Source organism: Camellia sinensis, chromosome 9, assembly GCF_055761805.1.
Source record: "Camellia sinensis isolate YWXY chromosome 9, ASM5576180v1, whole genome shotgun sequence".
In the NCBI taxonomy this organism is placed as follows: Eukaryota; Viridiplantae; Streptophyta; class Magnoliopsida; order Ericales; family Theaceae; genus Camellia; species Camellia sinensis.
This window is the reverse complement of record NC_138969.1, coordinates 55,804,078-55,948,256: the sequence shown is the minus strand read 5'-3', so window position 1 is coordinate 55,948,256 and position 144,179 is coordinate 55,804,078. Positions and strand designations below refer to the sequence as shown.

Sequence of the window (144,179 nt, the reverse complement as noted above, 5' to 3'; positions counted from 1 at the left end):
AGCTTGTCCAACAAGCTTGTTGCTTTTTCTCTATATAAGAGAACCTCCCCCCTCCTTCTCCAGGTTCAGTTTTTGTGGCTTGAGCTATAGATACACACTTGTCTCTATATTTCCTTGTTTGCTCTTGTTTTGTGCCTTAAAGTGTATATTCATCATATTATTGCACACAAACACACACTCAAACACCATGCTCTTGTTGCTGAGGCTCTTTGAGGTTGGTTTTGGGGTCTTTGGACTGGTTTTGATCAAGGAAAGTTGCTAGAGTTGCAACTTTAAAGGGGTTCTACAAGGGTGAGTTTTTATCCTCTTGAACCTTGCTTTTTGCTTAAGCTTTTAGCCTTACTTGCATGCTATTTTTGGCTTGACTCTCTACTGAAAAAAGTTTTGATTTTCAAGGCTTAACTTGTTTGTTTAAGGTCCCTTTTGTGTTGGGGGTAGTCTACTCCCTCTTTGCCTTGTTAGGCCATGTTTTGAACCATCCTTTTAAGCTATTGGGACCACCTTGTTTTGACCTTTCTACCACTGAATTCCGAAGGAATTTCAGTGGTGAAAATGGTGTTTTGAGGTTCCAAATAGGAGAGGGTCATCCCCTCTCCTTGTTGCTTGAATGCTTTCCTTGTATGCCTCATGTGTGAGCATGTTTGTTAAGCTTATGTTGGCTCCATCTTAGCATGTATTTGGGGTTATTTTGACATGGCATACCACTGTTTTGACTTGGTTTAGTCATCCCTTGCATGCCTTATACACTTGTAGTGTAAATCTTGCAAACTAATCTTGTATGCTTCATGAAGTAGCATGCCTTTCTAGCATGATTTGATTCTATTTTAGCATGTTCTTGGTGTTGTTTTGACATGATATACCTCAGTTAAGGTTTGGTTTGATAGCCCCATGCATGCTCCATGCACTTGTAGTGCAATCCCACAAACTAGCCTAATGTGTATCATGCTTTAGACTGCTATTCTAACATGATTTTGGCTTAACTCTAAGAAGATTTTGTCCATTTTTTAGCATGCTTTAGCTCTGATTTGTGTTGTTTTGGTCATGCATGCCACACTTTGTATAGCTATAATGCATTCTAGCTTGTTAGCTTTGTGTATCAAGTCCACTAGTATGCACTGCTTGGCCTATTAGAATGATTTGGCATCATTTGTTATGAAATTTCAGTGCATGTTTCATAGTCATACACTCTCATCTTTCACTTATTCCATGCTTTGAAGGGTTAGTCCTTTATGCCTTAAACATGAGCCATTGTGTATGCCTTCATGCCTAAGCTTGCGAGCTATCATTTTAGTGTGTTTTTAGGGTTATTTTGCCACGATATAACTCTGATTTTTGTTGGCGAAGCCATCTCATGCTTGGTCTTGGTAGGTGTAGTGTAATCCTCCTTTTTGGCCTTGTATATTCCATGTTTTGGCCCTCCATGCTAGCTTGTTTTGGCTTCCTTCCATACATGTTTTAGACTTATTTTGGCATGTTCTAGGACTGTTTTGGGTTTTCTTGGCCATATGCTTCATGTTTTGCATAGTTGTAGTGCAAATGCCTATGCTAGCTTCAAGCTTTGAGCACCATAGCATGCTTCATTTGTATCATGCACATGATTTGGCATCATTTAACATGACATTTCAGAGCTTATAGTGTTGTTACACTCCCATGTTTATCACTTCTTGAGCACTCTTGACGGTTGTGCTCTTAGGCCTAGTTGATAGGCCAATGCATGTGCATGCTTGTATATGCTTTTGTGCCTTCATTTCTTAGCATAATAGCCACTGATTTGGGCATGACTGAGGTCTGTCAATTTTGGTTTAAGTCCATCGAGCATGTTATGTGAATGTTGTTACATTGTATCATGTTGTTGCATGCTTATGTTTCCTTGCATTGTGCATGCATGCATTAGCATTGTTTGCATGTCATTAGCTTTGTTAAGTTGATCATGTCACATTGCATTGAGTATGCCATGTTGTTCTTTGCATTGTGTATGCCACGTTATTCTTTGCATTGTGTATGCCATGTAGTTGCATTGCGTTTTGCATGCCTTGCATTGCATGTTTGCATGCTTAAGTTGCATTGCATGTTTGCATGCATGAGTTGCATTGCATTTGTTTGGATAGGGTATTAGTCCAAACAGGAGAAACGAGGGACATTTCATACTTGAAGTGATGAAATGCGCCTCAATTCTCGGTCGCCGACCCTTTTGATCATACATGATAGAGGTCAAGGCTTTATGTGTTTATTTGTGCATTCATTTTACATCGAATTGGGCAATTTGGCCTCTCGGCCATCATGCATTGAGATGCGTGATTGGTGGCCCGAGGGTCGAGAACCACACTCCCTTGAGCTTATGAAATAATAGGGAGAGTAGTTGTGCACACATATCTTGCAAATACATTGCCATGCCCTTTCTTGCTCTCTGTTGCAGCAAACTAGAAAAGTGCAGCAACAAGTGGTCGGCCGACCAGAAAAACTAGCTAGCCAACCACTTTTTCTGGTCTGCAGCAAAGAAAAGTGGTCGGCTGGTGGTCTACAACATCAACAACTAGTCGGCCATGTTCCTATAGGTTCCCATGGTGGAGTTGAAGCTTTGTGGAGCTTAGTGCAAGGTTCTGAGAACAGTTGCAAACAGAGGCAAATCGGGGCATCGCGTTGGATTTCCGAACGAGGCGATCGAGCATGCATACACTCCTCATCCTGAGGACCTCTCTTTACTGTTTTCCTTAGCTAGTTTATGCTTTGGTTCTGTATTTAAGTAGTTAATGCGTTTAGCTGCTTATTTGTGTTGTAATAACTAATTAGTTAACTTGTTAGTTAATTAGTTTTGTGATGTAATAATTAGCTTAGATTAGCTAGTTATCTTCTTATTCGGACCCTCCTGCGAGAGGGCGTAATGTTGTAATAAGCGTGTGTGTGTGTGATGCATGTCTTTCAACCCCCATTTCTTTCTTCCTTTTACTTAACCGCTTACGATGGTTAGTTTTAGGGCATGTTTCATTTAGCATCCATATGCTTCACATGCGTGCATCCATTCATCTATATTGCATGCACGGGGATCGGCGCATCATACTAACTGCATTGTATTTCAATATATTTACTTGAATACGTGTTTAACGGCATGTTATCAAGTTGCATTTCACATGACATCTTAGAATAGCCGAGCCTATCTTAGTTGCATTTTCGCATGTGTTGCATTAGCTATCTTAACATGAACTAGGATCATGCATGATTTCTAACTAGTTCTCTGTTTTGGCTCGGAGTACACTGTGAGTGTTTATGTTTTAGCATACTACATGAGATGTGTATGTTGCCATGTTAGCATGCTTGCCATGAGGCTAACTGCTTAGTTGATTAACTGCTTGAATGCCTGTGGATGAAGGTTGGATTGTTTGAATTGGAACAATTCATCAAATGAGAGTTTTAAGCCCACTCGAGGGTGGCAAAACCACGACTTAGCCTACTTGCGAGTAGCAAACTTCAAAATCATTTTCACAAATGAACATGAAATGCTTTGTTCCAACTTAGGCGATCTAGTCTATACTTGTATGCTGTGCGCATCACATAGTAATTCTAGATTAATAACTGGAATAAGAACACATGTGCTTTCAAAAACAACATATCATGTTAGTAAAGGCCGATCTTTTGATCGGGCGAGTGGGGGTGCTCATTGCATGACCTTCCCCTCTCATACCCAAGTTCCCGAGCCGAGGTAACTTTGGTGATGACGGACAAGTAGCCTTAGGCACGAGTCAGGGTTTCCTAAATTTCCCAAAAACAAAACATTTAGGTGGCGACTTTGTACCTGGCAAAGCAGTCCATGTTTGGCACTTCTTTATTAAAATCAGTTTTCCAAAACGATTTGTCGGATTTGGACTCTTTGGTGATTTATCAGTCTTGAATTGCACTTTGCGAGATTAGATTTAGAACCGTGACATTGAGTCCGAACTGTAGTAGCCAAGAACAAAATGAATTTGCACCCTCGTGGTGCTGAGAGCAGAGTTCTCGGGCGGTCTACAGTTTCTGGCGACTCCACTGGGGATTTAGAGAACTTGACTCGAACTCATGATATCTTGTTTTAACTATGCTTATGTGTTTTCTTTGCATTACATTTGCATCGGTGCGCCTAAGTCACCATGTTTGCCGTCTGCTATTCCTGAACGGTTTGCTGAAGGCTGCGTGCCATAAAGCAGACCGGTTATGGGCTTTGCCATGATGGGAACACAAACCCCGATTTTTACCGGGGCACCCCTTTGACCATTCGACCTAGGGCATATCGGAATCCGTAGTGACCATTCCAAACTAGGACAGGTTACTTACCCGATTGTAGGTCGTTTGAAAACTGCTGCGTGCGTAATGAAACCCTAGCTCCTGACAAAATAGGACAGGGAAACCCTACCCCTCCATAAGGGTGTTTTGGCTCTCATTTTCTTGCTATGTGCTTTTAGAGTGTGCCTCTACAGGAACACATGTATCAGTTTGAAAGTTTGGGTATCAGGCCTGAGGGCATCAGTGTTTGGGAAATCAGTTCTACCTGAGGGTATCAAATCTGGGGTAGCGATTTGGGCACAGTAAACAGTGTTTGAGAACAGTGTATTCAGCCTACAAGTACCAACTGTGTGTTGTCATGTCAACTATGTGTTCTCTTTATTTAAGTTGTTATGCTGTCCATTTTTCTGGTTGTATGTTTCCTTATTATGCTTTATTTATCTTTTTGCAAGGTAGTTTAGCACAATTGCATCTGGCCAGGCAGATATTCCCCAAGCACTCTGGGTTAGAGGTCGCAGACTTAATCGATCCGAGGATCTGATAGACGGACAACCAGTGTTCCATTCTTTACCCCCGGTTACTAGACGGAGGTCAATAAGGTGCAGTGTATCGGTACAGCGGTTACCAGATCAGTGGCCCTTGTCTACCCCACCAGTAAATAGTCAGGCTGAGGTCTCAGTTTCTACTACAAGGATAGATATACCGGTTGTTCAGATAAACCAGCACCCTATGACAGGTATGGAAGAGATGATACGTCAGCCCTAGGAAAGTATGCAAGCCATGTAACAGGATGTTGCCCGCCAAGCAGAAGTGGTTGCACGTCAAGCAGAAGTAGTGGCCCAATAGGCAGAGTTAATTGCCAGGCTACAGCAGCAAACCGGAATATCTGCTTCGCACCCAGCTCCTCCCCCACCAAGAGTTCCAATACTCAGAGAGACCGCAAACGTCCAGGAAAATACGGACGTTCCAACAGGACCAGCTCCGCCCCCAATCCTACCCCAGCTATCCAAAGCGCCCACCAATCTAGTGGATTCATCGTTTGAATTTTAGGTGGATTCCACAGCACTAAAAGTGAGCAAGCTAGAAAAGCTTTTCAAGAAGTCTCAAGGCGTGAAATCCATTCCGGACATAAAGGATGGGTATATCAATTCGGCCGTGACGCTGCCAGACCGGTTTAAAATGCCACACATAGATCGTTTTGATGGTTCTAGAGATCCTATGGTGCACCTACGGCTGTTTTCTGACATCTTAAGGCCAATGGGCCTCACCAGATTGCAGAAACTTTCCCTGTTTGGCCGGACCCTGTCGGGTATAGTGGCTATTTCGTACGTGAAGCTAGAGGACTCCGTTAGGAGACGTTGGGAGGAGATGACTGAGGCCTTTATAGCTCAATACTCCTACAACACTCAGATCGAGGTCATAACTCGTGATCTCGAGACCACTAGGCAAGAGCCGAAGGAGAGCTTTTTTGATTTTGTGACCCGCTGGAGGGCTAATGCCTCGATGATGACCATCAGGCCCGTTGACAAGGATCAGATACGAATGGTTATGCGTAACCTCCAACCCAAGCTCATGCAGAAGATGATCGTCCTCCCCCTTTCTACCTTTGCAGATTTGTATGAGATTGGGGTGCAAATCGAGGACGCCATGAAACAGGGTCTGATTGACCATGAAAGAGAGCAACCCAAGAGGGCATTCAACCACAGTACGAATGCAGGCACAAGTAGTGCTACAGCTGCCAGAACTTCAGATGTGGGCATGGTCACCATCACCACCCCAAAATCCTTGCAGTTACACCCTTCACTGGTGCGTCCGGAAGTAGCTTGCAAATAGCCAAATATGCCCCCCGAGGCCAAAAAACCTTCACCCTACTATACATGTCTCTGTCCAAGGCTTTGGGGGTTTTGATCAAGAAAGGGCACCTGAAGCCCCTAGAGTTGCGGCCCTTGCCAGAACAGCTTCCTCCTTCCCATAACCCGGCGAAGTACTGCGCCTATCACCAACTGTAGGGTCACGAAACCAACCAGTGCTTTCGATTGCGTCATGAGATTCAGGATCTCATCGACAACAGGGTGATCGTGCCTTCGGAGAAGCCGAATGTCACCACCAATCCACTTCCACCACATAACCAAGCTCCACCTCCCAAACCATCAATCTAATCCAAACCTCGGTCATTTCATACGACCCTAGCATATATATCACCCATTTCCACCTACCCAACCAAGCTCCACCTCCCAAACGCATCAATCTAATCCAAACCTCGGTCATTTCATACGACCCTAGCATATATATCACCCATTTCCACCTACCCAAGCCAGAGGTGTTCATTCCTAACAGCACTAACTTGTGCATGTTAACATCTCCCAAACCCAACCTGAACCGGTAGTGGTGACTATCAAATATAGAATTGGGTCAACTGTGGGGGCAGATAAGAATGATGATTCAGAGCCTGAGGGGTCTGCAAACTTTGAGTATAACCCGAGTGGTTATATCATAGCAACGGATCAGTTTAAGCCGAGAGTTGAGTTGCCGGTTGGGGCAGAGGTCTGTGTAGTTCGAGAGGATGGACCCAGTCAAGGGCTAGATGACCTGGCAGAGCTGGAGAAGGATATCGCGAATCTGTAGTTCTTCAATGAACAGGATTTGGGGGACGTGACTGTCAACTGGTTCAACTTGGAAGGGTTAGCAGAAGCTACTGGGTGGCTCAGCGACGAGCCAGATGTTGTTGAGCAGCCTCAACCAGAATAGGGTTCGTCAGAGACGAGGACATCAGTAGTGGCCAGAATGACCGGGAATCAGAATGTATCGTCGGAGAGCACCGGTGTTAAGAATTTTGCTTAGGATCAGAGCATTTTGAGTACAATAGATACTTGCGCAGCAGGCTACACTGAAACAGTTTGAGCAAGAAAAGATCGAAGATCTCGAAAGGGCTAGAAAGGCCAAAACCCCTGTGGGGACGGAATGTGATGTGAGCACAAGAACGGGAGGTGCTGTGCGCACAGGAACAGTTGTAACAGAACCGGATAGCTGCTTATCAATGGCCGACAGTATGTGGTGGGAAGACGACAACCTATGTCTTGCCCACACCGACGAAGATTGGAGACAAAACCAACCAGATGATACCTGGTATGTGGGAGAGGTGGACCACATGACCAGGAGTGGGTGGTATTTCAAGCCCCCACACCTGGATCAACCAGAGGCGTCTGGAAATGACAAGGAGGCGGAGAGGCAGAAAGAAAAGTTACTCGAGGAGGAGGCTGTGTTGAAACAGCTTACGACGATACAAGCAGACATCTCCATTTGGGGACTGCTCATGGCCTCAAGAGTTCATAGACAAGCTGTCCTTTCTGCAATGGACAAGGCCAAGCTATCAATCGATACCACGCCTAAACAGCTGGTAGGGCTGGTTTTTCCAGGAGGAGCTTCCCCGACGTTGACCTTCACTGATAAGGAGTTGCCGCCTGAGGGGGCAAATCATAACAAACCTCTCTATATCTCTGTCGAGTGTAGAGAAAAATGGATACCAGTAGTTCTTGTTGACACAGGGTCTGCTATCAACGTATGCCTGTCGAGGACGGCATACGCTATCGGGTTGAAGCCCGCGGATTTTGTGCCAACTGCCCAGGTAATACGGGCATATGATAATACCAGCAGAGAGGTGATAGAGACTATACAGATTCGAACTCAGGTTGGTCCAGGACAACAGGATATTGACTTTCAGGATTTGGATGTTCCCGCAACCTTTAATCTACTCCTAGGGCGGCCGTGGCTACACTAGGTGAAGGCGGTCTCTTTCACCCTGTACCAAATGCTGAAATACCCCTACGGGAAGGGGGCAGCTATAGTTTTTGGGAATTCGTCAATCCATCCCCCGCCAGAGGTTTCTACGCCAGTTCTGGAGATTGAGCATGGCACGGAGGATGTGTTTTTGTTAGGGTTCACCTTAGCTGAGGCCCGGGTTGTACAGAATATCCTAGCTGTTGATGAGGGGCTATACGTCAGTGCACAGTCAGTCTACTTTATGAACAAGCTCCAGCACATCCCCGGGATGGGATTAGGGCGAAGTGGCCGGAAAGGCGTTGCAGCATCGGCCGAAGTGCCGCATAACCCACATACCTTTGGTTTAGGTTATCTGCCTACCAAGGAGGACTGGGTGAGGAAAGGAAAAGAGATGGTCAGAAGGGCCAGAGCAAAGCAAGCCGAGAAGCCTTATGAGTTAGTGCACCAGCCCATCTAGGGCACCCTGAACGGACGTTTTGTCTGGGAAGGGGAAGACTTTCTGTTCTGCGGCTTCCCAGAGCCATGGCTAAATGCAGAGAGGCGGTGGTTGCCGGGGTTCGAGATTTTCTTTGACTTGCAATTGTCCGGGGATGATGTTGCCGAAAAGTAGACAGACCCACCAGCTGAGGCTAAACAGTGCAGGAGGGAGGATTCCGAGAGCATAGAGATTGAAATGGGGGTAGCACTGGCTTGTCTACTTTCAGATCCTCCGATCGTACATGAGTGCTTGGAGGATAATTTCTCGGTGTCCATGATCGGGAATGAAGTGGCCGCGAGCCCAGCTTTGAACATTCTGGATACATCCATCGCACCCTCCCTCGTCTGGCAATACGAGGAGGGCTTTTTATCGAGCAGCATCGGATCAGGTTGTGAGCCGGAATCTGATTCCACTAAGTCTGTGGAGTTGGAATCAGGTTCTAGCTCATCTGAGTCTGAGTCCGGTATTCTTGGGGGTGACAACCCGGATGCCACAGTCCTGTCTAGGTCGTCTTTTTCTTTTTCCTTTGAATCTATTGTAATAGAGGAATCAGGCAATTTGGAAGTGATTAATGAGAATGGAATGGTTGTGGCTTCTGAGTACTTTTCTGTGCCTTTAATTTATTACATTAATCAAGACTTTCAAAATATTGATGAAAACGACGAGGAAGAAATTCCTTCAGTTTTGAAATATTTGCTTGATCAAGAGCAGGAGAGGTTTGTAAAACCCTTGGTTGATGAAATCGCCACAATTAATGTTGGTACTGAAAAGGACTCGCAGCTGGTCCAGATCGGGTCCACGTTGTCTTCGGAGGAGCGCGAGCGCTTAGTCGCTTTATTAAAAGATTTCAAAGATGTTTTCGTATGGTCCTACGAAGACATGCCTGGAATCGATCCTGAGATTGTACAGTACCAGATCCCTCTTGACCCAGAGGCCTGACCTGTTAAGTAGAAGCTCCGAAGGATCCGCCCGGATTGGGCTCTCAAGATCAAAGAAGAGGTCACCAAGCAAATTGACGCAGGGTTCCTGCTGGTATCTGAATACCCAACTTGGTTGGCCAATATAGTTCCACTGTCGAAGAAGGATAGCAGAATTCGGGTATGTGTGGACTTCAGGGATTTGAACAAAGCCAGTCCGAATGATGACTTTCCTCTACCGCATATCGATGAATTAGTGGACTTTACTGCTGGGCATGCGCTGCTCTCGTTCATGGATGGTTTTTCAGGCTACAATCAGATTTTAATGGCACCCGAAGACCGGGAGAAGACTGTTTTCACCACCCCGTGGGGAACCTATTGTTATAGGGTGATGCCGTTTGGGTTGAAGAACGCTGGGGCTACGTATCAACGGGCTGCGACCACAATATTGCACGATATGATCCATAAAGAGGTTGAGGTGCACGTGAACGACATGATTGTCAAGTCCAAGGAAAGAGAGGGCCACTACACCGCCTTGCAGAAATTCTTTCAACGGATCAGAGAGTATCGATTGCGGCTGAATCCTCAAAAGTGTACATTTGGTGTTACAGCAGGGAAAATGCTAGGGTTCTTGATCACACAGAGAGGTATCGAGGTCGATCCTTCTAAAATCAAGGTCATCTTAGAAATGCCACCACCAAGGACTAAAAAGGGGGTGTGACGCTTTCTGGGTAAAGTGCAATTCATAAGACGGTTTATTGCGAAATTAACCTTGACTTGTGAACCACTCTTTGGTCTCCTGAAGAAAGGAAAGAAGTTCTAATGGGACGGTCGATGCCAAGCTGCTTTCGAACAGATCAAGCAATATTTACAGAACCCACCTGTGTTGTCACCGTATGAGCCGGGGAAACCGTTGATTCTGTATCTTTCAGTGACTGAAACTACAATGGGCTGCATGCTTGCACAGGAGTCTAAGGACAAAGTGGAGAAAGCTATCTACTACCTGAGCAAGAAAATGCTGGATTACGAGACCCGCTACACTCCGCTGGAGAAGGCTTATCTGGCCTTGGTATGGGCTACTAGGAAGCTGCGGCACTACCTGTTAGCTCACTTTGTAATACTGGTTTCGGGATTAGATCCCATCAAATATCTCTTCGAGAAACCAGCACTTACGGGTAGGCTAGCCCGTTGGTTGCTTCTGCTCTCCAAATTTGATCTGAAATGCATGACGCGCAAGTCAGTGAAAGGGAGAGCAGTAGCGGAGTTCCTAGCCGATCACCCAGTTGAAGGGGACGAAGCAGTTGAGTATCTGTTCCCAGACGAGGCCATTCTGCATATCGAAGAAGAGACATGGACGATGTACTTTGACGGAGCGTCAAACCAATACGGGTATGGGATAGGGGTGTTGCTGATAGCACCTGACAATTCCTGCATACCTTTAGCATCCAAACTCTGGTTCAGAGTGTCGAACAATGAGGCAAAATATGAGGCATGTATTGCCGGATTAGAAGCCACCTTGGAACTAGGGGCAAAACGGTTGCATGTCATCAGGGACTCGAACCTTGTTGTATCTCAAGCTAAAGGACATTGGAAAGTGAAAGAAGAAAAGATGAGAACCTATCACCAGACCTTGGACGTTCTGATTCCTCAGTTTGAGAAACTGAATTTCACCCATCTGTTAAGAGAGAACAATAGGTTCGCAGATTCATTAGCAACTCTATCTTCTATGATAGACATCCCTTTCGGAGTCCGGATGCGTCCGATCATCATTGAACAAAAATTCGTGTCGACCTACGAGTTGATTGCCGCCATAGATGAGGTACAAGATGAGAATCCCTGGTATTACGACGTCTGGAACTTCTTGGAAAAGGAAGTGTATCTACCAGGGGCAAACGCCAAAGATAAGAGGGCAATTCGAAGAATGGCTACTCAATTCATCGTCTGTGGGGGTAAACTGTATAAGAGGGGTCATCTCGAGATGCATAAGCTATGTGTTGATACTGAAGAATCCAAGCGCCTGATAAAGGCCATCCATGGAGGGGAGTGCAGAGCGCACATGAACGGGGTGTTGTTAGCCCGGAAGATCCTTAGACAGGGTTATTACTGGTCCACCATGGAAGAGGATTGTATTGGCTTTGTCCGGTGATGCCACAAATGTCAGATCCATGCAAACCGCATGAACATTCCGCCGTCAAAGCTGTACAACATGACTTCGCTATGGTCATTTTCAGTCAGGGGGATTGATGTAATTGGGGCTGTCACTCCAAAAGGGTCCAATGGGCATGAGTACATTTTGGTAGCGATAAACTACTTTACGAAGTGGGTTGAAGCCCAATCTTATGCGGTGTTGAAGGCTTCGCACGTCACTAAGTTCATCAGGAACAACATCATCTGTCGCTACGGGGTCCCAAATGAGATCATTTCAGATAACGGTTCCCACTTCAAAAAGGAGGTGATCGATTTGTTAGAGAAGTACAACGTGGCTTTTCATTTCGAACTTCTACTAGGGTGACTCTGTATTCCTTGGTCTATGGGATGGAGGCTGTTCTTCCTATCGAAGTTGAGGTTCCGTCATTACGGGTATTGGCTGAGTGTCAGATAGCTGAGGCAGATTGGCAGCAAAGCAGGTTCAAAGAACTCATGCTCTTTGATGAAAGAAGGCTAAAAGCGTTGTATCATGTTCAGGGTTATCAATGAAGAATTGTCAGGGCTTTCAACAAGAAGGTTAAGTCTAGGAATTTGAAAGAGGGGGATCTTGTGCTCAAAGACAACCAAGCTCCCATCCACGACCCTAGGGGCAAGTTCAGACCTAATTGGACTGGCCCTTACATCATTAAGTCTATCTGGTCGGGCGGAGCTGTCGTTCTGATAGACCTAGATGGCCTAGAGTTCTCCTAACCGATCAACATGGACAAGTTGAAGAAATATTATCCCTAAGTGGCTCGCTAGGCCGAAAACCCGAAAGGGCAACCTAGGCAAAAGTTAGAGCATGAAAATTTTGAAATAATAAAAACTGAGCTCACAAGGTTGAAAACTCAGAAAGGGTGGCCTTAGAAAAAGTTAGGTGCAAAAGGAGAGTGTTAATACATAGTGAACCTGAGCCGAACTACGTAAGGCTTGATTCCCATCTTCAGGATACGTAGGCAACTTCATCCTGAAGTCCAGCCATAAACACTTCCCCGATCAACTTTGTCCATGTGATCATGTTGGTCATCTTCCTTTATTCTGCATTCAAGAGCTCGGTTGTGATCTCCAGTGCAGTGCTATTCAGACTAGGGGCAACTTTCCAATTGTTGGGATCCGGGGTTATACATCTCAGTGATAGATCTCGGGCGTGTCCAGTTTTGATCCATATCGAAAATGGTTTTGAAAAGTTTTGATAAAAGTTGATTTTGCTCAAATTAATCTTTTTACAACTTAAACCATTTTTAGACCAAATGAAAAATTTTCAGTACCCACAACCTTCAATTACATTGATTTCAATACAGAGTTCTCCTACTCTTGAATACAAATTGAAGTTGCTTTTTATTAGATTCATAAAGAAAACTTGAAAGTATTGATTAAAGCAAATAAACTCGGGGCATAGTCAAGTGTTCCTGTGCCCCCTCTTAGAGCTGGTCAAAGCCTCTGATGCCAAAGTAGGCCCAACCTGTGCCTCTTCATCAAGCCAAGCTATGCACTCATCAGAAAGGGTGCAATTGAAAGTGGAAGCAAGGGCCAGAACCCCTCTCGTCCTCCATGCTGTGGAATACCGAGCTAGTTGTGCGCCTCAGACTGGAAATGTAGCAGGGTACTCTATCCCCTCTGCTGGGCAAGTTTGATCATGTCCGAACTGGCGCCGAAATCAGAACGGGAAGTAAAAGACACAGTGTGTCAGACCGATCAATTGAATCCCAGGTTGGCAAGACATGCTGTAACTCATCAACAGCAGATTGAGCCAAGGGTAGTGCCAAGCAATACTGGTAGCAGATAGACTGCACATCCATTCGTACCACCATCCCTCATCAGCGGCATCGACTAGACGTCGTCGAAAGAAATAGCCGCGAGCTGAATATGCTGGGCATGAGTCTACAACCTTCAATTTATCCATCAGCCATACCTCGGTAGGGATGAAAAATGAGAGATTAAAGAATAGAGAGGTGTACGTTGAGAGAAAAGTAAGAAAAGGGTTTTGAGGGAAAAACCGAGCCTAAGGGCCGAGTGATGTGAGAAATATATGTGAAGATAGGGTGGGAAACATTACCTGCAGTAGTAGTGGACTCCCTGTGAATCTAGTCGTCTCTCAGCAATGAAAAACATCTAAACCCATCAATGTCTCAGCCAGTGTCATGGCAATGCAGCTCTTGCCCTCTCTTAAGCCTTGGGCAACCTCAATCAAACAGACGCTAGACCCACCAGAGCCTGGGGCAAGTAAGAAATATGACAATATGCACAAGCAAAGCGCATGTCGCCGGAAGCCCTGCCAGTGATGGTCGTCGCGGTCACCGGCATCAGAAAACCGATGAACCAAGCTGGGGATGTCCAATTCTCCATCGCGGATCAAAGACCGAGCGTCATGCATAGTAAGCCCGCATATCCATCCTAAGGCTTGGATGTGGCCAAAGCGGAATTGTGGCAAAATCTATTCCTCGCATTCGGACTCCATCAAAGCGTGGAAGTCTTCGAAAGTGGGACACATCTCTTGTCTGTCAAAGCTAAAGACGTGTGTTACCGGGTTCCAAAACCTTGCCGCGGCATGAAGAAACGAAAAACGTAGTGGGGTGCAACTCAACGTGAATAGTACATTTATGCCGAAGTCCCAGAAATTTAACTTTTCCGAGCCATCCAAGTTGGCGATCCAATTTGTGAGGTTTTGGACAAGAAATGCTTCCATTTTGGTGCAAAACTGAGGTAAAATGAGGGAACCACGAAGCTGGAATCTTTATGGAGGATAAGGCACTATTTAGAGGACAAGTGTCAGAAATCTGGAGGTCCCCAGGCCAACTAGTCGGCCGACCACTTTTTCTGGTCAGCCAGCTAGTTTTTTTGGTTTGCAGACCAAAAAAAATGGTCGGCAGGTTCCTATGGTGGTCGGCTATGAGAAAAAAGGTGGTCTGCAGCCTTCTCTTACCTTCAGAAGAGAGTTCCTAGCCTTCCTGTGTGCTGAAAGTGCTGAAGGTTCGAGTTTACCTCTGTTTCGAATGCGTTCCGTCGCTTTGTTTGTTCAAAATGCATTTGCTTATCGAGTTGTTAAGTTTTGCTTATCGAGTTATTGTTCGTTGCTTATCGAGTTATAAACTTGTTAAAGTTTTGTTGTTTCTTTGTGAGTTAAGTTGTTTAGTTTGTTATGTTGGTTCACTACTTGACTTGGCAATACATGATGTTCAATTTCCATTCAATCTCATTTTTATGCAAAATGATGCGATGCGATGCATAGAATACAAATACAACACTTTTTGAACAAAAAGCTGCTTTCATTCCATCATGTTTTCTTTTTACAACATTTTACAAACAGGGTACAAGTTTTGAAGAAAATAAAATTGCCTAAGCTGTACAATGTGCTACAACTACATGTAAAAAGAAAAATAAAGCTGGAACATCTGCATCAGTGCTATCAAGCTCAAGACCAAGAGGCCCTCATCACCCTCTTCGGCTGAATAGCCTCTACGCCACCATCGTCGGCACCCCTGTCTGAATCGGAGTCACCGTCCTTGGAATCCTCCTCGGCGTCACCTACGTCCTCAGAACAAGAACCGGAGTCGTCATCCCTGCCTGCAGATGTCTCTAACTGTGGATGTGTTGACTCCTCTTCCTCACAGGACTCCTCGTCATGACTGATAGGTGCTTTATGTCTACCCCGGTCACGAGTCAACACCCCTCTCCTAGCTAATCGAGAAGGCCTGGATGGCCCAGCCTGCAATGGTGCGACCTGAAAAGGTAGTTTTGAACATATCAGCCAGAGTATGTATATCAGATGCAGATGCAAGAATGCTACATAGAGTGTGTGCATACAGATATAGTATGTGAATGTGATGTGTCAGATGTGCTTTACACATGCACTGAATCAATGCGGTGAAATATTCAGTTTCAGCATGTCATCAGAAGTATGATAAATACAAGGAAATTGAAAAGTACCGGAATGCCGGAGGCGTATAGCAACGTCTCCCTTCGCAAGACCATGCTCTCGAGTGAGGCCACCACTTCGAGCAACCCCTCTGTATACTCTCTGGGAGGCTGCAGATACAAGTTCAAGTCATCAGTGAATGAATGAATGTCTAAGTATTTGAGCGATGAATGAAAACTGTGGAGCATACTGGTGGTGAGTCAAGGTCACTGACGTATCAATGATCAAGAAATGGAGGCTCCAGTGGAATCGGGTAAGATGTCCCATACTGCCAGCCCGTCAGCTCGGTCGGAAGATCTGGCCACCCGGCATACTGACAAGTCGAGGGCATCCCTCTAGTCTTACCCCTCGATGTGCTAGCCTTGCTAGTGGAAGGGACGTCTACAGTTGGAACGTGACTCGACGATGGCATATCAGCAGCTCTCCTCGTGGGAGTACGGACACCTGTCAGTGGAGGCATCAAGTATGTATGGCGGTATGTCGCATACTCCCCCTCCTCTAGGAAAAGAACTCCGTCGACACCCAGCATATGGTCGTCAACCTCCCGGGGAGTGAGACTCTCGGTGGACTGCATGTCCAGTGGAGGCGGCGAGGGGATCTCCTGAGTGGGATTGCCCATCATTTGGCGCATGAAGCGATCCCCCAGAAACCAGGCTCTACCAATTGGTCCCTCAAACAAAACCCTGTATGGAGAGGCGCCCCATGCCCCAGCGAACTCGAGCCGAGAATACCCAGGCATCGCCAGCCAAGGCTGCCAAGTGATCTGCGGATAACAAGCGCATAAACTGATTAGTTGTCATAAATATGCTAGATGAATCAAAGCTGAAAGTACGAAGAACTAAGAGTTTTGGATTATCTCGATCGCCCGCACAGTGTCGAAATACTGCCGAAGATATGACAGAATCTCCCGGGGCCTGGGCCGGCACTGACCATCGAATTTGTGTGAGTACGGTATCTCAAGCGGTGCCTCGACCTCCAGCTCAGGCACAAGCGTCGGGAAGTAGGCGTAAACCCACAGCTGTGAAAGGAAAGACAGCAGTAATACGAATACAGAATGTATAGAGAATACAGAATGCTGAGTGCAGAATGCGAATACAGAATGTACAGAGAATGCAGAATACTGAGTGCGGAATGTGAATACAGAATGTATAGAAAATACAGAATGCCGAGAGCAGAATGCAGAGTACAGAGTGTAATATGTAATATGTGCAGTGTATAGTATACAGCTAATGAAAAGCAGAAATGTAAATCAAGAGGGCAGAATGTACCTCCCAGGCCCGCCAATAGCCATCTACTATGGTCCCCCGCTCCCGAGAGGTCGCGCTCATGTAGCAGTAAAGGGTAGCGAGGCTAGCGCCGCCCTAATCGAAGTGCCGGACCTGTGATAGGTCTACCAGAGCACTCAACAGATAAAGCCCAATTATGTTCCCTCTGTTAGAGAACAGAGTGGTCCCGAGAAGGAATATCAAAAACCCCCGGGCATACTGCTCTATATCCTCAACAGTCTCAGGCATAGTCCTTCTGTATTGCTCGACGAACCAAGTGTACCTGACCATGCACGGTGATCTGCAGACTGGCGGATGGGCTCTAAAAAGATAGGTCCAGGCGGCCTCCCACTCACCTATATCGAAATCGTATGGGATTGGTCGACCTGCCACGTCGAGGCCCGTCAGTATGGAGAAGTCATACGGGGTCATCGTCATGTCCCCAGTGGCAGAAAAATGGAAGGAGTTGGTGGTGTCCCACCATCTCTCTACAAGTGCACCTAGAAGGGTCCTGTTCACCGGATGACGCGACAATCCCGCGCAAAACGGGCCAAACCCCGCCTCATCCATAATCTGTCGAACTGCATCCGGGAGCTCCATGTACCACTCCCTCGCAATAATCGACTCGTACCCCCGTATGAAACGGGAAGATACCTGCATTTAGAATAAACACATGTATTCAGTTGCAAAATAAACAGTGTTATATAATGAGCTATGTGTTCAAAATTAAAAGAATACTGTGTTATGAACCGTGTGTTCTGATTGAGCTGTGTTATGAGCTGTGTGCAAAATAAACCGAATACTGTGTTATGAACTGTGTGGAGAAGTCAGTATGGAGAAGTCATACGGGGAGAAGTCAGTATGGAGAAGTCATACGGGGTCATCGTCATGTCCTCGGTGGCAGAAAAATGGAAGGAGTTGGTGGTGTCCCACCATCTCTCTACAAGTGCACCTAGAAGGGTCCTGTTCGCCGGATGACGCGACAACCCCGCGCAAAACGGGCCAAACCCCACCTCATCCACAATCTGTCGAACTGCATCCGGGAGCTCCATGTACCACTCCCTCGCAATAATCGACTCGTACCCCTGTATGAAACGGGAAGATACCTGCATTTAGAATAAACATATGTATTCAGTTGCAAAATAAACAGTGTTATATAATGAGCTATGTGTTCAAAATTAAAAGAATACTGTGTTATGAACCGTGTGTTCTAATTGAGCTGTGTTATGAGCTGTGTGCAAAATAAACCGAATACTGTGTTATGAACTGTGTGGAGAAGTCAGTATGGAGAAGTCATACGGGGAGAAGTCAGTATGGAGAAGTCATACGGGGTCATCGTCATGTCCCCGGTGGCAGAAAAATGGAAGGAGTTGGTGGTGTCCCACCATCTCTCTACAAGTGCACCTAGAAGGGTCCTGTTCGCCAGATGACGCGACAACCCCACGCAAAACGGGCCAACCCCCACCTCATCCACAATCTGTCGAACTGCATCCGGGAGCTCCATGTACCACTCCCTCGCAATAATCGACTCGTACCCCCGTGTGAAACGGGAAGATACCTGCATTTAGAATAAACAGATGTATTCAGTTGTAAAATAAACAGTGTTATATAATGAGCTATGTGTTCAAAATTAAAAGAATACTGTGTTATGAACTTTGTGTTCTGATTGAGCAGTGTTATGAGCTGTGTGCAAAATAAACCGAATACTGTGTTATGAACTGTGTGTTTAGATTGAACAGTGTGCTATGTTATGAGCTGTGTGCAAAATAAACCGAATACTGCGTCATGAACTGTGTGTTCAGATTGAGCAAACATTGCGTTATGATTGAGCAAATACTGCGTTATGAACTGTGTGTTCAGATTGAGCAAAATACTGCGTTATGAACTGGGTGTTCAGATTGAGAAAATATTGCGTTATGAACTGTGTGTTCAGATTGAGCAAATACTACGTTATGAACTGTGTGTTCAAATTGAGCAAATACTGCGCTATGAACTGTGTGTTCAGATTGAGCAAATACTGTGTTATGAACTGTGTGTTCAAACTGAGCAAAATATCGCGTTATGAACTGTGTGTTCAGATTGAGCAAAATACTGTGTTATGAACTGCACGTTCAGATTGAATAGTGTGCTACGTTTTGAGCTGCGTGCCGAGTGAATAGAATACTATGTTATGAGCTGTGTGTTCAAAATGAGCAGAATACTGTATTATGAGCTGTGTGCCCGAATAGGCTGCGTACCAAATGAACAAATGAGTTGTGTGCCCAGAATGAGCTGTGTGCCCAAAGTGTGTTGTGTGCCCAAATGAGTTGTATGCCCAAACGAATAGAATGCTGGTATGAGCTGTGTGCTGAATGAGCAGAAATGTTGTGTATGTGAATGTGTTTAGAACGAGCAGATATGATACATAGTGAAAGCATGAAATTTGTAAGAAATGCAAAATGCGTCGCAGAAAATGCAAAAGTGAAGTACGCACCTTGCGCGCATTATGAGATAGATGAGACTCCGGCTCCCGTAGCAGCAAGTCTGCGGGCACTCGTTGCGCAAAATCCGTAAAACAGTGAAAGGTGCTAGGAGGAAGGATGTGCTCCTGCAGGTGGTACCCTTCCGGGTCGAACGGCCGAATCCTCAAAGGCAGTGGCATAACGTCTGGCTCGTCCTCTACTCTCAGGGAACCTTCGCCATATGGAATATCGTCAGCCATCTAAAAAAAGATGCAAAAGTGAGCAAAAATGAGTAGAATGAGCCAAAATTGCAAAAAGTCAACAAAAGTCAACTCTTAAGAAGAGAAAAAGTCAACAAAAGTCAACACCCGGGAAAAGGTGCTAAACTTCAAGACAAACATACCTCAAGTGGTGAAAATGGAGAAAGAAGCTCCGAAAACAAATTCTAATCGGTTCAAACGAAGAGAATCGAAAGTTTTCGCGAAACAATTTCGCGTGGGGCATTGGAAAATGCGTATAAAGTGTAGAGTTGAGAGGGAAAAGAGTCTAGGGAGGAAGAGAAATGTATTTCGGCCTTGGAGATGCGATGAAAAGTGTTTTGGAGTTGAGTTTTTAAAGATCACCATGTGAAAAGACCAAGCTGCCCCGAAGTTGTGTAAACTGGTCGGCCGACCACTTTAGTGGTCAACAACTAGTCGGCCATTGATCCAGGTGGTCAGCCACCCTCTTGGATGTGTTATGAACTGTGTGTTCAGATTGAGCAAAATACTGCGTTATGAACTGCGTGTTCAGATTGAGCAAATACTGCGTTATGAACTGTGTGTTCAGATTGAGCAAATACTGCGTTATGAACTGTGTATTCAGATTGAGCAAATACTACGTTATGAACTGTGTGTTCAGATTGAGCAAAATACTGCGTTATGAACTGTGTGTTTAGATTGAGCAAATACTGCGCTATGAACTGTGTGTTCAGATTGAGCAAATACTGCGTTATGAACTGTGTGTTCAGATTGAGCAAAATACCGCGTTATGAACTGTGTGTTCAGATTGAGTAAAATACTGTGTTATGAACTACGCGTTCAAATTGAACAGTGTGCTATGTTTTGAGCTGCGTGCCAAGTGAATAGAATACTGTGTTATGAGCTGTGTGTTCAGAATGAGCAGAATACTGTATTATGAGCTGTGTGCCCGAATAGGTTGCGTACCAAATGAACAAATGAGTTGTGTGCCCAGAATGAGCTGTGTGCCCAAAGTGTGCTGTGTGCCCAAAATGTGTTGTGTGCCCAAATGAGTTGTATGCCCAAATGAATAGAATACTGGTATGAGCTGTGTGCCGAATGAGTAGAAATGTTGTGTATGTGAATGTGTTTAGAACGAGCAGATATGATACATAGTGAAAGCATGAAATTTGCAATAAATGCAAAATGCGTCGCAGAAAATGCAAAAGTGAAGTATGCACCTTGCGCGCATTATGAGATAGATGAGACTCCGGCTCCCATAGCAGCAAGTCTGAGGGCGCTCGTCGCGCAAAATCCGTAAAACGGTGGAAGGTGCTAGGAGGAAGGATGTGCTCCTGCAGGTGGTACACCTCTGGGTCGAACGGCTGAATCCTCGAAGGCAGTGGCATAACGTCTGGCTCGTCCTCTACTCTCGGGGAACCTCCGCCATATGGAATATCGTCAGCCATCTGAAAAAAGATGCAAAAGTGAGCAAAAATGAGTAGAATGAGCCAAAATTACAAAAAGTCAACAAAAGTCAACTCTCGAGAAGAGAAAAAGTCAACAAAAGTCAACACCCGGGAAAAGGTGCTAAACTTCGAGACAAACATACCTCAAGTGGTGAAAATGGAGAAAGAAGCTCCGAAAACAAATTCTAATCGGTTCAAAACGAAGAGAATCGAAAGTTTTCACGAAATAATTTCGCGTGAGGCGTTGGAAAATGCGTATAAAGTACAGATCTGAGAGGGAAAAGAGTCTAGGGAGGAAGAGAAATGTATTTTGGCCTTGGAGATGTGATGAAAAGTGTTTTGGAGTTGAGTTTTTAAAGATCTCCATGTGAAAAGACCAAGCTGCCCCGAAGTTGTGTAAACTGGTCGGCCAACCACTTTAGTGGTCAACAACTAGTCGGCCATTGATCCAGGTGGTCGGGCACCCTCCTGGATGATCTTCAGGGCTCCATTGTTCTCCTTGTGTGTTTTGGTGATGATTGGAGTCCTTGGCTCTCGAGAAAGTACAAGAAAAGTACACTTTTCGGCTCAAGAATGTCCCCGCGGGAACTTCAATTCAAGTCTTCGATGCGTAGCTCATCGTCATTCGTCAAGAGCAAGGTGTATCCTTTTTAAGTATGTTGTGACCCCTCCGAGAGGTAAATCGAAGGTTACAATTGAATTGGTCTCGTTAAGGCTTGCATTTCCTCTTTCGGCATTTTGCTTCAAACGTACTATTAAAGTTGCACTTTTCTCACATTGTCGCACATGCTTTATCCGCATTGTTATGCGCACACTTAGGTTGCATTGTCATGCACCCCTTCACCGCATTGTTATGCGCACACTTTTTGCATTGTCATGCACTCCTCCATCCGCATTGTTATACGCACACTTAGGTTGCATTGTCATGCACCCCTCCATCTGCATTGTTTAGGTTGCATTGTCATGCACCTCTTCACCCACGTTGTCGCACATACTTAGGTTGCATTGTTATGCACTTTTCACTTGCATTGTTATGCACTCCACTTGCGTTGTTACGCACTTTTCACTTGCATTGCTATGCACTTTTCCATCGGTATCATATGTGCACGCGTTTATCTTGTGTTGATATTGTATCTTGATATAGCGTTAATCATATGTTCCTATTATATTGTACCTGTTAAGTTTCTTTCTTATGTAGGCACGTTATTGTATGTATGGTTCATTTGAAGCTGGTGCGACCAGACGATATTGTATGTATGGTTCATTCAAGAAAAGTTCCCACGCAGTAAGAATTGTATAATTTTCTTACATCTTTTCTGCATGAGATGTAGTTTGGTTCGTATTCATTCGCTTGCTTAAACTGTTGCATTTATTTTACATATTTGCTTCATTACAGCTTTCTTTGCATGATCATAAGTTATGTTCGGCATTGTGCATGTCATTTGCATCTTGCCCCTACCTGCGGGCACATCTTTTTGTTATCTTGCCTGCTTGTCTAAGTCTTCGGCCTTGTCAAAAATGGGTCGTCTCAGGGCTTTGACATTCACTCCCGTCACTTCTTAACTTCCAAGTTCTATCAAAGAGGGACAACTGTAGACACCCCATTTTTGACCGACCTTAAGACTCAGACGTCATCGATGTAGCGCTCATGTTGTGCTCGTTTCGAGTTTCCAGAGTTTTGGCTGAGTGCCTTGCCTCCGGGCCTCTGAACTCTTTGTGTTTTGGCTCAGTTTGTGGACCAAGCCTTGTTTCCCTTCCCCAAAGGGAGGGAGAGGTCTTGTAGACCACCTTTTTGTGGTCGTAGACCACTTTTTGCGGTCGTAGACAACTTTTTGCGGTCGTAGACCACTTTTCTTGCTTGGAGACTAGTTTTCGGTTTTCAGAGCCTTCAGCCGCGCGCCTTGACTCGGGATCGCTTAACGTTCTCCATTGGGCTTGGTTTTTGAACCACAACTTGTTGCCTCTGCCTAGAGGGACACCTTGGTCCGGGAGACCATTTTTATGGTCATAGACCACTTTTGATGCTCGTAGACTAGTTTTCGAGACTTCCGACTGCGCGCCTTGCCTCATGAACTTTCATCTTGCATCCTTTTTGGTTTGTTTTTGGTACAAACCTTGTTTTCGGTACAAACCTTGTTTCCTTGTTTAGAAGGTGGTACAAGAGTGGGAGACCAGTTCTTCCCCTTAGAGACCACTTTCCTTCCTGCTAACCAGTTTTTTGGTCGGCCAACTAGCTTTCTTGGTCTTTGGACCACCTTTTCTGGTCGGCCACCACACCATTGCCCTGCTTTCATGCTGCAGAACATCTCCCCCCCATTTGTCAACCACTTCCACTAGTCAGTAGACCAGTGTAAGTAGTTGGCCGACCACTTCAAGTGGTCGACAGCTTTCCATCACCTTTTTGGAGATATTTTTAGGCCAGCTGTAACAGTTGGAAGGCACAGAAGCCATCCTCCATACACGTGTATAGAGGGATGGCTTTAGGCCTAATGCTTGTCCAACAAGCTTGTTGCTTGTTCTCTATATAATAGAACCTCGCCCCTCCTTCTCCAGGTTCAGTTTTTGTGGCTTGAGCTATAGATACACACTTGTCTCTATATTTCCTTGTTTGCTCTTGTTTTGTGCCTTAAAGTGTATATTCATCATATTATTGCACTCAAACACACACTCAAACATCATACTCTTGTTGCTAAGCCTCTTTGAGGTTGGTTTTGGGGTCTTTGGACTGGTTTTGATCAAGGAAAGTTGTTGGAGTTACAGTTTTAAAGGGGTTCTACAAGGGTGAGCTTCTATCCTCTTGAACCTTGCTTTTTTCTTAAGCTTTTAGCCTTACTTGCATGCTGTTTTTGGCTTGACTCTCTACTAAAAAAAGTTCTGATTTTAAAGGCTTAACTTGTTTGTTTAAGGTCCCTTTTGTGTTGGGGGTAGTCTATCCCCTCTTGTGCCTTGTTAGGCCTTGTTTTGAACCATCTTTTTATGCTATTGGGACCACCTTGTTTTGACCTTTCTACCACTGAATTCCAGAGGAATTTCAGTGGTGGAAATGGTGTTTTGAGGTCCCAAATAGGAGAGGATCATCTCCTCTCCTTGTTGCTTGAATGCTTTCCTTGTATGCCTCATGTGTGAGCATGTTTGTTAAGCTTATGTTGGCTCCATCTTAGCATGTATTTGGGGTTATTTTGACATGGCATACCACTGTTTTGACTTGATTTTGTCATCCCTTGCATGCCTTATACACTTGTAGTGTAAATCTTGCAAACTAGTCTTGTATGCTTCATGAAGTAGCATGCCTTTCTAGCATGATTTGATTCTATTTCAGCTTGTCCTTGGTGTTTTTTTTACCATGATATACCTCAGTTAAGGTTTGGTTTGATAGCCCCATGCATGCTCCATGCACTTGTAGTACAATCCCACAAACTAGCCTAATGTGTATCATGCTTTAGATTGTTATTCTAACATGATTTTGGCTTAACTATAAGAAGCTTTTGTCCATGTTTTAGCATGCTCTAGCTTTGATTTGTGTTGTTTTTGTCATGCATGCCATGCTTTGTATAGCTATAATGCATTCTAGCTTGTTAGCTTTGTGTATCAAGTCCACTAGCATGCACTGCTTGGCCTATTAGAATGATTTGGAATCATTTGTTATGAGATTTCAGTACATGTTTCATGGTCATACACTCTCATCTTTCACTTATTCCATGCTTTGAAGGGTTGCTCCTTTATGCCTTAAATATGAGCCATTGCGTATTCCTTCATACCTAAGCTTGCGAGCTATCATTTTAGTGTGTTTTTAGGGTTATTTTGCCATGATATAACTCTGATTTTTGTTGGCGAAGCCATCTCATGCTTGGTCTTGGTAGGTGTAATGTAATCCTCCTTTTTGGCCTTGCATATTCCATGTTTTGGCCCTCCATGCTAGCTTGTTTTGGCTTCCTTCCATACATGTTTTAGACTTATTTTGGCATGTTCTAGGACTGTTTTGGGTTTTCTTGGCCATAGGCTTCATGTTTTGTATAGTTGTAGTGCAAATGCCTATGCTAGCTTCAAGCTTTGAGCACCATAGCATGCTTCATTTGTATCATGTACATGATTTGGCATCATTTAACATGACATTTCAGAGCTTATAGTATTGTTACACTCCCATATTTGTCACTCCTTGAGCACTCTTGAGGGTTGTGCTATTAGGCCTAGTTGATAGGTCAATGCATGTGTATGCTTGTATATGCTTTTGTGCCTTCATTTCTTAGCATAATGGCCACTGATTTGGGCATAACTGAGGTCTATCCATTTTGGTTTAAGTCCATCGAGCATGTTATGTGAATGTTGTTACATTGTATCATGTTGTTGTATGCTTATGTTGCCTTGCATTATGTATGCATGCATTAGCATTGTTTGCATGTCATTAGCTTTGTTAAGTTGATCAGTTCACATTGCATTGAGTATGCCATGTTGTTCTTTGCATTGTGTTTGCCATGTTATTCTTTGCATTATGTGTGCCATGTAGCTTCATTGTGTTTTACATGCCTTGCATTGCATGTTTGCATGCTTGAGTTGCATTGCATTTGTTTGGATAGGGTATTAGTCCAAACAGGAGAAACGAGGGACATTTCATACTTGAAGTGATGAAATGTGCCTCAATTGTCGATCGCCGACCGTCTTGATCATACATGATAGAGGTCAAGGCTTTATTGTTTATTTGTGCATTCATTTTACATCGAATTGTGCAATTTGGCCTCTTGGCCATCATGCATTGAGATGCGTGATTGGTGGCCCGAGGGTCGAGAACCACACTCCCTTGAGCTTATGAAATGATAGGGAGAGTGGTTGTGCACACATATCTTGCAAATACATTGTCATGCCCATTTTCGCTCTCTCTTGCAGCAAACTGGAAAAGTGCAGCAACAAGTGGTCGGCCGACCAGAAAAACTAGCTGGCCGACCACTTTTTCTGGTTTGCAGCAAAGAAAAGTGGTCGGCTGGTGGTCTGCAACATCAAAAACTGGTTCGCCATGTTCCTATAGGTTCCCATGGTGGAGTTAAAGCTTTGTGGAGCTTAGTGCAAGGTTCTGAGAACAGTTGCAAACAGAGGCAAATCGGGGCATCGCGTTGGATTTCCGAACGAGGCGACCGAGCATGCATACACTCCTCATCCTGAGGACCTCTCTTTACTTCTTTCCTTAGCTGGTTTATGCTTTGGTTCTGTATTTAATTAGTTAATGCGTTTAGTTTCTTATTTGTGTTGTAATAACTAATTAGTTAACTTGTTAGTTAATTAGTTTTGTGATGTAATAATTAGCTTAGATTAGCTAGTTAGCTTCTTATTCGGACCCTCTTGCGAGAGGGCGTACTGTTGTAATAAACGTGTGTGTGTGTGTGATGCATGTCTTCCAACCCACATTTCTTTCTCCCTTTTACTTAACCACTTACAATGATTAGTTTTAGGGCATGCTTCATTTAGCATCCTTATGCTTCGCATGCGTGCATCTATTCATCTGTATTGCATGCCCCGGGCTCGGCCCATCATACAACTATATTGTATTTCAATACATTTACTTGAATACGTGTTCAACAGCATGTTATCAAGTTGCATTTCACATGACATCTTAGAATAGTCGAGCCTATCTTAGTTGCATTTTCGCATGTGTTGCATTCGCCATCTTAACATGAACTAGGATCATGCATGATTTCTAACTAGTTCTCTGTTTTGGCTCAAAGTACACTGTGAGTGTTTACGTTTTAGCATACTACATGAGATGTGTATGTTGCCATGTTAGCATGCTTGCCATGAGGCTAACTGCTTAGTTGATTAACTGCTTGAATGCCTATGGATGAAGGTTGGATTGCTTGAATTGGAACAATTCATCAAATGCGAGTTTTAAGTCCACTCGAGGGTGGCAAAACCACGACTTAGCCTACTTGCGAGTAGCAAACTTCAAAATCATTTTCACAAACGAACATGAAATGCTTTGTTCCAACTTAGGTGATCTAGTCTATACTTGTATGTTATGCGCATCACATAGTAATTCTAGGTTAATAACCGAAATAAGAACACATGTGTTTTCAAAAACAACATATCATGTTAGTAAAGGCCGATCTTTTGATCGGGCGAGCGGGGGTGCTCATTGCATGACCTTCCCCTCTCGTACCCAAGTTCCCGAGCCGAGACAACTTTGGTGATGACGGACACGTGGCCTTAGGCACGAGTTAGGATTTCCTAAATTTCCCAAAAACAAAACATTTAGGTGGCGACTTTGTACCTGGCAAAGCAGTCCATGTTTGGCACTTCTTTATTAAAATCAGTTTTCTAAAACGATTTGCCGAATTTAGACTCTTTGGTGATTTATTAGTCTTGCATTGCACTTTGCAAGATTAGATTCAGAACCGTGACATTGAGTCCGAACTGTAGTAGCCAAGAACAAAACGAATTCGCGCCCTTGTGGCGTGGAGAGTGGAGTTCTCGGGTGGTCTACAATAATTTACATTGAAATTTGAATTTAAATTTGAATTATTCCACCAAATTCTAACAAAAATATTTTTATGGGCCCCACACTTTTGTTTTGACCCAATTGTCAAAATAAGTTCACTTCTGTTTTGGTGTGACCCATAATTTAAAATGGGTTAAGATCCATAATTTTAATAGGACCCACATTCATTTGAAAAATTTGACCATCTTAATTTTAATTAATCAAGAAAATTTAGTTGTCTTGATTAATCAGACGGTGATCAAGACATATAAAAATTTAAGTGTATACAAATTGCCCCCACTTCAAGATTTTGGTTTGATGCTTGCTTGCTAGCATCAAAGGCAAGGTTTGAAGTAGCTTGGTCATGTTCACAAGGTAAGGATTTTAATCATGGAACAAATGTAAAAACCAGACATACATTGTTTTCAAAATAAGGAAGAGTTTGATCCTCTAAATATAATTTAAAGGAGCTTTTGTTTATTTATTTATTTATTTATTTTTTCCTGCTATGCGGGATCTGCCCTTTCTCCTTATATGGAAGGTAATAACAAGAGTATTGCTAGGGTTTGCGCAACCCCAAAACACTTTTCTTGTTCTATTTATAACAACACCATTATTAGGTCTATGCACAGCAATGAACGGCACCTTCAAAAGTAATTGAAGACAATGAGATTGAATATTGACAAGGTGAGTTTGCTAAAATTTGTCAAAAATTTCTTATACATCCATGCCCACCCAGTAGCTTTACACACCAAGTCTTTGCTGATGATGTCACCTTAGTGAATGTCACTATCAAGACCCCATGCTTTGAATGTCTTTCACTTTTTTTTTTCGCCTGCACAAACATGTGCAACACAAATTGGTAGCCTACACCTATAAATATATTTATGAATTGATTGGATGTATATATGTATATTGCACGGAACTCGTGCAGATTTCAATTTTTTTTTTTTTGGTTGCTACACAAGCATGTGCAACACAAGTTGGTGGCCTACACATATACATATATATTTATGAATTGATAGCATGTATATATGTACATTGTAACTATATGTATACGAATTTGTGCAGATTTCCAATTCGGTTTTTTTTTTTCATTTTTTTTTGTAACCATTTTTGGAAATTGCATTTTATTATTGCCTATAAAAGTAAGGGCAATGCTAGAGACCACTAAAATTGGTGCTCTAAAGCAACCACTAATGATGTGGCATCCACTTTTTCAAAAAAAAAAAAAAAAAAACAGACACAACAACATTGTGGTAGTGGATGGGACTCACTACCACATCATTAGTGGTGGCACTAATTAGTGCTCCCACTCATTTTCCTAAAAGTAATGATTTTGTAAGAATGATTTAATAATATACCCCACTATCCTTTCACCATAATTGGTTATTTTGACTTATTTAGGGGATGCGCCTATCGAGCTAGCCGCTTGGATATTGGGCTAGTGAAGTAGACACTTCCACCACCACCACTCATTTGACCATAGGTAATTAGTTTGACTTGCGTGGGGGAATACGCCTATCGAGCTAGTCACCTGGATATTGGGCTAGTGAAGTAGACACTTCCACCACTACTTATCTGACCATAGGTGATTAGCTTGACTCACGTGGGGGAATGCGCTTATCAAACTAGCCGCCTGGATATTGGGCTAGTAAAGTAGACACTTACACCACCACCACCCATTCAACCATAGGTGATTAGTTTGACTTATGTGGAAGAATGCGCCTATCGAGCTAGTCGATTGGATATTGGGCTAATAAAGTAGACACTTCCACCACCACCCATCTGAACATAGGTGATTAGCTTGACTCGTATGGGGGAATGCGTCTATCGAGCTAGTCGCTTGGATATTGGGCTAGTGAAGTAGACACTTCCACAACCACCATCCATTCAACCATAGATGATTAGTTTGACTTACATAGAGGAATGTGCCTATCGAGCTAGCCGCTTGGATATTGGGCTAGTGAAGTAGACACTTCCACCACCACCACCCATTCGACCATAGGTGATTACTTTGACTTATGTGAGGGAATGCGCCTATCGAGCTAGCTGCCTGGATGTTGGGCTAGTGAAGTAGACACTTCTATCACCATCCATTCTACCATAAGTGATTAGTTTGACTCACGTCATGATCATATATCATATATGTCTCTCCACAATGCATCCATTTTTTATTTATTTATTTAATTGTTTGGCTTTGTCACTCAGTGATGTTGTACTTCAAGATTTTCAAGAAGGGATACTTGACCATTCTTGAGGACTCTAGTAACGTTATTGAGGAAGGAACTACTCTTCCAATTTGCCCTCCTTTCCTTGGTGCTTGGGGCTTGAAATTTGAGCCACTCGATGGTTCTTTTCATTTGGCGTAATGGGCTCGTGAGACTTCATGTCAATTGGTTAGAGGCCTGTCACATGCTAGGGTTTTATTATTAAAGTCATCTAACCATGAAGAAATTGAGGATCTTAGCTCATTTCCCATCCTTGGAAGTGCAGTTCGGGCTCAAAATGTGGCATGGGGTACTATTTTCAAGGCTGTAGCAGAGCCTTCTTTTTGTGAAGGATATTGGGAGTGGTTGGAGGATATGTTGGGGCAACATCATGAGGTACTACAGCATGCGAGTATTTATGATGCAATTTAGGCCTCATTGTTCTTGTATGATCCACTACATAGTGTTTTGCGGGCCTTTTGTGAGCTTTGGTGTTCGTTCACTAATACCCTTCACACTTTCATAGGCGAAATGTCTATCTCACTATGGGATTTACTTCAGCTTGGTGGACTTTCTATTAGGGGTGCAATATATGATGAAGTGGTGCCAAATGCCTAAGATTTGGCCACCAATATAAGGGATAAGAATTTCCTTCTTCCTGTCAGATGTGGATATTTATTCCTTGTTTACCATCGACTTTGTATGGAGTAGAAGAAGAATGTGGTGATGATTACTAGTTGGATAAAATTTTAGTTTAAAGGGAAAGTCAAGTACCATAAATCAACCAAGAGGTCTTTAAGAATCAAGACTCAACGCCCTAAGGACACTAGCAACCCTTTTAGTATTATTAACACAACTCGGTCTTCAATTGTGCAAGGGAACCATGTCTTCAGTGACCTGGGGATTGATGGTGTGGCAAAGGATGAAACTTTTCTATTAGCTTTCCTTGTTTGTTGGTTGTGCAAATTTTTTCTATCCCGTGGGGATGGTGACTTGATTAGACCTGGGGTGTTTAAGGTTGCTAGTATGATGGCTTGTGGTCGTTCATTCAACCTTGTTATTCCTGTACTTGCTAGTATCTACAAAGGGCTAAATAGAATTGTTTCTTTTTCTGATCCTAGAAAGTGTGACGCCATCTTTCCTATCCATTGTGTTTATGCGTGCTTAACAGAGTATTTCAACACACACTTTAGTATTGATTCTGCTCTGAAGCCTCGAATGATGAGATATGCTTGTGAAAGGATAGCCAAACATTTTGAGGAGTCAAAAGCCTATGACTTATTTAAATCATGCAAAGATATGACCTTGCACCGTTTGGCGTATAGCGAGGGCAATCCCAAGGAATTGGTTGATGGCGGTCATCTTTCTAACTCAGATTTGGAGTACTTTATCAGTATCTGCTTGAGCTATTTGACTTTGTGAAGTTCGTCCACTATGGTCATTGAGCCATACAGTCCTCACAGGTTTAGCAGGCAATTTGGTTTTATTCAAGCCATCCCAGGTAAACTTAAGGTTGATCTTCGAGATAGTAGTTTACAAAAAATTGTTCAGCATTGGGATTCTTGTGATTCATTATGGTACTCATTCTATATTAAGGTTACCAACGCATTTTGATTTCCCATCTCGTTCCACTACCAAGGCTTATTTGGAGTGGTGGTCCCAGCTTTATGTAGGCTATTTCACGAACAAAGAAAATTCTATCCCAAGGAGTAAGCGCTCAGCTTCACCAAATCAAGAGATGGTTAAAGCGAAGAAAAATGCAATTGCTAAGCAAAATTCTAATCTTAAGACCAAGGAAATGGTTTGAGGAAGTGTTGATGGGACTTTTGGTGGAGTAGCAGACAAGGACCATAGTAACGGTGATCGTAATTGGTGCCACTTAGGGAGAAAATCTGGTATTGGCACCGTTGGAAGGAACACCACTACTTTTAATGATGTGGAGTCATTTTTGATCGACATTCCTAGCACTTCTCAACCAATGGCTTCCAATGTTATACCGGTAATGATAAAATCTATATTTGTCATTTCAATTTATTGTGCCTTTTTTTTTAATTATTATTTTTTATGACTCCTTTTTAATTCGTTTTGACAATTGCCAAATGATGACTTTGTTTTGGTGTCTGGCAATGAGAACATGAGACTTCTTGATGAGTTCTCAGATAATGAAGAATCAGTTCATGGGCCATCAGCCTTTGATTTAGTGATTGGTCATAAGAGTTGTCTCTCAGTTGACCCAACTCTAATTATCCAAACTTCTTCCTTACCTACTGCTCCTACACTAAGTCAAGTTGCACCTTATGTGGCTTCTACCATTGATACAAGAAGCATGATCCTTAATGCTTGCCGCTTAGTAGCTTTAATACTTGATAACCATATTAAGGGCTTATTGAGCAAAACTCCTATTCAAAAAGTTCCAACATTGGGCTCAAAACTCCAAGATCTTTATGATGAGCTCTCAAAGTTTCAGATAGACTATTCTCCGTTGCACAGCCAAATTGAGAAGTACGTACAAAATGCTATGAAATCAGCGTTTGCTCAACGGATGACTTCAGAGCTACAGGATCAGCGTTTGGCGGATGTTAGTCAACGTGTTGCTCTTGCTCTAGCTCTTGAGAATGAAGGAATTGAGCAGGTTCACTTGTTGAAGTCTGATTTGGGTAGCCTTGCAGCAAAGAAGACATAATTGTTAAAGGCGTTGGAACATTTAGATGAACAATCACAACAACAGAGACTACAATTAGTGTTGCTGAAGCTGAAGTAGTTCAAAGGTGAGCCGTTGTTTCCATTTTTAAGGGACGAATAAGCTACAATAAAAGCAGGTGAGGTTGTAAGAAGCGAAGATATCGAAGTCGCTAACAAGTTGGAGTAGCTCTTGAAGGTTGAACAAGACGAGATCCAGAGTTTATCATGGTTGCCATGACTTATTTATTTATTATTATTTTTATTTCATTTTTATTTTAATGAAATGTAGCTCGAAACCAAATACTTCATTATAAAATAATTGCTTTAACAAACACTTTATTTATGAAATAAATATTATAGTTCAAAGCAAAATACTCTTATTGTAAAATACATTTGGTTTATTGATTTATTAGCCATTCACAGTTTATACTCATGAGGGCCAGGAGTAGTACAATTTTTTTTTTTAATTAACAACTTTATTTCATATGGGCCAAGAGCATCATGTAGTTTATGCTCATGCGATTAGGAGCATTACATTCTCATGGATAATAGCGCTTTAGGAACTTGCCATTGATTGGACCAACTCTTATACATTCTTCATCAACAATCTTGTATGCTCCATTAGTGTAGACTTTAGTCACCACATATGGGCCATCCCACTGAGAGACAACTCTTACGACCAATCACTAAATCAAGAACTTGTTGCCGGTTCGGTGACTTCAGTCACCACGTACGGTATCAAGTTCTTGTTAAACATACGATACCGGTATCACCGTACTCTGGGCACACCGCACGTTTAACAAGAACTTGTTGCCGGTTCGATGGGTAGTGATGATAGGTTTGTGAACAGCCAACACCAATTCTCCAACTTGAAAGACAGGGGTCTAACCTTCTTATTGAAAGCTCTAGAGAGTTGAGCTTGGTAACACTCAAGTTTTTGTTGTGCTTCCAATCTCTTCTCATCCAATACTTCTAACTCAGCAAGGCGTAGTTTTGCATTCTCATCATCAGTGAGACCTTCTTGTATAGTTATTCTTAATGAAGGAATCTGTTGTTCCAAAAGAAGAACCGCATCAACACCATACACAAGGGAGTATGTGGTGGCTTGTGTTGGGGTACGATGTGTCGTACGGTATGTCCAAAGTGCTTTTCCAATTCTTTCATGCCAATCCCGTTTTGATTTAGCAGCTACCTTTTTCAATAGGTTGCCCAAAGTTTTGTTAAACGCCTCTGCCAATCCATTGGCAGGTGCATTGTACATTGAGGAATTGTGTTGCTTAAATCCAAATCTTTCACAAAGTTTGTCCATTAGACTGTTGTAGAAAGGCTTTCCGTTATCAATGATGATGTAGCGAGGTACACCATACCAATAAATAATGTGGGATTTGATGAAGTCGACAACAGTTTCTTTCTTGACTTCTTTAAGCGGGACAGCTTCAGCCCACTTGAAGAAGTAATTTGTGGCGGCTAAGATGTATAAGTGGCTTGCAGAAGACTTGGTCAATGGGCCAACTACATCTAGACTCCATGCATCAAATGGCTAATAAGCAATTGTCGTGTGTAAAGGTTTTGGTGATTGATGGATAAAGTTTGCATGAAACTGGCAAGGTTAACACTTTCTTGAGTAGTCCAAGCAATCTTTAACCATCGTAGGCCAATAGTAACCCATCATTTTTACTCGAAACTGAAGTTTAGGACTAGACTGATGCACTCCACATATCCCGGAATGGGCTTCTTCTATGGCTTGTTGAGCTTCGTCATCCACTAGGCAACGAAGAAAACTTCCTTCAAATGATCGTTGGAATAAAGTTCCCTTGTAGTAGATGAATCAAGGAGTTCGACGTCTTATTTCAGTAGATGAATCAAGAATAAATGAATAAGGCAAAATGTGCCTCTGTAGTGAAACAAAAATGATACCTGCTCTTACCCCTTCCTTCCTTGCAACCCCATCAAAGAACATCACCCAAGGTTGTAGGACTTCTATGAACAATACATCTTCATCAGGGAATTCCTCAGAAATTTCCCAATTAGCAGGGATAGGATAGTCGGCCAAGAAGTCTACAAAGGCTTATCTTTTCACCGTTTTTCTTGGCACGTAGATTTTCTCAAAATCATTAAAGAGGAGAGACCATCTTGCTAAACATCCTGAGAGGATGGGTTTAGACATAACATACTTTATTGGGTTGGTTCTTGCAATGAGATGCACTGTATGGGCTTGGAAATAATGTCTTAATTTTTGGGAGACAAAAACAAGTGCCAAACACATCTTCTCAATGGGTGAGTACTTGAGTTCATTTTTGGTTAATCTGTGACTCAAGTAATAGAGTGCTTGCTCTTTATTTTCTTTGTTATTTTGGGCCAGCATCGCTTCAAAAGACTCTTCTTGAGCAGCAATGTAAAGTATCAATGGTTTCCCCTGAATAGGAGCTCCTAATATTGGTAGATGAAGCAAGTATCTCTTAATACTGTTGAAAGCTTTTTGACATGCTTGATCCAAGCAAATGGAGCCTTCATTTTCATCAGTCGACTGAAAGGTTGACAACGGCCTGCCAAGTTTGAAATGAATCTGCAGATATATGCCAAGTGACCTTGGAGGCTTCTAAGTTCCTTCAGGTTTTTTTGGTGGTGGCATCTTTTGCATAGCGTTGATTTTGGACTGATCAGCCTCAATGCCTCTATATTGAATAATAAAGCCAAGGAATTTTCCAGACGTGACTCCAAATGCGCATTTGAGTGGGTTCATCTTCAACTCATACTTTCTCAGCCGATTGAAGACTGGATGAAGGTCCTTTAGGTGATTTCCCATTTTCTTAGTTTTGACCACCAAATCATCAACATAGCACTTAACAAATTTATGGAACATGTCATCGAAGATCGTTTTAATGCCTTTTGTGGTATGAAATGCAGTTAACTCTTCATTTTTAGGTGCCATCCTTATTTGGTTATATCCTAAACACCCATCCATGTAGGCCAACACCTTGTGTCCGGTAGTGGCGTTTATCATTAATTCCATAATAGAAAGCGGAAAGTCGCCCTTGGGACATGTTTCGTTTAAATTTTGAAAGTCGACACATATTCTAATTTGTCCATTCTTCTTGACTACCTGGACCATACTTGATATCCATGTCGGATATTTTACTTCACGTATGAATCCATCTTCGATCAACTTGTTGACTTCTTCTTCCACTTTGAGGATGTGCTCAAGTCTGATGTATCGATGAGCCTGATTTACTGGTCGCATACCATGCTTGATCCCAAGGTAATGGACAACAACTTTTGGACTTAAACCTGGCATCTCCTTATACGTCTATGCGAAGACATCTTTATATTCAAGGAGCAGCTCCAAAAATGTCTTTTCTTCCTCAGGCATTAAGAGTGTTCCCACAAAGATTGGTCGAGGGTCATCAGGAGTTCTCAAGTTGAGTTCTTTCAAATTGTCAACAGTTGATTGCCCCCCATCTTCAAGTTCTGGAAGAGCTTCTGGGAGATCATCACCCATTGAATCTGAGCTAGAATCTTCTTCGATTGTTACATGGTGAAAAACAACATGTTCAATTTCTTCTTCTCTTTTACTTTTCGCTTGAGACTTAATTTCTCTAGTTAGTATGATAGTGTGTCTTTTGACCTTAAGAGGACCTTCAACACTAACTTCAAGTGATGTCATGCGTTTCATGCAAGAAAAAATCAAACTTCGGGCTCATCATCCTCCTTTGTAGAATTCAACTTAATTGTTGTTGTGCTTCTCTTGATCTTGCCTTTTCTAGGTGATGTATTCATATCACCAAGTCGAGCAAAAATGGACTTTCATGACCAGGAAGTTTGTTTTTCACCCCCTTCCTTAGTAGTGCCTAATTTATTAAAAACTGAAGGTTGAGAAGTTGTACCTTCATCTGTTTTATCAATAGTGTTCAACCTATTAAAAACCAAGGTTCGAGGTGTAGGAGCTTCAATGCGGTCAAACACTAAGACTCGAGGAGTTAGACTTGGACTTGTGTCATTCTTCACTTCTTCTACAGTGATATGTTGTATGTCTTCTTTCTTCCCTTTTTTTTGGTAGAGATGTGAATGGGTTCAGTTGGCATGAATCAGACTCCAGTCTTTAGAGGGCCCACCCTATACCCTTGTTGCCTTAACTTTTTCTGAGTTTCATTAAGACCATGAACTTTCTCACTTGTAAGTTCAGAATTTAAAACTCTCACTAATGAGGGATTAGTAAAGTCATAACCTGACTTGGCTAAAAGCTTGTAAGCTTGTGGATCAAACCCTTCCATTCGTCTTTTAGGTAAAGAGCCATGTTCGGTAGAATTTTGCACAACCCTAACAAATCCCTTTAGTAGAGGTTTAATTAGGCTTGACAATCCCATCTGTGGAATTGATATTGTTGCATCTGCTCTTAGTATCTACAGATTTTCTTTTATTGAGGGGTGAGCAAAGTCTCCTTTGACTTTTGCAAACGTCGTGACTTCTTCAAATGGCGATTGTCCTTCCTTCCGTTAAAACTTCAGCACATACCTGAAGACTTTTGTCATTGCATGGTCCTTTGAGGATGAAGGCAGTTTTTTTGGACCTCTGGTGTTTTTTTGCCGCTTGATACGTCTTCCCATGAGAAGTCCAACACAACTTGCTTTTCTTCATTCATTTTCTCTTTTCTTGCATAAGAGATTTCAGCTGGGATAACTTTAGGTATCCCATTGGAATCCAAATAAAATTTTGTATCAACGAAGTGAGACTCAGTTTCTGTAAATGACTTGTCATTTGCTAATACCGTCTTTATTCCACCTTGGTCAAATTTAAAACATTGATGGAGGGTTAATGCAACTACACCATTTCCATGGACCCAAGGTGGTCCAACAAAAAATTGTAGGACCTTCTTGCATCGATGATGTGAAACAAAGTACTGGACATGAGTTCTCCAATGGTGAGTTTCAAATGAATCATACTAATCGCACGTTGCCCCCTTTGGTTGAAACCTTGAATAACCAGATGACTTCAAGCTAACTCGTCAATTGGGATTTCGAGTTTCTTCATGAACTTTGGCATGATGTTTATCATTGAGCCTCCATCAATAAGGATGTGGTTAACTTTTTGTTCACTAAAAAAGCCAGAGAAAAACAATAGACAATTGTGTGGCTTTGAACCTAGTTGAAGGTTTTCATCAGTGAAGGTGATTATTATGCAACAAGGAACAGAAGTGATGGAGTTCATCTTGGGATAGTCTAGCTTATTAACAACAAACTCATTTTTTTCAGGATCTTCTAACACTTGAACAAGTGCAAGTTATACAGATCTAGGTAGTTGAGATGCTTTACACAAACTGAAGCATGGGGTTAGTTCTTTCAAGGTTATCAGGACATCAATTTCCTCCTTATCTGGCGTCACCTTAATGGCGTGAATTTGTTCCACATCTACTTCAATGGTTGAAACCATGTAGGCCGCCTCGACCAAGTCATCTCTAAAATACCCAATAGGGAGAAAGTCTCGCAGGATGATTAGGGTAGGTTTGTTTTCTTCAACAAATTTATCTACTTGTTGCATCTTATTCTCATTCTTCCTCTTGTCCATTGCCCCCTTGGAATGTCGATGGGAGTTCTTCTTTTCTTCTACTTTCTTGAGTGAAAAATGTTGAGTCTTGAACTTGCTTCTTCGTGACTTCCTTTGTGCCACGAGAGTCCAACTTCCATCTTCTCCAATAGTTAAAACTTCTTCAAAACCATCATGGACATGCCTATCTTGATTTAGAACTTGAAAAATGATAGGTTCAAGTGAACCAAATCGGATGACTTTGGGAATTGCTTTCACTGTTGGGATTGCAGATTGTGACATTTATGTCTTGGATTTTGAGGATGAAAAATTTAGAGGTCCTACAATAACCGTCGCATGGTTTGATTCTACCGATTCATCAAGGTCCAAGTGGATTTTGTTCTTCCTAGCCAAGTCCACAAACAATTCCTTTAACACAAAGCATTTTTCAGTAGGATGACTAATTATCCGATGATAGTGGCAATACTTCGGATCCTTCACACGACCTATTTCTTCAGGGCATTTGCACTTAGGGAGTTTAATGAATTTCTTTACAAGTAAATTTTCTAACATCCCTGGTACATCAGAGTCGGGAAAGGGATACTTCTTTTCATGTAGTTCTTTCAGAGATGGCGTGTTTCCTTCCTTTCTTCTTTCTTCTTGTCTTTCATTGAAATCTTGATTGGAGATGTGGTTATCGCCATTGCTTCTTTGGTGGTACCTTTGAAAGGCTTGCCTCCTTTTTTTCATTTCTTTGTTATCCTTCTTTTATTCAAGAATAGGAAGATCTTTCCCACCATGGTTGGCTATGCTAATTTCCATGTCATGTGAACACATAGCTAACTTCTCAAATGTTCATGGTTTTATCCCTTGAAGGTTGTAAAGGAGTCCCCAGTGCATGCCTTGCATGCATATCTCCACAGTTTAGATCTCAGAGAGTCGGTCTTTGCAATCTAGACTTAGAGCACGCCAACGGTTGATGTAGTCGACCACAGGCTCGTCCTTCTATTGCTTGGTACTGGTTAATTCCATCATGCTTACCATACGACGGATGCTATAGAAACAATTAAGGAATTCACGTTCCATTTGCTCCCAACTGTCGATTGACTCGACTTCCAAATCAGTGTACCAATCAAAGGCATTTCCTTTGAGTGACCGAACAAATTGTTTGACAAGTAGATCTCCGTTTGTCCCGGCATTGTTACAAGTTTCAACAAAGTGAGCGACATATTGTTTAGCATTACCTTTTTCGTTGAACTGTTGGAACTTGAGAGGTTGGTATCCACTAAGCATTCTAAGAATGTCTATCTTTTTTGTGTAAGGCTTGGAGTACATGAAAGCACTTTGCAGGGGCCCACCGTATTGTGCTCAGATGGTATTTGCAATCACGTCTTGGAGTTGTTGAACAAACAAACAAGCAATAGATGTTGGTTGACTACTTGTGCCAATCGCTTGCCTCGCAACAAATGTATAGCAAGTTTCCTCACTAACAACTTGTTTGGACTTAGATGTAGGGTCCACCTTCTCAACCAACATGGCTTGTGGTGTAAAGCCAGGTGGATGAGAATTGTCTTGACTTGTCTAGTCAACGTTTCGTGCTTCTAACTTGTGCATTAAGGTGGCAATCTGAAGATCTTTCTATTCCACTGTTTTGGTGAGCTTGTCAATGGCACGAGCCATGGTCGCCAATTATTTTTCCACTGAAGTGGTGCCAATGGTCCTGACTTGCATAGCCACCGAATGAGACAAATCTGAGTGATTCGATGAAATTGAACGTTGAGGACTACAAGGAGATGATCCTGAGTGTGAGCCAATACTTGAGTTTGCATCAGAAGATACAGGTGTTAAGTGTGGGGGGAAACCTTCTGACAAAGAACCCTTTGAGACAAAAATGGACTTCTTCCATTCCCTTACTTCCTTTTGCTTAGCCCAGATGTGGATATCGTAACAGATTTTTGAGACTTGTCCTGCGCTTACTTTGTTGCATTGGTGGTCAACATGACCCCGTGAGCGACAAGAGCAATGATAGCCTTGGTCTTGCTACAGGTGATTTGACTCGTAGAAGTGTTGTTGTTGCTAGTCATGACAGTGGCATTTTTGCAGGCATTTTTATTGACCGGAGCAGTTTGAGCTTTCTTTGAAGCCATTATGCTTGATCAAACAAGGCTCCAGGAAGATGCTTTAAAAGAAAGAGATGAGAGACAGAGAGGTCCCACTGAGCGTGCCAAAATTTGTAAACACAAATTTCGTATCCTGCAATTAAGACACGAAATAAATGCACAAATAAGTAATTTTGTTGATTATAATAAATGGGTATAATTCTCTGTGGTTTGCTCTATTACAAAAGAACAAATCCTCTGATTCGATCTCCGAAATTGGCATAATTCAACGGTTATAAAAGCTTGTTGTTGAACTAGATAAGTTGATGAATTTCTTCAAGTCTTCAAATGGAGAAACTTGGAGAAGAAGGGCTTGATTGAGGGCTTGATTGAGGGCTTGAACGGCTTGATCTCGAACGAGTCTTGAAATGAACTCTTTGAAAAGAGAGACCAAATTTGTATTTGTAACTTGAAAGGATTGGTACAAGTTTGGAGTGCTTGAGAATCCTTTCTTTTAGGTTTGAGGAACTTTAGAGAGAATTTTAAGAAGAGAATTTGATAGAGTCTCGAGATTACTTAGGAGCTTGCAAGACCATTAGCCAAAAAAATGTGTCCCCCTTTCCCCCTAATGAGAGCCTCTATTTATAGGAGGGAAGGGTCAATTTTGTAAACTCCAAAATGGATTCCAATTTCCAAGAAACAAGCAATTTATCAATTATAGAAATGATTTACATTGAAATTTGAATTTGAATTATTTCATCAAATTTTGACAAATTATTTTTATGGGCCCTGAACTTTTGGGTTGACCCAATTGTCAAAATAAGTTCCCTTCTCTTTTGGTGTAACCCATAATTTAAAATGGGTTAAGATCCATAATTTTAGTAGAACCCACATCCATTTGAAAATTTTAACCATCTTAATTTTAATTAATCAAAAAAAAATATTTGTCTTAGTTAATCAAACGGTGATCAAGGCACATAAAAATTTAAGTGTATACATGACTAACAATAATAATAAAAATAATCATAATAGTAGATAAGAAAAGAATTTTTGAAGTAATTTTAAGTTGTATTTTAAAATTTTATTTGATTATGAGCTTTAACCCAAATCATGATTTAACTGCTCACCACCAATTAGGGTGTAAAAATGGCCCGAGGCCTATGGGGAGGGCCCGAAACTCGAGGTGGGCCCAGCCCATTTCGACCCAATTAAGCTCGGGCCAGAGCCCAGCCCAGCCCAGTATCTTGGGCCTAGGCCTTCCATTTGGGGCCCGGACCGGCCCGGCCTGGCCTAGCCCTGCCCCCTACCTATGATTATAGTACCAACCTAGCCTCAATTTTGAGTCGTTGCATTGCAAATTCGCATCTCCTACAACTCAAACGGATATATATAAAACGGTCATAATTCAAACGGTTAGAATTCAAACTATTATAAATATATTTTAGTTTTCAAAATAAATTTCACAACAAATCATTCTCTCTCTCTTAAACTCTCTCAATTTCTCCCAACTCTCAATTAATTTTGAAGTGTCATCCCTAAGTGGCTATTGCAATTGTGCAACAAGAAACTTTTAGCAGAAGAAGAAAATTTCTTTATCGCATTCGCCAGTCGATAACATTAATTAGCGTAATTAAATTTATTAACTACTCATTTTTTTCATTAATTATTTATGCACATATATTAATTATTACTTTTAACTGATTGAATTTACACATTATTTAAATTAATTGTTAATTCTTATATATTGTTTTATTTGCATTACTATTGATCCTAATATGCCTAATGTTTATGTCGATGTTGATACATATACTACACCACATGAATCTGTTGATTCTTCTTCCAACATCCCTCTTCCAACAGTTGGATCATCATCTAGGAGCAGAAGTAGTAGTGTTTGGGAACATTTTGAAAAAATATCTATAAATAATCCTGATGGCACAATTACATTTAAAGCAAAATGTAAATATTGTGCACGTTTACTTAGTGCTGCATCTGTAGGGGGTACTAGTCATTTAAAAAGACATTCTGACAAACATTTACAAAGTAAACAACCTGATATTCGAAGTCAAATGCAATAAGGAGCTTCATCAACAAGTAATTTGCAAACATTTTCATATGATCTTATACGTGCACAAAATTCTGTAGTTGATTATATTATTTAAAAAGAACAACCTTTTAGTACTAGTGAATGTCCTGATTTTACCGAAATGATTCACGAAATTTTTGCACCACAATATCAAAGTTTTTCAAGAAATACTATTAGAAACAGAATTTTAAAGAAATTTGAGGATAGTAAAAGTGAATTATTTGATATCTTTAAAAATTTGAATGGAAGAGTTTGTTTAACATCTGATCCGTGGTCAAATAATGGTTTTAAATATCAATGTATCACTGAACATTTTATTGATAATGATTGGAAATTAAATAAAAGAATTATTTTATTTAAATTAGTTGAACTTCCATACACTAGTCATTCGTTTGGTGTAGAAATAAGAAATGTATTATATGAGTGGGCTTTACAAAATAAAATATTTACGATTAGTTTAGATAATGCATCATATTATAATCAAATTGTAGCCTATTGAAAATCAACTTTACAATTACTTGTTGATGGTGATTTATTTCATGTTCATTGTTGTGCCTATATTTTAAATTTGATTGTTAAAGAAGCTATGCATGTATACGAAACTTCTGTACTTGTAATTAAAAATGTAGTTGTTACTATTATGTCTTCTGGTAATCGAATTTCAGAATATAGAAAAATTTGTCAACGAGAAAATATGTCATTTAAAAAATTAATTTTAAATGTAGATAGTAGGTGGATTTCAACATATAATATGTTAAAATAGCTTGCAAACAAAGAAGAGTAATAGATTTATTTTTTGCAACAACATCAATAGGAGGAGTACTGACACCCACTGAACTTAATTAGCGCCAAGTAGCCTTGTATAAAGATTTTTTTAAAAGTTTTCGATACTTCAACAAAATTATTTTCTTATATATATATATATATATATATATATATATATATATTTCTACTTCACCATTTGTTTTACATATGCTAGCAAAAATAATTAAAGTTTTTATAAAATATATGGGTAATGAACTTTATGTAACCATTATTACTTCAATGAAAGAAAAATTTGATAAATATTTTCATCATTTGCCCCATCTATTTGGTTTAGCTATAATAATTGATCCTAGGTGTAAAGAAGTTGGTTTACAAGAATTTTTAGAGCGTATTTTTGCTAATCAAATACAGTTTGCCCCTATTATGCAAACATGCAATAGATTATTTCAAGAATACAGGGCAGCTATAGCTGCATCTGCGTCTGTAAATACACCTGAGGCGAGAGATTAAGTATTTCACAGCAATAAAAAGTAGAAGAATATCTCAACATACAAGTATAAGTAGTTCTGAACTACAACGTTATTTGGAAAGCCCGTCAGTGGATGATTCCGATAATTTTGACATTTTGGAATGATAGAAACAAAATGAATCTATGTAGCCTGTACTTTCACAGATGACCCGTGATATACGAATCGTTCCTATTTCTACAGTTGCTTTGGAAACAGCTTTTAATGTAGGTGGACGGGTGCTGAGTGACTACAGAAGCAGGCTTTCACCCGAAATAGTTGAGGCACTGATGATATCTAGAGATCATATGCACGTGCTTACAAGAAGACAAAATTTTAGTGAAAATAAGCGAATTCAATATGATTTGGATGACATATCATCGGGCAACGCGACTGAAATGTCTGTCTCCTCCGATGATTGATCAACAATTTATTTTTTACTATTTCATTTCGTTTCGTTTTTTTCTTGGTTTTTGTTTTTTTTTTTTTTTCTTATATTAGATTATTGAGGTGGAGTATAATACAAATGATTGGTAGGCTAGTAGGTGCCAACCTAGTTGGGATGTACTTGACCTATAGTGATGCAATTGTTATACCATCATCAGTAATCTACACCTAATTTATTTAATAATATCAATTTTTGTAATATTTTATTTCATTTTGAAATAAAAATTATTCATTCAATAAATGTTATATAAATAATTTAATATTGTAATATTGAAAGTTTCAATTTCATATATATAAAATTATTCATTTCGAAAGAAAAAAAATTACATAATTACATACTTTTTTTAGTTATAAGTTCACAATTAAAAAAATATAAGTCATATATAATTAAATTTAAATATCATCATAAAATATTACATAACCAAACAAAATATCTCGTTAATCGTAATTAAAATACTCTAGTATAATTTTTTTTTAATTTTTATTTCTAATATTAAAAAAAAAAACCCGACTAGGCCCGGCCAGCGGGCCAAGGCCTGAGCCCAGACCTTAGGCCCGTCCTGGGCTCTATTATGAGTGGGATTGGGCTTGAACCTGGGCCCCACATATTGGCCCATGGCCCAGCCTGACCTGCTAAAAAAACGTAAACCCACAAAGTCCGAATGGGCCAGGCCCAGATATTATTACACCCTTACCACCGATGTGCCATGCTGTGTTAATTGTATTCACATCACGGACTCAAGCCGATGCATACTGTAAATTGTGCCATAAAAAACGGCACATTGTATACTAACATATTGCTTCATAATTTTATATTTAAATGACTATCTAAAATAATACTTTATTAAGTACTTTTTTCATTTCTTTGTTTTTTTAAATTGGAGAAGATATTAATTAAAATAAATGTATGTGAATAGTGTTGACGGGTGTTGATAGCAACATGTGTCCCGATTTCCTTGAAACTCTTAGAAAAAAAAATATCTGACACATAATTTAATTATATTTTGTTTGAATAGTGAGATGAGATGAGAAAAAGAAATTATGGTGGTTTCTCACTTAAGTGGGAAAAGAAAATAAACGATTATGGTTTGTCATCGTCATGCTTGGTTTGGATGAATCAAAGAGGAGAGAATGTAATTTTTGATCTATTTTATTTAGATAGAGCAAATAAGATAAAAGAAAGAAAAGCTTTGTATTTTATTTTACCAAAATAATCTTCTATATTAATAAGCTATGTTTGTTTTATAAGGGTAAGTTTGATATTTTAGAAAATTTTCGTTAACCCAATTCGTTTCTTACCAAATCTCATCACTTTTAATGAGAAACAAAACATAGATTTGGTGAGTGTCATTTTCTCACAATCTCTTGTCATTTCTTATCTATTTAACCATCCAAGTAAGTGAAGGGGTTTCCTATTCTCATAATTTTTTTTTCCTTTTCTCACCAAACCCCTACATCCAAACAGTGTTAAAGGGTAATGTGCTAGGTATATTTAATTTTTTTTACCCCCTATTGTACTCCCTTCTCACCTCCTCACATGGGCACAATCTATGTCGTATGAACTGGAATATAAATATCGGATAACATAATAATTTTTTTTATGATCCTTTCATTTGAAGTCAAAACACCCATCATTGTGATATATAATTACAAGAATGTCACTATCATATTATTCTTAATGTGTTTTATTTATGAATTTTCTATTTGTAAATCATTTTCCTTACTTTTATATGATATTTTCCATAAAAATAAACCTCTAGTGCTAATAATAATAATATGCTAACTAGAATAATCTGTATTTTTGAAGTACTTTTGATTGCACATGACACATTTTGAAGAACATTTTAGAGCCACAGCTTGTGCAATTCCAAGGATGCTTTATAGAACATTATGTACTTACAAATCAATTAAAGGAGAATAGTTCTGTACTGGAATAGCCAGCACAAGACACATTTTGAAGAACATTTTAGAGCCACAGCTTGTGCAATTCCAAGGATGCTTTATAGAATAAGCAAATCAATTAAAGGAGAATAGTTCTGTACTGGAATAGCCAGCTTTACTGATTCATTTGTACTTTCCAGTCAACAACAACCAATCACCCACCAAATGATTAGCCAACAACAACAACAAAAAAAGAAATATATGTAATATATATGCTCTTTATTTTTCAGTTACAATGATTCCAACAACTGAACTGAATGGCTTAATGGCAACAGCCTCTCTCTCTCTCTCTCTCTCTCTCTCTCTCTCTCTCTCTCTCTCTCTCTCTCTCATGCTAGAAATGAGCCTCTCAACACCCCAAAAAATTACTGTGATCATTCAAAGTTGTACTTGCCTAACAAACTTCACAACAAGATTCCTAGCCTCTCTCTCTCTCTCTCTCTCGATAAATGCTGCCCTTGTGAGATACAGTTTTATATTATTGAAGAACCCTCTCTCTCAGATTACCATCAATAACCACTAGTCACAAAAGAACTCAAATTCATGAACTCTGCATTTGATGATCTATCCATGAATGAGGAAGAAGAAAACAGCAATGAGAGGATGGCTAGGAGGTTTCACATTGACGAAGAGGTGCCTGTAGCATACAAATCCAAGAACCTTGTAGCTGAGAGGAAGCGGCGCCAGAAACTCAGCGATAGGCTACTTGAGCTCCGCTCTTTGGTCCCAATCATCACAAATGCAATAACCGAATTCCCATTTATCCCTAAACTCTCTCAAATTCACTTTTCATAGAAATTATAAGCTACATTGTGTTCATTATCTTCTAACTTGAGCAATTTTGCTTGATTTTAGATGAATAAAGCAACCATCATTATTGATGCAATCAGATACGTCGGGGAGCTACAAAAGTGTGTGGGAGATCTTAGCAACCAACTTCTTGAAATGGAGTCAGCTTCTGTAGAGGAAGCGAAAATGCAAATTGACACCATTAATGCTGCAGAGGAGATGAAGAAATGGGGGATAGAGGTTATATTTTGGACCGACATGTTCAATACTCTATTGAATTCTTAAAACTTGTTATTTATGAATTTTGTTCTTGTTTTTATAGCCGGAAGTCAAGGTGACTCAAATTGATGGATATAAGCTATGGATCAAACTAGTCTACGAGAAGAAAAGAGGTGGATTCACTAGACTTATGGAGACCATGAGTGTTCTTGGCTATGAATTCACCGATACAAGTGTCACTACCTCCAAAGGAGCATTTCTTATTACTGCTTGTTTAGAGGTAAGACCGATCCTTATATGTCCTTCAATAATGATGTGTGATTAGTTAACTTTCGAACACTAACAAGTTTCTCATAAGTAACACGTCGTTTATATGATTTAGGGAAGCAATGGTGGTATGCTTGAAGCCGAGCAGATCAGTGAGTTGTTGTTAGAGATTACGAGAAGCCTGTAGAACAGAAAGAAGTGAGATTCGACATCAAATTAATTATTCCATTACGATTTTCAAAGGAAGCTTTTATTTGATTTCCCATTTATATCAGAGATTGCTTTTGCTAGTATTCAAGTTTTCATACGTTTAAATTGAACCGATAGTTGCAGATGTTTACATATATTATTTATACACAATTTTTAGTGTAATTTTTCGACCAAAATATGATGGGTGATACTTTCAAACGAACATTGACAATTAGCCTGGATATAAATTCATGTTTGTTCTCCCTAACATCTGATTGATGAAGAGGTTATGATTTCTAATAATTTTGGGATTTATGAAATTTACTTCACTTCGTTAGAATCCTTAAAGTTAAAGTGCAGCAAAAATATCCAATCACTATTCTGTTAAAAAAATATTAAAAATAAATAAATAATTTTTATTTTAAAAAAAAAAATACTCATGTAGCAAGAAGATTCAGATATTAAAAAAAAAAAAAAAAAATGAAACACTGACAAGTTCGTGATTAAACGAATAAGAGGAAGACAGTTGTGTTTGTGTTCATTTGTCCTCCGACAAGAGTCTTTCCTTCGCATATTTTCCAGGAAAATACTGACCAGAATATTGAGAACTCTCCCTACTCAAAACCTACCCCAAGACCACCTTCCCTTGCTATGATTACCCAATAGATCTAAAAATCCAACCCATTACACAATGGAACTCTGTTTTCAAGAATCAATGTTCAAATGTCGATTCTTATATTCAAATAATACCAAACAAAGACCTACTCCAAAACTTTCTCCTCCTATAAAAGCAACCCCACACTCATATCCTATGAACTAATCAATTATTCCAAAAACCATCCTAAAATTCTCATGGCTAGGTTTCTCCTTATTTGCATTGTATTAGCCCAACTATCAGTCTTTATGGAAGGTTTGGACCTCGTGGCACCAATGGCTATGAACGGTCCTGATCATACACCAGTGATGGGACCGAAGAATGTAATGGTTCGAAGTCCAGCTCCATCATCGGGAGGGGAGAGCTTGGGAACCGGTGATGTGAGGAATGTAACGGTTCCAAGTCCGGCTCCATCATCGGGAGGGGAGAGCTTGGGAACCGGTGATGTTTCTGGGAATAGGCGGGTGATGGGGCATCATTCATCGGATAAGTCTGAGGCCGGTGGAGAGGTGATCATTGGAGGATTCGCAACTGCCTTCGTTGCTGCCATTTTTTGCTACATTCGCGTCACAAGAAGAAATCAACATACCAATGACGGAAGCATAGTTGAAGAAGTCTAGGATTATAGAAATAAATTACAGAACTGGACACAACTCTCTCACATGAGATCTGTCCCACCTTTTTGTGAGTCTCACTCCTATGTATGAGAGGGATGTGTTCTATTCTATGATTGGTTTCTCTTTTCTTTGTATATAGTTTGACCATATTGGTTAGATCTAGAATGACAAGTGAATGTAATTTAGATTTTTGGGTGAAGGGAAAACTCTTCTCTCTCTCAATATATATATATACAACAGACTGTTTTTGCATAAGAAGCAAGAGAGAACAAAAATATTTTCCTTCATTTTCATTGAAAACCACATGGATAAGCATCCACGTTTTGACAGGCAGGTTGTGGGATTTGCATACATGATTACAGTACCGAATACAGAATAATGAAACTTGCATTGATACCATATCAATGTTAACTAATTAATAAGACTAAAAGTGAATGCAATGACAGATTGAAGCAGTTACATTTCTGTAGGAAACAGAGTTAAATAAATAAATTTTCTTTCTTTCTTTTTTTTTTCTTTCAATTTTCATATTTATTTCAACTTAATGAAGAGAAGAAAGACCAAAGAGTCAAGTCATACCAGGCGTAACGACTAAGGAAGTGATAAGAATACTATTATCAGTTTTTCTAGGTCTAAATCAATTCAGATTCAAAATCAATATCATATATTCTTTCTGCAGCAAGACCAATTTATGACTGATGAGGTCAAGTAAAGACTTTCAAGCCTTTCAGAAACTTCTTGGTCTTGGCATAACAAGTTTGTATCACAAACAGAATGTCGATTTTATGTACTTAAGGCTGCCTCTGAACCTATCATGAAATGTGAAGGTTTTAACCGATAGCAGCAGCTTCAAAATCCAATCCAATGTTCATAACCAATCTCCGCGGAAGTCATGCCTACCGGGTAAAAAATGAATCATTCCAATCAAGATTACCTGGAAATTATAGAAAAAAGATTCTAGGGATATGTGTAAGTACACATGAATTTATAATTCATACTTGAAGCAAAGCCATATAAGAGCCTTTCTATAGGTTTTCCTATTTTAGAAATTATTGATGTCTGCAAGTTTTGGTAAATTAGCCATAAATCTACTATATGAATTTCCCTAATGAATTTTTCACCTTAAACTTGCTAACTTTTTTCTTCAATCACATACTCTAACCTAACTTTTGGACCAAGTGATGCTGGTAATAAAGTCAAGGAGAATTCTATAGTAGACATTCATTTTTAGTGTGCACCTAAGAAGCACGGATACTTCTAAAAAAAGTGACATAATCGTATCGTGTCCATGTCAGATACCGACACTCTTTGGACACTTTCCTGACACATGTCTGACACTCTTCAAAACATGTCCTGTTTTTAATTTTTTTTTAAAACCCTGGACACTTTGGACATTTAAAGGATGTACGTGTTTATCGCTTAAACACACGTGTCTATCAATTAGACATAGGTAAAACTAATTATAAATTTGAACAAAATAACTTAAGATAAAATAATAAAACAAAAACTACATAAATTTATAGGAATTAGTGTCATATTCCATTTTTCATTATCTTTAAATGATATATTCATATATATAACATATAATAAATATATAGAATTATATATTTTACATGTGTCCCCCACGTGTCATGTCGTGCATTTTTTGAAAATTGACATGTCGGTATATTCGTGTCGTATCCGTATCGTGTCGCGTGTTTATGTCCGTACTTCTTAAGTGTGCACTCTATGTCTAAATTTGATTTTAGTGCTTCTTGGTTATGAATTTAGTGTTGTTTAATTATGTTTTTATTGTGGGTTGAAGCTGCTGTTGAGCCACTTAAATGTCAAATCAAAATAGGTTATGCATTTAATGGCGTCTGATTATGACCTATTATAATAATGATCTTTAAATCCAAATCAATGGCTTATATTTATTTTAGATTTAACTGTTCGAAATTTTTTGAGAGTGTATACAGTTGTTTTTGCCTAAGATAGCATTTGGTTTACTAGAACGAAGATAGAATGGAACGGTCTTTCCTTAGCCTTCTTATATAATGATCTTTCCTTGTAATGGAGAATCATGATTCCATTTTGCAATGCATGACATCATTTTTTTTTAGCAAACAAATGTAAGAATCAACATTCTGGTGGGAATGATCACTTCTATTCCACCTTCATTCCTAGTGCATCAAACACTGCCTATGGAAAGATGTAATGAAACATCAAAGCATAAATACAAACACATGGATTACACACCTTGGCCTGCCAAAACCTTGAAAATAAAAAACCTCTAGATCCAGTGCTTTTGTTCATGAAGTTAATATACTGTCATGACCTGGTGTCACGGGCCGACTTCTGAAAGGCAACCCGTGACACCTGGCTTGCATGTTAAGTACATATAGGTCATGTTTGAGAACTTGCCTTTTTGGTAAAAAAAAAGTCCCCAAAAAAAGTGAAAAACATCCGTTATTCACATTTTTTCATTCAATTAAAAAAAGTCAATCCCAAATGTATAACTTTTTTTTCCCTTCATAAAAAAGTCAAAAAACTAAAAAAGTCCTTAAAAAAGCCAAACTCCAAACATGGCCACAATTGGAGCAGCACATAGGTTGCACAGTATTTATGGGCTGGCTCCTATGTTGCACGGACACGACACGGACACGCGAAAACGCAATTTTTCAAAAAATAGAGGACACGACACGCTGGGAACACGTTTAATATATATAATTTTATTTATTTATTATATGTCTAAAATAAAAATAAAATCATTAATTCTTATACAATCAAAATAATAATAAAATTAATAAATATATTTTTTAAAAAAATTAATAAAAAATAAGTTTTTTTTTAAATAAGATATATGTTCATATATAATTTATAATTTAATATAATAATATAATAACAAATATGTTAATATAATTTATTAGATATATATTTTATATAACAAATTAGATATATATATTTTATACGTAACAAATTATATTGTTATGGTTGAAAACGGGAGGGACAGAGACGCACGACAAGAGAGAGAGAGAGAGAGAGAGAGAGAGAGAGGAAGGCAGATCGAAGGCGAGGACATGGCGACGCCGCCGGAGGAGCTGACGAGTCTCTACGACTCCATCTTTGACAAGTTCGACTGCGACAAGAGCTAAGCCGTGGAGATCAATGAGTTCAGATCGAGATCGAGGGCAAGAGGTCGGTCGCGAGCAGAGATCAAAGGCAGATCGAAGGCGAGAGACAGAGATCGAAGGTAGATAGAGCAGATCGAAGGCAGATCGCACCAGGTTTCTCTCTCTCTCTCTTTCCCCGTGTCCATGGCGTGTCCGAATGGAAGATTTCAAAAAAAAAAAGGAGACACGTTAGAGAGAGTGTCAGACACGTGTCTACCGCGTGTCCGACGCGTATCCGTGTCCGACACTCGTACGCAGAGCCTTGGAACGTGTCGGTGCTTCATAGGCTGGCTCCAAACCTGACCTAGCCTTCAACATGCTTATGAATCTCTTCTTACACAGTTTCATTCTAGCTGTCCTAGTTACTAAAAAATGTTGATATGAATACTATAATTGGAAAGAGCAATGCTAGAGAGACTCCAAATAGATTACTAAATATTTTACCAGATACAAGGACCCACACCATGTGAGTATTTGGTAGAATATTTGGTAAACCATTTGAGGTCCCTAGTATTTTTGAATTTCAAGTTAAATTTTCAACTCTAACCCTGATTTCACTTTCAAAGAGTCTAGCCAAGTTTCAAGTTCATGCTTGAAGAAATGCATATAAGTGATAAAGTAGTACTGTATTTAAACTTGTGTGTAAGTCAAAGAAATTCAGTTTCATCAGATACACCCTAGAGTGATGCAATTCATCAGCGAAAACATGTCAAGAATTCCAATTTTGTCATTTCAATCCGAAATCGTATCATCAGTTTCTATCTTTAGTTACAATCCTATCAGCATCTAAGAACCTAAATATTCTAATTCTTTTTTTTTTTTCTTTTTTTTTTCAATGATAATAAACAGAAAAGCACAAACAAACAAATCATTTCAGAAAGAAGGTTTGTCTTTCTTATCTCTGAACTACGAATTCCAACTCCTTCCTTCCAATTTCCTCCAACACACAACACCTGCATTCCACATCACAATTAATGGTCAAATGTTGAAACCCATACCAGCATATCTGGTCGACAGGATGTTTAAATAATTAAATAAGTTAAAAAGAAAAATCCAGAAAGTTTCAAAACAATGAAGAGAATAGACACAAACACTTGACTTATATACACACATACACAAACGTATATGAGAGGGAACTGTTTATAGGCAATACAAATATCAAGCAAAATGAGACCTGAGGACAGAATATTTTACCTGGAATGCGGATCCAAGAACAAAAATGTGGTATGCAAATGTGGTATGATAAGGGTAGTGTTGCATAGATTCCACTAGTAGAATTTAAGGCCATGATTGCTTTAAGAGACTACTAAACATAATAGCAATTACATTTTAAAAGTTAATCCAATAAAATATTGTTATAAATTAATCATATAGAAACACAATTCTAGAAGCATTATGGCCCATTTGTTTTATATTTGGTCAAGCAAAAACTCTATTCTCTCTATATTTTAGTTCATTTTTTTTAAAAAAAAAAAAAATTTCCTCCTATAGGAAAAGTTCTGGGAACGATTTGGATTGCTAAATTTTGTAAAGGACATCATAGTTTATAATATGCAGTGTTAGCATATTTCGAAAGTGCATTCCAAAACATAAATTGCTAGGGTATTAGCATTTTCAAGTAACACTGCAAATCATAGACTATGATGTCCTTCACTGGTAACCACAAAAAAATCTCTCACAGAAGAGAGGCCCTCAAGTCCAATGAGCCCACCATAGCTGATGTTAGCTCGCACCATAGTGTCGAAGAACACTATGGTCTCAAACTTGCCCATGCAGGGTTGATCCATGAGCACTTGGAGTTGGAGGTGGCCATTGTGGTCAAGCTTGTAGGCCTTCACATCCTCTGGAAAGAGCCCTGTGGACAAGCCTTCGGTTTCTGAGGAAGCCGTGAATGGAGCGACAATGGGTGAGAGGTAAGAGAGTTTTTAACTATAATTTTTTCATTTTGGATACTTTGTGATTTACCATGGGTGAAGTGAACAAAAAAAAAATAAAAAAATTTCGACTGTGCTGTGTTGGTTTTTTTTTTCTTTTGTCCCCTTGAAAAAAATAAAATTTATACCGTGTCAAAGACCTGTTTTATTATCCTAATATCTCCTCTTTCGTTCCGTTTTTTATTTACCTTCACCAACTGTCATCTATATACAAATGTTAATATAAAGAAAGAGTGACAATAAACTGAATATATAGGAGTTATATAAATGGTTTTATATCACCATTAATTATCTTTAAAGCAAGTTGAATATTGTTCTAAATCCCTTCAGTGGGTCCAACAACTAATGTTTAAAACAACATTAATAAATAAATAAATAAAAGAGAGAAATAGTAAAATCATATAGAGTTCTGTTTCCTAATTAGACTACCTATGTATATATGAATAGTATGTTGAACAACCTAATGTTTTGGCATAATTAACTATCAAAAGACTTTAGGAATATCTCATCTTCTCTCCCTCTTAGAAAGATAAAGAACTGGCAAATAAATTTCAATACTTAGAAAACTTCTTCAATGGAAACATCACATCTAAGAAGTACAGACACTTCTAAGAAAATGATGTATTCGTGTCAGACACCGACACTCTTCAGACACTTTCCCGACACGCGTCCGATACTCTTCAAAACGTGTTCTGTTTTTAAATTTTTTTTAAAGACTCAGCGTCATGACCCGAACCTGCCCCTATGAGTTAAGGTCATAACCGGCCAGTAATCAAGAAATTACCTGCGGCCTCAAATCTGATTAAACGTATTTCAATAGAAATAAAGGGCCAAAACGGAAGCAACTTAATAATTTTGACCAATAAGCTGTGCTTATATGGCATAGCAGAATTATTCCAAAAGTATTTCATAATAACTCACACATAGAGCCAGAATTAACATTTTGTACATCCAGAAACTTCAAACGTATAGTCAGCCAAACAAAAGTTTATGTACATGGATGATCCAATGTATTTGCCAAGGTAGTAAAAGAGTAAACAAAGAGTAAACAAAAGAACAAAAGAAAATAAAGTCTCGTGCGTAAGACGTTCGGGCTGACTCCACAAAATTTAACCTCCTCTCATATCTTTCACTAAGGCTGGGTTTGGACATCTCTTTGCTCACCTAGACATATATAAATGAGAGTGAGTGATAGTTCAGTGAATCATATCAAAATAAAGAAGTTATATGAATGAAATTTGTAGCAGACATATTAAATGGCCATAGGCCCATTTATGTTTTTTATCTAACGGCCTCAGGCACAAACATATCAAACGGCCTCGAGCCCAATTCATTCATGTCAAACGGCCTTTGGCCCAATTTGTTAAAATTCACCTACTCTCCACCTACTTCACCCACTTAAACCTACTCCACTAAACCTAACCCACTACACCACTATCACCTCACCTACTCCACTAAACCTAACCCACTACACCACTACCACCTCCACTTCACCTACTCCTTACCTACTACACACTCACCCTCTTCTATATATAGGAATCATGAATCATTGTAATAGATATCAATAAACATCAATCAATAATACATAAATTTTTACATGGTATCAGAGCAAGGTTAAGACCTTAGTATTTCTCGCTTCACCGGCGGGCGGCAACCTCGCCTTGGCCGCCCGCCGGTCCTCAACCTATTCCGCTTATTTTCTACACATACCTTGACTTCTTCAACATTTTCTTACACCCCTCCTCCGCTATGTCGGCGGCGGCACCCGCATCATCGTCTAGCCTCTATCGCCATTCACCTCGCCTCTCACATATCCGTGGTTGTACTCTTACTCGTCGTCGTCGTTGGCGTTTCTGGCGCTGCTTTTCTGCTCGTCACTGCTGTTTTTTTTTTCCCGATTTGCTCTCTCTCTCTTAGCCATGGATTTGGGTGTGGGGTGTAGAGCTGTGGCTCTGTTGTTGGTAGCCATGTTTGCTGGCTTGAAGGTTTCAATGGCAGCAGTGTACAAGGTTGGGGACTCCGCTGGTTGAACCATCATTGGGAATATTGATTACAAGGCCTGGGCTGCTTCCAAGACGTTTCATGTTGGAGATGTCATCATTTTCGAATACAATTTTCAATGTCACGTGTTGCAAGTGCCCCACAAAGAATACCAAGCCTGCAGAAGTGTAAGACAGTAACATGCATCTTCACATACAGCTTGGGTAATGTGTAACTATCAAAAGCACAAGCTTCTTGGACATCCCTCTCTCTCTCTCTCCATGGACCCAACATCATCATCATGCACCCACTCTATCTCCCTCTCTCTCATCTTTTCCCACTTTCAAACCCACTTTAATCATATCTCTCCTTTCTCTTAATTTATTTCATTCACGTTCTTTCACCCTTTTCTTTTATTTTAATATATATATATATATATATATATTTTATTATAATATATTTTCCATATCCCTTGTTAGTAAGCATCACCCGTTTTCCATTCTCTTATTATTATTTATTTTATATTCCACCAAAAAAAATAAAAAATAAAAAATCACACTGCTGTTTTTCTTATCACCCATCCACAAATATTTTTCTCTATTTTCTTTATCCATTATTTTCTTTTCTTTTATTTTTCTTATTAAACAAAACAACACCACAAAATAACACCAACAACATTCCACAACCTTGTCATTTTATTCATATCAGGGGATCAACCCCGATCACACTTTTACATCAAAAAAAAAAAACCCACACAAACAAAAACAAAACTACCACACCCACAATGGGATTTTTCTTCTCTACTCAGCCGCCGGTCTTTTCTTCTTGCCTCCGTCCTGGGTGGTCCTTGCCGGTGTTGCCTCCGTGCTTCCTAGACCACCAAGCAAGTTGCCTCCTCCCTGCTCCTCCACTACAGCATACGGTGGACCTCCAAATCGGAACATCACGGTGGCCTTCCGCTTCAGCTCCTTATTTTCCGCCTTTAGCACACTTAACTCTGCTCGCGCATCCTTATACATGCGTTGGAGCAGAGCCAGTTGGGCGTTTAACTGCTGCACCTCATTTGTCCTACTCTGCAGCCGGTTCGACAAATTTGTAACCGCAGTCATGGTTTCCACACATGACTTCAATGTATACTGATTGGCCTCCACATCCGACTGCACTGCCATTCTTTGCTCCACCGACCGCATCGGAAAGTTCAACGGAGCAAAACCAGAGGTGTTTGGTTGAGGTTCACGGGCCTCCGCACCAGTTATCTCTCTTGTTGACTCGTTGAGGTCGGAAAAGAGAGTGAGTAGACCACGGGATGAAGAGGCCATATTCTGGGTAGCTGAATGGGAAGAAGAGGCCATATTTTTTGGGTTGCTGAGTGTTTCAGCGAAATAGCAATTTCAGACTGATAATGTTCGGAAGGGGAGTGTTTCAAGATTTGCAGCTCTTAGAGGCAATCTCTCAGAAAAACGAAGATCTCTCTCAGAAAATGAAGAGTTTTTCAGAAGTTTTTTCCCAGGTTTTTTTGTTTTCGCTTCTGCCTCAAGCACAGCCTCCACATTGGTTTATATCGACACTGACGACGCGGCCGACACGCCACTCTGTCGCTCACGTGCCTCGCCGCGTCTCCGGCTCACCTTTTGATGGCTCGACGCTTTCTGTCGGGCACGACTTTTGATGAAGTGGGCGCGCCTTTTGAGGGCGCAACTTTTGATGGCACGTCTTTTTATGGATTGGGCACGCATTTTGATGGCACGTCTTTTTATGGATTGGGCACGCCTTTTGATGGCACGCCTTTTGAAAGATTGGGCACACCTTTTGAGGGTGCGACTTTTTAGGGGTCCGACAAGACTCTGTAAACTGTCCTGACATTGATTCCGGTTAGCTCCTTTATGGGTCCAACAAGACTCTGTAAACTGTCCCGACATTGATTCCGGTTAGCTCCTTTATGGGTCCGACAAGACTCTGTAAACTGTCCCGACATTGATTCCGGTTAGTTTCTACAAGGGTCCAGCAAGACTCCGTAAACTGTCACAACAACTGTCACAACAGTGTCTGCTACAACGGTCCGACATGACCCCATAAACTGTCTTCTACATCGGTCTGACACCGCCATCCAGTGTCCTCTACACCGTTATGACACCACCATACAGTGTCCTCTACATGGTTATGACACCCCCATACAGTGTCCTCTACAACGTTATGACACCACCATCCAGTGTCTTCACCAATGGTCTGACACGACCATACAGTGTCTCTTATCCTCTTTTATTTTTATGTATTTTCTTGTTTTGTTACTCTCTCCAAACTCAAGTTGGTTAGTTCCTATCCCTTTGAGTTTGCGGGGGGCTGTTAAAATTCACCTACTCTCCACCTACTTCACCCACTTAAACCTACTCCACTAAACCTAACCCACTACACCACTATCACCTCACCTACTCCACTAAACCTAACCCACTACACCACTACCACCTCCACTTCACCTACTCCTTACCTACTACACACTCACCCTCTTCTATATATAGGAATCATGAATCATTGTAATAGATATCAATAAACATCAATCAATAATACATAAATTTTTACACAATTCATTCACATCAAACGGCCTTTGGCCCAATTCATTCACATCAAACAGCCTCGGGCCCATCCATCATGTCAAACGGCCTCGAGCCCAATCATTCATGTCAAATGGCCTTGGGCCCAATCCATTCACATCAAACGGCCTCGGGCTCATTCATCATGTCAAACGGCCTCGAGCCCAATCATTCATGTCAAATGGCCTTGGGCCCAATTCATTCACATCAAACGGCCTCAAGCCTATCCATCGTGTCAAACGGCCTCAGGCCCAATTCATTTTCGCATTTGTATTTATGTGTCTCATATCCATGATCATGATCATATTTGTATTCAATTAGCCTTACGCGAAAGACTGACATTTGGAATATTCATCCATAAATCAACATACAAATCCATAAGGCTCGTACAGAAATAGCGTTTGGAAAATAACGTACTTGAACATATCTTTACTAAGATATTACTCATAGTGTTCTGCCGATGGATTTGCCCTTGCGCGACCCTACACATTACATAACATATCGGATCACATCGGGTCACAAGTGATTCAATCCATTCTTAATTTACTTACTTCTCTTAGGCCTCTTTCTTATCCATTTAGTCCATTTACAATGCTCAATACATGCCTAAGAGCGCTTAGAAATGAAAGAAAATGGAAAACGAAACACAAAACAACTTTTCAAAATTTCTGAAACAGGGTTCTCCGTTCGAGTGCAGCTTTAGTCGCTCAAGTTGACCCCTTTGGTCTGCAAAAGTACTGGTTGCATATAATTTACGATCGAGCGAGATTCTCGACGCTCAAGCGAGGAGTCTTTGCAAAATAGGGTTTGCTCGAGCGTAAAGTCTGCCGCTCGAGCCACAGTGCAATTTCTACAAAATTTCTGGGAGCTAAATTTTCACGCTCGAGCGAGACTTTCCTGGCTCGAGCGGACATGACGAATTCTGGAATTTCTAGAACTGCATTTGAAGCTCAAACTTGATGTTCAATGGTTCAAAGTTCGTGTTTTTGGCACAAAAACATGGAAAGACATCACATAACATGAGAATATAGGTAATTTGAGACCAATTGTCCAAAACCACAATCTAATTCTCAAATTATTTAACATTCTTCTTGGTACGGTCAAAGTTTATGCATTCGAACTTCATACAAACTTCATATCTTCACGAATCATTCATGCATGTCAATTATTGACTCCAACCCTACTTCAAATGGCACAAATGATGCTCAAAATCATGAAGTTCATTAAAATTATGCATGCATGTATCATTTGGTGACATATTCTTCATTTTTCAATGATCAACTTCTAATTACAACATGAATTCTTAGAATTGAGTTTCATACCATGATAATTCTTACATGCATGTGTGCATTGACTTCAAATTCATCATATACAACTTAAACCTTGTTCTTGATTACCAATTCTCTTTGGATTCATATAATTACAAACTCAAACTCATGAATTAAGGGTTGGTTACTCACCTAGAAGCCCCAATCATTCTAAAATTAGCTAATTTCTTGAGCCTAGTTTCCAAATTCCCAAGTTTTGTGCCAAAATCCACAATTTTGTGCCCTCTCTCTCTCTCTCTAGAACCGGCTCATTCTCTCTCTAGAGTGCCTATTCCAGATTTTTGAGCTCCAAGGAATGAGTATAAGTGTAATTGGGCCCTTATACATGCGTGCCTTAATCAAATTTGATTAAGGCTAAGTAATTGTGTTTGATTAATCAGTTCGATCTAATTATTTTGATCCAAATCAATTTCTAATTAAATTTCACCATAGACTCTAAAAATTACGCTTATTACAATGGTGCAGACAATTCAGTTTCTGTAATCTGTACAGTCTTTAATTTCAAATTATAGCAGTAAGTCAAACAGATTTTCCTACGGTGAACAAATAGGAATTCAAAAACATAATAATCATATAAATGACATTCAAAATCATGTTAAACACATAATCTCGATCATAATTAAGATTAATTAACATAACATAGGACAGGGTTATCACAACCAGACACTCTTTGGACACCTAGAGGACATACGTGTTTATCGCTTAAACACATGTGTCTATCAATTAGACACGGGTGAAACTAATTATAAGTTTGAACAAAACAACTTAAAATAATAATGAAACAAAAATCATATAAATTTATAGGAATTTGTGCCATATTTCATTTTTCATTATTTTTGAATGATATATTTATATATATATATATAACATATAATAAATATATAGAATTATATATTTTATGCGTGTCCCCCACGTGTCGTGTCGTGTCGTGTCGTGCATTTTTTGAAAATTGGCGTATCGACGTGTCTGTATCGTATTCATGTCGTATCACGTGTCTGTGTCTGTGTCCGTATCCGTGTTCATGCTTCTTAGCATCACATCATATTAACACGATAAACATTCACCTAGAAGTATATATATAATCTCATCACATACAAGAAATATATTGTCAAAATAATGAACAATTGAAAGATAACAAATTAAACATGGTGACTATAGATTCAAGTACCTCATCCAGAGGTAGATTCTGATGAAGTTGCCTCTTGTGTTGGTCTTCTTCGCTCAGCAGGGCGACCATCTCTCTGTCTCACATACCTTTTACTCTCATATTTTGATCGGTTAGATTGCTTTGGTTGATAAGTAGGGTACTTGCAAGGAATTATCTCGCCATTGATGTACTTATCTCCTAAAGCAATAAAGGGAAACTTTGTATTAAAAAAAATATAATAACATCACAGAAAGATGTAGATTTATTAAAAAAAACATTTCTTCATAAATATATCACCTCCATAGTCCTTGTTTTTAACATCTATGTAGGAATCTGGTAGTACCCACAAAACTCCTGGCAATCCTACAAAAGATTAAGAAGTAAGCAGATTATTAGGAAACAATTCATATGCTGTGTCCTGTAATGAGACAAATGCCTAGTGTTCACTTACCTTTGAATTTCTCAGATGTCTCTTCTGATACAGTGCACTGGAATCCAGTGTACGTGGTGGTACTAAAAGCATACATACTTTTCTTTGCTTCTTCCATGCTGAGGGAAACATAACAATGCACATATTTGTGAGACATACAATATAGATGAGTGAAAATTGAGCAAATGAATGGTGTTGTTCCCATTAAGCAAACCAAAGAAGCAATGACACAAGAGAGCAATTCTCAAATATTTAGGATACGGACACGGAGGTATATGGATATATATTCATATAGATATATTATATTTTAATTTACAATGTATATATAAACATAATTTAGGATATATAGATATGAGAGGCATTAATGAACATGTAGGTATATTCATTTTTGTTCTACATTTTTCCTCTTTATTTTCATATATTTTACTTTGATGACCCAAAATCAGCTTTCTTTAAATTTTAAAAAAAAAAAACCTACAAAGGTGTCATGAGGCATGCCCAAACATTAAAAACGCACGTCTATGAAGTATCCCCAATGTGTCCTACAAAACGATAATAATTAGAACAACTGAGATGCCATGTGGCGTGGCGAACACCACACATGTCCCCCGGTGTGTCAAACACAGATGCAACACCATATTGGAGTATTAGTGCTTCTAAGCCAATTATACTTGACCAATATTACCATACCATTATAAAAAGTCTCCAAAAAAACCCTTATTTTGTGTCCTCAAGCTGAATTGTCACAGGGACAATAAACACAGACACACATGTGCATAAAAACATTGAATATGTTCCCCAAGGCCATTTTATTCGCTACATAAATCATTTTGCAGCTAAATACACTTTGAAAAGGTTGAAGCATTGAATTTTCAATGCAAAACATCTCCAACACGTAGACTTATGTAATGTATTAATACGGTCTCTTTTTCACAGACTCTATATTCATTTAACATTTTTATTTGAAGAATGATAGAAGCACGTCAATCACTAATTGCCTCCGCTTATAATTAATGGCATCACAATAAGTTAAGAACCTTACATTATTGGTTCTATTTTTCCAAAAACACTTTTCAGAAAATTCTACTTTCTTTTTTTCCGTGTTTTTTTGTTTTTACTAAACTTTTGTAATATTTTAAGCAATTTTTTTTACTTTTTAGACACATCTAACATAAATACACCCAAAAAGTAAAAAAAAACCTTTTAAAAATTCACTAAATACCAAAAATACAAAAAAAAAAAAAATACAAGAATTTAGAATATTTTTTGTATTTTTATGCATTTATTAATTTTTTTAAAAAAATTTAAATTTTTTTTTTACTTTTTAGATACATCTAAGAAAGATAAATCTAAAAAAGTAAAAAAAAAATGTTTAAAATTTTTAAAGTAATCACTAGAAATAAAAAAACATAAAAATCAAAAACCTCAGTTTTCAAAAAATTTAATCCAGAAAACTCAAAACAAACACACTGATTATTATCTGTTACGAGAAAAGGCAAAGAGTAAAAGAAAATCACAACATTAAACATAACATTCTAAGTTTAACACATTCATTCCTTTTGCCCAATATTCTCAATAACCAAACAGAATCTAAAGACAACAAGCCCAAGTTAAAAAAAAAATTAAAAATCACAGACTGAGAAGAAATACAAAATTAGCCCAACAACAGTGAGCTAGAACATAACCACAAGATTCAACAAACAAAAATATTAAGTGGCTATCTACTCAAACAAGTCAAACACAACCACGAATGAGCTGTCAAATTTTCTAGCTAATTCTTCTGAACCAAAAGAAAAGTAACCATAAGATTGTGTAAAAAAATCTTTCTTTTTCCTCAATTTTCTCAGCAATCAAACAATTTACAGAACAATAAACAATAAACCCAATTCAAAATATTTAACAAACCAAAACTTAATTCAATAAATAACAAACCCAATTCAATATATAACGAACCCAATTAAAAAAATTTAAATTCGATGTGAAATATATAATTGAATAACCACAACACTCAACATAGAGAGAGAGAGAGAGAGAGAGAGAGAGAGAGAGAGGCCTTCCGAGGACAGTGGCAAGAGTAGTGAGGTAGGTCTCAATCATTTGCTCTCTCGTAGGTGCAGGGTCTTTGGGGAACTCCATGACAATGAGCCAGTGATTGTAGTCACAGCCCGGTAACATTAGGGTTTCTCTGGGGTCGTTGCTACTGCTTCTCTTGGAAGAGTAGTCTCCATCGAGGGCAGCCCGGGTTCGAGTGCGAGACAGGGTAGGGTTCGAGTGCGGGCCAGCCCAGGAGCGAAATGGGCCAGAGTGGGTGAGGAGCAGAGTGGTGGTGGGGTTAAGGTAGGTGCTGTATTGGGTTTTTAGGGTTTTGGAGAAGAGAGAGAGATTGAGAGTGGCCATTGGAGCTGATGATTTCTGCGAAAGACACTGATGATGGAGAGATGGGGAAGATAGAAAGATTTCTCAAGGGAAAGGGTAAAGTGGTCACCACACAACAATTAAATTTTATTTATTTATTTATTTATTTTTCAAAAGGAGTTTTTAAGAAAAATCTCAGATAATATGTTGCGAAAATTACAAAAAATACCAAAAATCTCGGTTGATAACAAATTAAATTCTAACATTTTAATGGTTTTACTTTAAATCCTGAACTGTAAAATTGTATCAATTCTAACTAATATGTTTCTGCAACTAATTGAGAAATAAACAAATTATATCATTAATTTATTGTTTAAGCGAAATGTCACTTTGGTTTTTATAGTTTTAACATGAAAATTTTGAATGTTATACTTTTAATTTTATTACAATGTTATCCATCCGTCATTTACTGTTAAAATTTGAAACAAAAAAAAATCACGTACAAAATTAAAGAAATCAAAATAAAATTCAAAATAAACTATAAGAATTCCAATTTAATCATTCTATTTTTGCATATATATATATATATATATATTGGGGTTCGAAATGTGTATTACTTTGAAAAATTGAAAGTGTAACTTCAATTAAACTAGGGGGACTAGTTATTTAATTTAAGCCTATATACTATCAAAATTTAAAAATGAAATATAAATTTCAACATCAATTTCTGTTGATATAAAAAGTAAAAAATTGTATGAAAAATTATATAAATAAACATGTTTTCCTATATAGCAATCTTTTTATTTTTATTTTATTTTTTTTATAATCGGTTAAAATTGTTAAATTATATACTTTGAAGCCATATTTCATAGATATAGAAGTATGGATCGTGCAATAGGAAAATTAGGGATATCTCCTCCAATATAAATACACATGAGACATTGTCATAACCAGCTCCCCGTACTCAAAGGTTAAGTATTGTGATGGCCAGTAACTGAAGTTACCTCCGGCCAATTCTCAAACAAATTAATAAACGCGAGTGAAGTAATATTTAAGTGAAGGTACCAAAATAATCATCGGAGCTTCTATTTTCATTACAAAATTTATTGACCCAAAAAGTCGATATTTACATATAAAAATATCATAAAAATGTTGTGTGTGTCTATTCCGCAGCGTCACGTCTAAAATTTTCCAAAACCTATTTCTGAATTGTATTGTTTCCTGAAAATTGGTAAATAGCTATAAGCACGTGGCAAAGTGAGAAATTGTTTCCTGAAAATTGATAAATAACTATAAGCACATGATATAGTGAAAAATATTATGCCAAGAGTATAAGAGACACAAAAAAACCATGGATAGTTATGTAACTAAAATATTTAAGATAACTTAATCTGAACAAATAATCCTTTAAGTAGCAAAACTGAGATTATGTAAATAAATAACCATAACTACGGTACCGAACAAAACAGAACAGATGCATGGACTCAAGAGGTGGCTCCTATGAACTCTAAAGGTCGCTCCCACAATAGTGTAACACTTACCTCCGTACAACACTTTGCTTCCCATAATCAGAACAGAGGTACGGATTCAAGAGATGGCTCGTGCAGATTATAGAGGTGGCTTCCATAATAGTGTAGCACTTATCTCCGCACAGCACTTTGCTCCTCACAGAACAGAGGTCAATGGATCCATGACAAACAGAGGCCCACAAAATGACCAAACAGAGGCCAATGGTTATTTAAGTCCCCCCATGCGTGGGACTCCCGTGGTGGTACTTACAAAATATAATTATTTATAAGGTCATAATTAAATATTCTTTAATATATAAACAAATATATCTATGCATTTCATTTTAACAAATAGAGTTCAAAAGTTAATCTACGTAACTGAAATATTAATATAATTTATAATAATTTATAAAACATAACTTGTATAAAATAAATATAGTAAGTCAAAACATACGTAAAATATTATGATAACTCAAGATATAATATAACTCACCTTAAAAATAGTACCTTACTATTTCTTTCCACTATCAAAGACTCTTCCGACTTTCATTATTTTCTTTCCCTTTTCTTCGCTTCCTTTTCCCTCATTCCTTTCCCTTTCTCCCTCCTCTTTTCCTTTCTTTTCACAGAACACCTCCTCCATATTTATAAGGAGGTAAGAGCATACGTGGCCCACGTATCTTCGAAAGATTTGATTCATAAATTATATAGATTTATACTTATCTTTAATAAATATTTAAGATAATTACACTTTGACTCAGTTTTCTAATATAACTATATAAATAAATTAATCTCTAATTAAATTATACTCTATCGTATACCAACAGAAAATTAATTATTTATTTTACTACTACACCCATTATTGTTATTATTTACTCTTACTTTTATATTTATTTATTTACTATCTTTAACTTTCATTTGGCCCAATTAGTATTATAATTCCATATTTCTGTTAATTTGGTCCCAAATAATAATCCCTAATTAATCCCATATTTGATAATCCGATGTCAAATTAGATTCCGTATTTATTATTATTTATTTAATAATATATTATCACATACAACCATAATACTAGTATAAAATTTAAGAGACAACTTAAATTTTCGGGTTGTTACAATCTTCTTTCTTTTTAAAAATTTCGTCCTCGAAATTTATCATGTGTGTAAACTATCCGCTGCGCATACTGATAAATATATATTAGATGATTAATCTGATAGAAAATATTACCTCAAAAAACAAAAAAAAACTTTACCAACGACAACTCACTGTTTAGTTGTCAAAAATTATTTTGTGCCAAAATGAGAAACAATCGGTGACTTTAAAACTTTTCAGTAGTTTTATTTTTGAAAAAAAAATAAAAAATAAAATGAGAACACAATCAAACAAGTGACTGGAAATGAAATGACAGAATCACATGCAAAAGTTGAAGGAGGTTGAGATGAACTCCTATTTCTTTTATCCGTGAACTCTCTACTGATGGAAAATAGTTTCAAAATTAGTATCTTTATAATTTGAACCCACTTTTAAAAAAAATCAAAATGATTTTTTTTTTTTTAATACTGAACTGAAAATTCTATGTATTTAATTATATTATGATTTTGGTGGGTGCTTGAGCCCGACACCCTCTGTTTCTTTTCCTTCTTTTGCTACAACAAATATAAATTATATCTAATATTCCTTACAAATTATGCACACAAAAAAAAAATTGTATATATAAAATCATATAAATTATAATATAATTAAATCGACTAACAAAATATAATATTTAGGTACTAATTACCCGCTATCCTACTTCTTAAATGTGTGTGTCCTATGTTCCAATGATGATTTATTTATTTTTTTTATAAACCATTGTTCTGATACCACTTGTCATGACCTGCTCCCCGTACCCAAGGGTTAAGCATCATGATGGCCAGTAACTGAAGTTACCTCCAGCCAATTCTTAAACAAATTAATAAACGTGAGCGGAAGTAATATTTAAGTGAGTGTACTAAAATAATTATCGGAGCTTCTATTGTCATTACAAAATTTATTAACCCAAAATGTCGATATTTACATACAAAAATATCATAAAAATGTTGCGTGTGTCTATTCTAGAGCCCCGCGTCTAAGACTTTCCAAAAGCTATTTCTGAATTGTATTGTGTCCTGAAAATTGGTAAACAGCTATAAACACATGGCAGAGTGAGAAATATTATGCTAAGAGTATAAAAGACACAAAATAACCATGGATAATTATGTAACTAAAATATTTAAGATAATTTAGTATGAACAAATAATCCTTTGAGTAGTAAAACTGAGATTATGTAAATAAATAACCATAACCACGGTACCGAACAGAACAGAACAAATGCATAGACTCAAGAGGTGGCTCGTACGAACTTTAGAGGTGACTTCCACAACAGTGTAGCACTTAACTCCGTACAACACTTTGCTCCCTACAGTCAGAACAGAGGTACGGATTCAAGAGATGGCTCGTACGGATTATAAAGGTGGCTCCCACAATAGTATAGCACTTATCTCCGCACAACACTTTGCTCCGCATAGAAAAAGAGGTCAATGGATCCATCAATGGATCTATGACAAACAGAGGCCCACAAAGTGACCAAACAGAGACCAATGGTTATTTAAGTCCCACAAGGCGTGAGACTCCCGTGGTGATACTTACAAAACATAATTGTTTATAAGGTCATAATCAAATATTCTTTAAAATATAAACAAATATATCAATGGGTTTCATTTTAACAAATAGAGTTCAGAAATTAATCCACGTAACTGAAATATTAACATAACTTATAATAATTTATAAAACATAACTTGCATAAAATAAATATGGTAAGTCAAAACATATGTAAAATATATTATGGTAACTCAAGGTATAATATAACTCACCTTAAAAGTAGTACCTTATTCTTTCTTTCCATTACCAAAAACTCTTCCGACTTCCATTATTTTCTTTCCCTTTTCTTCGCTTCATTTTCCCTCATTCCTTTCCCTTTCACCATCTCTTTTCGTTTCTTTCTTTCCCTTTCTTTTCCACATATCACATCCTCCCTATTTATAAGGAAGTAAAAGCATATGTGGCCCGTATATCTTCGAAAGATTTAATTCATAAATTATATAGATTTATACTTATCTTTAATAAATATTTAAGATAATTACACTTTAACCCAGTTTTCTAATATAACTATATAAATAAATTAATTCCTAATTACATTACACTCTATCGTATACTAACAGAAAATTAATTATTTATTTTACTACCACACCCATTATTATTATTATTATTATTATTATTATTATTATTATTATTATTATTATTATTATTATTTCCTCTTACTTTTATATTTATTTATTTACTATCTTTAACTTTAATTTAGCCCAATTAGTATTATAATTCCATATTTCTGTTAAATTGGCCCCAAATAATAATCCCTAATTAATCTCATATTTGATAATCCAATGCCAAATTAGATTCTGTATTTATTATTATTTATTTAATAATATATTATCACATACAACCATAATACTAGTATATAATTTATGGGACAACTTAAATTTTTGGGTTATTACAGATATAGTCTACGCAAAAAGATTATTAAAGCTGAGGTCATTCACTTTATAAATTTTCAAAGGTGATATCCATATTCTATGGTTTTATATTTTTGTATAATTAATATAGTTAGAGAAATTTTAATATTTTCAGTCAAAAAAATTTCCAGTCAGTGAAATTTTATTTTTTTCAATTTCATATCCATTATAAATCTTGTTTGATAAATCTTAATGAGAGAATTCTAAAAATATAAATTTTATAAAAAATGGATATGTAAATAAAAAATTATTGAATTTTTAAATTTTTAAATCATTCCAAAGATATCATAACAACCTATTAGTGTTGAGGGTACTTTGGTCCGACAACGACATTGGAAGTCTTAGTGGACTTGAACTAATTTTTTTCCCCCTTATATCCTTAAACTACTAATCGTTTATAATGAGGGAGTTGTAGCTAAATCTCACCCTTTTTTTTTAAGTTAAAGGAGATGAATTTATATAACTTAAAAGAATTAATAATTAATACTAATATATTAAAAAAAAGGGAAAGTTACAGATAAATCTTGAAATGTGAAAAAGTTACCCACGTAGTCCTGGAAGATATTTATTAGTCTGTTTGGTCTTATTTCATGTGTGTTTACTAAATAGCCATCTTTATGCATGTGGGTGGGGGCTTCACTGATGGTAGGCTGTTTGTTGTGGGATGTGTTTGGGTGTCACATTATCAAAAGGGATATAGTAGCTTTTGTTGGATGGCATGTGTGTGACGGGTTGCAATGTGGCCGGTGTAACTCGAACCGTTGTTTGTGCCCGTTTGTCTAATATGGAAACCCTAAATTTTGTCACTCAAATTTTGGAGCCCGTGGGTCAGCAAATCCCTGTGATTTTGCATTTTCCATTTTTGTCATTTTGTTGTGAACGATTGTGCAAATCTTAGTGATTTGGTGTTTCTTAATTGACTAACATTGTTGACGATTGCTTGTGGGGTGGTGGTGGGTATTTTGGGTTTTGATGGTTGTAGACGGTTGTTGGGTTTACTACGTGCATTGGTGGTCGGATAGTATTTAGGACAAAGGGCTGACGTAACGAATCAGCGACGCTGTTGAAAGCATAAGTGATATTCCTTGAACCTTCATATTTGTAGGGTAAAACGTTGGGCTTTCATTGTGTCCATGTCACATAAAACAATTTAGAGGCTGCTTGTGTGGGTTGGTGTGTGTCAATCGTGTGTGTGTCTGGTGTATATATGTCATTTTGTACTGCTCGATTGTTTACATGTGTGTTAAATTAGTCTTTGATTGTATGTAGGCGTGGGTATTGAGTTGTGGTCTGATGAATGCCTACTGCTATGTTGTTGTTATGTGTGTTGGGGGGCTTTGTGGTGGGCACAACATGGCCAACCCACTGTGGTAAGATGTAATAGGTGTTTAATTTGATGTTTGACTGTTGTGGCACATGGTGTACTACGAACAAATTATATGTATTGATGTGGATTTTTTGTTATTTGTTCTTTGTTTATGTCATTTGGGGAATGATGTATGTGTTTTGGTATTTTTATTTCATCTGTAGCGTATGTAACATGACGAATAGATATATGCGACAATTAGTGTGTTGGGGGGACGGTGTGCGATTGTGTACGTCGTGTGGATGAAATGAAGTTGGTTGTCACGGGTGTGTTTGGCGTGTGGTGTTGATTGGGTGCGTAAGGTATGTACCATGTAGAGTTCATGTTGGTAATTATTAGTTGGGTTAACTAGTGAACAATTTAACTAGTGAACAATTTAACTAGCGAAATTTTTGTTAGCTTAAAGTGCATGTTGTACTACAATAAATGGTTATGCTACATGCATTAGGCTAGTTGTTTTTGTGAATTGTGATTTAATGTTTGTTTCATGTTGCCATAAATAAGTGTTTGCTATCATGATGTGAATGTTAGTTGTGACGCGTGTGTCTGTATTGTTCATGACATGTATTTGCTAATGTTGTGTTTCTATGTGCAAAAGTGGCACGGATGAGAAGCCCATGGACTAGGTCTTGTGAACAAAAAAGGTTGGAGTCAGCGTTTGGCCCGTCATCGTCGAAGCTAGGTGTGAAATACAAGGGCTTGTGTTGTTCAAGTAGACACAAAATGTTGTCCCGAAATATGTGTCACCTAAGAGGGCTACTCACCGTATAAATTTCCATTTGAACATGGCTAAGGTTATTAAGATGGTGTCTAAATTAGGGTTACATAAGGGACACTTCCGTTAGTTGAGGAGGACGCCTTTTTGGCTTATGTTTGAAGCCATAGTTATTAAAAAATCAGGCTAGAATGAGTTTAGAAAATGTGACGATCTGGTGGTTAAGATTGTGAAGTCATACAATCGGAAGGACGATGGGATCTACATTAGGGGAAGGCCAGTGAAACTTAGGAAGGTGAACATTAGGTTGGTCTTTGGTTTGCAATGTGGTGTTCAACATGTCGACCTAACTCCAAGCACAAGGCCAGCTTCAGCTTTCATATAGCAACGGTATAGTGGCATAGGTCGGATAACTGCAAGCCTAATAAGAAATTTGATGGATGATGCTGTGAAAGGTAAATTGGTTTGTGATGAGGAAGACACTGCCAAACTAATATGTCTGTACTTTTGTGTGAAGTTGTTTTTCTCAACGTTAGGTGAGATGATTAGTTGGATGTTTGGGCGTTACATCGACAATTTGGATATACTGTAAACATATAATTGGACAGCTGTAATTCTGAACACATTAATGGGATCAATGCAAGAATTTTACCAGACACTGGAGAAAGTTACTGGGTGTGTTGTTGCCCTCCTAGTATGTAGTGACAATAATGAATGATTTAGTTTGTGAATTACTATTTTTTAAATGTTTATTTATAATATCATGATCTATATATTATTGATATTCGGATGTTGCATTACGTTGACTATTGGCTGTGTGAATACATTGACATTGTGCCAACCGCTAAACTCATCATGTTTCCTAGGTTTTTAATATGGAACATAAGTACATTACTGGCCAGGACGCGTGGGTTGGATTTGACGGCCACAATACAGTTCCAAGTACGTATATTATTGGTGTTTGGTGTGAAAGGTGGTTATGAACAACGCTATTTTTTTTGGGTTTTGCATGTGTGATTGTGGTTTGTTATGTGTTTGCATGTGTAGCAGGTGATGTCTGGGTGGCTAGTAAGTGAAACGTACGAGAAGGGTATCATAACAGGGGAAGATTTCAATGAAATACCGGAGGGTAATGTAGATACATGTAGGGAAGTTGGTGGACATGATAGTAACAGCGAGATTGATGGGGTAGTTGAGGACGACAAGGTAGAGGATAATATGAGCGTGGGTAATGATGATATTGGCAACATGTTTGTTGTCGAGGTTAGGGCCAAACTTGGCGTAAGTGGTAGCGATGATGCAACTCACAATCAGTCTGATATGGTGGTTGATGTCCAGAGCAAGTAAGGGGTCGGGGTGATGGTAAGCCGTTCAAGTCATGTTATGCGCAAGGTTAGTGAGAACATAAAACTTGGAGAAGCATTAAGTGAAATCGAAACCCTCCGAATACAAGTGAAACTAAAAGATTCAATAGTAATTAAGTTACAGGACAAGGTCAACAATTTGAAAAGGTTGAAAGAGAAACAAGCTGTTGATATAGTCGGTCGTTTCACTTGCATTTTCAAAGTGAAAGATGACGAAATGAGGAAGTTGGTTAAGGAAGCTGTAAGTTGTGGAAGATGGTAGGCAGACTTGAGGAACAATTAGATGAACAAGCTGTGCACAATGTCACACAAGCTTTCTGTGGAGTGGATGTTAGGGTTGACGAGGGGGTTTGTAGGTTGGGTGCTGGTTTGTCGGATGTGCAGGAAGCGCAGGGTAATGAGGGAGTTCGTGACACTGGTTTACATGGAAATGACAGGACGGGTGCTAGGGAAACTCATGTATGCCTGCCAATGCCATTGGTTGGGGCGACAATGACGGCAAGTACACACAGCTTAAATGTGATCGTTGTAGGATCAAGTATGCAATCAAGTGTCAACATTAAGAGTAAGGTAAGAAAGAGACGCACATTGCCTGAGTTTGAATACTAGGCTGTACAGAAAGTAATACTGAACGCAAACGTTGTGGATAAAGGCAATGTGGTGGAAGTTACGGGGTTTAATGTCAAATGTGGTCAAACTAAAAACGTGATTGATGTTGACGCAGTGGAGACATGTGGTCGACAATGGTCTGGGTTTGACATAAACAACCGACTAGGAGTGTGAAAAATGATGACTATGATGGAAAAAAAGAAGATAAAAAATGCATACACGGAATATGGCGACAGGTATGTTATACTAGCGTGTATTGCCTGTGACGTGATCTGTGCATTTAGTTGTTTTTGACATGGCGATGATGTGGCAGGGGGGTAAACATAACGTGCGTGTTTATTTCACGGACTTGAAATCACTTATCTGTCCAGCGTCAGTGCGTGGCAATGTGAGTGATGATTTTATGGGGATAATATAATGTTGTAGACATGTGGTAAGAGCATTTAATGAGTAAATTGCATGTCGTTATGTTGCAAGTTATCGACACGTATGCAATGTTGTTAATGGAGAAATAAGAAAACTTGGCTGCTGGGGTGGAGTTTCTGGATAAGTCTTAAATTGTTAGCGGTATATGTTTTGTGAGTTGTTAAGCATTTATTTGGTTTTGGTTATGATGTTCTGGGTTGTGAGAAAAGACTAAATTTGGGTTGATGACCATGCAGGATATGTTGCGGAGCAACAACACCAATGCAAGGGATAGGTTTGTTTTGGACAATCTGTTTGCTTGTAAGGACTGTCGTTACTTTCACTTTCCGATTTGTTATAGATACCACTGGATACTGGTGGTTTATGACATCGAAATAGGGGGCTGGAAGCATTACAACTCCATAAGGCCCCAGGCTAGGCTTGAAGACAAACGCTTCAATAAGGCGATGTTTGTGGTGAGTTTTTTTTGAAATATGTGTATCTTCTCTTATTTGTTGTCAGGGGCTGTGCATGGGTAGATGTGTGATTAATGTGTGTGTGGATGAGTGACAGAGGGAAACCATTCTTGAAATCCAGAAAGATTCCATTTCGAGGCTGGTTGACGATGACATGACACAAGTTGTTGACATTACATTGGAGTCGATCATGGATTGCCCGCAACAGAAGATGGATTCGTACGGATTATTTAGATAGGAAGTCAGTAAACACATCATTCTGAATGTAGTGTATGTTGAATTTTTATGTTGTGATTGACATTGTTGTTTTCATTGTGTCACACACTGCAGGGAGGATTGTGCAATACTTGTATATGCCATCATGCGTCAATACGTCCACCATGTTGATGTGTCTCGGTCGTTGCAAGGGGACAACTGTGTCATACTGCGTACGAACATGGTGAAGGGATTTGTCAACAATCGTGCTAGGAGGTTGAAAGATATTGGGTGAACAGTGTGACGATTTTTTTTTTTTTTTTGGTGGTTGCAGTTTATGTGACTTTCATTTGCTTTACAATTGAATTTGGTTTCCACATGATGACAGTTTTGTGCGTGTTTTATGTTTTTTTTTTTTTTCGTTATTGTCGCACAATATTAGAATGAATTTGATTTTGGAGTTATTGACCTTTAAGTTAATGTGACTTGTCCAAATGGGTTATAATGTGTTGTTTAACCGGTGGCCATGTGAATGTGTTAATGACTACGGTACAAATGATTGCAGCTAAATTCATTCGAATATGTGTTTTATGTGATGTGTGATTGTGTATGAGTATAGCTTGTTATGTTGATATTATGACTGTGAGTTAACAGTATATGGCAACGGTTGATGTGGTTGAACCACGTCCAATATGGACATGTTGGTAGTGGTGCATAGTGGTGTTGGTTGTAATGGTATGAATATGGATGTGGTTATATTGGAATGTGGATAATATGTGGGTTTTAGACATAGCGGGGGTTGATTGAAATTAGTGCGAGGGTGAAGCAGCCTAAAAACATAGTTGTTAGATATTGTAGAAAATTGTGTATCGATGTGTACGCCACCTTTTTAGTTAAGGTGGTTTGCAGGTAAACTATATATGTGACATTGTCACGTTTGGGGTGGTTGTTATATTGCTTGTTATGTTATTAGAAATGAATAATATGAACATCGAATTATATAATGTTAGTTGAACATTATTCAAAATTGTGTCGGGCATGCTGGGCAAGCATAAATAGTTTGTTTGGACACCTGCGATGTATACGTTGTGTTTTTATAATTATTATTTTTTTTTTCTTAAAAAGTGTTGTGTATGTAAGCATTGGGTGCAAATGTGGCATGGTGTGGTGCGCTCCACGTAAGAATCGTACATAGATAAGAATGACCAAATTAAAATAGTTCACTATTTGTACGTAATAATCTGTATGGAAGGAGATATTATTGTGACCAAGATAAACATATCACGATAAGTTCACCTAATAGTGAATGTGAATGAGTTTGATATTATGTGAACATGGTTTAATGGGATGGATACTTTGATGGCGGAGTTGAGGTAGATTGTGGTCGTTGTGTCGTACTATAGGAGGTTGTTATGTTTCCGTCATTGAATTTAGCATGGGGTGTTTCATATCGATTGTTGACAGCCCCCTTACTCGGTTTGGTTATCACACATAAAATCCATTACGATACATATGGAAATCCATTATGACACACCTGGACACGAGGAAAAAATTCATTACGACACATGTAAAATTGACGTGTAAAATCCAGTACGACACACAAGGAAATCAATTATGACACACATGGAAATCAGGAAAAAATCCCAGTATAGGCAAACATGGTACTAATATATTATTAAATATATAGCAATGTGGGTCACTGTCAAAACCACAAAATTACTTGGAAAAATGAAATGAGTTCATGGGGAAGCATGTCTACCCCCAATCCTTATTAATTAAAAATGAAACATAACTTAAAAAATAGTGAGCACCTCGATACGTGGTTGTATATGCTAGATTGGTTCTTTGCATGTCTTCTTGTTGTGGTTTCCCATGCAGCCACACTTGTTACAACGGGTCGGTTGCACTTTCTTCACACGTGATGGTATCCTCTTTTTCTTCGACTTGTCGGGTGGTCGTTAGGTGGCAAGATGATATGGTCATGGCCATTGAACTGAGGCTGTTCCACCGTTAGTATTGGGGTTATGCTAGGGGAGTACGACAACCAATATTCTGATACGTGGAAATACAGCTCGATTAGAGCGCACAAATCTCGCCCACTTCTGTGTGCCGCAACTATAGCATGGGCACACAGAAACCCGTTAAGCTGCCATTGAAAACATGAATATGTGCGTCGGGCAACGTCAACCATGACCGACAGGCTTAAGTGGACTTCGTACACGTCAATGTTTGGTTGGCTTACATTTCATGACCTGCTGGTGTTGTACGCCTTTTCTAAGCACTTTTCCATTTTTGGACATATGACACTAGCCCATTTACGTAAAGCGCCCCGACGTGCTAACATCTGCCGTATGATCTGTGTTCTAATATTGTCAACCAATCTGGTTATTGGGAGGTGGCGGCAGCAACTATCTAGTTGTTAAAGGACTCGGCGGCGTTTGAACACATGTAAGCACTGGGTGTAAATGTGGCATAGTGTGGTGCGTTCCACGCAAGAATCGTACATAGACAAGAATGACCAAATTTAAATAGTTCACTGTTTGTACGTAATAATCAGTATGGAAGGAGATGTTATTGTGACCAAGATAAACATATCACGATAAGTTCACATAATAGTGAATGTGAACGAGTTTGATATTGTGTGAACGGGGTTTAATGGGATGGATACTTTAATGGCGGAGTTGGGGTAGATTGTGGTCGTTGCGTTGTACTATAGGAGGTTGTTACGTTTCTTTCATCGAATTCAGCATGTGGTGTTTCATATCAATTGTCGACACCCCCTTACTCGGTTTGGTTATCACACATAAAATCCATTATGACACATATGGAAATCCATTATGACACACATGGACACTAGGGAAAAATTTATTACGACACACATGTAAAATCAATGCGTAAATTCCAGTATGACACACAGGGAAATCCAATACGACAAACATGGAAATCAAGGAAAAATCATAGTATAGGCAAACATGGTACTAATATATTAATAAATAGATAGCAATGTGGGTCACTATCAAAACCACAGAATTACTGGGAAAAATGAAATGAGTTCATGGGTAAGCATGTCTACCCCCAATGCTGATTAATTGTAAATGAAACATAACTTAATAAATAGTGAACCCCTCGATACGTGGTTGCATATGCTAGATTGGTTTATTGCATGTCTTCCTGTTGTGGTTTCCCATGCGGCCACACCAGTTGCAACAGATCGGTTGCGCTTCCTTCGCACGTGATGGTATCCTCTTTTTCTTCGGCTTGCTAGGTGGTCGTATAACGATGGGTGGCAAGATGACATGGTCGTGGCCATTGAACTAAGGTTGTTCCATAATTAGTATTAGGGTTATGCTAGGGGAGTATGACAACCGATATTCTGATACGTAGAAATACGGCTCGATTAGCGCACACAAATCTCGCGCACTTCTGTGTGCCACAACTATAGCATGGGCACACAGGAACCCGTTAAGCTGCCATTGAAAACATGAACATGTGCGTCGGACAACGTCAACCATGATGGACAGGCTTGAGTGGACTTCGTACGCGTCGGGGTTTGATTGGCTTATATTTCATGACCTACCGATGTTGTACGCCTTTTCTAAGCCCTTTTCCATTTTGGGAGATATGACACTAGCCCATTTATGTGAAGCTCCCAATGTACTAACATCTACCACATGATCTGTGTTCGAATACTATCAACCAATCTAATTATTGGGAGGTGGCGGACAGCAGCTATCTAGTTTTTAAAGGACTTGGCGGCGTTTGAACACATCTCGGCGTTTGAACACATGTAAGTACTGGGTGCAAATGTGGCATGGTGTGGTGTGTTACACGCAAGAATCGTATATAGACAAGAACAACCAAATTAAAATAGTTGATTATTTGTACGTAATAATCGGTATGGAAGGAGATGTTATTGTGACCAAGATAAACGTATCACGATAAGTTCATGTAATAGTGAATGTGAACGAGTTTGATATTGTATGAACAGGGTTTAATGGGATGGATACTTTGATGGTAGAGTTGGGGTAGATTGTAGTCATTGCATCGTACTGTATGAGGTTGTTATGTTTCCGTCATCGAAGTTAGCATGGGGTGTTTCATATCGATTGTCAACACCCCCTTACTCGGTTTGGTTATCACACATAAAATCTATTACGACACATATGGAAATCCATTATGACACACATGGACACCTGGGAAAAATTCTTTACGACACACATATAAAATTGACACGTAAAATCCAGTACGACACATGGAAATCCAATACGACACACAGGGAAATTAGGGAAAAATCATAGTATAGGCAAACATGGTACTAATATAATATTATATAGATAGCAATGTGGGTCACTGTCAAAACCACCTAATTACTTGGAAAAATGAAATGAGTTCATGGGGAAGCATGTCTACCCCCAATGCTTATTAATTGAAAATGAAACATAACTTAATAAATAGTGAACACCCCGATACATGGTTGCATATACTAGATTGGTTCTTTGCATGTCTTTCTGTTGTGGTTTCCCATGCGGCCACACCAGTTACAATGGATCTGTTGCACTTTCTTCGCACGTGATGGTATCCATTTTTTCTTTGACTTGCTGGGTGGTCGTTTAACGGTGGGTGGCATGATGACATAGTCGTGGCCACTAAACTGAGGTTGTTCCTCAATTAGTATTGGGGTTATGCTAGGGGAGTATGACAATCGATGTTTTGATACATGAAAATGCGGCTCGATTAGCGCGCACAAATCTCAGCCATTTCTGTGTGCCGCAACTATAGCATGGGCACAGTGGAACCTGTTAAGTTGCCATTGAAAACATGAACATTTGTGTAGACGTCCCCGAACGTCTCGGGAGGGAATCCCGTTTTGTTCATCGGGCTCACTACAGTTCAGGACTCAATGTCACGGTCCTGTATCTAATCTCGCAGAGTGTAATGCAAGACCAATGAATCATCAAAGAGTCCAAATCCGGCAAATCGTTTTGAAAACAGATTTTTGAAAGAAGTACAAAACATAGACTGCTTTGCCAGATACAAAGTCGCCACCTAAATATTTTATTTTGGGGAATTTAGGAAACCCTGAGTCGTTGCCTAAGGCCACGTGTCCGTCATCACCACAGTTGCCTTAGCTCAGGAACTTGGGTACGATTAGGGAAGGTCACTTCGTGAGCACCCCCGCTCACCCGATCAAAGATCGGCCACTACTAAACATGATATCGAGTTTTGAAAACATTATGTGCTCTTGTTCCGGTTTATTAGCTTAGGATTACTATGTGGTGCACACATCATACAAGTATAGATTGGATCGCCTAAATTGGAACAAAACACCTCATGTTTGCTTTTGAAACGGTTTGCTACTCGCAAGTAGGCTTAAAATGCAGATTTTGCCACCCTCGGGTGGGCTTAGAAAATATGGTTTTGCCACTATTAGGTGGGCTTTAAAACTCGCAATCGATGAATTGTTTCCAATCCAAATAACGCAACCTTCACCCACAGGCATTCAGGCAGATATATCACATAAGCACATAGCCTCATGGTAAACATGCTATCATGGCAGTCACTCACATGCATGCAAGGATGCTAAAGCATAAACACTTACCGAGTACTCCAAGCCAAAACAGAAGTTGACTAGAAATCATGCATGAATCCTAACTATGCTGAAATGCCTAATGCAACACATACAAAATGCAACTACAGATAGGCTCGGCTATTCTAAAATGGCATGTGAAATGCAGCAGATGACATGTATTCAACTTTGGAATTGAAATACAATGCAGTTAGTATGATGCGCCGAGCCTGGTACATGCAAGACAGATGAATGAATGCAAACATGCGAGCATAAGTATGCTAATTGAAACATGCCCTAAACTAACCATCGTAAGCTGGTAAATAAAAGGGAGAAAGACGTGGGGTTGGAAGACATACCTCACATGCACACACACTTATTATAACTTTGCCCTCTCTCGGAGGGTCCGAATAAATATTACACAACCAAACAAAAAATTAACTACTCTAGCTAATTAAATATTACAAAATCCTAATTAATTAACAAATTAACTAAGAAACGAAATAAACTAGCATGCAAACCCGTGGACCGCCTCAGCTCTATTTCGAATGACGAAAGATGCATGCATGCTCGAGTCGCCTTGTCGGGAAATTCCTCGCGATGCCCCGATTTGCCTCTGTTTGCAATTGATCCCGGAATGCTGTACCAAGCTCCAGAAGGTTGTTAACCAGTTTTGCTGTCGGTTTCCGATTTGCTGCAACAGAGAGCAAGAAAGGGGCATGGCAAAGTATTTTCACATATGTATGCACGACTACTTTTCCCGTCATTGCATGAGCTCTAGGGAGTGTAGTCCTCGATCCTCGTGCCACCAATCGCGTATCTCGATGCATGATGGCCGAGGAGTCGAATTGCACGATTCGATGTGAAATGAATGCACGCATAAACACAACAAGGCCTAAACTCCATCATGGGTAATTCGGAGTGTTGGCGATCGAGAATTGAGACACGTTTCGTCACTTTGAGTATGAAACGTCCCTCGTTTCTCGTGTTTGGACTAACCCTACTCCAAACACAATGCAAAGAGATGGCATACACAATGCGGCTAACATACAACCCTAAATGCAATGCAACCTAATCATGCTGGCATGCGAGGGATGATATGCACACATGCAATTAACATACGCAATGCTATGAACCTAGAATGGCATACTTAATGCACATGAACTATATGGCATACACAATGCAACATGGACTTAAACCAAAGTGGGTGGACCTCACCCACACCCACATCAGTGGCCAAATGATGAAAACGAGACAACCGAAATACATGCAAACACGCACGAATGCAAAGAACCGATCCTAAGGCACAACATGCAGCTCTAACTAAGCAGGGCAAAGGATGAAGTATGGCATGCAAACACACATTTTCCAGCTCTGAAACATGATGCACAATGGTCCCGAATCATGCAAGCACTTCACACAATACATGCTAGATGGCCCGAATACCGAAACTAGTGAAGTGCGTTACACTAGAGGTACACAAAGCAATGCACAAATGGTAAAACCAGCCCCAAACAAACCCTAGGCAGGTTCAATACAGTGAGAAATTGGTCTAAAATGATGGCTCGGAATGCATTCGAATGAAGCCCATGCAATGGTCGGTAAATGAGGCATACAAGCACGACTCTCTAATGCACTTAAAGAGTGGAAATCATGGGAATATGACATGTACATAAGCTCTGAAATATGATGTGCAATGGCCCCAAAACATGAAAACACCTCAGTATATGCGTGCGATGGACCTCGAAACTCAAAGTTAATCATGGATATTGAACTACAAGCATGCAAAACAAGCATCATTCGACCATGAGACCCAAAAACAGAGCTAAGGCAGTCCAAAATATGCACAAAATCAGTTTAAGGCATGGCCAAAAAGTGCTAAGAAAGATGGCCAAAACACCATGCCAAACAAGTCAGTGAACCATGATTTGCACTACAACTATATGAAGCACATGAGAGGTCACCAAACCAGCCAAAAATAGAAGTATGCCATGCCAAATAATGCCCAAAAATCCACTGAAACTCAGTCAATGCATGCAAGAATGATGTGTCCCTTTGAAAGGCCAATAAGGGGGGTTATTCTACACATGCATAATAGACATTCAACATGGCAAAACCACCTCTGGACGGAGGTTATGATGGCCCTAAAACTCACTGAAATGGGCCTGAAATGAGTCTAGGAAGCATGCAAATAAAGTCCCCTTTGAAAGGCCTTGAAGAGGATTACTCTACACATGCATAATAGACATTCAACAAGGCAAAACCACCTCTGGAAAGAGGTCATGTAGGTCACAAAACTCATCAAAAATGGCCTGGAGCATGGCTTTGAAACATGAAAATAGGGGCTCCTTTGTGAGGCCAACAAAGCTAGTAAACAAAACAAGGGGTGAGAGGGTCACCCCTCTCTGATTTTGAGGCTCAAAACAGCATGTTAGCCATTGAAAATCCACTGGATTTCAGTGGCTAAAAGGTCAAACAAAGCACAATACAAAGGCCTATATGCATGGCTCAAAACAAGATGAAAACAAGCACGCAAGGGGGTAGATGACCCCCAACAGAAAAAAGACCTTAAACAAACATGTTAGAAGCTCAAAACAAGACTTTTTTCAGTTTATGAAAAAGCCTAAATATGCTTGCAAACTAGGCTAAAAGATGAAGCAAAATAGTCCTACAAAGAGGGAAATAGAGAGTTACCCTTGTAGAGTAAACCTCTAGCAACTTCTGGACCAATGTAGCAACCCTTCAACCTCTGAGAAATAGCTCCAAGGTTCTTGGATGGATGGTGGAAAGGTTAAGCTAAGGGTTGGTGTGCGATAGGCCAAGAACTATAGAGTTTTGGAGGCAATATAGAGATACAAGAGGGAGATATATGCATGTATGCTCCAGCACTTTTTGAACCAAGGCCAAGGAGGGGAGGCCCTTCCTTTATAGAGGAGAAGGTCTAAAGCTTCTCAAAGAAGCTTAAAAGTTAGGTGTATGGAGGATGCACCAAATGCCTCCCAACTGGCACAGTTGGAACACACTCAGAGAGAGAAAAAACCAGATGGCTAGCCAACCAGTTCAGGTGGTCAGCCGACCATGCCCCCTGGTTGGCCGATCAGGTTCAAACAGGTCAATCAAGAAAAGTTGGCGGCAGCCCACATTGGTGGTCTCCCAGGTGAATGCAACACAGTGGTGGTATGGGAGACCAGAAAATGTGGCTCAAAAGTGAGGGAGACCAGTTTCCCGACAAGAAAACTGGCTGGAGGAGAGAGAAAAGTGGTCTCCAAGGAGAAAGCTGGTCTCCAAGGGTAATTGGTGGTCTCCACATTGAAACAAAGCTAGTGGTATGATGGGAGACTAGAAATTGTGGCCCAAAAGTGGGGGCGACCACTTACTTGTCGAGAAAAACCAGCCAACCGGGCAAAGGTGGTTTCCAAGAAAAAAAGGTGGTCTCCTACCCTTGTACCACCTTCCTAACAATGAAACTAGGGTCCATGCCAAAAATGAACCCACACCGATGCAAAACGAAGGTTCAGGGGCCAAAACGCGCAGCCGGGGGGCCCGAAAACAGACTGTTAAGCACCGGAAGTGGCGTGCGACCACGAAGTTGGTCTCCCAGGCCACAGTGTCCCTCTAAGGAAGGAAACAAGGTGTGTTCCAAAAACTGGAGCAAACGGAGGTAGTTAAGCGGTCCCGACCCGAGACACACGGCCGACGGCTCTGAAAACTAGAAACTGGTCTCCAAATGGGAGCAGTGGTCTACGACCATGAAACGTAGCCTACGGCTACAGAGAGATGGTCTACGAGACCTCTCCCTCCCTTCGGGAAGAGAAAACAGAGCCTAGTTCGCAAACCGAGGCAAAGCACAAAAGAGTTCCGAAGTCCGGAGGCAAGGCTCTCAGCCGCAACTCCGTAACCTCAGAACAAGCACAACATGCGCAATCACCGAGCGCTCAATCGATGACATCTGAGTCTTAAGGTCGGTAAAAAATGGGGTGTCTACAATTTGCATCGGGAACGTCAACCATGATAGGCAGGCTTGAGTGGATTTCGTACACGTCGGGGTTTGATTAGCTTACATTCCATGACCTGCCAGTGTTGTATGCCTTTTCTAAACACTTTTCCATTTTGGGACATATGACACTAGCCCATTTACATTTTGTGCCCCGACGTGCTAACATCTGCCGCATGATCTGTGTTCGAATACTGTCAACCAATCTAGTTATTGTGCGGTTAGGGGCAACAGCTATCCAGTTGTTAAAGGACTCGGCAGTGTTTAAACACATATAAGCGTTGGGTGCAAATGTGGCATGGTGTGGTGCGTTCCTTGCAAGAATCATACATAGACAAGAACAACCAAATTAAAATAGTTCATTGTTTGTATGTAATAATCGGTATGGAAGGAGATGTTATTGTGACCAAGATAAACATATCTCGATAAGTTCACGTATTAGATAATGTGAACAGGTTTGATATTGTGTGAAGAGTGTTTAATGGGATGGATACTTTGATGGCAGAGTTGGTGTAGATTATAGTCATTGCGTCGTACTGTAGGAGGTTGTTAAGTTTCTGTCATCGAATTTAGCATGGGGTGTTTCATATCGATTGTCGGCACCGCCTTACTCGGTTTGGTTATCAAACATAAAATTCATTACGACACATATAGAAATCCCTTATGACACACATGGACACCAGGGAAAAATTCATTATGACACATGTAAAATCAACGCGTAAAATTCAGTACGACACACAGGGAAATCCAATACGACACACATGGAAATCAAGGAAAAATCATAGTATAAGCAAACATGGTACTAATATATTATTAAATAGATAACAATGTGGGTCACTGTCAAAACCACAGGATTACTTGGAAAAATGAAATGAGTTCATGGGAAAGCATGTCTAACCCCAATGCTTATTAATTGAAAATGAAACATAACTTAATAAATAGTGAACAGCCCGATACGTGGTTGCATATACTAGATTGGTTCTTTGCATATCTTCTTATTGTGGTTTCCTATGCAGCCACACCAGCTGCAACGGATCGGTTGCACTTCCTTTGCACGTGATGGTATCCTCTTTTTTTTTGTCTTGTCCGGTGGGCGTTTAACTGTGAGTGGCAAGATGACATTGTCATGGCCATTGAATTGAGGTTGTTCCATAATTTTTATTGGGGTTATGCTAGGGGAGTACGACAACTGATATTCTGATACGTGAAAATACAGCTCGATTAGCGTGCACAAATCTTGCCCACTTCTATGTGCCGCAACTGTAGTATGGGCACACGGGAACCCGTTAAGTTGCCATTGAAAACATGAACATGTGCATTGGGCAACGTCAACCATGATGGATAGGCTTGAGTGGACTTTGTACACGTCGAGGTTTGATTGGCTTACATTCCATGACCTGCTAGTGTTGTATGCCTTTTCTAAGCGCTTTTCCATTTTTGGACATATGACACCAGCCCATTTATGTGAAGTGCCCCAACGTGCTAACATGTGTCGCATGATCTGTGTTCGAATACTGCCAACCAATCTGGTTATTGGGAGGTGGTGAGCAGCAGCTATCCAGTTGTTAAAGGACTCGACGGCATTTGAACACATGTAAGCACTAGGTGCAAATATAGCATGGTGTGGTGCGTTCCACACAAGAATTGTACATAGACAAGAATGACCAAATTAAAATAGTTCACTGTTTGTACGTAATAATCTATATGGAAGGAGATGTTATTGTGAACAAGATAAACATATCACGATAAGTTTACGTAATAGTGAATGTGAACAAGTTTGATATTGTGTGAACAGTGTTTAATGGGATGGATACTTTGATGGCGGAGTTGGGGTAGATTGTGGTCGTTACGTCGTACTGTAGGAGGTTGTTATGTTTCCTTCATTGAATTTAGCATGGGGTGTTTCGTATCGATTGTCGACACCCCCCTTACTCAGTTTGGTTATCACACATAAAATCCATTACGACACACACGGCCACCAGGGAAAAATTCATTACGACACACATGTAAAATTGACGCGTAACATCCAGTACGACACACGAGGAAATCCATTACAACACACATGGAAATCAGGGAAAAATCATAGTATAGGCAAACATGGTACTAATATATTATTAAATAGATAACAATGTGGGTCACTGTCAAAACCACAAAATTACTTGGAAAAATGAAATGAGTTCATGGGGAAGCATGTCTACCCCCAATGCTTATTAATTGAAAATGAAACATAACTTAATAAATAGTGAACACCCCGATACGTGGTTGCACATGATAGATTGGTTCTTTGCTTGTCTTCCTATTGCGGTTTCCCATGTGTCCACACCTGCTGCAACAGATCGATTGCACTTCCTTCGCACATGATGGTATCCTCTTTTTCTTCGGCTTGCCAGGTGGTCGTTTAACGGTGGGTGGCAAGATGACATGGTCGTGGCCATTGAACTAAGGTTGTTCCATAGTTAGTACTGGGGTTATGCTAGGGGAGTACGACAACTGATATTATGATATGTGGAAATACGACTTGATTAGCGCGCACAAATCTCGCCCACTTTTGCGTGCCATAACTAGAGCATGGGCACACGGGAACCCGTTAAGCTGCCATTAAAAACAAGAACATGTGTGTTGGGTAGCGTTAGCCATGACGAACAGGCTTGAGTGGACTTTCGTGCACGTTGGGGTTTGATTGGCTTACATTCTATGGCCTGCCGGTGTTGTACGCCATTTCTAAGTGCTTTTCCATTTTGGGACATAAGACACCAGCCCATTAATGTGAAGTGCCCCGACTTGTTGACATCTGCCACATGATCTGTGTTCGAATACTGTCAATCAATCTGGTTATTGGGAGGTGGCGGGGAGCAGCTATCTAGTTGTTAAAGGACTCGGGGACGTTTGAACACATTTCGGTGTTTGAACACATGTAAGCACTGGGTGCAAATGTGGCATGGTGTGGTGCGTTCCACGCAAGAATCGTACATAGACAAGAACGGCCAAATTAAAATAGTTCACTGTTTATACATAATAATCGTTATGGAAGGAGATGTTATTGTGACCAAGATAAACATGTCACAATAAGTTCACGTAACAGTGAATATGAACAAGTTTGATATTGTGTGAACAGGGTTTAGTGGGATGGATACTTTGATGGCGAAGTTGGGGTAGATTGTGGTCGTTGTGTCATACTGCAGGAGGATGTTATGTTTCCGTCATCGAATTTAGCATGGGGTGTTTCATATCGATTGTCGACATCCCTTTTACCTGGTTTGGTTATCACACATAAAATCCATTACGACACATATGAAAATCCATTATGACACACATGGACACCAGGGAAAAATTCATTATGACACACATGTAAAATCGACGCATAAAATCCAGTACGACACACATGGAAATCAGGGAAAAATCATAGTACAGACAAACATGGTACTAATATATTATTAAATAGATAAAAATGTGTGTCACTGTCAAAACCACAGAATTACTTGGAAAAATGAAATGAGTTCATGGGTAAGCATGTCTACCCCCAATGGTTATTAACTGAAAATGAAATATAACTTAATAAATAGTGAATACCCCGATATGTGGTTGCATATGCTAGATTGGTTCTTTGCATGTCTTTTTGTTGTGGTCTCCCATGCATCCACGCCAGCTGCAATGGATCGGTTGCACTTCCTTCGGATGTGATGGTATCCTCATTTTCTTCGGCTTGCTGGGTGGTCGTTTAACGGTGGGTGGCAAGATGATGTGGTCGTGGCCATTGAACTGAGGTTGTTCCATAGTTAGTATTGGGGTTATGCTAGGGGATTATGACAACCGATATTCTGATACATGGAAATACGGCTTAATTAGCGCGTGTAGCTCGACTTTTTTGCATCCCCTTTCCGAAGTTCGAAATATAAGTCCTACAGTTCAGACTCCCACGGTTCTGAATCTAATCTCACAAGTGCAATGTGAAATTGATAAACACCAAAGAGTCCAAATCCGACAAATCTTTTAGAAAATCGATTTTGAATCAAATTACCTAAAATGGACTGCTTTGCTAGATACAGAGTCGCCACCTAAATATTTTTTTTTGCCAAAATTTAGAAAACCCATGACTCGTGCCAAAGGCCACGTGTCCGTCATCACCAAGATTGTCTCAGCTCGGGAACTTAGGTACAAGAGGGGAAGGTCATGAATTGAGCACCCCACTCACCTAATCAAAGATCGACCTCTAGTAATCATTATATGATTTTTATCAACATTATACGCTCTTGTTCCGATTTATTAAGCTAGCATTTACTATGTGATGCGCACACACCAGGTATAGACTAGTTTGTTCGAATTGGAACAATTCAATTTCATGTTTGTTTTTCGAAAAGGGTTTGATTTTGCCACCTAAAGTGGGCTTAAAATTTGTGGATTTTCCACTTGACAAAGTGGGCTTAAATGTACATTCATTGAATCATTTCAATTCATGCAACACATGCGATATGCAATTAGATAGGCTCGGCTACTAATCATGGCATATGAATCGATTTGATAACATGCGGTTTAAGCACATATTCAAAGAAGTATTGAACTAACAATGCAGTTAGAATGATGAATCGAACCTCGGTGCATGCAATACAAATGGATGCAAACATAAAGCATGCTAAACAAAACATGATGTCCCTAAACTAACCATCGTAAGCTAGTAAGTAAAATGGAGAAAGACGTGGAATTGGAAGACATACACATTATTACATTACGCTCTCATGAAGGAGAGTTCGAATGAATAAACTAAGCTAACTAGAAACTAATTAAGCTAAAGCTAATTAAGCTAACTATTACAAAACGAAATGAATAACTAGCTAAACTACTTAACTAATTATTACAACACTTGAATTAACTAATAGTTAACTAACTAATTAAATAATTACAACCACAAGTGTAAGTATTTAAACTAAGCAACTAACTATTCTGCCTTGGGAAACGAGGGATGTGCATGCGTATGCTCGGATTCCACCCGAAAAGACCACAGTCTTGCTCCCGAATACCTCTATTTGCACAGTTAAACATTTCCAGAACAACTTTGCTCCACTTTACCAACACTCTGTTGAGTTTTGCATCAGTGGCCAACCGGCCAAAGATGAAGGTTGTCGACCACCAGCAGGCTATGAAGGTGGTCTGTCGGCCACCTGCCAACCATGGAAAAGTGGCATGCCAGCCATTGATGCTTAGGTTCATCTTGCTGCAACAGAGGACAAACAGAGCATATACATGTTATTTTCAAGGATTGTCTGCACAACTCATCCCTCTTTTTCATGAGTAAATCTAAGGAGTGGTAAACTTAAGCCACAAACCACCAATTCAAGCAATTTCATTACATGATGGCTTGTGAACCCAAGAGTGCAAGTTCAATAAATGTCAGAAAAAAAACACAAACCTCCTCATTTTCATGAAAGATCAAGGGAAGTGGTTGAACTTGGGGACTGGGATCATTTCATCACTACCAAGTATGAAATGGTCCAAGTTCCGTGTGTTCAATTAACATTCGATTGAACATACCAAGACACAATCAAATTCTTATCTTTGCACAATTTTAGTTTCAACTTTTAGTTACTCCTTTTAATTACCCTTCCATTCTTTAACCAATTAAATCCATTGGTGAGTTGAGTCCTCTAAAAGAGATGGAAGTGTCAAACAAGGGGTAGTTTAAGGCAAGAGAGAGGTGTTATGCCGTTGATAATAAACCCCCAAAAGAGGATTAAACCATTAAGCATGGACTTTAATCTCAAGCTTAAACAATGCCAAGATTGAAATAACCCTCAAAGCAAACAAAGAGTGAAGAAATGAGGGAGGTTGCAGAGATTATACTTGTTGAAATTAAGTGAGAAAAACACTAGAACAATACAATCAACTCAAACAAGTAGTGTCTAAAAGCCTAAAATACCAAGCTTGTGAGGACACTTACACTAGAAGCATGCAAAAATAAGACTCAAATGACTTAACCAAGCCAAAACAGAGTTAAAGTAATCTAAAACAGAGGTTAAAACATGCTAGAGTTAAGCTACAAAAGGCTAGAAAATTAAGCTAACACATGGAGCTAACTAGGCTAGCAAAAAAGACACAAGGAGGGGAGGCTAACCCCTTCAAATTTAGACTTCAAAACATGATTTTCACCATTGAAATTACTATTAAATTCAGTGTTCAAAAGCCCAAAAATAGATGGTTTGAAAGTGGGAAATAAAGGTGGAAAGGCTTTATAAAAAAGGGAGAAAGAAGGGTGAACCACCCCCTACCTTTAAATGGCCTTAAACCCAAGCTTCAGCCCAAAAAAAAAAAAAAAAAACAAAGTTTTAACAGCCCAAAAATAGTGGAAAAATAGTAGAAATAATAGTAGAGAAAGCAAGCAAAGAGGCAAAGCCTTATACTTCTTGAAGAGAAGAGTAATTCTAATCAACAAAACCAAGTAAGTACACCCTCTAAAGCTCAAACCAAACTCAAGAACACCACAACTCAAAGATGAGAAGCTTTGGTTAAGGGTATATAGGCAAAGATTAAGGAATTAGAGGCTAAAGTGTAGAAATTTGCTAGAGAGAGAGAATTGTAAAACGAGAGGAAAATTTTTGAGTTCAAAATTTTCTAACCTTTCAACATGAAAGAGGCACGTCCTATATATAGAAAACATGAAATTCCCTCAAGGAGATCCAGCCCTACACGTGGGGATAGATGCATGTATCTGTGCAAATAGCTGGCACAACTAGCATAGAATATCTGCAAAACACACTGGTGGCTTGCAACCCACATCAATGGCTGGTACCAAATCGGCAAGCAAAAAGTGATGGCTAGTAAGTCTCTAGCAGTGGCCGGCAGGTCACCAGAGATTGTAGACTGAAAAAGATAGGCTTGGTCCAAAACTGGGTTTGAAAGGCTATTAGGGTTTGCGAGGCTCAAAATTGTGGCATTTCGCTAAGGACTTCGAGCACTTGGTGAGCAAACAGACTCATTATCGAGTGTGGATGCAAGGATGTCCAAGTCGTAAGGGCTATCAAAAATAGGGTGTCTACAGCGCACACAAATCTTGCCCACTTCTGTGTGCTGCAACTATAGCATGGGCACACGGAAACACGTTAAGCTGCCATTGAAAAGATGAACATGTGCGTCGGGCAATGTCAACCATGATGGACAGGCTTGAGTGGACTTCGTTCATGTCAGGGTTTGATTGGCTTACATTCCATGACCTGCCAGTGTTGTATGCCTTTTCTAAGCATTTTTCCATTTTGGGAAATATAACACCAACCCATTTATGTGAAGCGTCCCGACGTGTTGACATCTGCCACATGATCTATGTTCGAATACTGTCAACCAATTTGGTTATTGGGAGGTGGCGGGCAACAACTATCCAGTTGTTAAAGGACTCGGCGGCGCTTGAACACATCTCGGTGTTTGAACACATGTAAGCACTAGGTGCAAATGTGGCATGGTGTGGTGCATTCCACGCAAGAATTGTACATAGATAAGAATGAGCAAATTAAAATAGTTCACTGTTTGTACATAATAATCGGTATGGAAGAAGATGTTATTGTGACCAAAATAACATATAACGATAAGTTCACATAATAGTGAATGTGAACGAGTTTGATATTGTGTGAACAGGGTTTAATGAGATGGATAATTTGATGGCAGAGTTGGGGTAGATTGTGGTCGTTGCGTCATATTGTAGAAGGTTGTTATGTTTCCGTCATCGAATTTAGCATGGGGTGTTTCATATCTATTGTCGACACCCCCTTACTCGGTTTGATTATCACACATAAAATCTATTACAACACATATGAAAATCCATTATGACACACATGGACACTAGGGAAAAATTCATTATGACAAACATGTAAAATCGACGCGTAAAGTCCAGTACGACACACAAGGAAATCCATTACGACACACATGAAAATTAGGGAAAAATCATAGTATAGGAAAACATGGTACTAATATATTATTAAATAGATAGCAATGTGGGTCTGTAGACACCCCATTTTTGACTACCCTTAACACTTGGGCGTTACTGATTGTCTACTTGGTGATGAAAGTTGTGCAGTGCAAAGGGTTCGATTTCTTCGGCAATGAGAGAGTCAAATCCCAACCTTACACCCTATTTTTGAACTAAAACGATCTTGATAAAAATATTTTAGACCTTGAAACCCTCTCTTTCAAAATAGTTTTTGAAAAAGTTCCTACGATGTTTTGAGGCTCACATTTCGTTAAATGTTGCGCTTTTCGGTAAACCGAGCAAGGATAAAGTGGAAATGAATGAAAGAGAGGTGAAGACTTTGAAAAATCTTTCAAAACACCTTATTTAGGGGTTTGGATTTGAAGAAAAGAGGAGAGGAGAGAAGAAAACAAGTTGGAGAAGAAGTTTGGCATGAATCCGGGTAGGATCAAAACTAAGCAGTCTTCACTAAAAGAGGCATAAAGTTTTGAAAACTTGGAATTTTAAAGTGAGGCTAACACCATTGGAAAGAAGACTTCCAGGGCTACAATTTAGGCTCAATAATGACTTGCAAAGGAGTCCATATGAAGGAGTTATGTCCAGTTGAAGATGGGCCCAAAAAGTAGATTTTTCTATCCAACCAGAGGTGGAAGTTTCTGACCATGAATGGGATTTTTTGGCCATGTGCCGGCCATGAATGGCCAATGCCGGCCCCCTACCATCCAAGGGTGACCCATGCCGGCCAACAATGATCAAGTGCTGGCCAACAATGATAATGTGCTGGCCATTGATGTCAGAAAGCAAATTTTTGCAGATATTTGTTGTCCAACTGTTATCTCTCTTGAGATATTTTTGACCATGACTTGCATTTTGCTATATATAGAGAAAATTCTCTATTGTTTTGGAGGTTAGAACAATTTAGGAAGATTTTTGGGAGCCTCTCTCTCTAAAACCTCTCTCTCTACAATCATCTCTCTCTAAAGCTTTTGTGCTAGAAGCTTGCATACCTCAATCTTTAACCTAGAAACCCTTAACAAGAGTGGTTCATCTTTGGGCTAAGGTTGCTTGAGGCTCTCTTGGAACTCTTAAAGGTGGTTTTGACTTGGTTTTGTGCCTCAAAGTGTGCTTGGCTTCAAGAGGTATAAGACTCACCCTTTAAGCTTGTTTTCATACTTGTTTTTACCACCTTTGCAAACTGTTTTTGGCTTGGTTTTGAACTGAAGAAAACTCTGTTTTTCAGTCCTAAAAATGGTGGTTTAAGCCCTTTTTGAGTTTGGGGGTGGTCCACCCTTCTTGTCTCTTTGCTTGTTAAGCTTTTGTGCCATCTTTCAAAGCTTTCTAAAAAAACTTTTTTTGGTCTTTTAACCACTGAAATCCAGGGAATTTTTAGTGGTAAAAAGTTGGTTTTGAGGGCCAAAATAGGAGGGGGTGGCCTCCCCTCCTTATGTCTTCTTTGCAAGTGTTGATGGCCAAACATGTGAGCATGTATTTCTACCTTTTTGTAGCTTAGTTCAAGCATGTTTTAGGCTCTAATTTAACATGTTTTAGCTCTGTTTTTGGCTGGTTTGGCCACTTGTTGCTTGATTCTTGCACTTGTAGTGTAATCTCGCTTACTAGCCTAGCATGCCTACTGAGTTAGCCCATCATTCTAGCATGTGTTAGCTTGACTTCAGCATGTTTTTGCTACTGATTTAGCATGCTTTAGCTCTATTTTGGATGGTCTTAATCATATGTGCTTTGCTTTGTATAGCTATAGTGTAAATAGCTTTTACTAGCTTTGTGTTTTAAGGCCCCTAGCATGCTTTGCTTGAGGTCTTTGCATGCCATAGCATCATTTTACATGTGATTTCAGAGCATATATCATTGTCACACTCTCACATATTCCACTCTTTCATTGCTTTTGAGAGGTGTGCTTTGTGCCTTGTTTGTGAGCCAACATATGTGCATGTTTCTCTTGCCATCTATGCTTCCATTTCAGCATGTTTGAGCCATTGATTTGGCATGATTAAGCTCTGTTTTGAGCTAGTTTGATCACATGAGCTTTGCTTTGTATGCTTGTAGTGCAATTGGGCTAAATTGCCTAGCATGTGTTATTGTTTTGGCCTCTTAATATAGCTATTCTTAGCTTAATTCAAGTATGTTTTAGAACTCCATTTAGGGTGTTTTAGGAATGTTTTGGATTGTTTGTCCCTTTTAAGCATTGTGTTGCATGCCTCTAGTGTTGTGTCCATCACTAGCCTTAATGTTTTTGGGTCTTAACATGTGTATGCGTTACTTGCATGTTGTGATGTTATTTCTCATGCCATTTCAGCATGAAAAACATCTGTACCTCCCCAATTTCTTTATTTTTCAATTTGTTTTGAGGGTTGTTTGGCCTCAAGTTTGTGTTTAAACATGGGGAAGGATTTGTGCTTAAATGGCTTTAACCCTCTTTGAGGGTTCCTCCTAGTCAAAGGCATAATTCCTCCCATGCCTTAAACCACCCTTTTGGCTGACCCCTCTCATTAGAGGACTTTCACATTGGACAAATCAATTAATGAATGGCTTGGTAAGCTAAAATGTGTAAACAAGAATTGAATCAAGTAAAACATGACTAAGATAAGCATGTTGTGTTTGCATTGCATTGTGTTCAATCGGACGTTATATTGAACACAAGGTGGATTGGTCCACTTCATACTCAAAGTGATGAAAGTGAGCCAATCCCCTTTTGTCTCCATTGCCTTTGATCATCCATGATAAGGTGATGGTTTTAGAATCTTATTTGTCTTGCATTTATTAAATGTGTACAAGTTGGATCCTTGGCCATCATGCATTGGGAATGCTTGATTGATGGTTTTGGATCCAATGGTGCAACTCCTTTGATGTTTTGAGATGCTAAGGGGGGGCATGGTACAAACATACCCTTGGGAGACCCTCCATTTTCCTCTATTTTGTGCTCTGTTGCAGTTTGGTGTTGCAACACACCAGTGGCCGGCAGTGCCACACCAGTGGCCGGCACTGTTTCATCATTGGCCGGTAGTTTATATCCTTGGCTGGCAGATGGCCGGCAACAGCCCATCATGGCCGGCAGGCCACTGGTGCACTCCCCAGCTTTGTTTTAGTAAGTTTCAGCAGCAAGTTCTTGGAGACACCCTGCAAACAGAGTCTCTCAAGAGCAAACCAGAAGGTGTTTCGAGGTGGCAACCGAGGCATGCATGTTTAACTTCTTCAAACAGAGCTGAGGCAGTGTAGTTTGTAGTTTTGATGCTTTACTTGTTAGTTAGCATTTGAATTTGAAATTTAATTAATTTGTTAATTAGTTAAAGTGTTGTAATAATTAAGTAGCTTAGTTTAGCTATTTCTTTATTAGTTTGATTAGCTTAGCTTAGCGTGGCTTAGCTTATTTATTCGGACTCTCCGTCGTGAGGGCACAATGTTGTAATAAGTATGCGTGTGTGCGTGTCTTCCAACCCCACGTCTTTCTCCTTTTTATTTACCCACTTTTGATGGTTAGATTAGGGCACGTTTTGATTAGCATACCTTATACTTGTATGTTTGCATCATTCATTTGTATTGCATGCACCGGGCTCGGCGCATCATTCAAACTGCATCGTGTTTTCAATACACTTATTTGAATACATGTTCACAGCATGTTATCAAAGTTGCATTCATATCCCATCTTAGATAGCCGAGCTTATTAATTGCATATTGCATGTGTTGTATTAGGCATCTTAAACATAGTTAGAATCATGCATATTTCTAACTAGCCTTTGTTTTGGCTTGGAGTACACTGTAAGTGTTTACCCTTTCGCATACTTGCATGAGTGTGCGTGTTTCCATGTTTAGCATGCTTGCCATGAGGCTATGTGCTTAAGTGATTAACTGCATGAATGCCTGTAGATGAAGGCTTTATTGCTTGAATTGGGACAATTCATCAAATGTGAGTTTTAAGCCCACTTTGCGAAGTGGCAAATCATCATGTTTTAAGCCCACTTGAGGGTGGCAAATCCGCATTTTAGCCCACTTGAGAGTGGCATTTTCAAACCATTTTCAAAAGCAAACATGAGTTGAATTCGTTCCAATTCATGCGATTTAGTCTATACTTGTATGCTGTGCACATCATATAATAAGTTAGCTAATAAGTGGAATAAGAACACATGTGTTTATAAAACAGCATATCATGCTTAGTAGAGGCCGATCCTTTGATCAGGCGAGCGGAGGTGCTCATTTCAGGACCTTCCCCTCTCGTACCCAAGTTCCCGAGCGGAGGCAACTTTGGTGATGACGGACACGTGGCCTTTGGCACGAGTCAGGGTTTCCTAAATTTCCCAAAACAAAATATTTAGGTGGCGACTCTGTAATCTGGCAAAGCAGTCCATGTTTGGCGCTTTTTGATTCAAAATTGATTTTCCAAAACCAATTGCCAGATTTGAACTCTTTGGTGTTTATCAGTCTCACATTACACTTTGTGAGATTAGATTCAGAACCGTGATAGGAGTCTGAACTGTAGGATGACCAATTCGAGCCCAATCCGAAAGGGGGGCACGCGGAGAAAGGCGGGTGCTACAGGGTCACTGTCAAAACCCCCAAATTACTTGGAAAAATGAAATGAGTTCATGGGGAAGCATGTCTGCCCCCAATGCTTATTAATTGAAAATGAAACATAAATTAATAAATAGTGAACACCCCGATACGTTGTTGCATATGCTAGATTGGTTATTTGCATGTCTTCCTATTGTGGTTTCCCATGCGGCCACACCTACTGCAACGGATCGGTTACACTTCCTTCGCATGTGATAGTATCCTCTTTTTCTTCGGCTTGCCGGTTGATCGTTTAACGATGGTGATAAGAAGACATGGTCATGGCCATTGAAATGAGGTTGTTCTACAATTTGTATTGGGGTTATGCTAGGGGAGTACGACAACCGATATTCTGATACATGGAAATGCAGCTCGATTAGCGCGCACAAATCTCACCCACTTCTGCGTGCCGCAACTATAGTATGGGCACACAGGAACCTGTTAAGCTACCATTGAAAACATGAACATGTGCGTTAGGCAACGTCAACCATGATGGACAGGCTTGAGTGGACTTCGTACACGCCAGGGTTTGATTGGCTTACATTCCATGACCTGGCGGCATTGTATGCCTTTTCTAAGTGCTTTTCCGTGTTGGGACATATGACACCAACCCATTTATGTGAAGCATCCCGACGTGCTAACATCTACCGCATGATCTGTGTGAAAATATTGTTATTGAGCAGTGGCCGGTAGCAGCTATCTAGTTGTTAAAGGAGTCGGCGGCGTTTGAACATATCTCGCCTTAACAGTTGCCCCTACATTACATGACATTCGCAATGTGAAGACAATGGTAGTAGGTGAAACGTGTGTAACAAAAATAGGGGAGAGGTTAAAACCAAATTATACAAATGAAATAAGAATATGTTATGCACCTAAAATAAGGGTTAGCCTAATGTTGGGGAGGGAGATCTTAGAGGAAACCAGTCATGATTGCCTTTCCAGATCTGGTGAACTTTCCAACCATATCCTCAAATACAGTAACTTTTGAGGCATACGCATAGTTGTTTAACTTAACGATCAACCCAATCCTGTGCAAATTGTTCATATATTTAAGTTTGTCCCTTAAGTTCCTCTACAAGTGTTGCAAGCAGAATGCATGGTGAGTAGTGGGAAATATAATGGGCATTGATTCAATGAGGCCAACGTGTCAGTTTGATATGAATGTTAACGTCCTATCCTTATCTAGAGCGTTCTGAAGGTGCAGCAAAAACCATGACTAGTTTGTTGTGTTCTCCGATCCCACGATCGCGAATGCAACTGGGAACAGACCTGGGTGAAAACGTGTTGTTAAATTTGTTAGAAGAAGCGGGGGCACATGTGTGACAATTGCTAAATGCTAATATATTGTGAAAATACATAGTGGAGTTGTGTGCTAATTACCACAGTTTTTATCCTTAGTAGTGGCAGCAAGTAAATTCCCTTTGAACCTTCCCTTCATGAAGTGCCATCTAGGAAAAGTAATGGGCGACAATGTTTGAATCCGTCAATGCATGACTTGAATGATATGAAGTAGCATTCAAACCGATTTTTATGTTCGTCACAGTTGATGTTGATGTAAGTACCAAGGCTTGTGTTCCATTACAGCCCCGCTATACCAACATAATTGGTCGAATGAGGCAGAATGGGCACTAAACAACTCGCCCCTAGCTTTTTTGACACCTAACCAAGCAACACGGTAACTTATCTCCTGCCCATAATTTTTTTTCAAATTGAAAGCAACATCAGTTGGCCTGGTGAGAGGCTTGTCGCATATATGTTGTAAGAAAATGTCAGAGACAAGATCTAACCCAAGACGTCTATTCTTCGCTGTGCGGACAACGACACCACAACTGTGCTCACTGTTCCATCTCCAAAAGTAGAAAAAACCATTGGCATCCAATACTTGCGCATGCACAAACCAATCGCACCCCTTCAAGTCACGCAATGAACAAACAGCAGTAATCCAGACCGAGTCGTTCTTCAAGTATTTAAAGTCAAACCCACACTCCACCGCATATTTGTAAAGGACCGTCCAGAAATTCTGCACACCTCCTTCGAAACTTTGTCCCACATGAGTAATCCCATTAGCCCATGGTGCTGAAAAGAAAGTCTTTTCCTCGTGCGGACAGTAGTTGGGCAGCAAGTCGACATTATATTTCGTACCTAGAATCCTAACCCCCCATTTGAAGCCCTGAGTTTAGAGACGTGGACTATCACACATGCCATTATCGTCTGATACTATACTTTTACCACTACGTACCTTAATAATAACATCGATTAGTTGCAAACGGAACGAGTGAGCAAGGTGAACCATATTCTGCATGTCTATATCATTTTGTAATGAGAAATTATTGTACTCCGAAATCTTGAAGAACAAACAAACATTTGCCAGTGTCAGGCCAACAAATTATTCGCACAAGAAATTGACAAGATCTCCAAATGTATACGGTGCTATCAGGTTGTATGCGACGTTTGTTGTCCAGTAACAGCACAGTAACATGACAATGGCGTCCATTCCTACAGCAGAACATACATACATACATAAGTAAAATATCAGACACGAAATAATAAATCTATGATACAAAACCAGCACAATTTCATATTAAAACCCACTAACTCCCTTCCCCAACAATATAATGAAGCCTAAAATACGAAAACAGAAACAAATGGGAACAAAGCGTTGGCGTCATGCCATCAACAGTGTACCTGATGACAACCGGCAACGACAAAACTGATTGCACTTTTTACAGGAAACTCTGTCTGTGATTTTGAAGCAACAATACAAACACCCCTATATGAACCCCATTATGTGCCGACTATGGTCACCAAATCTTCGACGATATTCCCCTCTAAACACAATCACATATCAACGTGATTTGGAAGGACGTGATCCCTGAAATTGTGTGACCTAGCAAAGGAAAGGGCATAACCATCCACAAATAACTTAATTCAAATCAAAATAGGACCAATCGGCTACGCTGTTACCACTAATGGGATTTGCTAATGTGTATGTAAATCGGTGGGACTAGATGGTGCCACTGATTCTGTTATGGAATTTTTGGATAATTTTCCCTAAAAAAAAAATTAAAATCATAAAGGGGCAATTGCCGCACTGTTAAGATATATAAAGCTATTAAGTTGATTGTTGATTTATAGATAGAACTTAGAAGTGTTGTGTTTGCTTTGTGCAATTAAATACTTCAAAACCATGAGTAGGTGCGAAGAAGAAGGGCAATAGTGAAATTATAGAAATTTTGCAAGAAATATTAAAATAAAATAAGATATTCGAGTAAACTCTGAAATTAAGTGTCCGATGAAAATAATTTATCAATTGATGAAAATATTATTTGGCATTTAGAACATGAACGATGATAATTAAGTAGTTGTTTGGCATGTGCTAAAATAGCCACATGCTATTTTAGCACATCATCTTATTTAAGTCACAATCATCTTATTTGGGTTACATCACTTCTTATTTGAGTCACATCACTTCTTTACAACATCACTTCAAACCCAACTTATATTTCACATTTTTTCATAAAAAGTCAAAAAAATATATTAATTTAGGACTTCCCAAACAACTCTTAAATCTAAATGAACCATTGAGCATGCTATTTTCTCTAACAACCGTAATTATAATTTATGTCCTAGTACATCTTCGTTCAGTTTCTAGGAAATTAACATTTGTTAGATCTATCTAATACCTTAGAGTTTTGTTGATAATAATCACATTTTCACTTGAAACGCTTGTTTTCTTGTTCGCGATTTAATAATACGCGTTGAAATCTCAACATATGTTCTTAAATTAAATTAATATTCATGCATCACCAAAACTACCAAAAAGCTTAACTACATACATATCAATGACAATTTAGTCATCTTAGAGACATAATTTAAGTTGTTTAACAGTGTAAAGTGGGCAAAAATAAAATAAAACACAATCGATAAATCTCTTTTTGGTTAAAACTATCTCACCAAATCTTATATTTAATCAGCAGCTCAACAAAACTTGTTTATTTTAAAAAGAAAAGATATGCAGAACATTGTGAAGAAAAAAGACTAGGAAACAAAAGAAGTCAGTTTCAATATTGATAATTGCTAAACTTGTGGGAAGTTCACAGAATATTGTTTAATCATCTTGACTTCATTATATCTGCCTATTGTTTTGGATTCTCCCTCTCCAACACTCAACCTCGAAATGAGCTATACATAGAGATATTATTAGTTATATATGTTTCAGGAAACATTATATATATGGTCTTGTATTAGTTTGATTCTTGTAATTTAAATTGTATCAATTTTACTTTTTCAAATTTCATATTTAGACTTTGTAGCTGGTTTTTCTTACTCCTCGGAAGGGTTTAGTCTCCTCGAGTACGATAACCCTATAGTTCAGACTCCTGTGATTCTGAATCTGGTTTCACAAGTGCAATGTGAAACAGAAAAACGAATTAGAGTACAAATCCAACAAATCTTAGAAAATCCATTAATCATCAGAGATGCTGAAAATGGATTGCATTGCCAGATTTTAGAGTTGCCACCTACATATTTTTAGGAAATTTAAGAAACCCGTGACTCATGCCAAAGGCCACTTGTCCATCATAACCAAAGTGTCTCAGCTCGGGAACTTAGGTATGAGAGGGAAAGGTCATGAATTGAGCACCCCACTCATCAGATCAAAGATCGACCTCTACTAATCATGATGTGAATTTTATATACATTATATGCTCTTGTTAAGTATAGACTGTTTTGCTTGGTTTGGAAATGGCTTGATTTTATGTGATGATTTTAAAAGAGTTTTGAGTGCACATAACTCAAAATGAAAGAAATGAGCTCGTACGTACATTTGATCAAAATCAAAATTATCCCCAATGCAAGTAAAATAACCTTCATCCATAAGTTTTCAAATAGTTCATTTCGAGTAAGCACGTAGCCTCATGATAAGATAATAAGCATGGAAACAATCACAGACATGAATATGCTAAAGCCAAAAATGCTTACCTAGTACTCTGAGGTAAGCCAAAGACAAAGAAAGTAATTAGAAAAATACATGACCCTAACAATGCACATGACTAATGCAAGATATACAAGAATGCAACTATTCGGTTCGACTTATTAACATGTCATATAGATTCACTCAAAGCATGCGGTATTGCACGTATTCAAACAAGAAATAATCGATGATATCAAGTATGTTGAGCCAAACCCTAATGCATACAAAAATCAATGCAAGTCATGGACGTGATAAAGAATATTATGCTATACAATTAATGGTAAGCGGTTAAATAAAAAGGAGAAAGAAGTGGGGGTTGGAAGACATGTATCAAGTGTTACATATTTCCCTCTTTACAAGAGAGTCTGAATGTCCTAATTAACTAGCTATTACAAACCCGAATGAAAACTATTAATTATTACAAATATGAATAAAAGCGACTAATTAATTACAGATATGAATCAAAGCAGCTAATCTAGAGTAATTAAATGAAAGATGGGGAATCACATGTGCACGGGAAAGAACATCCTCTGGAAACCCTCACTACTCACTACCAGAAGCTGCTCTATTCACAGTTTGAAATGACTCTGTTTTGGGGCCTCAGGATCTGCTTTGTTTCATTGAAAAAGCACCACAGGTGTACAAAAAATGGGGTCGGCCAGCCTTGGGAAATTGTCGGCCAGCAATTTATTCTGGGAGAGGATTTGCTACAATCAAAACTGGAACAAAGTAAAAACATAGGGGATTTCCAAAAGATGTTCATCCTTCTCTCTCTCTCTCTCTTGTCATGAAAAAAATTCTCAAGGAGAGAGTATGTTTGCTTCACAAATCATCAAACATCCCAAGGGTATTCAAATGATGATTAGTGAACCAACGAGATGGCGATTAATGGTTACAAAGATAACTAAAACTAATTATGAAAGATACAATCAAAGATATGGCCAAAACTCACTGAATCTCATGGAAAACAAGAGCAAATGAATACTCAAGCTTAGAGATAGGTTTAGAAAAAGACATTCTTGGAGGCAAATCTCATACACAAAAGGTTCCATCATTAAGAAAACCAAAGAGACTTCTCTTTTTACTCACGGAAGATGGATTGAAATCTCCATTTCCATGCTTCAAAGGAACTAGAATAAAGTCTCTAATGGTCTTGATGAAAAAGCTCTCATATTGCTTTAAAGCAAAAGCAAAACCAAATTAAGTAAAAGCATGAAATGAAAGCTATAGAAAGATGATTGCAAGCTCATCTTCCTACTCATAGAACATGGATAAAACATCAATTTCCATGCTACAAAGAAGGAACTAGAAGAGAGCTTTGTAATATCTTCTAAGAAGAGAGATATGAGTAGGGATGTGAATCTGGCCTAGCCTAGTCCACTCGGGCTCGGGCCCGGGCCGGTCCATGTCAGGCCTTGCAAGCTCTCGCCAAAATTTAAGTCAAGCCGGGCCGATCCACGGGCAAAAAAATTAGGCCCAGGTCCAAGCCCAAGCCCAGGGGCATTCAGGCCTTGGGGGGGCCAATGGGCCGGACCTCGAGCCATCCTGGTGGGCTTGGGCAGGCCTAACCATTTTTATTTTTTTTTTGTATTTTAAAACTTTTTCTACCAAAATTTTATTATTTTCCACTAAAAAAACACTGGGCCTCGGGCGGGCAGGGCCTTGAGTGGGGCGATGAGCTGGGCCACGGGCCAGGTCGGGCTTAAAAATGATGGCCCAGGCCCCAGGTCAGGGGCTCAGGCCCAAATGGACCTTAGCGGGTCAAGCCCACCGGGGCCATGGCAGGGCTTTAGGCCGCCCACAGGCCACGGGTCATTTTTACGCTCCTAGATATGAGACAAGAATTAAACTATCCATATAAGCTTTAAACGCATATATACAATTCATATTTAATCAAAATCTACCTAAAACAGTGCTGAAAATGAACGAAAAGAAGCAAAACATGAAGAACAATAAGAAAGCAACACTACAGAACAGGCCTATGGAAGGGTGGCTAACCCTTCCATCTTTAACAAGGTTTAAATCACATTTTAAAGCCTAAAATACTTTGAAAATCAGTATTCAAATGAAGAATAAGAAATTAAGTAATGAAAAGAGTTGAAAGATCAACCTCTAGAGAAAAAGAAGAACTACTTGGTTCATAAACCACAATTTAAACACTTCTAAGTATTTGAAATTGTGTTCAAAATCTCAGCAAAAAGCTTCAAATTCAAGCTTCAATGGTGTATCTATAATGTATCTATATCAAAGGGTAGAGAAGAACTTTTGGTAATCCTCTAAGCCTTTGGGAATTTGTTCTAACCCTAAACTTTGAGGTGAAGTGTTGTATTTATAGAGTTTCCACCTCCTTTCAACGTAAAGATTTTCAAAAGAGGGCAGCTGGCCAAATCCCATGCATGAAAGTAGCTGGTTCCTACAAAATATCTGTTTCAGTACACATGGCTGGCCGGCACATAGAGTGTACGGCCGGCCAAACAAATATGGCCTGTCGATCATGTTTTGGTCTTGCAATTTTTGAATGGTCAGGCTAGAAAAAAAGGGGTTTGGGTCTAAACAGGGTGCAAGGTTTGGGTTTGAAGCTCAAAACCGAACTCTTTTGCTGAAAATTCGAAAGATTACACAATATAACATTTCATCATTGAGTGTTTAAAATGAAGCGCTCAAGTCTTAAAGACGGTAAAAAATGGAGTGTCTACAAACTTGGCGATTGATTGTGTTAGATTTCATGATTGTTGACTTTCTAATTAATTGTTGGTCTAGTGGCACTACAGGAAATTACACGTTTGGCAACTAAAAAAAAATTAGTCGCCAAAAGTTGTGGAATTGGCGACCAAACATTATATTAGTCGGCAAAAGTACAAGATTTAGCTACTATTTTTTTTTAGTCGGGTATATTGATTATTGCCGACTAAAAAAAATGTAGTCGCTAAAAATGTCACAATTGGTGACGAAGAAAATTTTTAGTCGCTAAATATGTCACAATTGGCGACAAAACAAAAATTTTAGTCGTTGTATAGTTACGTTTGGCTACTAAAATTATTTAGTCGACGAATGAAAACCAAAATTTACTTTTCATCCTTGGCGACCTAAGGTTTGGTAGCCAAAAATTTATTTTCAGTAACCAACTAATATTTTAGTTGCAATATAGTTAGTTTTGACTACTAAAATTTTTTAGTCGCGGAATGAACAAAAAAAAAATTAATTTTTATCTTTGGTGACCAACAGTTTGGTAGCAAAAAATGTATCTTCAGCGACTACAAATTATTTTCGTCGCTATATAGTTAGTTTTGGTTGCTAAAATTATTTAGTCGTCGAATGAAAAATAAAAAATTTATTTTTATCTTTCGCGACCAAAGGTTTGGTAGCCAAAAATTTATTTTCAGCGACCAACTAATATTTTTGTCGCTGTATAGTTAGTTTTGACTACTAAAATTATTTAGTCGCCGAATGAAAAACAAAATTTTAATTTTTATCTTTGGCGATCAACAGTTTTGTCGCAAAATATGTATTTTCAGCGACTAAAAATTATTTTAGTCGCTGTATAGTTAGTTTTGGCTACTAAATTATTTAGTCGCCGAATGAAAAATAAAAAATTAATTTTCATCTTTGGCGACCAACAGTTTGGTAGCAAAAAATGTATTTTCAGCGACTAAAAATTATTTTAGTCGTTGTATAATTAGTTTTGACTACTAAAATTATTTAGTCGCCGAATAAAAACAAAAAATTAATTTTCATTTTTGGTGACCAACAGTTTGGTCACAAAAAATGTATTTCCAGTGACTAAAAATTATTTTAGTCGTTGTATAGTTAGTTTTGACTACTAAAATTATTTAGTCGCGGAATGAACAAAAAAAATTTAATTTTTATCTTTGGCGACCAACAGTTTGGTAGCAAAAAATGTATTTTCAGTGACTAAAAATTATTTTAGTCGTTGTATAAGTTTTGGCTACTAAAATTATTTAATCGCCGAATGAAAACAAAAAATTTATTTTTATCTTTGACGACCAAAGGTTTGGTAGCCAAAAATTTATTTTCAGTGACCAACTAATATTTTAGTCGTTGTATAGTTAGTTTTGACTACTAAAATTATTTAGTCGCTGAATGAAAAATAAAAATTTAATTTTTATCTTTGGCGACCAACAATTTGGCTGCAAAAAATGTATTTTCAGTGACTAAAAATTATTTTAATCGCTATATAGTTAGTTTTGGCTACTAAAATTATTTAGTCGCTGAATGAAAAACAAAAAATTAATTTTTATCTTTTGGTCGCCAAAAATGCATTTTCAGCCACTAAAAAAAATTAAGTCGTTGTATAGTAGTTTTGGCTATTAAAATTATTTAGTCGCCAAATGAAAAACAAAAAATTAATTTTTATCTTTGGTGACCACAAGGTTGGTCGCCAAACATTTATAGCTCAGCGACGAAAAATATTTTTTTTCGCCGAAGAACTAAAATATTTGGGGGACACATTTCAAATTTGAAATGTATTTATAAAATTAATTAGCAACTAAAATGTTTAGTCGCAAATTGGAGGGATTTATATGTTTTGTTTCCAAACCAAAGCCTAAACAAACCCGCGCCTCTCTCTTTCTTATCGCCGCTCCACCAGCCACGGAATAGCTCTCCTCCGCCAAATTACTACCATAATTTTACTCAAAAACTTTGGTGACTACCTAATTTAGTAGCCAAATATTGATCTTCAGTGACCAAAAAACATTTAGTCGTTGTATACTAATTTTTGCCGACTAAAGAAATTTAGTCGCCAAAAAACTAATATAAATATAACTTTTAACCTTTCACGACCAAAAAATTAGTCGCTAAAGATATATTTTCGGTGACTAAAAATATTTACTCACCAAAGATACATAGTTTAGCTACTAAAAAAAAAATCTAGTCAGCAAAGGTACAATCATCAGCTACCAAATATAGTTTAGTCGGTATTTCTCTTAACTCATAAGCCTTGTGTGAGCTCCAATATCTCAATCCTAATTTCCTAATTTTTTGATTAAAAAAAAAAAAAAACCTTAGCACTTATTAATGTCTCCCAAGACTTTGACTTCTCCTATACACACACCATTTTCAACTTCTTCCATACCTATTTAATTATTTCAGAAATAATAATTATCCCTTAATTTTTGGATTTCAAATGGAAAGATAAATATTTCATAATCTCTCCATTCTAATTTCTCTCATCAATTTCCAAAAGAAATTATTAAAACTTGTCTTCCTTTTCTCTTTCTCAAAAAATCAGATAATATTTTTCATAAGAATTGTGAGTATCTATCTATATCTTATATATTATATTATAACATAACCAAAAATAAATATCTATCAAAGTGATATATATCTAGCAAAATTTTAAATTACTTAATAGGACAAATTAATCAATTTTCAAGTCTTGTTTAAAGAATAATCTGATTAGTCATCCCAACTCCTAGACTTCGTAGGCACTGGCGAATGAGCTGAAGGATTAGGCGGGGTTAGGTCTAAATTGTTGGGGGGTAATATCCTACCACCCCATAAATTTTTTTATTTTTTCCCCCTTTGTGATTCACTTTCTCTATTGTTGGTTTGGTTTTGGTTTTGGTTTCGGTTTTAGTGAGATTTATGTGTTTTTTTACAAGTTTACATGGTAGAGAAGAATTATTAGTGATGATTGTTGCAATTGAAGTATCTATGCCCATTCTGTGCCAAGGATTTGATCGGATTTTGTTTTTATCAATGAAAACCGTGAAATTGAAGTTAAAAATGACTATCAAAATTTTTATTTTTTATGTCATTTCATTTTATAGAAAATGTGAAAATTTATTGGGAATTAAAGATTGTACTATAACATTAGATTTTTGAATAACTAGGTAAATTTAAAACTTTTAAATATCATTGTGTTTTTTATTTTAATCCTCTTTCTATCCTATTATACCATTACTGCTATTTGTTAGTTTGTTAATCATAATTCAATTAATTGAAAATGAAAGCTTAGTATAACTTTTCATATATATTAATTAATATGTTACCGCTATATTTGTATATAATAGCATAATATATAAGGATAATTTCCAAATTTAATTTATATTTCTTTATGTAATTAAAATAGTTCATCTTAAAATAGTATATAAAGGAGTTAGATGGCTTCTTTTATCCCAAAAAAACTTAATCTTTCTTCTTTTTTTTTTACTTTTTAATTTTTTAAATTGAAACATTAGTTGTTTATGTCCACAAAACAAAATTGATAAATACATATTCAAAAGCTACACTTAATTTTGTAAACTAATAATTTAAAATGTTATAAATATAAAAATTAATTTATAAATTTCATGTATATAACAAGACAAAATATTAAATTAGTTTAACATATTTATAATAATTTTTTTTTCTTTTAAATTTATAAAGTCCCGTACATAGCATGGATTACCATTAGAATTATTAATCTATAGTTACTAAAAGTAATCTGTATCTACTAAAAGTAATTTAGTTGGCATTTCTCTTATTTTTAGCGACCAACGTTTAGACGGCAATTGTAATTTAATTTTTGGAGGTAAGATTTAAAAAATTGGAGGGATTCCTGAATGAATTAGTGACTAAAATTTTGAGGTGGTCAGGAATGGAAGCATAATCCATTCATTGAACCCAAGATTATGTTTCATCTTCTTCCTCACGCCTCACTCTTTTGCGTCTCTTCTCTCTCACGCCTCACGCCTCTGCCCTCCTCTCTGTTACTGGAGCACCACCGTGGTTAGACGACCACACCGCAAGGGTTACAGAAGCACCACCATCGCTTTGTCTTGGGTAGGTATGTCCTCTATTTCGCCATCTCTGTGTGTGTGTATGTATGTGTGTGTGTGTGTGTGTGTGTGTGTGTCTGTCTGTCTCCCTATCTATGTCTTTTTCCATTCATATATACCTTCACACCCAACCCCAAATCGACCCAGCCCCAAATCGATTTGATGCCATAGGAAAATTATCCCTTCTCATATTTTATGGGTCCCTTCCCTTCCCTTCTGATTATATTTTTTTTTTAGGTTATTATGAGTCTCTAATTGATTTTTTTTATGGCTCTCGAACTGTATTCTCTCGTTTTAGCATCCGTTTAGTTTTGAGAAAAGCTGAGAAAATGTGGAAATAAAATAGATAGAAGAAAATTTCGAGGATTAAATTTCTTTTCGTATTTTTTCCGGAAAATGAATAACTCATCTCAATTAATCCACATTGTTGAATCTGGCTCTCTCAATTGTTCTGTTTTGTTCTTCTATTAATCAAAATTTATAGATTGAGGTACTGATTGTATTGCCTTTTATTTCTGGATAAAGTTAAACATGTGGATGAAATTTGACATCTTGAACTCTGTTATTCATATGAAACTTGTCAATTTGTGGATTTTTGATGACATGTAAAATTAGCAGTGTATTAGATTATGTTATTCATCTGATGTTATACATGTAAGTGTATATTTGTAAATATAATTATACAAGATATGCTTCTGTATATATTCATATTCTTTAAGTTGGATTTGTTACTGCTTTTGTTGGCCGATTGGGCTCTCTGATGATAAAATATGTTGATTAAGCACTTGTTAGTGGTATTAATAATTCTGTAATTTTTATTTTGTGTATTTATTCATTTTCTCCAAGTTGTATTTGGTACCGCTTTTGTTGGATGATTGGGTTGGAATGATAAAATATCTTAGATAAGCACTTTTCAATAGTATTAATAATTCTATTATTGATTGCCAAATATCTTAGATAAGCACTTTTAATCTTGATTGTTGATTTCAATTGCTCTAATAATGATTTGCAATTTTGATGATGAATTGATGAAGTACAATTAAATTTGGCATTCTGTGTGCCAGTGTTGAATGTTATTTGAATAAGTCATTTGCTAGTTGTTATTCACTTTGTCATTGTCAAAGTTGTCTATTATGCCTTTGTTTGACAAATTTGCATTTACAAAGTTTTTGAATTCTATGTTGAAGTCATGATGCTTATAAAAATTAAATAATTTACAATTTATTGCATCGAATTGAAATTCAAGAAAGGGGAGTGGAAGTTTTTGCTGTTCAAGTCTTGTCTTGTCAAGTTGTGGATAAGTTTGAATTGTTTGATTTTGCTTATTTATTGACTTTTCTTGAGTATTGAACCTAAGTGAATGCATGATTCTATTGTATTTATCCATCACGCTCCTTTTTAAACATTATGGACCCTAGAGCAATGTCACTGGGATTCCTCATTTCATTTGGGTTTTTAATTCCATTGATGTGGGCTTTCAAACTTGTTAATTCCATTGTAAACACTATTGTAAGAATTATGGATCAGGAGACGGAGTTCAGTAAAGAGTTACAAATGTGTCACTTTAGGCTGCAATTGTATGGCTTGGGATGAGTGGATCTGTATATACTATGTTTATGCTCTTCAATTTTAAAATTCCTCCATACAGTGAAAAAATATGATGTTGTTTGTTTGTGGATTGTAGTATATTGGAGTATTCACCCGCTATTTTTTGACAAGTGCCACGTGACCTTATTTGTAGATGGAGATATGAATGATCACGTGACCTTATTTGGTCGAAATAGTTGAAATGGCATGAACAATGTATATATATATTAATGTTATTTATCAATTAGTCAGTATAAACAAAATACTCAAAGTAGCCAAGAATTGAAAGAAAGAGGAAGTGGAATGAAATCTCAATCTTTGACAAAGTTCTATGTATTTAAATGGTTTGTTGCTATTTTTCAATAATTTTTGGTGGTATTAATATACTAATTGGGAAACTTCAAAATTGGGAGCTATGAATTAACCACAGATATTAATTACACAGTTGGTTCCTGGATTGTTACTTCTGTTATGTTTTGGGCTGCTATTATCTGAGGGCTACTATTTGGACTATTTTAATCTGAGGGCTGGTATTTGGTCTATTTTAATCAGACAACAGCTACTATCTGAGGGCAGCTACTTGGACTATTTTAATCTGAGGTTTCTGGTCTGTAGTGTTTTGCTAGTTTTGGGTGATCTGGTCTATTGTGTTATGGTCTGATGTTTTTTTTTTTTTTGGGTGATCTGGTCTGATGTGTTTGGAGTGATCTGTTACATTGGTGGGATCTTCATTGGGTATCACTTGATTCATTTGTGGCTCCATTACTCTGATGGTTGGGTGTTAGTAGTAGTAGGTTTCTCTGATGTTTCTGTTTTCTGTTGTTGTTAGCCTTGTTTTTGTTAGCTCCAACTCATAAGAAGACCATTCAACTTCTCCATGTGAAAGCATGGCATTGCTTGTCAAGGAATGCGGCTTGTCGGTTGGCAAGCCGCAAAGGTGGACGGATTTGCGACGACCACCGAAAGGAGAAGAAGAAGGCTGGCTCTCCTCACCTACCATCTATGTGTATAAATGGAGAGGCTGAGAGGAGAGAAAACAAGGAGCAACACAGAGAGAACAAAGTGTGAGAGTGTATGTGAGAGAGTTCTGTAATCTTTCTCCGGATAATATATCGCTCTCCGTAGACATAGGCAATTGCCGAACCACGTAAATATTCTTGTGTTATTGTGTGGAATTGATTTCTGGTGTCCAATAATCCTAACAAGTGGTATCAGAGCCGAATCGGTTGCATTTCGGAACAAAAACAGAGTGTTTTTCGAAACTGCCTAGAAATCAAGTTGCTCGAAATCCGATTTTGAGCATACCAGGAGCAAGGCCTCAACGAGAGGAGTCCAGAATTGCAAAGCAGAGCTCCAGAAGAGCTCACACGCGCCCACATGCGCCACCCAAAGAATGCGCGTAAGCCACACACGCAGCAAGCGCCTTCACGCGCCGAACAGCAGTCGGCGCGTCAGCTCAGACGCACGTACGCACCACCATGTGCGGCGTAAGGGAGAAGACGACCACGTGGGCACCACGTCAGCGCCACCCCATCGCCACATTATCAACGCGTTAGCGCCACGTCGGCACCACGTCATCGACACGTGGCAGACAGACATACACGTGTTAGACACGTGGCAGGATTAATGACCGAGCTGCTGACCGAGCCGTGAGCCGAGCCGTTGAACAGAGCCGCGCCGCTTCTAAGTCGCGTTGACTGAGCCGTTGACTCAGCTGAACCTGGGAAATCATCCGGTGCTTCGCAGGCGCACCAGATTCCGCAGATCTGAACCGTCTAAACTGTTTTGGCTTAATCACAGCCATTCTGAGTCCATTTTTGACGATCCAATAGTGTTTTTCGACTATTTGAAGTATTCCGGACGCATCCGTATGGTCAGATTTTTCATTCGGAGTTTTCTGTAAAAAGACAGAATACGATGGAGGCATCCACATCAACTTCAAAATCTATGTTCAAGTTAACTCCTTCAAATTATGTAATTTGGAAGTCACAGGTGGAAGGCATCCTGTTTTTAAAGGACTTGTTTGACCCCATTTTTATAAAGGGGGTTAAACCTGAAGGAATGAAATATGATGACTGGATAAAGATGAACCGCAAGACTATCGCTTGTATCAGACAATGGATAGACCACAGTGTGTTCCATCATGTTGCCGAAGAGACAGATGCCTATGCTCTTTGGACAATGTTAAACGACATGTACCAGTCAAAGACTGCCCGAAACAAAGCCTTGGTGATGAGAAGGCTAGTAAATCTGAAGTTGAAAAATGGTGTGTCTTCACCGAGCACACCAGTGAATTCAAAAATCTGGTGAATTAGCTTGCAACTGTCAAGATACGATTGGACAATGAAATACAAGTCGTACTATTGCTCAGTTCTTTACCGGACAACTGGGAGACATTGGTGGTTTCTCTCAGCATCTCTGCAGTAGAAGGGAAACTGACCATGAGTATGGTCACAGACACCATGCACAATTAAGAAACAAGAAGGAAAGACATGGGAGGTAATCAGTCCCATAATCAGTCCCATGCTCTTGTCACAGAAGATAGAGGCAGAGACAAAGGTAAAGGAAGAGGTAGAGGAAGAAGCAAGAGTAGAGGCAGCTGGAACAACAGGAGTAAATCCAGAGACAACAAAGGTCAAGGTAACTCCAGCTTCACTTGCTATCACTGTGGCTAGGAGGGTCACATAAAGAGAAACTGCCCAAGCCGGAAAGAGAAAGGCCAAAGTAGTAAGTCAAAAGGAGATGAGAACACAACAGCCACAACAACTGATAAAATACTTCTTGCAGTTGGTGAAGAGGAAGATTGTCGTCACGTGGCTGACCACAGCTACATAGAATGGGTGATAGACACAGTTGCATCCTATCACGCCACTTCCCATAGAGAACTCTTCAGCTCGTACAACGCTGGAGATTTTGGCACTGTTCGAATGGGGAATTCTAGCTATTTTAAGATTGTGGGTATTAGAGACATTAGTATTCAAACTAATGTCAGGAACAAGCTGGTTCTCAAAGATGTGAGGCATGTTCCAGATTTACGCCTCAATCTTATCTCTGGAAGCGCCCTGGACCGACAAGGCTATACAAGTACATTCGGAAATGGCCGTTGGAAGCTTACAGGAGGAGCTTTGACAATCGCCAGAGGAGAGATGTCTTCAACACTGTATAAGACTCAAACAAAGATCTGTCTGGAAAGTCTTAATGCAGCAGAAGACAAGGAGTCACCGGACTTATGGCACAGAAGACTGGCTCACATGAGTGAGAAGGGATTGCATCTATTGGCAAAGTAATTCAAAATACCCTTATCCAAAGGGAGTGCTTTGAAGCCGTGTGATCATTGCCTTTATGGCAAGCAACATCGAGGATCATTTAGTTCAACGAGCAAGAGGAAAACAGAAGTGCTAAATATGGTATACTTGGATGTTTGTGGCCCAATCGAAGTGGAGTCACATGGCAGCCGCAAGTATTTTTTGACTTTCATTGATGATGCATCAAGGAAGTTGTGGGTGTATTTCCTGAAGACAAAAGATGAGGTATTTCAGCACTTTCAGGAGTTCCATGCAATGGTAGAAAGAGAGACTGGGAAGAAGTTGAAGTGTCTTCGCACAGACAATGGAGGCGAGTACATTTCCAATGATTTTGCAGCATACTGTGCCAATAGAGGTATCTGGCACGAGACAACAGTTCCCGGCACCCACAACACAATGGTGTGGCAGAAAGGATGAACCGCACTATTATGAAAAGAGTCAGATGTATGCTCAAAATGGCAAAGTTGCCAAAGTCATTCTGGGCTGAAGCCGCCAGTACAGCTTGTTACCTCATCAATAGGTCGCCTTCAGTCCCGTTGAATTTTGCGATACCTGAGGAAGTCTGGTCCAAAAGAAAGGTATCATATTCTCACTTGAGAGTCTTCGGGTGTAAGGCCTTTGCACACATCTCTAAGGAAAACAGACAGAAGCTTGATGACAAGTCCACTCCATGCATATTTGTGGGCTATTCAGATGCAGCATTTGGGTACAAGGTGTGGGACCCAGTAAACAAGAAGATGTTCAGGAGCAGAGATGTTGTGTTCCAAGAAGACCAGACAGTAGCAGATTTTGAGAAATCTACAAAGTCCAGAGATGTCATCACTCCAGACTTGTTTCCATCTCCCAAGCCATCACCAAATGCTAGATGTGATTATGTGCAACAAGAAGTGCCAGAGTTACAGGATCCTATGCCAGAAATTGAGGATCAGAAGGAAAGAGATGAAGACCCGGATGAAAAGGGTGTTGAGTAGGGGGAGCAACCCCCTCAAACAGAGGCAACTGGGCCTCAGTTGCGGAGAACTGGAAGAGTTATCATGCCATCAACCAAATATCCCGCTTCTCAGTATATTCTGATTACTGATGAGGGGGAGCCCAAGAGTTTTTCGGAAGCCAAGAGTCATACAGAGAAAGACTGTTGGATACAAGCCATGAAGGAGGAGATAAGTTCTTTGCAGATGAACCACACTTATGAGCTTGTTCCACTTCCAAAAGACAGGAGAGCCTTGAAAAACAAATGGGTGTATAAGTTAAAGAAAGATGGAAACGATAAACTATTGCAGCATAAAGCTCGTTTGGTGGTCAAAGGCTTTGGGCAGAAGAAAGGAATTGATTTTGATGAGATCTTCTCCCTAGTTTTGAAGATGACTTCTATTTGAGTAGCTCTGGGATTAGCAGCTCGCTTAAATCTGGAAGTAGAACAAATGGATGTCAAGACTGCCTTTCTCCATGGTGAGTTAGAGGAAGAGATCTACATGGAGCAACCAGAAGGATTTGAAGTTAAAGGAAAACAGAATCTAGTCTGCAAACTGAAGAAGAGTCTCTGCGGCTTGAAACAGGCGCCGAGACAATGGTATAAGAAGTTTGATTCATTTATGGTGGATCACGAGTACAGAAGAACGGTAGCAGACCAATGTGTATATTTTCGCAAGTTTTCAGATGGAAACTTCGTTATCCTACAGTTGTATGTCGATGATATGCTGATCATCGGACAGGATACTACTATGATCAACAAGTTGAAAAATGACTTGTCGCAGTATTTTGACATGAAGAATTTAGGCCTAGCACAGCAAATTTTGGGCGTGAAGATTGTTTGTGACAGGAAAGCCAAGAAGATATGGCTGTCACAGGAAAAATATGTTGAATAGGTAATTAAAAGGTTCAACATGAAAGATGCCAAGCCAATTAACACACCACTGGCCAACCATTTCAATGTGTCAAAGCGTTCGTGTCCCACGACCAGCTCTACAAGGAAAGAAATGGAGACAATCCCTTATTTTTCCGTAGTAGGAAGTTTGATGTATGCAATGGTGTGTACCCGGCCAGATATAGCTCACGCAGTTGGCGTTGTGAGCAGATTCCTCGCCAATCCAGGAAAGGAGCATTGGGAGGCGGTCAAATAGATTCTTCGGTACTTGAAGGGAACTTCAAGGATGTGTTTATGTTTCGGGGGAGCTGAACCAATTTTGGAAGGTTTTACAGATGCCGATATGGCAGGTGATCTTGATGGTAGAAAGTCTACATCAGGATTTCTTTTCACATTTGTAGGGGGAGCTATTTCATGGCAGTCCAAACTACAAAAGTGTGTTGCTTTATCTACAATAGAGGCAGAGTACATTGCTGCCACAGATGCTGGAAAGGAAATGTTGTGGTTAAAGTGGTTTCTCCAAGAATTGGGTCTACAACAAGAAGAATACAAGGTACATTGTGATAGTCAAAGTGCAATTGATTTGAGCAAGAATTCCATGTACCATTCACGTACAAAACACATTGATGTCCGGTATCATTGGATACGAGAAGTGATGGAAAAGCAACTAATGAAGTTAGTGAAGATTCACACAGACAAGAATCCTTCTGACATGATGACCAAGGGTGTCACCAGAGACAAACTGGAAGTTTGCAAGAATCTGACCAGGATGGACTTTAAGTGAGAAGTCAGTTATCCTTCTGGGCATGGAGGGGGAGAATTGTTAGCTCCAGTTCATAAGAAGACCATTCAACTTCTCCACGTGAAAGCATAGCATTGCTTGTCAAGGAATGCGGCTTGTCGGTTGGCAAGCCGCAAAGGTGGACGGATTTGCGACGACCATCGAAAGGAGAAGAAGAAGGCTGGCTCTCCTCACCTACCATCTATGTGTATAAATGGAGAGGCTGAGAGGAGAGAAAACAAGGAGCAACACAGAGAGAACAAAGTGTGAGAGTGTATGTGAGAGAGTTCTATAATCTTTCTCCGGATAATATATCGCTCTCCGTGGATGTAGGCAATTGTCGAACCACGTAAATATTCTTGTGTTATTGTGTGGAATTGATTTTTCGTGTCCAATAGTCCTAACAGTTTTGTCAGTTCTATTATTGTGCTGCTGTGTATCTATTGGTCTCTCAAAAATAGGTTCTTGGTTGGATGCTGCCATGTGATTGAGCGAGTTGCTTAGTTCCAACCTAGTTGGGATTGGGCTGTTTCGCTATGATGGCCGCTGTGTCTTTCCCCTCCTCCCCCTCTCCATCCCTTTGTTGATGTCTTTTTACTTCCTTGTAAGGTTTCCATTCATCAATAAAGTGTTCTCCGTTGTTGATCAAAAAAAATATAGCAGCAGCAGTAGCAGTAGAAACTTGGGTTTATTTGTTTATAAAATGAGAAGAATAGCAACTATTTGTGTGATTGAAATGATAGAAGGTGGGGTGGAGGGGTTCTTCTAGTAGATAAACAGGATTAAAATCTGATATAAACAGAATAAAAAATCTGATTACTTGTTACACTGTGATTGTAGGTAAACAGAGTAAAAAATAACATAAAGCAGAGTAGAGAAACCCATTTCATAGAAAAAGACCTATTTCATTTGATAGTAGATATACTATACTTATCAAAATCTGATATAAACCTAACTAAATGTCTTTCATCTCTCATATTGGTTCCTTTTTAACCATTTGTTAATTTTGTGTTCCGATTGAATCTATGAAAAACAGAAGCAAAAAAATAAAGTCTTTATTACTGTGTTAGATAAGTTTTACATGACCTGTGAGGCAATGTTATTGTGTCGGGCAAAGTTATTGTGTCTGTCAAGGAATTTCCTTAATTCTTCTTCAAAGTAACTCTATCATATTGTATTATAATTCATTGCCTAGATGCTTCTTCTCTTAACAAATGGAAAACAAAAAGAAAAAAAGAAGGAAAGAAAGAATGAAAAAACATGGATTTATTTATTTATTTTTTTTCTGAAGTACATAGGAACAAAGATGTATGGCTTGTTACGTTATTGGATGAATGGTAGTTGGGTAATTGCCACTTAGTTGCTTATTAGTATAAATAATACTGTATTTTTAATTTCGCCTAATCTGTTTATCCTTGTCTAGCATATAAAATAGAGAAACAAAAACGATATGCTATTTACAATTTCATATTCCTAAAGTTTTCAGCATTTGCCCGTGTTTATGAAAGGTGCTTTTTGTCAATATTGAGACTTAAAATTGTTTTTTTATTATATATATATATATATATATATATAAAGAAAAAGCCCAAATTCATGTCACTTTTTGCCTGACAAACTTGGTAAGAGTATAGATAGATCAATACTTCATTTTGTTTATTTAGTCTAACCAATGTATAAGTGCTCTTCCAAAATTTTAATTAAATTTTGTTGGCAAACTTGTGCCTTGTGTGCTATATTAGATAAATTGATCAGACTTTGATTTATATGTAGTCTATAAGTTTGTATAATGTATTAGGTACTTACTTGGATTAGTTTGATTTTTAGAATGTTTTCTAGCCCACTAGTATAGACTCATACTACAAATATCTACATCTATATCCATATATAGCTATGAATTTTATGAATTCCCTGTGTGTTGTACATATTCAACATTGCCAGTACTAAGTTCATGTTAAAAAATGTAGACTAATCGTGCACCCCATTGTAGGATTCTTTTGCTTATACCCTCACCCTTCCTTGGTAAAAAAAAAATTAAAAATTAAAAATTAAAAAATTAAGTAACCTGATAACTTAGTGGATCTCTTTTCAGTATGAATTCATGAATCTAAATACAAATATGCGAGTAAGACAAGAGAAATTGGATATAGATTTATTTTATTTTATTGATAATTTAATTTTAATGACAAAAGAATAAGAAATGATTTATATAACTGATTCCAAGTTTTTGAGATGCAACACTTAATTTAATTCTATTAAAATTTCAACAAAATAATTGTAGCTAAATAAGTTGATAGGACATAACTTGGACTTGGAAGGCATGTCTTTCAATCCTTAAACCAAAATTCTCATTTTGTTCCTAGGTTAATCTTTGCTTGATTTGTAGGTCACAATAATGGACAAGAGTTGGATGCTGATAAATAATAGGTTGACAACAAAGAGTATCAACAAGGGGTGAAGTCATTCCTTGATTTTGCTACCGAAAATTTAGGCCCACATGATGAAATTAGGTGTCCTTGTGTCGATTGCATGAATGGCACAAAATTTAGCAGACGAGTTGTGTGGATGCATCTGATCCGAAGAGGAATTGCGTCTTCGTATATAACTTGGGTGCATCACGGAGAACATGTTCTCATTTCTCATCCTAGTGTATCAAGTGACCATTTTGGAAGTAGTGGAGAAGGTATGCCAGATATCGATTATCCAATGATGGGTGAATTGCCTAATATGTTGGAAGAAATCTACATGAGTGGCCTTATGGATGATCATATCGACGAAGAACCTACTAGTTTGGAGAATGAGGATTTGCAGAAGTTCATTAAGTTATTTGAAGATGCTCAACGCAAAATTTACCCAGCATGTGAGAAGTTCTCTGTGTTGTCATTCGTTATTAAGATGCTTCATGTGAAGGTGTACAACAAATGGAGCAACAAGTCATTCGATATGGTTATGCAGGTATTCAAGGACATTCTACCAAAATGTGATCAAACTGTTCCATGGACACTCTATCATGCTAAGAAGTTCTTACGTGATATGGTTATGCAGGTATTCAAGGACATTCTACCAGAATGTGATCAAACTGTTCCATGGACACTCTATCATGCTAAGAAGTTCTTACGTGACTTGGGTTTGGGATATGAAACCATTCATGCGTGCAAGAATGATTGTGCACTGTTTTCGAAGGAGAATGCGAATTTGGAGAAATGCCCCATATGTGACGAGCCTAGATACAAGTTGAACAATGCTAGAGGTAAAAAGATTCCCCACAAGTTATTGCGGTACTTTCCTTTGACATCGAGGCTAAAAAGATTGTATATGTAAAAAAAAAAACAGCCGTAGATATGAGATGGCACAAAGAGAAGCATATGGATGATGACATATTAAGGCATCCGGTTGCTGGTGAGGCATGGAAGGATTTCGATAAGCAACATCCAATGTTTTATGTTGATTCTTGAAATGTAAGGCTAGGGCTAGCGATAAATGGTTTCAATCCATTTGGAAATATGAGCACATTGTATAGCATATGGCCCGTAATCTTTATGCCTTATAATCTCCCACCGTGGAAGTGTATGAAAGTGCCATTTTGCATGATGTCATTGCTTATTCCAAGACGATCGGTGCCTGGAAGAGACATTGATGTTTACCTACAACCATTAATAAAAGAATTGAAAAATTTGTGGGAGCATGGTGTGCAAACATATGATGCATCAAATAGCCAAATTTTTAGAATGCATGCGGCAGTCATGTGGACCATTAATGACTTCCCTACATATGGTAACATGTCAGGGTGGAGTACAAAGGGTTACTTGGTTTGCCCTAATTGTAACATGAATGCATCATCACAGGGTTTGAGAAGTAAGATAGGGTACATGGGTGCTCGTCGCTATTTGCTTGAGAACCACAATTGGCGAAGGAGTAAGCTCTTCAACGGTCAAATTAAGGACAGGTCCAAACCTATGGACTTATCGGGGGAAGAAATATTAGAGCAAATTGATTGTGGGACTTACAAGCCGTATGGAAAGCACCCACACAATCGAAAACGACAAAGGAATGAAAATCCAAATTTGAATTGGACAAAGAGATGCATTATATTTGACTTACCCTATTGGAAAACGTTGAAGCTTCGACACAACCTTGATGTCATGCATATTGAGAAAAATATATGTGACAATGTCATCGAGACACTCTTGAGCATAGATGGAAAGAACAAGGACATGGACAAAGCACGCTTAGATTTGGAGGATATGAGAATACGTAAAGAGTTACACTTGAAGAGGCATGCCAATGGGTCCTTTGAGAAGCCCCCCACATTGTACACATTGTCCCCGACAAAGAGAGAAGGCTTTTGTCATTTTTTGAAATTAATTTAGTATCCTGATGGCTATGCAGCAAATATCTCTAATTGCGTGACCGCTCAAGGAGGTAAATTATCTGGCCTCAAAGGTCATGACTATCATATCCTTATACAACGACTTTTTCCGATTGGGATGCGTGGCTACCTTACTAAGGAACTTGGCACCACACTTTTTGAGTTGGGACATTTCTTTAAACAGTTGTGTTCAAAGATATTGAGGGTCACAGATTTGGAGAAATTGGAGCAACAAATCGTACTCATACTTTGTAAGCTTGAGAAGATGTTACAATGAGATGTTGCAACAGCGGGCGCAAGGACAGAAAGATCAAGAGGAGACTGATAAAAAGGTTGATCATCTGAATAATGTAGTCACCAAACTCACACAACTCTTGGGGATCTAAGGTGGTCGAATGACGTTGACTATTTGGTAAGTACAATTTTATTAATGTTTAAAATAATTTGTTAAAATTTGTTAGATTTAACAATGAAGCAATCAATTGACCTGTAAGGACCAACGGTATGTGAATAGGGCATGTAGGTCACTTGAACCCACACCATAATAATAATAATACTTGGGGCGGATAACACATGTAAGCATGCCAGGTCACGACCTTTTATATGAACAAATCTTTGATGTCCAAATTTGTAATTTTTGCTGGATTGTTGGTTTTTTGTTGTTGCATATTATCTTTATTGTATTTTTTCACAAAGTGAGGTGATGCAATTAGAATTTTGATCACGTAACAATTCAAAAGACTAGATGCTACTTACGGTTATGAAATCATCTTTGCAGGTTTATTAGATGTTCATTGTTAGGATTTGTGTAAGTTAAAAACTAGTTCTTTTCAGCTACTTGATGTTTTTCCCTTGTTAACTTTTTAGTGACATCAGGATCTGAACTGTTACCGCCTTGTGGTGCAAAGCACTTCTAATGTCTAAAATTGTGATCACCATATTTTGTGTCCTTCAAATTATTGGGGATTATCACCTAAAGTAGTCATGTTTTAGGTGTCATCGATAAATCAACCATGATTTAGGTGCAAACTTGTAATATTGGATTTAGTTGCTGGATCTGAATTGTTATCACCTTGGATTTAGTCATATTCTGTGTTTAGTTTCTGTAGTATGCATAATATTGGATTTAGTTCCATTTCTTTGATGCATCATGTTTCTAATGTCTGATTGTGGGAAGTAAAACTTACTTTGGGACTATAAATTCTTTTTTGAATGTGTTAAGGTTTCTATGTATAATTTATGACGAAATTGGACACTTTATGAGTTGTCAAGGAATTGCCTTTTGTATTTGCTTAGAGTTCTTATCTGCCGGTTGATTTGTGTCTGTTGCTCAGCTATTAAATATTTTGGATTGTTGTACATTGTTAGAGGTGTTACTATGTATCTTATTTTTTGCTCTCAAATTGCTGATTGCATTTTCTTTGTACCTTTCACAAATTTCCTTCATTTCTACTTAATTTTCCATGTGGCCTCTATTTGTGGAATGCTTTGCAGAAAACTTATATCTTTTGCTAATCTAATTACAAAAACATCCAATGTACATATATGTGGAGATAAATATTAGTTGAATGTAAGATGTTGGAAAGTAAGAGAAAGTGTTTTGTATCTTTTATCTCAAGTTTAAAACCAAAAATGTGCACAGCAGAGTTGGCACAATCATTTCCATTACTTTTGTCTTTGCTCGAGAGCAAACTTGATTTCTGGACTTTTTATGTTCGTAGTCATAATATCGTTCGAGGCTTCTACACATTTTCCGTCAATTGTTTCCCATACCATAAGGTTTTGGCTACGCATAGTTGGTGATTTGTTTATTGATTGAATAGTTTTGGAATATGATACCTACTAGTATCCAATAACAATAGTTCAATTTTACCCCAGTCCTATTATGAATCAAATGTATGCTACTCCAACAAATGCTCTGCAATTGTTAGTGCACTCAAAGAACAGCCTCTGATGGCCAAGAGATGTTCCGCTCAAGTATTGCTAATATTATGTTTTGCCAAAATCAACTCTTATTCGGAAAAAGCCGTTCGGGGGGCGAAAATGTGAAAAAGCCCCCCAACCAATGTTGTGATGTAACCGGCAAGTTTCTCGTGCCAAATATGACCTGTAGGGACAGATGATATGTAAATAGGATAGGTAAGCTGGGAGTTGGGGGAGAAAACACCTTAAACTTAGTCGAAAAAGACGTTCGAGGGATGAAAATGCAAAAATAATTATTAATTATGTGCAATGATTACTTGTAAAATATTACGTGTTGCATGATATGTGCGATCGATATTTACATATTTTTTTATATTATAAATTCGATTATGCAAGACTAATGAATTATTTGAAAATATTAATTATATTCGAGTTGTATGTATATATATTTTTTTATAATTTTAAATTTGCCAAAATGTAGTCAATATTAATGATTAATTTTTTGTTGTACAGATGGTTTTTGGCGTGGAATTGCAGTCATATTAGTTTTATGGCGTGGTACAGGAGACTGAATTTGACGTCGTATAGATTAATCTTTGATGCGGTACAAATTACCTTCTCACGTGGTACAGATTACTTTTTTGGCATGGTACAGATTACCTTTTGGCGTGGAACAAATTACCTTTTGGCGTGGTACAAATTAGTTTTTGGTGGTACAGATTAACAATTGGATATTAATTTTGTTTAATCCTATGTTATGTATGGATTATATTTTTCAGATTGGGTTATATTTGGTTTGTATGGAATTTCTATTGGAAATATTAATTTGATGTTAAATATGAATCTTTTTTATAGTTGAAAGTGAAATTTGTGCATGTTGTGGAATGGTTGCTAATTTTATCAGTATATCGATAATTATATATATATATATATATATATACAGGTTACAGATTGTACTAATAATGGAAAAAATACAAGTGGTTGAGAAAGTAATTAAAAAAAATTATAAAATTTTTGGCGACTAAATATTTTGATAGCCAAAAATGCAAGCAAAGATTTTTTATGACTAAATATTTAGTAGTAAAAAGAAACAAAAGACTTCTAGCGACCAAATAGTTAGTAGCTAAAATAAATGAAGATGAGGGAACAAACTTTTGCCGATTAAAGATTTTAGTCACGAAAGAACATGGCATCCTTCGGCGACTAATGTTTTGTCATAAAATACCATGAAAAGAAAATATCTAATCTTTTGGCGACTAAAATGTTTCGTCGTGAAAACTAACTACGACTAAACTATTTCGTCGCTAAATGTATTATTATTATGACTAAAATTTTTGTCGGTAAATGTATTATTATTAGCGACTAAAATGTTTTAGCGACTAAATATTTTAGTCGCTGAAAGAGAATTTTATTTTGATTTAATTACTTTTGGCGACTAAATATTTTGTCGGCAAAACATCATGTTTGGCCACTAAAATGTTTTAGCGACTACTTATTTTAGTCGCTGAAAGAGAATTCCATTTTGATTTAATTAGTTTTGGCGACTAAATATTTGGTCGGCAAAATGTCATGTTTGGCCACTAAAATGTTTTAGTGACTAGCTATTTAGTCACTGAAAGAGAATTTCATTTTGATTTAATTACTTTTGGCGACTAAATATTTGGTCACCAAAACGTTATGTTTGGCGACTAAAATGTTTTAGCGACTAAATATTTTAGTCACTGAAAGAGAATTTCATTTTGATTTAATTACTTTTGGCGACTAAATATTTGCTCGCCAAAACGTTATGTTTGGCGACTATGTCCGTTTTAGTTGCCAAATATAAGATTATTAGTGACCAACGTTATATTACTCGCCGTTGACTATTGCTGACTAGGCTTTGGCGACCAACGGGGCGACAAATAAATTTAGTAGCCATTGACTTTCGCCGACTAAAAAATAACCTTTGGCGACTAAATATATATATTTTTTGAACGTCAATTCTTCAATCACTTTCAAGAGTGAATCAATATTTTTTCCCTTGGTTTTAGTCTAAATTTTGATAAAACATTATCAATTGGACTAAATTAATATAATATAAAAAATTTAAAAATAAAATTGATGCAATTAGAACAGTTATAAAGATCAAATTCATACCAAAAAAAAAAAAAAAAACTACAAGACTTCATGTGTAATTTGCCCGCCCTATGTTTTAACTAATCAGGATTTCAAATGGTGTCTCTAAAAGCCAAGTATCAAATAATCCATATATGATGGCTCATTTGCCAACCAAAAACCACTTTAATTATAAGTAGATAGCCTTTGATTGGGCCTAAAAGTTATTATAAGCTACAAAATCATACCTTGCGACTGTAAAGCTCTTTGCTAATGTCCTTTTGGATCTTGTAAGGTTCTTTTGGATCTTGGATTTAGATAGTAATTTGAAAGAAAAATAGAAAAAGTAAGTGAAATATGAATAGAAAATAACCTTTCACCTACATTTTTTTTTTATTTTCTTTCTAAATTTCTACCTAAATTAATGATCCAAAGACAATTTTAAAGTAAGAGTTTTTAATTTCTAATAATGCTCGAGTCTCTTAATATTCTTGGCCCCATAATATCACAATAGTTTCATTCTTTTTGTCTATAAGTTTTGTACTGAATTCAGAAGAGTAGTTTAACCTCCCTGTTGGGTTGTTTACTTGTTTTTCGAAAGTAGTTCTTGGAGGTAAGAGCTTATGACTCTTGTAAGATAATAATTTAATTAATAAGTGCTCATGTCTTATTTGGTTCGACTTAAAAATGGTAATCTAATCTAGATGACCTAATCTCAAATGCTAGCTTAGTTCACAATATACAAGAAACCAATTGATATCACTCCCCTTCTTAACATTTGTTGTGTTAATGTTATAATGTTTCATTTCATAAATTAATTATCACATTTTACAATATTGTTTTTAAAAATTCTAACATAAAAATGATGAGTCTTATAAATTAAATCAATAACTATTAATTTAGAATATCACCTTAATTTGTTCTAGGAACACTGAATAATTTTTCGTGCTAATAGTCCTATCTAGCGTTTTGGTTTTACTAACCTCAATATTTATGTTTCATATTAATATTAGTGTGACAGAAAATGATATAAAAGTTCATTTTTTATATCCAATGATGTATAAAGAAATAATTGACTAAAGATTAGAGAATATATGGGAGAGAATTGCTGAGAGAATTGCCTTAGATATTATAGACTGCCACATCACTTTGTTTGGTTATTCAGTTTTCAAAATCAAATTTTGAGTTTTCAATTTTTATTTTTTATTTTTAATTAATTTAAAAAAAAATTGATAATTTTTTTTGTTTTTTTTTTAAATGCATCTAATTTAAATGTACTAACAAGTAAAATATTTGTGAAGAAATCTTTAAAAAATTTAATAAATATAAAAAATATGTAAAAATGTACTGAATTTTCTTTTCACTGTAATCATATATAAAACTCAATTTTCTTTTTCCCATAGTCAGAGCCAACCTTGGGGAAGGCGGGCAAGGCAGCCCATAAATTAGGTATAAAATATAGGGCTCCCAAATAATGATGGCTTGTTGTTATGTTGAAAATGAGTTTGTTCTGTTTAAATAATACATAGATTGTGATTTCATATTTAAAAAGTATGTTAACCTCACTTAAAGTCATAAGCGTCACAATTAGTACATAGTATAAAAATATGTAAAAAAGAATATGTCCGTAATTAAACTCTTTCAAGTTGGTTTCGTTGATCAGAATTGTTACACTTTATTAAGATATTAAGAATGCAAATATTTTCACGAACAAAATTACTCTCCCTTTCACACTACGGACTTTGATGTAACAAAAAACATTAACTCCTCATTTTTTTATATTTTTATTTTTTTTATATTTTTATGAATGTCCTAAAATTTATCTTACAATTTTAAAAGTTTATGAAATGTGGGAGGACCTTGTGATGACTAAAGGAATGTTTCATAAACTTGGGTCAATTATTCATGTCAACTCCCGCCAAAACTAATTAATTTCGTGGCATTTCATGAGTCCACAAGTTCAATAATAACTCGTCATTTTTTTTTTAAATGGAGGAGGAGGTTTCTCTTTGGTGGAAAATGGGTTATACAATTTTCAACTACGGGTTTTGATATAGACTCCCATAAAACTCAACTCCCACCATCTCCACACACTTGTGAGGAAAAAAAAAAGGTCTTGTCCACATTAGTTGAGAATCATAGGGTCACCAATTTTTAAGATCTCACGCATTAACCTTTTAACTACCAAAGTCAGCTAAAGTGAGAATGCCATGTTGAGCAGATAACCTAGTTCCAAATGTGAGTGAGAGAGAGTACCAAAGTCAATCTAAAGCGAGAATGCCATGTTGAGCACATAACCTAATTCGAAATGTGAGTGAGAGAGAGAGAGCAGTTGAAGATTTCAAGGATTTGGACAAATGTTTTTTGAAAAATTATTGAAAGTTTTAATGAGTTCTAATAGGAGTGGACCCTACTATGATATGATATTTTGGTTCTGATTTTATTTTTTTTATTCCCTGTCACATCGTTAGAGCGCCATTAGAGTTCTAAAATTATAGGAATGCATCATTGCTCATGTTTTTTTGGTGAAAAAGGATGTTTAGCCCTATGATTTTTTTTCTTTAATCATTATTTCTCGAGGCATGCAATTATTAACACATCAATATCATATATAATATTTGCCACATGCAACCATTTGTTGATGTTCTCATTCAAATAAGAAACAATAATTATATCTTTTTTTCTTAAATAATTTGTTCTAATAATTAGTCCCACATTTTCTCTTTAATCATTCTTTCCTTAGGAGGAGGTTTCTCTTTTGAGGTTTGAAGAAAATACAATGGTTTCACATTTTTGACATAATTACACCAACTCCCTTTTAATATGGTTAGAACGATCGAAATTAATGTCAATAATGGATAGCCATTGAAATAAATAAAGACAAATATATATTTTAGTTAGAAAGAGATGACAATATCATTTTTTTAAAAAAATTTATACGACTAACGGATTATCAATGAAAAATGGTCTAAGTATTATGTAAATTAAAATTTGAAAAAATTATTTATAAATCCTATTATGGGAACTTATTTAATATGAAGTCCTATATAATTTCTTATAGAGTTTCAAGTCTTATTTAAATTGGAATATATTCCACAAGGTCCTATGAGTTGTAATATGAATGGTATTAGTATACTATTATGCCCCTAACTTTGTTTCCATATTATAGGATTCCACATGTCATATGAGTTGTAATTTAACTGGCAACAATGATTCATCCCCCCTTTTCCCCCCACCCCCTTTGACCCCCTCTCCCTCTCATTGGTTACATTTTCTTTTTCTTTTTCTTTTTTTTCCTGCTCCTCCAATCACCACCCGCCACGTGACAAAGGGGGGGTGAGGGGGTGACCCCCAAAAAGAGGTCCCAAGCATTATTCTTTAACTGGACTCCATGCGTCATAATTTAGCTGGTTTTGTTTTTCACACCACTTTCATTCATGTGTTAATGTTACATGTTTATGCTATCATTCATGAACTTGTATTGTTCAAATCATTAATACACATTTACTTGGCACATTGAAATTGGGCTTGCATGTGAGAACCCATAGTCTTATGACAACATGTCACGTTGGTGTGGTTATGTCGGTGTGAAGTTGCCATTTTTTTGCATGTGGAACGTCCATCAAACCATCCAATGTTGCTATTGTATTCATGGCCAAATTTCATCAAACCATCCAATGTTGCTATTGTATTCATGGCCAAATTTCGTACAAGCGTGACGTCATGACTATAACCAACAATCGGGCCACCAATCTTAATTTACAGCACCAACTTGAAAGATTAAAGTAAGAGAGTTAAGAGAGTTTTTAACTAGAATTTTTTCATTTTGGATACTTTGTGATTTACCATGGGTGAAGTTCAAAGAAAAAAAAACCCATTTCAACTGTGCTGTGCCGTTTTTTTGCTTTTGTCCCCTTGAAAAAAATAAAATCTATACCATGTCAAAGACATGTTTTATTATCGTAATATGTCCTCTTTCCTTCCGTTTTTTATTTACCTTCACCAACTGTCATCTATATACGAATGTTAATATAAAGAAAGAGTGATCAGGAGTGTATAAATGGTTTTATTTCACCATTAATTATCTTTAAAGCAAGTTGAATATTGTTCTAAATCCGTTCAGTGGGTCGAACAACTAATGTTTAAATGAACATTAATAAATAAATAAATAAATAAAAGAGAGAAATAGTAAACTGAATATAGAGTTCTGTTTCCCAATTAGACTACCTATGTATATATGAATAGTATGTTGAACAACCTAAAGTTTTTGGCATAATTAACTATCAAAAGACTTTAGGAATACCTCATCTTCTCTCCCTCCTCGAAAGACAAAGAACTAGCAAATGAATTTCAATACTTAGAGAACTTCAATGGAAACATCACATCATATAAACATGATAAATATTCACCTATAAGTATATATATAATCTCATCACATATAAGAAATATATTGTCAAAATAATGAACAATTGAAAGAAAACAAATTACACATGGTGACTATACATTCAAGTACCTCATCCAGAGGTAGATTCTGATGAAGTTGCCTCTTGTCTTGGTCTTCTTTGCTCAGCAGGACGACCATCTCTCTGTCTCACATACCTTTTACTCTTATATTTTGATCGGTTAGATTGCTTTGGTTGATAAGTAGGGTACTTGCAAGGAATTATCTCGCCATTGATGCACTTATCTCCTAAAGCAATAAGGGTAAACTTTGTATTAAAAAAAATATAATAACATCACAGAAAGATGTAGATTTATTAAAAAACAAAACATTTCTTAAAAAATGTATCACCTCCATAGTCCTTGTTTTTAACATCTATGTAGGAATCTGGAATCCACTGTACGTGGTGGTATTAAAAGCATACATATTTTTCTTTGCTTCTTCCATGCTGAGGTAAACATAACAATGCACATATTTGTGAGACATACAATATAGATGAGTGAAAATTGAGCAAATGACTGGTGTTGTTTAAAAGAAAAATGCTTGGGAGCACTAATTAGTGCTCCCACTAATTAGGTGGCAGTGGGTCCCGCCATTAATGATGTGATGTTTTGGTCTTGGAGTTGTATTTATTTATTTATTTTTTTACTTTTTTAATGCATTAGTGCTATTAGTGGTGATGTTTTTAGTGGGATGAATAAACAATATCCCATGAAGCAAACCAAAGAAGCAGAGACACACGAGGCCACAATTCTCAAATATTTAGGATACGGACACGGAGGAATATGGATATATATTCATATAGATATATTATATTTTAATTTACAATGTATATATAAACATAATTTAGGATATATAGATATGAGAGGCATTAATGAACATGTAGGTTATTCTTTTTTGTTCTACTTTTTTCCTCTTTGTTTTCATATATGTTACTTTGGTCACCCAAAATCAATTTTCTTTAAAAAAAAAAAAAAAAAAAGGAGCAAATTACAAATATACCATCTGAGATTTGCTTAAAATACGAATTACCCCTTGTGATTTGGAAAATTATAAATACGTCCCTGTCAAAATTTTTTATTTAACAGAATTAATTGAAAAAGTAAAATTTCTAACTATTCATTTATACAATAATAAAATTATTTGAATTATTAATTGAAATAAAATTTTAACATTATTAAAAACTGTTAATTAACTTGATGATTTATTATTAAAAAGACCTATTTGTTATGAAATTAGAAACCTTATGAGACATAATGTAATTTCTAAAACCACAGTGGGTAATTTGTAATTTAAGTAAACCTCAAGAGGTGTTTTTATAATTTATCCCAAAAAAAATCCTACAAAGGTGTCGCATGCCCAAACATTAAAACACACGTCTATGAAGTGTCCCAATGTGTCCTACAAAACCATAATAATTAGAAAAATTGAGACACCATGTGGTGTGGCAAACACCACACGTGTCCCCCGGTGTGTCAAACGCGGATACAGCACCATATTGGAGTATTAGTGCTTCTCAGCCAATTACACTTGACCAATATTACCATACCATTATTATAAAGTCTCCAAAAAAAACCCTTATTTTGTGTCCTCAAGCTGAATTGTCACAGGGCCAATACGCTGAGACACACATGCATCAAACATTGAATATCTTCCCCAAGGCCATTTTACTTGCTACATAAATCATTTTGCAGCTAAATACACTTTGAAAGGGTTGAAGCATTGAATTTGCTATGCAAAACATCTCCAACAGATAAACTTATGTGATGTATTAATACGGTCTCTGTTTCACGGACTCTAAGATATTCATTTAACATTTTTATTTGAAGAATAATAGAAGCACATCAATCACTAATTGCCTCCGCTTATAATTAATGGCATCACAATAAGTTAAGAACCTTATATTATTATTATCTGTTACGAGAAAAGGCTAAGAGTAAAAGGAAATCACAACAATGCAACATTAAGCATAACATTCTAAGTTTAACACATTCATTCCTTTTGTCCAATTTTCTCAATAACCAAACAGAATCTAAAGACAACAAGCCCAAGTAAAAATAAAAAATAAAAAATAAAAAAAATTAAAAAGATTAAAAATCACAGACTCAGAAGAAATACAAAATTGGCCCAACAACAGTGAGCTAGAACATAACCACAAGATTCAACAAACAGAAAAATACACACATAACCGCAAGTAGCTATCTACTCAAACAAAATCAAACACAACCGCGAATGAGCTGTCAAATTTTCTAACTAATTCTTCTGAACCAAAAGAAAAGTAACCATAAGATTATGTGTAAAAAAATCTTTCTTTTCCCTCAATTTTCTCAGCAATCAAACAATTTACAGCACAATACACAATAAACCCAATTCAAAAAATTTAACAAACCAAAACTTAATTCAATAAATAACAAGCCCAATTCAATACATAACAAACCCAATTCAAAAAATTTAAATTCGATATGAAATATATAATTGAATAACCACAACACTCAACATATATATATATATATATAGAGAGAGAGAGAGAGAGAGAGACCTTCCAAGGACAGTGGCGAGAGTAGTGAGGTAGGTCTCAATCATTTGCTCTCTCGAAGGTGCACGGTCTTTGGGGAACTCCATGACAATGAGCCAGTGATTGTAGTCACAGCCCGGTAACATTAGGGTCTCTCTGGGGTCGTTACTACTGCTTCTCTTGGAAGAGTAGTCTCCATCGAGGGCAGCCCGGGTTCGAGTGCGAGACAGGGTGGGGTTCGAGTGCGGGCGAGCCCAGGAGCGAAATGGGCCAGAGTGGGTGAGGAGCAGAGTGGTGGTGGGGTTAAGGTAGGTGGTGTATTGGGTTTTTAGGGTTTTGGAGAGGAGAGAGAGATAGTGGCCATTGGAGCTGATGATTTCTGTTAAAGACACTGATGATGGAGAGATGGGGAAGATACCGGAGATTTCTCAAGGAGCATCGATAGGAATAATGAAAAAAATATGAAGATTTTTTATTTTTTCGATTTATTTGTAATATTTTATTGAATGTGTAATTTAAAGACGAAAAAAATTATTCAAATTGAAATTACATTGAAAAATTGAAAGAGTAGGATAAATTGAAACTATGATGACCAAAGTGTAACTTCAATCAAACTAGAGGGACTAGTGATTTAATTTAGCATATATACTATCAAAAAAATCTAAAATGAAATATAGATTTCAACATCAATTTCTATCGATATAAAAATTATATGAAAAGTTATATAAATAAACATGTATGGCAATTCCCCTTTTTTGGTTTTTTGATCTTTTATTTACAATTGTTAAATTATATACTTTGAAATATTTCATAGATATAGAAGTATGGATCGTGCAATGGGAAAATTAGTAATACCTCCTCCAATATAAATACATGTGGCATATAAAGCTGAGGTCCTTCACTTTATAAATTTTCAAAGGTGGAATCCGTATTCTATAGTTTTATATTTTTGTATAATTAATATAGTTAGAGAAATTTCAATCAAAAAATTTGTCTACCAAGTCGAGAGAAATTTTAGTTGGGGAAAATTTTCAGTCAAAAAAATTTATAGTCAATGAAATTTTATTCTTTTGAATTTCATATTTATTATAAATTTTATTTGATAAATCTTAATGAGAAAATTTTAAAAATACAAATTTTATGAAAAATGGATATGTAAATAAAAGGTTATTGAATTTTAAAATTTTTAAACCATTTCAAAGATGTCGTAACAAACTATTAGAGTTGAGAGTGCTTTGGTTCGAAAATGACATTGGAAGTATTAGAGGACATGAACTTTTTTTTTATTTTTTTATTTTTTTTATTTTTTTATTTTATCCATAAACTACTAAACATTTATAACGGGGGAGCTGTTGTCTCACCTGCTTTTAAACAAAAGGAGACGAATTTATATAATTTAAAAATAATTAATGATTAATACTAATATATTAAAAAAATAAATTAAAATCATAGAGGGGCGATTGCCATACTATTAAGATATATAGGGCCAGATTGTTTTGGGGTTAAGTAGATGGAAGGAGATTAAGATGATGGAGGTGTTATTTAGTGTTGTGTTTGTTTGTAGAGTTGGGGAGGAAATTAGGATGGTGGAGGTGATATAGATGGAGGTTGGGGAGGGGATTGAGATGGATGTTGGAAAGATGGTATTAGAAAAATAGTGAGGGGATTAGAAATTTTTTTTATTTCTTATATATTGGAAATATTTTTATAAATATTAATATTTAATTTTTTATATTTTTTTTATTATTTTATATAAAAATAATTTAACAATTCTTACACCAACAACTATCATCAAAACAAACACAATTTTACTTAATCTCCTCACTAACAATTCCCTCACTATGAATCTCATCTATTCTATATCTGAAAACAAACGGGCCTATTAAGTTGACTTGTTGATTTATAGGTAGAACTTAGAGGTTGTGTTTGCTTTGTGCAATTAAATATTGCAATACCATGAGTAGGTACGAAGAAGAAGGGCAATAGTGAAATTATTGAAATTTTGCAAGAAATATTAAAATAAAATAAGATATTGGAGTGAACTCTGAAATTAAGTGTCCGATGAAAATAATTTATCGATCGATGAAAATATTATTTGGTGTTTAGAACACGGACAATGATAATTAAGTCTAAATGAACCGTTCATCATCTTTTTTTCTCTAACAACCTTAATTATAATTTATGTCCCCGTACATCTTCTTTCAGTTTCTGGGAAATTAATACTTGTTAGTTCTATCTAATACCTTAGAGGTTTGTTGATAGTAATCACATTTTCACCTAAAACGCTTGTTTTCTTGTTCGCGATTCAATAATACGCATTGAAATCTCAACAAATCTTCTTAAATTAAATTAATCTTCATGCATCCGCATAGAGACATAATTTAAGTTGTTTAACATTGTGAAGTGTGCAAAAATAAAATAAACACACAATCGATAAATCTCTTTTTAATTAAAACTATCTCACCAAATCTTATATTTAATCAGCAGTTCAACAAAGCTTGTTTAATTTAAAAAGAAAAGATATGCAGAACATAGGGAAGAAAAAAGACTAGGAAACAAAAGAAGTCAGTTTCAATATTGATAATTGCTAAACTTGTGGGAAGTTAACAGAATATTGTTTAATCATATTGACTTCATTATATCTGTCTATTGTTTTGGATTCTCCCTCTCCAACACTTGACCTCAAGATGAGCTATACATAGAGATACTATTAGTTATATATGTTTCAGGAGACATTATATATATGGTCTTGTATTAATTTGATACTTGTAATTTAAATTCTAGGGTCCTGTTATGGTGTGCAACCTTAAAGTGTGCAACCCTTTAAGGTTGCACACCATATGCCACTAACACAAAAGGCGTAAATGGAAGATATAAACATTAAACAGGACAGCAACAGAAAAGGCGTAAATGGAAGGCGTAAGTTGCACGCTTAAGAAAAGTCCTAAATTCTATCAATTTTGCTTTTTCAAATTTCATATCTAGACTTGGTGATTGGTTAGATGTCGCGATTGTTGACTTTTTCTAATTAATTGTTGGTCTAGTGGTATATTTGACGTAATATATTTTATATTTATAATTACTCTCTTATCGATTGAAATATATATATATATATTGAACATCAATTCTTCAATCACTTTCATGAGCGAATCAATATTTTTCCCTTTGGTTTTAGTCTAAATTTTGATAAAACATTATCAATTTGACTAAATTAATACAATATAAAAAATTTAAAAACAAAATTGATGCGATTAGAACTGTTATAAAGATCAAATTCATACCAAAAAAATAAACTACAAGACTTCATGTGTAATTTGCCCTATGTTTTAACTAATCAGGATTTCAAATGGAGTCTGAAAGCCAAGTATCAAATAATCCATATATGATGGCTCATTTGCCAACCAAAAACCACTTTTATTATCAGCAGAGAGCCTTTGATTGGGCCTAAAAGTTATTATAAGCTACAGCCTCCGTTTAGGAAGTAGGTTGGCTTTTTGATTTTTTAATTTTTTTGACTATTTTAACTTGGACTAAAAAACTTAGTTTGGGAAGAGATTTTTGACTTTTTAGTCTTTTTAATTTTTTTTTTGTGAGAAAAGAGTGTAATGATTATGGGTTAGATGTGATGTTTTATTTGTTGTGACTAAAATAGCTTCTTTTTTTTTTTTGTGTGGCTATTTTAGCCACAAACCAACTTGCCCAACAACACCACAAAATCATACCTTGCGCCTGTAAAGCTCTTTACTAATGTCCTCATTAGGAGATCATAAAAGGGTTCATTAACTGGCAAATCATGTAAGGTTTTTTGGATCTTAGATTCAGATAGTAATTTGAAAGAAAAATAGAAAATATAGGTAAAATATTAATAGAAAATAACATTTCACCTATATTTTTCTGTTTTCTTTCTAAATTTCTAGCTAAATTACCGATCCAAACACAATTTTAAAGTAAGAGTTTTTAATTTCTAATAATGCTTGAGTCTCTTAATATTCTTGGCCCCATAATATCACAATAGTTTCATTCTTTTCGTCAGTAAGTTTTGTACTGAATTCAAAAGAGTAGTTTAACCTCCCTGTTGGGTTGTTTACTTGTTTTTAGAAAGTAGTTCTTGTAGGTAAGAGCATATGACTCTTGTAGGATAATAATTTAATTAGAGCTCGTGTCTCATTTGGTTTGACTTAAAAATTGGTAATCTAATCTAGATGACCAAATCTCAAATGCTAGCTTAGCTCACAATATACAAGAAACCAATTGATATCACTCCTCTTGTTAACATTTGATGATACAGTAGTAATGGTAGGACGGGTTGGACTGATTCACGCTCTTCAAGCTTAATGTCTGAATGACTAAGCCCACCAGAGAACCTGTACAAGAGTTCAACGGGGAACGGAGAGTCACCCAACGAACCCTCCGATGAACAAGTTAGAGAGAGAGAGAGAGTGGAGTATGTAGATAGATTAGAGATAGAAAGCTTAACCTTTTTCTTGTCTTCAACGTTTGCTTATATCCTTTGGTAATCATTTCGTTGTCCTTTCCGACCTGTCACCTTGGCCAAAAGTCTATGCTGTAGCTTACCTTGTTCAAGGTGAGGGCGTGCTGTCCTGACAGAGAGGTGTTGTCGTAATAAATGCAGTGAGGGGCTGCATTAATGGCGATGTGCAGTGGCAATAACTTTGCAGATCTTTGTCTGCTGATGTGGCTTGCCCTTTACCTGCCATGTGTCTGAATATCATTGGTCCTTCATGCCATGTTGACTTCCAGATGGTGTTGGGCCTTATCAGTTGGGTTATGTATTGGGCCCTAAGTGGTGGGCTTGAGTTGTTTATGGTGGATTGTAGCCTTTATGGGCCTACCCATGTCGTAGTTCCCCATTTCCGAGTGCAACTTTAGTCCAACGAAGGGAATAATGAAGAAAATAAGGGTGGTTAGAGATCTGCAGGAGGGGGGCCAACCGATAGGAGTGATCGAGCATAGGGGCCGATCAGGAGGAGAGTCGACTGCGGGGGGTTGCCGAGTAGAGGGACCGACCATGAGGAGGGCCGACCGCGAAGGGTAGCCGAGTGAAGGGACCGACCATGAGGAGGGCCGACAGCGAAGGGTAGCCGAATGGAGTGGCCGACCACGAGGAGGGCCGACCGCGAAGGGTAGCCGAGTGGAGTGGCCGACCATGAGGAGGGCCGACCGCGAGGGGTAGCCGAGTAGAGGGACCGACCATAAGGAGGGCTGACCGCGATTGGGGAAGTGGCATGGGCGGGGCTCGAGAGGCGGCGGGTCACGTGGTGACTTGAAGTGGAAAAGACAGGATAGGGAAAGGGGGCAGTGAATCGTGGTCGTACACGTGGCATCATCTCGTGGTGGGGGAGGTTAGGCGTTGGGCCAGAGGTGAAACGATAGGTCATAATGGGTGTTAAAAAGACAGTTTTGGCGGATGGTTGAAAATTTTTCAAACTGGCAGCAATTAATTGTGACCCTTGGAATACAGGCAAGCCTTGGGCTTTTGGGATTATACGTTTTACCTACCTTTTTTGAAAAATCAAAATATTCCAAGTGTAGACTCCTTCATTGCAAGTGATACACCCTTGCGACATTTTTTGAACTTTCTTGCGCCCGCATCCGAAACCATTCGTAGGCACACGACAAAAATGGCCCAGGAAGAAGCTAGAACCGCCAGGGTTGATCAACTAGGGGACGATGATGCGGTGAAGTTGGCGGAACAGTACAGGACGGAGAGGCAAGTGAAGAGAGTAGGGGGGCCGGCGGGACCGCCGCGTTCGTTGACATTGAAGACGGCTCCAAAGCCAATCAATCAGGCTGAGCCAGATCACTGGCATACGAAGGCCGACAGGTCGACCGTTACTGCGGGGGAGTTGGAGAGTATGCGCAAAAAATACCAGGTTCCCGCAGAAATAGAATTGATGCTACCAACACCAACGGAGAGGCCGTCCGACACCCGGCCGGGGGAGTTTGCCCTCTGCGAGGAGGCGTTGAAGGGTGGGTTGAGGTTGTCGCTTCCGTAGATAGTAGTGGATGTCTTAAATAAACTAGAAGTGGCGCCGCGTCAACTAATGCCCAATGCGTGGAAGATTGTACTGGGCTACGCAAATGCGTGGCCGAAAGTGAACGAGGGGGCAGCTATGACGGTAGACGCGTTTTTTGCGTGCTACAAGGCCTTAGGCTATCAAGAAACTTGGGTCACTTTACAGAAGGCAGCAGGGAGGGGTCTGGTGGCGGGTTGCCATCATCAATTAAGGGATGGAGGCCGCAGTGGTTCTACATGTCTGCGAACGGGGGAGTGGGGGTGCGCATGGTGTGGAGAGTGCTTACTAAGTCTGTGGAGCCAAAGCTGGGGGCCGTAGCGGAGGAGAGGGTGAAAAAGGTGAAGACCTGGAGGGAGAAGGAGGGCGTCAAGTGGGACGATCTCGTCCAGCCGTACGTTTTGTTTACCGCAGGATTAGGCCCTCAGCCGACCGGTGGAGATTTGGCTTCGGAAGAACTAGAGGCAAGAAGAAAAGCCTAGGAGGTGGAAGATCGGACCATTTTTCCCATGGCCCAAAAATTCAAGGAAGTGCAGTTAGGCCCACCACCAAAACCGGTCGCGAGGGAGAGAATCCGATCGCGTCCCAAGCCACTGGGGGAAAAAGACTTAGGCAGTTTTGAGCCACAACCGCCCTCTGTGGATCCGGTGAATGAAAGGGCAAACAGGGAGGTGGAGGCTTTGAAGAAGAAGAAGAAAATGAGGGTTCGCCCTGAGGGGGCCTCAGGTGAGCCTGGGTTGAAGAGGGTGAGGGTTGGGGAAGAGGTTACCTCTATGGTGGAGGAGTCGATCGCAACAACGGAGAAAGGAGTGGAGGTAACCCCAGAAAGGGTGGTTGTCCCAGACATGGAAGGGGACAAAGGCCAAGGAGGCCAGGAAGAAGAAGAGCACCTGAGTGCCATGCCTAAAGTGCTAGTGGAGAGTGGGTCAGCTGGTTCTAAGGAAATGATGGAGCGGTAGCCAAAGGGGGGCCCTGCGACCCAAGGAGAAGGGGCCAGGCTGACGACTGCTATCTACCACGCTCGTGCAGTGGCTGGGCGGTTGGAGGGAGAAGAAGGCCCAGCCAGGGCGGCTGCAGATCGCCTTGTGGGGATTGTGGACGACGCAGCGGTGCGCTCGATGGCCAGGCTCAATGAGGCTGAGCTGCTGAGGGGGTTGTGCTCTGCCAAAATGGAGGTGACCACCTTAACAGGAGCTCTGCTGAGAAAGGCGGCGGCTGGGAAGACCAAGTTGGAGGAGGCGAAGGCCCAACTTACAAGTTTGAGGAGTGAAATTGCGGGGTGGAGGAGGACCGCACGGAGCATTGGTGCAAGGGGTTGGAAGAGGCTGAAAAGGCCCAGAAGATGGAGGTACTGGCGATCGTGCAGTGCAATGTTGCCGCGCGAGCCCATGCTGAGCTGCTCGCAGTCAAGTTGGAGCTAGAGGACAAACGCCGCAAGGTAGTGTCGCTTGAGTTCCAGGTGGCTGGCGAGCAGAAGAAGCTGGGGGATGCTCAAAATGCCTGCACGGTCGCCACCGAGCGGTTTGAAGAGGTTATGACCAGCAATAAGGAGCTGCGTGCCCAGCAGATCAAAAAAAAGGAGGAAGCAGACTTGAAGATTGCTGGGCTGCAGAAAGAGTTGGAAGATGAGCGCGCCAAGGCCATGGAGGAGAAGGCGAGATTGGAGAAGGAGTTAGAGGAGGAAAAAACCAAGGCCATCTCTGAAAGGGCAGCATACCCCGATCTGTATGTCGCAGCAGTGGAGCAATTCAAGGGGTCTGTTGAATTTCAGATGGCAGTCGATGCCGCGGTCGCCAGCAACTTGGCAAGGGAGGAGTCTGGAGGGGTAGGCCCATCGGGAACGACCGCTGGGGGCAGGACTGAAGCGGAAGTTATTGAGAGCTTCTAGCGGTCGGACTTCTACAAACACGAAATGGCTGAGTTCTGGGACAGTGGCTGGAAGATGTTCAAGCGGAAGGCAGAAGAACTGTTCCCAGACTTGGACCTGAGTGGTGTACGGATTGATGAAGATGACGTGGCCCAGACCCCCCTAGATGAGGGCGTTGAAGAAGAAGACCTCATTTAAGTGAGGAAGAGAGATTGGTGTGAGTTGTATAAGTTTTTTGTTTTTTTTTTTGGATTACTGTAAAGAACGTATGTACAAGTTTGTGAATAAATAAAATTTGAGTCATGTTTTCATTCCATTGTCTTTACTTGTGCATTTGAAATGAATGAGAATGGCGACTTGTATAAGGCTTATGTATAAATTGTTGTGAAGTATAAAATGTAAGGAAAACTCAATATAAAGTGAAGTTTAACTTGTAAGAAAAATTTAATGCAGAGTGAATGTGAGAAAAACTCAATGCAGAGTGAATTTTAACTTGTAAGAAAAATTCAATGCAGCGTGAGTGTGAGAAAAGTCAATGTAGAGTGAATTTTAACTTGTAAGAAAAATTCAATGCAGAGTGAATGTGAGAAAATATGGCCACTGTGCTTATGATCATGAAGTCGCAATGGTGGCGTCGGCTTGGCTGGGGCTTTAAGTGACTCGGTCTGGCCGAGCTCTTCATGCTTAGTCTAGCTGAGGCTTTTTGTGCTCAGTCTGGCTGAGGCTTTAGGTGACTTGGTTTGGCCGAGCTCTTCATGCTCAGTCTGGCTGAGACTTCTTATTAGTCTGGCTGAGGCTTTAGGTGACTCGGTTTGGCCGAGCTCTTCATGCTCAATCTGGCTGAGGCTTCTTGTGCTCAGTCTGGCTGAGGCTTTAGGTGACTCGATCTGGCCGAGCTCTTCATGCTCAATCTGGCTGAGGCTTTAGGTGACTCGGTCTGGCCGAGCTCTTCATGCTCAGTCTGACTGAGAATTCTTGTGCTCAGTCTGGCTAAGGCTTTAAGTGACTCGATCTGGCCGAGCTCTTCATGCTCAGTCTAGCTGAGGCTGCAATCAAAGCGTTATTGGAATACCACAGATAATTGAGATATAAGCTTGTTGTTATACAAAGTGTAGCCTGTGGGGTCACAAATTGACACTATATGAGGAGAAAATGAGAACATAGATTGTCAAAAAGAACATACAACATTTTGGACGATACAAAAATACAACTTTTATTGAAAATAACGCTTCAAATGTTCAGTTTTCCAAAGGTGGGTGAGGTCTCGACCTTCCATGTCCTGAAGTCGGTAAGTGCTCGGTCGTGGTCTGGCTTTCACAACATAAGGACCCTCCTATTTGGCTGCCAGTTTACCTTCAGTCGGATTTTTGGTGACAAGAGTTACTTCTCGCAAAACAAGGTCCCCCACGGCGAACTCCCTCGGTCGGACTCTGCGGTTGTAATGTGTTCTCATTTTCTGTTGGTATGAGGCCCGTCTGACTGTAGTTGTTTCTCGGAGCTCCTCAATCAGGTCTAGGTCTGCCCGATGCAGCTCTTCAGTTAGTTCTGGATTCGGATGTAGAACCCTTGAGGTAAGAAGACCGATCTCCACTGGGATGACCCCCTCTGCGCCATATGTTAAGTGAAAAAGGGTCTTCCCCGTGGGAGTCCAAGCGGTAGTGCAGTAAGCCCAAAGTACATTCGGCAACTCCTCAGCCCAAAGTCCCTTAGCAGCTTCCAGCTTAGTTTTGATAATCTTGAGAAGAGAACGGTTGGTGACCTCAACTTGGCCATTGGCTTGGGGATAGCCTGGGGAGGAGAAACATGGCCGGATTTGGAGCTCTGCATAGAATTTTCTGAATTTGGCATTGTCAAATTGTTTGCCATTGTCGGAGACGATGGGTTGAGGGATGCCAAATCTACAGACAATTGACTGCCAGATGAATCTGGTTGTGTTCCGCTCAGTAATGGTGGCAAGGGGTTCTGCTTTAACCCATTTGGTGAAGTAATCAATGGCGATAATGGCGAATTTGGTTTGGCCTCGTCCAGTGGGCAGTGGGCCAACCAGGTCGATCCCCCATTGGGCGAAGGGGTAGAGACTGCAGAGGGTAATCAATTCTGTGGGAGTGGTGTGGGGGATGTTGGCAAAATGTTGGCACTTGTCACATTTGAGCACAAAATCTGTTGCGTCTTGATTAAGAGTGGGCCAGAAATAACTAGTATGAAGTATTTTGTGGGCTAGGGACCTGCCGCCCGAATGATTGCCACATATACCCTCATGGACCTCTCTTATGACGTAGGTCGCCTGAGCAGGATTGAGACATCTCAGGTATGGGCGTGAGAAGCCCCTCTTGTACAAGAGTCCGCTGACAAGAGTGTAATTAGCCGACCGGGCCCTGATTTTGGCGGCCTGCTGTTTGTCGTCTGGAAGTGCCCCTGTTGTTAGATATAAAAAGATGTCTGCGGCCCAAGGGATGGGTTCATTTTGGAGGAACTGGACTTCTTGCTGGTTGGGGGAAATGACAGGGTGGGCTAGGTAGTCAAGGCGGACACCATGGCTAAGATCGGACTGGTCTGCGGAAGCCAACTGAGCCATCTCGTCCGCCTTAGAGTTTTCTGCCTGAGGGATGTACTTGATGTGGAAAGTATTGAAGAGGCGAACAATGGGGAGTGCTATGTCCCTGTATACCCACATTGTGTCCTCATTGCCATCGAATTCTCCCGTAATTTGTCCGACAATGAGCTGGGAGTCGCTGAACACCCGGATGTGGCTGACACTAATATCCCGGGCTAGGTGGAGACTTGCTATCAATGCCTCATATTCGGCCTCATTGTTACTGGCCTCGAACAAGAAACGGAGAGCACATTTGAAATAACCACCCTCAGGGGCGGTGAGGATGAGACCAACCCCATTGCCTTCCTTGCGGGATGATCCATCAACGTTGAGAGTCTAAGAGTGAGGGTTTTCTTGGTCGGTAGGAGTTTGTGGGGATGGAGGGGCTGTGGTTGGGGTAAGATTAGTGAATTCTAGAATGAAATCGGCGACAGCCTGCCCTTTAATCGCTGTTCGAGTTCGGTAGGAGATGTCAAACTGGCTGAGTTCCACTGACCACTACATGAGTCTGCCGGAGAGTTTTGGTTGCTGTATTACCTTCTTCAAGGGTTGGCCGGTGAGGACCACTATGGAATGGGCTTGGAAGTAAGGACGGAGTCATCTGGAGGCGGTGACCAAGGCCAAGGACAATTTCTCTAATAGTGGGTAATTCTGTTCCGCTTCCCTGAGAGCCCGACTGATGTAGTAGACCGGCTGTTGGACAGAGCCATCTTCTCTGATAAGAGCGGCATTGACTGCGGTGCTTGACACGGCTAAATAGAGGAACAGGGGTTCGCTCGTGATTGCCTATGAGAGGAGGGGGGGTTGGCCATGCACTGTTTCAACTGCTGAAAAGCCGCTTCGGATTCTGTCGTCTATTCGAAAGTTTACCGAAGAACTTTGAAGAAGGAGAGGCACTTATCCGTTGAGCAGGAAATGAAGCGGTTGAGGGCGACCACTCGGCCAGTGAGTCTTTGAACCTCCTTAACCGTTCGGGGTGACCGCATTTCAACCAAGGCCTTGATCTTTTCAGGGTTGGCTTCAATACCCCGCTGACTGACCATGAAATCCAAAAACTTCCCAGATCCTACACCGAAAGTGCACTTCTCCGAGTTAAGCTTCATTTGGTACTTTCGTAGCGTGGCGAAGGTCTCTCGCAGGTCGGTCAGATGATCAGGGGAGAGTTTACTCTTGACTAGCATGTCGTCGACATATACTTCCATATTTCGACCTATCTGATGATGGAAGACAGCATTGACCAAACGTTGGTAGGTGGCCCCAGCATTTTTCAGTCCAAACGGCATCACACAGTAATGGTAGGTACCTCGGTCGGTAATGAAGAAGGTGTGTTCACGATCAGATGGGTGCATCAGAATTTGGTTGTACCCAGAGAAGGCATCCATGAAGCTGAGCATTTGATGACCGGCCGTGGCATCAACCAGCAGATCTATGCGGGGGAGAGGATAACTGTCTTTGGGGCAAGCTCGGTTGAGGTCAGAGTAGTCGACATAGAGTCGCCATTTACCATTGTTCTTACGGACCAGGATGACATTTGACAACCATCTAGGGTAGTCCACGTTGTTAATGAATTGTTCCTCCAAAAGCTTGTCGACCTCTGTAGCAATGAGAGTGTTACGCTCCGGATGAAAAATGCGCTGCTTCTGGCGGTAAGGTCAGAAATGGGGTTCAATGCTGAGGCGATGGGTTATGAATGAGGGGTCAATACCCGGCATATCTGAGTGGGTCCAAGTGAATACATCGTTGTGCTCGATTAGGAGGGCAGTAAGGTCGGCCTTTGCTTGGGGGGATAGTTGGCTACCGATTTTGGCAGTTTTTGCCGAGTTGGCAGGGTCGATGGGAACCTTAATGAGCTCCTCCACAGGCTCCCCTTTGACCAGCTCATCCTCATCTCGGACGTTAAGTCCTTCAATGATCATGGTCTCTTCAAGCTTAAGTTCTTTAAGTGAGGCAACATAGCATTCTCTGGCCACAGTCTGTTCTCCCCTGACTGTGCCGACCCCAAGGTTGGTGGGGAACTTGACGGCGAGATGGAAGGTAGAGGTGATGGTTTGGAAGGTGTTTAGGGCAGTTCGGCCAAGGATGATGTTGTAAGCAGAGGGGCAGTCGACAACAAGGAAGGTGAGCAACTTCGTGGTCTGCTGCGGGTACTCGCCGATCGTGATAGGAAGATCGATGGAGCCGATGGAGGTCACCCGGTCACCAGTGAAACCGACCAAAGGGGTTTGGAGAGGAGACAAACTTTCCTCTTCAATCTTGAGCTAGCGAAAGCAGTTGATGAAGATGATGTCTGAAGAGCTGCCGTTGTCTATAAGAACCCGTCTGACCTTGTAGTTGGAGAGGAGGGTTGAAATGACGAGGGGGTCGTCGTGGGGGTAACGAATGCTTGTGCAGTCGGCATCCGTAAAGGTGATAGGCTCGGTCCACTGCCGGGGCTGTTTGGAGGGTCGATCCAATGTGGCAATTTCTTTATCTGAGCCTTGCCTTATTTTTCTGAGTTCTGCCCGTTGAGCCGAGCGAGATGGTCCGCCACAAGCAAGTCCGCCGAAAATAACTTTGATTTCTCCAACAGGTGGGATGGGGTTACCTTGTGTCCGAGGTTGCTGTGGGGGGCGATCATGGCCTTGGTTAGGTTAGGCTGGCTGCCGGGGAAGGGTGCGCCGACGCTTGTTTCTGAGTGGCTCATTCCTCTGCCTCTGTTGAGGGCGGGTGTCCGTGAACCAGCTAAGACGTCCCGGACGTATGAAGGTCTCGACCTGATCTTTGAGGTTGACACACTCATCGGTGTTATGGCCGTGGTCTTGGTGGAAACGACAATATTTGGACTGGTCTTTCCGACCGGAGGGGGTTCGTGATGGTTGAGGCCATTTGAGGGGGTAATCCCGCTGGATCTAGTTGAGGACTTGCTCTGTGGAGGAGTTGAGGGGTGTGTACCGCTCGAACCGAGTGGGCGGTCGGGCTGGTGTCGACCGGTCAGCTCGGGGGGGTCGGTCTGTATAATGCGGTGTTTGGTTATTGTACTGGGTATTTCTGGCTTGTGGGTCTTTTCGCTTTTCTCGGGAGGTCAGGTTTTTTGTTGTAGGGTCTTGGCGAGCGGTTAGGGAATATTCTGCGTTCATGTATTTTTGGGCTTTGGAGAGTAGGGCTGCCATGGAGATGGGGGGTTTTTAGAGAGGGAGAAGAGGAAATCTAACGACCGTAGTCCGGCCATGAAAGCCGTAAGGATGACCTTATCATCGTTTTCCGCCACCTGCAGGGCTTCGGTGTTGAAACGGGTAACGAAACTGCACAAGGACTCCCCCTCGATCTGGCGAATGTTGAGGAGCTGGGTTGCCGGACGGCGTTGGGGCTGGGCTCCAATAAAATGGCTGAGGAAGGAGTCACTGAGATGTTGGAAAGTGGAGACGGAGTTTGCTGGTAACTGGCTAAACCACAGCCGAGCTGACCCTTTCAATGTCACCGGGAAA

The 144,179-nt window shown here is 38.9% G+C and overlaps 3 protein-coding genes across 3 annotated transcripts; 1 reads left to right on the top strand and 2 right to left on the bottom strand.

Moving 5' to 3' along the window:
- Positions 1 to 32,819: 32,819 nt before the first annotated feature.
- LOC145799438 (uncharacterized) lies at positions 32,820 to 35,575 on the bottom strand. Its single transcript, XM_082889023.1, has 4 exons — positions 35,395 to 35,575; positions 34,198 to 34,275; positions 33,170 to 33,798; positions 32,820 to 32,939 (listed from the first exon to the last, which is right to left on the bottom strand). Exons 1-4 carry the CDS (start codon positions 35,573 to 35,575, stop codon positions 32,820 to 32,822), a joined length of 1,008 nt encoding a protein of 335 aa, XP_082745149.1.
- A 10,439-nt stretch (positions 35,576 to 46,014) lies between these two features.
- On the top strand, positions 46,015 to 47,348 carry DYT1 (basic helix-loop-helix (bHLH) DNA-binding superfamily protein). The gene is made up of 3 exons (XM_028201724.2): positions 46,015 to 46,673; positions 46,756 to 46,932; positions 47,035 to 47,348. Exons 1-3 carry the CDS (start codon positions 46,500 to 46,502, stop codon positions 47,104 to 47,106), a joined length of 423 nt encoding a protein of 140 aa, XP_028057525.1. The 5' UTR covers positions 46,015 to 46,499; the 3' UTR covers positions 47,107 to 47,348.
- Positions 47,349 to 52,239: 4,891 nt separating this feature from the next.
- On the bottom strand, positions 52,240 to 130,645 carry LOC114261432 (DAG protein, chloroplastic). The gene is made up of 5 exons (XM_082886826.1): positions 130,245 to 130,645; positions 60,961 to 61,058; positions 60,807 to 60,872; positions 60,531 to 60,707; positions 52,240 to 52,485 (listed from the first exon to the last, which is right to left on the bottom strand). The coding sequence occupies exons 1-4, from the start codon at positions 130,364 to 130,366 to the stop codon at positions 60,532 to 60,534; spliced, it is 462 nt and encodes a 153-aa protein (XP_082742952.1). The 5' UTR covers positions 130,367 to 130,645; the 3' UTR covers positions 52,240 to 52,485; position 60,531.
- Between the last annotated feature and the right edge of the window lie 13,534 nt (positions 130,646 to 144,179).

Bases quoted from the DNA above. Each gene is read 5' to 3' on its own strand.
- LOC145799438 (XM_082889023.1), bottom strand. From the start codon at position 35,575: ATGCCAGGTTTAAGTCCAAAAGTTGTTGTCCATTACCTTGGGATCAAG. The intron at 33,799-34,197 runs GTATCATTTTTG...CATGGAGTCTAG, and splicing joins GAAGGAAGGGGTAAGAGCAG to ATGTAGTTGGCCCATTGACC. The intron at 32,940-33,169 runs GTTAGACCCCTG...GTTGTCTCTCAG, and splicing joins CTAGAGCTTTCAATAAGAAG to TGGGATGGCCCATATGTGGT.
- DYT1 (XM_028201724.2), top strand. From the start codon at position 46,500: ATGAATAAAGCAACCATCATTATTGATGCAATCAGATACGTCGGGGAG. The intron at 46,674-46,755 runs GTTATATTTTGG...TTGTTTTTATAG, and splicing joins TGAAGAAATGGGGGATAGAG to CCGGAAGTCAAGGTGACTCA. The intron at 46,933-47,034 runs GTAAGACCGATC...TATATGATTTAG, and splicing joins TTATTACTGCTTGTTTAGAG to GGAAGCAATGGTGGTATGCT.
- LOC114261432 (XM_082886826.1), bottom strand. From the start codon at position 130,366: ATGTTACCGGGCTGTGACTACAATCACTGGCTCATTGTCATGGAGTTC. The intron at 60,873-60,960 runs GTAAGTGAACAC...AATCTTTTGTAG, and splicing joins GACATCTGAGAAATTCAAAG to GATTGCCAGGAGTTTTGTGG. The intron at 60,708-60,806 runs GTGATATATTTA...TTATTGCTTTAG, and splicing joins TAAAAACAAGGACTATGGAG to GAGATAAGTACATCAATGGC.